We start from the raw sequence: 121,896 nt of genomic DNA, 5'->3' as shown, positions 1-121,896 counted from the left end.
GGTTCTATGAAAAGAGTTTTGGTTACAGGCAAAATATGAGTGCATTTGATAGAGTGTCCAATTTCTACTGGATTTTGAACAATTTCTTCTTAAAAGGTCTATGATTTAACACATCCTGCAGGTAAAAACATACACATTTATACCAAGTCACCAGAAATTTAGCATTTATTTAAAAATACAGTAGTGAGCTGATGCAAACCATGAAGGTGCAAGGAATTTGACTCCTTGTGAAAAGAACACAAAAATAAGTCACTGTTCAATGTGCCTGTTTACAGGAAAACATTTAATTGCTGTGCAAAAGGAAAATTCCCATAAGGTTACTAAAATGAGTGTCCAGTTCAATCTGCAGTTATTTTCATAGCTGAAAAAGTTTAATTATTCAAACAACCGTGTGAAAATTACTGTAAATTGACAGTCATTTCCATTTCTAATACATTCAGATATTCATGACTATAAGGCCTAGAAATTCAGTAAGGCGCTGCAAGCTTTGCGCCCAGTTACCACCTAAAGAGGGTTTCTGCGCCAGTATAGGAGGTTGCGCTGATATTGAGCTCGGCGGTAATGGCGGCGGTAGCCGGTAGCGCTGCGCCGATGACGTCATCGGTGTGCGCAGTGCCCCATTTCCGCCCCGATGCCGGCCCGACGCCCATATTCAGTTGCCGCCGCCTCCTCCGTGGCGGCCGCTACTAACATCCGGAGACCAGGGCCTTACTGCAGCCTTAGTGGGGCGCATAAAGGTGGAGGTGCGGCCGGCCGCTTTTTTGGCGGCCGCCTGCCCGCACCTCCTTCCCCGGCCTCCTCCACCACCCCCCCCGCGGCATTGCCGGCTGCTTTCCGCGAGCCCGGCACTTCTCCGTGGTGCCGGGCTCATTTGCCGGCACAATCCGGCGGCGATCTCCCCGTTGCAGGCACCTCCACCTTAAGAGAAGGAGGCCTGCAGTACCGCAGCCTGCCGCACCGCATCGGGTGGCGCAGCGGCACTTAGAGCGCTGAAATTCAGTTTCTGCGCCCCAAGCGGGGGCGGGCACACCCTGGAATAGCGTCCGGTTCCGACTTGGGGCGCAAAAAGCGAATATCGGACGGTCGCACATGGCTCCGTGCCCAGCGCTAACTTTTGGCCGTTAGCCAGCTGGCGGGGCCATAGTGAATTTCTAGGCCTAAGTCTCTTAAAGACAAAAAAAATGAAAAGCCTCAACAAAAATGAGACAATGCCAGTATGAGTCGATCAAGGTTGGAGTGTCATTTTGAAGCTGTAGGAGAACACCATATTTGTATTTCCTTCTGAAAACTTAAAGGAAAGGTTTGGATGAAAATACAAAAGGTTTATTAAAATAGTCAAAGTCTCTTATCTGTAGGCTTAAGTTTACATGCTGGCCCGGAATTTGCAGTCAGCGGCGAAGTGACAGCGATCGCTGCTTGACATCGAAGAGAGCTGCCCATAAAGATCTTGCGGTCTCTGTGGTGAAAACTTTAGCTTTCTCGACTTTAATTTGATTGTTGCGCTGTCAAAAGGGGATCCCCAGCATACATTAGTCGTGATGTCATCAATCTGTCTAAGCAACCAATCACACTGATGAGTTCTCACAGAAAGAAAACCAGGAAATAAAAAGCACTGATTATCATTTCACTTTTAAACATTTTCAGAGCAAAATAAAGATTGGGACAGACACATGGGGTTAAGGTAGAAGATGAAATAGCATAAACAAATTTTACAAAAATATATTTATTATTTTAGAAATCGAGTAATTTTTATCTATGGAGAAATTTGACATTCCACAAATATAAAATTGTTTTGTCAGGACCAGAGCAGTTGTTCAGCAGTCAATATGGCATTAAAACCCCAGTTAGAACTATTTCAACAAGGTGTAACTTTTTAATGGGGTGGTTAACAGTGATATTAGAGCAGAAAAGGGGAAGTTTTCGTCAGTTCAACTGATTTCACAGTTTGCCGGCTATGAGGAGTTCCACAGTGCAGCCTGTTGACTGATTGCAACTTCCAGATTTCTGCATTTACATGCACATGTGCTAAATCCTGAAATTACGGTCAGTTCCAGAGGGGTAATGACAGCAAACGCTGAAAGTTTCACCATTATGACCACTGCAAAATCCGGGCCATTATAACCAACATTGCAAAGTTTCTCATACTTTCCTTTTTCGTGAGAACTCACCCATTTCACACATTATCAAGCAAGGACAAGACATCACACCACATTACCAACTACAAGGATCTTGTATGCTTAGATGTAGTTGTAAAACATCTGCCATCCACATACCCAACTAGAAGTTCCATGAGATTAAGACCAGGATAATCAATCAACTCTGAATAATATTCATTCTTTCATATTTTCAAAATTGTGTTCAAAATGATGGCAAAGATTCACCTTATTGTTTTAAGTAAATTTTAACACAGAAAATAAAATTTGTGGAAGGCACAGTGAAATTTAATTTTTAAATCACAGATTTTCCAACAGTGTAAAGGAGTAAACAGAAGATGTATACAAAAAGCAGCATGTTGTCCTGTGTAAATTTAGTCCAGTGCAAAGTAGCAGCCGAGACCAGAATGATAACTCTTCCCTGCTAAAGCTCAGAAGCCTGCAGAAGCAGAATGGAGCATACTCATCTCACTTGGACTGATTTGACAACCAAAGTTCATACCATGTAGCCATTTCATGAAAAGGCTTCTGGACATGGTTGCTGTTTTGAACACACAAAACAATTCTTGGTAGCCAGTCATTTTATGATTGCTATAAGATCATAAGAATTAGGAGCAAGAGTGGGCCATGCAGCCCCTCAAGCCTGCTCTGCCATTCAATAAGATCATGGCTGATCTTCGACCTCAACTCCACTTTCCCGTCCGATCTCCATATCCCTTGATTTCCCTAGAGTCCAAAAATCTATTTATCTCAGCCTTAAATATACTTAATGATTGAGCATCCACAGGTTCCAAAGATTCATAAACCTCAGTGAAGAAATTCCTTCTCATCTCAGTCTTAAATGGCCGACCCCTTATCCTGAGACTATGCCCCTAGTTCTAGATTCTCCAGCCAAGGGAAACAACCTCTCAGCATCTACCCTGTCAATCCCCCTCAGAATCTTATGTTTCAATGAAATCACCTCTCATTCTTCTAAACTCCAGAGAGTGTAGGCCCAATCTACTCAATCGCACCTCATAGGACAACCTTCTCATCCCAGGAATCAAGCTAGTGAATCTTCGTTGCACCGCCTCTAAGGCAGTTATATCCTTCCTCATAAGACCACCAAAACTGTGCACAGTACTCTAGGCGTGGTCTCACCAAAGCCCTGTACAACTGTAGCAAGGCCTACTTACTCTTGTAATCCAACCCCTTGCAATAAAGGCCAACATGCCATTTGCCTTAATTGCTTGCTGTACCTGCCTGCCAACTCTCTGTTTCCTGTACGAGGACACCTAAAACTCTCTGAACTCCAACATGTAACAGTTTCTCGCCATTTAAAAAATATTTTTCTATTCTTCCTACCAAAGTGAATAACCTCACACTTCTCCACATTATACTCCATCTGCCACCGTATTGCCAATTCACTTAACCTGTCTATATCCTTTTGCAGGCTCTTTGTGTCCTCCTCACAGCTTACTTTCTCACTTAGCTTTGTATTGTCAGAAAACTTGGATAAATTACACTTGGTCCCTTCATCCAAGTCATTAATATAGATTGTAAATAGCTGAGGCCCAAGCACCCCACTAGTTACAGCCTGCCAACCTGAAAATGACCTGGTTATCACTACTCTGCTTTCTGTCCATTAACTAATCCTCTATCCATGCTAATATATTACCCCCAACCCCATGAACCCTAATCTTACGTAGCAACCTTTTATGTGGCACCTCATCGAATGCCTTTTGGAAATCCAAATATACTACAACCACTGGTTCCCCTTTATCTACCCTGCTAGTTACATCCTCAAAAAACTCTAATAAATTTGTCAAACACGATTTCCCTTTCATAAAACCATGTTGACTCTGCCTAATCATATTATGATTTTCTAAGTGTCCCGTTACCACTTCCTTAATAATGGATTCCAGCATTTTCCCCGAAGACTGATGTCATGCTAACTGGCCTGTAGTTCCCGGTTTTCTTTCTCCCTCCTTTCTTGAATAGCGGGGTTACAATTGCTACCTTCCAACCTGCTGGGCCCGTTCTAGAATCTAGGGAATTTTGGAAGATCACAACCAATGCATCCACTATTACTGCAGCCACCTCTTTTAGAACTCTAGGATGTAGGCCATCAGGTCCATGGGATGTGTCGGCTTTTAGTCCCATTAGTTTCTCAAGTACTTTTTCTCTACAGATCTTAATTACTTTAAGTTCCTCACTCTCATTAGCCCACTATTTTTGGTATGCTTTTTGTATATTCTACTGTGAAGACATACAAAATGTTTGTTTAAAGTCTCTACCATTTCCTTATTCTCCATTATAATTTCTCCTGTCTCAGCCTCTAAGGGACCAACGCTTACTTTTATTACCAGCCAATGGGTCCTTCTTCCCTCATATGTTGCGTGGAAATTATTCATTTAACAGGGTTTAGAACTGCAGCCTTTTCTCTATAACATTTGTCACAAGTTATTGCATAACCAGCTCTCGATCTAAAAATAAATGAAAATAGAGGGTACTCAATAATAAACTGCATGCTAGCATTCATATCCTAACAGTGATGACGCCCATATAACTCCAAATTATCCCTGGAATAGTCTGTTCGTGCTATATATATATATATTTTTTTTAAAAAAGGGCCCTCCAGTTTTTTCCTATTGAATGTTACTGTGGACGGTGAAAATAGTGACAAATACTTATTTTGAACCTAGTTTTTAAGTTAATAGAGTCATCGCTGAATTCCAAAGTTTAAACTTTTTAACTAGTTCCACAAGCAGTTATAAAACATGCAGCAATTGCTGCAACAGCTACTTTTAAAGAATCTAAACATCAATTTAAGACATGACACAGCTGGTAATGTTCATCTCACAGAAACAGCTGAAGTGGCAACTGAAGCAACGTTCATCATGGTATAATTTTATGGAATACATTTCAAGAACATTTTATTCCACAAATATGAGGTTACCAACAGTATATAAATTTTAATTACTTTTTACAGCTCCCATAAAATATCAACAGTATGATATTCCATATTTGTATACAACCAGTATCATGCATAAATACGTCTGCTCTTATTACTTAGTGCATTTTTCATCTCCAGATGCAGTTTAAGTAAGTTTTTTAAAAATTCAAGTGAATCTAGCCCAAATACAGTAGTGATTGTTTAAACCAAATTTCAAGATTATAACAGTTGTCAGAAGGCTCCAGTTACTTTTGCAGAATATTTCCAGTTACTATTACTACAAAGGAATTCCTATATGAGAATTAGTAGACTTGTATATATTAACAGTACATTTATCATAGATAACTGTTCCCATAAGCTTTCCTAGGAGAGTGAGGATAGCCTCCTGCTCCAAGCCAACAACAGCTTCATTCCTCCCTCCAGTGCTAAAATGATTTGGGGTGAGCATCATGGCAATTTTACCACCTTTTGGCACGCAGCTCAGAATCAGTATGCGGAAAGATTTGTAAGCCTTGTTCCATCCTGTATGGTCCTACAATTCAAAGGTGAAGTTACTTCAGCCGCTGAACAATCACTGCATTAAGCAACTTGGCCTCTTGCAGCGTCTGCTCTTCATCTGTCAGCTCTTTATTTGGGAAAGTGGTCATCAGTACAAAGGAGGAACTAGTAAAGACAGGACGGTGTTGGATGATAAATTGACGAATATCACTAATCCTGTAATTAAAACAAAGAGTTCTGATTAACTTATATTCAAGACCCCTGATTGAGATTCAGAAACTGTCAAAAGGATTGAAAGAAAACAAATGCAATTTTGTGAGAAGTGTTCATTCTAAAATATCCATTATATCATGAGTGCTTGACTTTAGGGGCAAAGCAGTTGGAGCAGGGATTGTGTACACTGTCCTTTCACCTCCAAGACATTGGTTTGAATCGTCAGCTCTTGGGGTCCTAAATAAAATAAGTATTGGCAATCCTAACCCACTTCAAAATGCACGAGTCCATAGCACAAAACCATCCACCTTTTTCTCGAGGGAGCTGCCTCCTTTATACTATACAGGAGCAGGCAGGCCACATGGGTGACATCAGAAGTTATGCTGAACCTTTATAAAGCTCTGGTTAGGCCACAACTAGAGTATTGCATCCAGTTCTGGTCACCACACTTTAGAAAGGATGTGAAGGTCCTTGAGAGGGTGCAGAGATTTACCAGCATGGTTCCAGGGATGAGGGATTTTAGCTACAAGGTTAGGTTGGAGAAGCTGGGGTTGTTCTCCTTGGAGCAACGGAGGTTGAGGGGAGATTTGATAGAGGTGTACAAGATTATGACGGGTTTGGATAAGGTAGACAGAGAAAGGCTGTTCCCATTAGCTGATGGTACAAGGACTAGGGGACACAGCTTTAAAGTTTTGGGCAAGAGATACAGGGGGAAAGTGAGGAAGAACTTTTTTACACAGCGAGTGGTAATGACCTGGAACTCGCTGCCGATGAGGGTAGTGGAAGCAGAGACGATCAATGATTTCAAAAGGAAATTGGATAGGCACTTGAGGGAAATAAACTTGCAGGGCTACGGGAATAGAGCGGGGAATGGGACTGACTGGATTGCTCTATAGAGAGCTGGCATGGACTCGATGGGCCGAATGGCCTTCTTCTGTGCCGTAATGACTTTATGACATAGCAAAGCATTGTCTGCACTAGTATCAGTCTCATAAAGAGGAGCTAGAGGGATGGTTGGAGTGGGGAAACAAAATGTCACAATCGTCCAAAGGGGAAGGGAGACATTTCTTCAGAGTTTTGGGCAGAGACATATTGTTGAGACATAGTAAAGAGAGCTCTACCCTGCATCTAACCTGTGTCATAGCTAGTCTGGGAGTGAGTGAAGCTGACACTGGATAGAGAGTGGAAAGATATTCCATTCTCCAGCACTGACATCCCTCATTTTGAGTACTTTTTCTGCATTTGGGACACATTTTTATATACAATGTGAACACAGGAAGAAATAAAGGCATGCCTGGCATTTGCAGCATTCAGTTCATTGCTTAAAAACTACTAGAAGGCAATGCCCATGAATTATTTGCTAAAGTATTGTGATAAAATAATTATTCAACAACAACAACTTGTATTATATCGCACCTTTAACGTAGTAACACATCCCAAGGTGCTTCACAGGAGTATTACACAGTAAGTCAAAAAATTTGACACCGAGCCACATAAGGAGAAATTAGGGCAGTAAAGAAGTGGGTTTTAAGGAGCGTCTTAAAAGAGGAAAGAGAGGTAGAGAGGTGGAGAGGTTTAGGCAAGGAAGTCCAGAGTTTAGGGCCTAGGCAACAGAAGGCACGGCCACCAATGGTTGAGTGATTATAATCAGGGATGCTCAAGAGGGCAGAATTAGAGGAGCGCAGATATCTCGGGGAGGTTGTGGGGCTGGAGGAGATTACAGAGATAGGGAGGGGCGAGGCCATGGAGGGATTTGAAAACAAGGATGAGAATTTTGAAATCGAGGTGTGGCTAACCGGGAGCCAGTGGGTCAGCGAGCACAGGGGTGATGGGTGAATGGGACTTGGTGCAAGTTAGGACACGGCAGCCGAGTTTTGGATAATCTCAAGCTTACGTAGGGTAGAATGTGCGAGGCCAGCCAGTAACTTGTTCACAACTTAGGTCATTAACCAGCATAATCAGAGGTATAACCAGCATCCAAACAACCTCTGAATAAGATTGAATAAACTTCTTTCATGTGTTAATATAAAACAGATTAATAGATGAGTTCCTGAACATCACCTTCTAGCAGCATTTAAACAACAAATTACAGATGCTGCAAATGGCAGGACTTACAGATGCACAATGCATAGCAAATATGGACACAATAATTAATACACCTGTTTTAAGGGCACACTGTTTTTGAATGGTTCTCAAATGCAGCATAATTTTTTTCCCCTCTCCGAGGAAATTGATCCTCTTAACCATGCTATCAAGTGAAAGCTGGTTGTGTTTGGGTAGAGGATATGATCTGGGAATTGGGAGAAATGGTACCACCTATGGGACAGTGAGATTGATTGAGCATTGGCCAATAGCAGAATGTCCTTGATCCACTGTTTCTGACCAGTAAGGGATTGTCAGAATCACCATTGTCGGCTCTGCTTGAATCTTCTGGAAGATTCTGGGAAGAGGGAGGAAACACATACAGGAAACAATGGCCCAGATTTTGCGTTAATAATAATGGTGAGGCTGTCACGCTCATCGTTATAATGGAGTAAATCGGACAGCAACTTCCGGAGTACTCACATGCACGGGAAACAAGGAAATCCGGAAGTTTCTGTCCAAGTTGCCCTGCTCCTCCACAGGCTGCTCTATAACAGAACCTCGCTGATAGACTTGGCATTGAAATTCATGCAACGCCATGAAGTTAGGGTATTTACCCACTAAACAAGCTAGAAAAAGTTAGGGCTGGTGCAATCAGGAGTAAGTGAATTTTAACTGCGCGATAAGTACTGGCAAACAACCTCTCTTGCCTGAAAATTAGTTTACAAGTGTGGAGTCTCATTCCTTCAGAAGTTAATTAGTGTTGAAAATTTATTTTTACCTTTTCTATCTGTCTCTTTTCTTTCTCTCTCTCTCTTAATCCTATCTGTCTTTCCCAATCTTTATTTAGCTTTCTGTAAATGATTTAAAATCTAATTTATACTTCCTGGTTTAGAATCTGTGGGGGAGAAATTCGGTATCACCCTGTTTGGGGCGCAATTATCGGCTGGGCGCAAAGTTTAGCGCCTGGCGCTAATTATCGCCTCCAACTGCAAACTTGATTATTATCGCCCCGGAGGTGATTAGAACACTAAATCAGGTGCTGCACACCTGTCTTAAGGCGCAAAGGCCGAGGAGCGAGGCGCTAACTCAGAGCGTGGGCGCAGCGCAGGTGATGTCACTTAGCGATGGAACACAGACATACTGGCGCCGGACAGTTTTTTTTAAATTCATTGATGGGATGTGGGCGTCGCTGGCTAGGCCTGCATTTAGTGCCCATCCCTAATTGCCCTTGAGAAGATGGTGGTGAGCTGCCTTCTTGAACCGCTGCAGTCCATATGGTGTAGGTACACCCACAATGCTGTTAGGAAGGGAGTGCCAGGATTTTGGCCCAGCGACAGTGAAGGAACGGCGATACAGGTCCAAGTCAGGATGGTGTGTGGCTTGGAGGGGAACTTGTAGGTGGTGATGTTCCCATGCGTCTGCTGCCCTTGTCCTTCTAAGTGGTAGAGGTCGCGGGTTTGGAAGGTGCTGTTGAAGGAGCTTTGGCGAGTTGCTGCAGTGCATCTTGTAGATGGTACACACTGCAGCCACAGTGCGCCGGTGGTGGAGGGAGTGAATGTTGAAGGTGGTGGATGGAGTGCCAATCAAGCGGGCTGCTTTATCCTGAATGGTGTCGAGCTTCTTGAGTGTTGTTGGAGCTGCACTCATCCAGGCAAGTGGAGAGTATTCCATCACACTCCTGACTTGTACCTTGTAGATGGTGGAAAGGCTTTGGGGAGTCAGGAGGTGAGACACTCGCCGCAGAATTCCCAGCCTCTGGCCTGCTCTTGTAGCCACAGTATTTATATGGCTGGTCCAGTTCAGTTTCTGATCAATGGTAACCCCCAGGATGTTGATAGTGGGGGATTCAGCGATGGTAATGCCATTGAATGTCAAGGGGAGATGGTTAGAGTCTCGCTTGTTGGAGATGGTCATTGCCTGGCACTTGTGTGGTGCGAATGTTACTTGCCACTTGTCAGCCCAAGTCTGAATGTTGTCCAGGTCTTGCTGCATATGGACACGGACTGCGTCAGTATCTGACGAGTCTCGAATGGTGCTGAACAGTGTGCAATCATCAGCGAACATCCCCACTTCTGACCTTATGATGGAGGGAAGGTTATTGATGAAACAGCTGAAGATGGTTGGGCCTAGAACACTGCCCTGAGGAACTCCTGCAGTGATGTCATGTGATTGAGATGAATGAACTCCAACAACCACAGCCAACTTCCTTTGTGCTAGGTACGATTCCAACCAATGGAGAGTTCTTAAAGGGGAGGGATAATCTTGCTCTCCAGCCACACCCTGCTCATTGGAGCCTTGACTCTCGGCCTGGAGAGACCTGTGCCTACATTTTCCAGCCAAGGACTATGGTGAGGGCGAGAGAACGAGCTCAGCGCTTCAGCGAGTGGGCCTTGGAGGCTCTGGTTGGCTCGGTGGAGCGCAGAAGATCGAACGTGATCCCACCACCAAACACATCTTCCCCTCACCTCCCCTTTCAGCATTCCGAAGGGACCGCTCCCTCCGCGACACCCTGGTCCACTCCTCAATCACCCCCAACAGCCCTGCTCCTTCACCTGGCACCTTCCCATGCAAGCGCAGGAGATGCAACACATGCCCTTTTACCTCCTCCCTTCCCACTGTCCAGGGCCCCAAACACCCCTTCCAGGTGAAACAGCGATTTATTTGTACTTCTTGCAATTTAATATACTGTATTCGCTGCTCACGATGCAGTCTCCTCTACATTGGGGAGACCAAACGCAGATTGGGTGACCGCTTTGCGGAACACCTCCGTTCAGTCCGTACGGGTCATCCTGAGCTTCCGGTCGCCTGTCACTTTAATTCTCCGCTTCACTCCCACTCTGATCTCTCTGTCCTCGGGCTATTGCATTGTTCCAATGAAGCTCAACGTAAGCTCGAGGAACAGCACCTCATCTTTCGATTGGGCACTTTTCAGTCTGCCGGACTCAACATTGAGTTCAACAATTTCAGATAATTATCCCTGCCCCCATTTTTCATGCAGTATGATTTTTGCCATTCCCATTTGCAACATTTTATCTTTCCTGCCTCTTACAAAAGTACAGGATGTTCTTTCTATTTCTTCCTCCCCTCCTAACCACCCCCCCCGCCCCGCTGTCTCTGCACCTGCTTAATATGTTACATCTCCAGCTTTTTCCAGTTCTGATGAAGGGTCCCAGACCTGAAACGTTAACTCTGTTTCTCTCTCCACGGATGCTACCTCGCCTGCTGAGTATTTCCAGCATTTTCTGTTGTTATTTCAGATTTCCAGCATCCGCAGTATTTTGCAATTATATTAGTGTTTGGTTCACTGCCACCTCTCTTCTAGGAATGCCTACCTTGAAGAAGTTCTGCTCTTCTCTCCGACGGGAGTTCCGTTTATCTATTCAACCTTGTTCGTCTTCATTGCTTTCAGTTTCCCTTCTCGTTTTTGACCAGGTATCTGCCAAGACTCGGTTTCACAGCCATATCTCTTTCCTCAGTAACTGTCTCCGGTTCAGAGTTATTCCACGTGGATTCCAACTAAACTTCCACCCTTCATGTTTTGGATCCACCCAGGATTACAAATATCTCCTCAATATTCATCATTCTTCAAGCTACTGCTCTCGCCGCATCTTGGGATCCACGCTCAACGCCATGCGCCGCCACATGAACAACCTCGACCTCTCTCTTCAGCAGCACCGACGCACTCTATTTCAATGCTGTCCGGGTCCACAGTTCCATTTCACCCTTCGACTCATCCGACGCTTCAACAAAAAACTTTTTTTCTTCCTTTCTGATGTCAAGGATCGCAAGCTTCGTCAACTCGTGGACACCAACGCCCCCCTGGAACCACCTTCCCCGTTACTTTCCTCTGATCCGATCCCTTCTTCCAGTCTCACCCCCTGCCGTGTTTTCACTATCCCCTCTGACCTTCCCCTCTCTGACCCCGAACGTTCAGTCCTCAACAAAGGCCTGAGCTTCATCCCCTTACGCCCCCACCTGAATGAATTTCGAGCTCGGCACGATGCTGAGCTCTTCTTCCGTCGCCTTCGTCTCCGTGCCCACTTCTTTGGCCAGGAGTCTTCCCCCCGCATAGCTGATCCTTTCTCCCGCTTTCTAAATTCTCGTTCTACTTGGATCCCTCCCTCTGGCCTTCTACCCTCTCTAGATCTTTTCATTGCTAACTGCTGACGTGACATTGGCCGTCTCCATTTCTCTGCTCCCCTCACTCACTCCAACCTAACTCCCTCTGAACTTGCAGCACTCCACTCTCTCCGATCCAACCCTAACATTATCATTAAACCTGCTGATAAGGGTGGTGCTGTTGTTGTTTGGTGAACCGACCTCTACCGTGTGGAAGCTGAACGCCAACTCTCCAACACCTCCTCCTACCTCCGCCTGGACCATGACCCCACTAGCAAACATCAAGCCATTGTTTCCAAGTGTGTCACTGACCTCATCTCCTCTGGAGATCTTCCCTCCATGGCCGCCAACCTCATAGTCCCCCTACCCCGCACAGCCCGCTTCTACCTCCTTCCCAAGATCCACAAACAGGACTGCCCTGGTAGACCCATCGTTTCAGCCTGTTCTTACCCCACGGAACTTATCTCTTCTTATCTCGACTCTATTTTTTCTCCCCTTGTCCAGTCTCTTCCCACCTACATTCGCGACTCTTCCGACGCCCTCCGTCACTTTAACAGTTTCCAGTTTCCTGGCCCCAACCGTCTCCTTTTCACCATGGACGTCCAATCCCTCTACACCTCCATCCCCCACCAGGATGGCCTTCGGGCCCTCTGTTTCTTCCTTGAACAGAGGCCCAACCAGTCCCCATCCACCACCACCCTCCTCCGCCTGGCTGAACTTGTTCTCACATTGAACAACTTCTCCTTTGACTCCACTCACTTCCTCCAAATTAAAGGTGTTGCTATGGGAACCCGCATGGGCCCTAGCTATGCCTGCCTGTTCATGGGACATGTGGAACATTCTTTGTTCCAGTCCTACTCAGGTCCCCTCCCTCACCTCTTTTTCCGGTACAGCGATGGCTGTATTGGTGCCGTTTCCTGCTCTCGCCCTGAACTGGATAAGTTCATTCACTTTACTTCCACTTTCCACCCTGCCCTCACCTTCACATGGTCCATCTCCGACTCTTCCCTTCCTTTCCTTGACTTCTCCGTCTCCATTTCTGGCGATCGGCTTTCAACAAACATCCACTACAAGCCCACTGACTCCCACAGCTACCTAGACTACACTTCCTCCCACCCCGCTTCCTGTAAGGACTCTATTCCATTCTCCCAGTTTCTCCGTCGCGTCTGTTCTGACGATGCCACCTTCCATACTAGTGCTTCTGACATGTCTTCCTTTTTCCTCAACCGAGGATTCCCCTCTACCGTGGTTGACACGGCCCTCGACCGTGTCCGTTCTATTTCCCGCACTTCTGCTCTCACCCCTGCCCCTCCCTCCCAGAACCACGATAGGGTTCCCCTTGTCCTCACCTTTCACCCCACCAGCCTCCACATTCAACGGATCATCCTCCGCCATTTCCGCCACCTCCAACGTGATCCCACCACCAAACACATCTTCCCCTCACCTCCCCTTTCAGCATTCCGAAGGGACCGCTCCCTCCGCGACACCCTGGTCCACTCCTCAATCACCCCCAACAGCCCTGCTCCTTCACCTGGCACCTTCCCATGCAAGCGCAGGAGATGCAACACATGCCCTTTTACCTCCTCCCTTCCCACTGTCCAGGGCCCCAAACACCCCTTCCAGGTGAAACAGCGATTTACTTGTACTTCTTGCAATTTAATATACTGTATTCGCTGCTCACGATGTGGTCTCCTCTGCATTGGGGAGACCAAACGCAGATTGGGCGACCGCTTTGCGGAACACCTCCGTTCAGTCCGTACGGGTGACCCTGAGCTTCCGGTCGCCTGTCACTTTAATTCACCGCTTCACTCCCACTCTGATCTCTCTGTCCTCGGGCTATTGCATTGTTCCAATGAAGCTCAACATAAGCTTGAGGAACAGCACCTCATCTTTCGATTGGGCACTTTGCAGCCTGCCGGACTCAACATTGAGTTCAACAATTTCAGATAATTATCCCTGCCCCCATTTTTCATGTAGTATGATTTTTGCCATTCCCATTTGCAACATTTTATCTTTCCTGCCTCTTACAAAAGTACAGGATGTTCTTTCTATTTCTTCCTCCCCTCCTAACCACCCCCCCCGCCCCGCTGTCTCTGCACCTGCTTAATATGTTACATCTCCAGCTTTTTCCAGTTCTGATGAAGGGTCCCAGACCTGAAACGTTAACTCTGTTTCTCTCTCCACGGATGCTGCCTGGCCTGCTGAGTATTTCCAGCATTTTCTGTTGTTATTGCAGAAGATCTATACTCTACCCTGAGAGTGGCAGGAGGCCTTTGCCGCGCGACTACAGAAGAGTGTGGAGGGAGGTGGCTCAGCACGTCTTCTCCAGGAGCATGGTGACCAGGGCCCATACTCAATGTCGCAAAAAGTTCAACGACCTCACTCGGGTCGTCAGGGTGAGTGGCTTTTTTTCAATATCTCTCCATCCCTCCATCTCAACCTCACTCTACGGCCAGAGTATCTTAAAACCCCAATGCCCAACACTCATCCAACACCTATGGCCCTCTCATGAAACACACACACACATTCCACATCTTGCATACAGTAAGGGCTATCCAACTATGGGAGGAACATCAGGCAAGACCATGGCTCTATATTTACTCAGTCCTTTTTATTACAGGCCAAGCTATCTCCTAATAGGAGACAGCAGCAACGGACGGGTGGAGGGCGGCCTCAGCTGGAACCCCTCAGTGATCTTGAGGTGCGTGTCCACAGGATTGTGGCAAGCCAGGTGATCAATCCTGTCGCCCCTGGAGAGGTCGACCCCGTTTGGGACAGCAATGGTAAGGTCATCAGCTTTCTCTCCTCTCTCATTCCACTTGTCCCTCACAACACCAGCCTTTGACACTTTCAATCCAACTTACTAAATCGCTCCACTCCTTCCTCCCTTACTGCCCCCCTGTCCTCACGCTAAAGCCACTCTTGTACCTCCCTGCTTTCAGATGGTGATTCACCAGCTAAGGAGACGGGCCCTCAAGCTGCCAGTGGGAGCGAAGCCGCAGGCGAGGAGGGAGAGGAAGCTGGAGCCTCAGCACCACCCTCTCCCACGGAAGCCCATGCCCACACTGGGACCACATCTTCCCTGGAGGGGAGCAGGGGTGAAGGGTCTGATGAGGGTGAAGCTCCAGGACCCAGCGGGCTGCAGCAACGCGATGTGGCTAGGGAAGCTTGGGGGCCTTCTCCCTGGTGGGAGAGTAGGCCAGCGAGTCCTGCTGCAGTGGACGCAGAGGAGCGGCGGCTCATCGCTGAAATGAACATCCAGGCGGTGGACATGCACACTCAGCTCATGGGTGCAGTGGGAAGGGTGCCCGAAACCATTGATGCACTGGCAAGGAGTGTGGAGCACTTCGCTGCAGCACAGGCGGATGCCACTCAAATGCTTAGTGCTGCAATTCAGTCACTGGCTGCCGTGATCCAATCTCAGACTGGTCTCATATTGAGGCCACGCAAGCAGCGACTACTGCCATTGTCGCTGGTTCGGACACATTTCCCCGGGGTTCTCATCGCGCCGCAGCAGGCCAGCAATCTGTGCTCCAGCAGATTGCTCCGGATGCTGAGGTGCTGCCCCGTGGGAGTGCCAGTGTGACGGTTGAGCAGGGAGGTGCTGTCCTCTCTCAAGATGACAGCATTCCTGCTGCCACCACTGTCACTTCCCACCGCCTGTAGCCCAGACTGCTGCTGCCCATGCAGAGTTGGTGCAGTCTGCAGCCGGGCCCTCCAGGCCCAGAGCTGGTCGAGGCCGTCCTTCAAGGTCATCTGTAGTCTCAGGTTCTGACAATTAGCAGCCTTCCACCAGCCTTGTTGCAGCCACTAGGGCCTCATTATGGAGGAGCAGTAGGATGGGAAGGGGGGGGGGGGTGGGGGGAAGTGCGCAAGGGAAGGAGATCACCCTCAAAGGGCAAAAAGTAGGAGGTGTGACAAAATGCTGGGAATTTTTTTATTAAAGGTTGAGGTCCGTGTTCAAACTTTTGTTTAGTGTTTTGGCCATTATTTCCAGGTTGTGAGAACCAGTTATATTAATTAATGATTTTTTGTGTTTGTTTCTATTAGTTTGTCATGAAGAAATGACACACACAGAGTTTGTAAAATAAAAAAGTTTTTGTATTCAAAACATACAGGTTTGGCCTTTGGAATCATTGCTGCCTTGGCCGGCTTTGGGGTTGCAGGTTGCTTTCATTCATGTTGTTCTCCATGCCAGAAGCCATTTCCTGAGTAGGGGCCTAGAAGCGGCTTGTTATCAGTCGTTGACGGACGGCCCTTGCAGTTTCAACATTGTGGGCCTTCCTCCCGCCTTGGTGCTGCTGCTGATCGTCGTCCTCCTCCGGTGGTGCTCCAAGGCCTGGTGGCATTGGCTGGGTCCTGAGGATTGCCAGGTTATGAAGAACGCAGCACACAACTACGAAGAGGGAGACCCGCTCAGGCAAGTAGTGCAGGGCTCCCCCTGCGTGGTCCAGACAGCGGAACCGTTGCTTGAGCACACCGATTGTTGACTCAATGATGTTCCTGGTGGCGAGATGGCTCTCATTGTACCGCAGCTCAGCAGGGGTGTTGGGGTTACGGAGCCGTGTCATCAGCCAGGTGCAGAGTGGATAACCCTGGTCCCCGAGGAGCCAACCACTTGGCTGATGCAGTGCCTGGAAAAGGTCTCGCACACCAGTCTGGCGGAGGATGAAAGCATCGTGGCTGCTGCCAGGATAACGGGCATTGACAGAGAGTATCAGCTGTCTGTGGTCACAGACCAACTGGACGTTTAAGGAGTGGAACCCCTTGCGGTTTCGGAAAACCTCTGCATTCTCATGCAGTGCCCGCAATGCCACATGCGTGCAGTCAATGGCGCCCTGCACCATGGGGAAGCCTGCTATCCTTGCAAAGCCCAATGCGCGTTCATGCTGTTTGGCCCGGGTCATCGGGAAAGAGATGTACTGGCGTCTCCTTTTATAGAGGGCATTTGTGACCCGACGGATACAGCAATGGACCGCGAACTGGGAGATATTGGTGATGTCCCCAGCAACTGCTTGAAAGGAGCTGGTGGCATAAAAATTCAGAGCCACTGTGACCTTCACTGCCACTGAGAGACATCCTGGTCCTCAGTTGAGGCTGCAGATCTGGCTCAGTGACCACCTCCTTGGTGAAGCGCAGCCTGCGCAAACACTGCTCCTCAGACAAATGAATGTAGGAGAATTATTCCCGGAATAGCCTGGGAGAGTAAGGTCTCCTGTGCAGAGGCCTGTTGGCCCTCCTCCGTCTGGCCATGATTGCCACTCTATCTGCGTCTCTGTTGCCTCCGATTCTGCAGGCGAAGGACGACGCCCCGAATCGAAGAAATGAAGGTCAAATCCAATAGTACTTGCAAAGTGTTGCTCAGTAGCAAAAACTACTTCACACAGCATTGACTCTATCTAGAAGTCTCTCTCTCTCACAGAATATCTCTCTCTGTCAGAATGAGTGGTGCAAAAATGTCTACTACAGAAAAAGGCAGAAAGAGGGCACCTTTAAATAGTGTCCCCCCCCCCCCAGCCCCTCACCGACTAGGAAACGTTCCAGTCTCCCTGTCGTTGCTTGCGGCAGGCAGAAAGGAGGGGGGCACCACTCAATATCCGGTCCGGGGCGTCACACGCTCGACTGATGTCACGATCTGTGGGCGCAGGAGATCGGGGCGGTAAACTTTTGCGCTGCCGCAAAAAGTCTAGTCAAAACCAACCAAATTTTTCCCCGTGAGTCTCAGTGAGGATTCTTCAATCTGACTGGTTGAAGAGACTCGTTTCTTGGCCTGCTCACAGATGCCTTGTAGAGGACACTGCGCTAGATCAGACGCTGGATTAGAGCAAGTCTCTGCACAAAAACCCATAAGAACTTGTGGGCAGCTGTCAGCGAGGTGAAAGGCGAGTCTCGTTCCTTCGCCGCTGACCACAAAGTCCGGGCCATTCACTTTCTGGAAAAGCAGTATGCAACCTTCAGGGTAATTCACCCACTAGCATTGATTAGAAACAGGTGGGTTCGATGATGGAAAAATGTCTATTAAAACAATAAACCCAAGTCTGAAAGTTTCCATGCATACTTCTGAATGAATTCTCCATTTGTATGGATGATGAGACTCTGCAGCAGCTGGTGAGTCCTGTCAACCATGCACATTTGATCTACTCTGATTGTAGCAGGGGCTGCTTGAACTATAATGGGAGGAGGCAAAACACAACCTGAAAAGGACAAAGATGTGGAGCTGATGTTACAGTTCTGGTGTGACAACAAATGAGACTCTGCTCACCCTGCCACTGGAAGAGCTGATAAACCTAATGGAGAGATTTTGCAAGGGACTAATTGAATTGTTCTTTGAAAGAGCTGGTGGGACATGATGGGCCGAATGGCCGCCTTCTGTGCTGTACGATTCTATGAGAGGGAGGCAGAGACTGCTCCTGGACTCCCAGTTGGCTTCAGGAACCCAAGTGATCCAGTGTGCAGCTCATTTAGGTAGAACCATGTGAAAAGGGAGGAGAACATAAGAACATGAGAAATAGGAACAGGAGTAGGCCATTCGATCCTTGAGCCCGCTTCGCCATTCAATGAGATCATGGCTGATCTTCTACCTTAACTCCACTTTCCTGCACTATCCCCATATTCCATGATTCCCTTAATATCTAAAAATCTATCAATCGCCGTCTTGAATATACTCAACGACTGAGCCTCCACAGTCCTCTAGGGTAGAGAATTCCAAAGATTCACCACCCTGAGTGAAGAAATGTCTCATCAGAGTCCTAAATGGTCGATCCCTTATTCTGAGACTGTGATCCATGGTTCTAGACTCCCCAGCCAGGGGAAACATTCTCCCTGCATCTACCCTGTTAGCCCTGTAATAATTTTGTATGTTTCAATGAGATCACCTCTCATTCTTCTAAACTCCAGGGAATATAGGCCTAGTCGGCTCAATCTCTCCAACCCAGGAACCAGTTTGGTGAACCTTCGTTGCACTCCCTCTATGGCAAGTATATCCTTCCTTAGGTAAGGAGACCAAAACTGTACACAATACTCCAGGTGTGGTCTCACCAGGGCCCTATATAATTGCAGTAAGACGTTTTTACTCTTATACTCAAATCCTCTTGTAATAAAGGCCAACATACCATTTGCTTTCCTAATTGCTTGCAGTACCTGCATGTTAGCTTTCAGTGATTTGTGTACAAGGACACCCAGGTCTCTCTGAACACCAACATTTCCCAAACTCTCACCATTTAAAAAACTCTGCTTTTCTGTTTTTCCTACCGAAGTGGATAACTTCACATTTCTCCACATTATATTCCATTTGCCATGTTCTTGCCCACTCACTTAGCCTGTCTATATCCCCTTGAAGCCTCTTTGCAACCTCCTCACAATTTACATTCCCACCCTGCAAACTTGGATATATTACATTTGGTCCCCTCATCCAAATCATGGATATAGATTGTGAATAGCTGAGGCCCAAGCACTGATCCTTGTGGTACCCCACTAGTTACAGCCTGCCAACCTGGAAATGACCCGTTTATTCCTACTCTGTTTTCTGTCCGTTAACTAATCCTCAATCCATGTTAGTATATTACCCCCAATCCCATGAGCCCTAGTTTTGTTTAATAACTTCTTGTGTGGCACCTTATTGAATGCCTTCTGAAAATCCATATACACCACATCCACTGGTTCCCCCTTATCTATTCTGTTAGTTACAACCTCAAAAAATTCTAACGGATTCATCAGAAACAATTTTCATAAATCCGTTTTGATTCTGCCCAATCCTATTATTATTTTCTAAGTTACTACGTCCTTAATAATAGATTCTAGCATTTTTCCTACTACTGATGTCAGGCTAGCTGGTCTGTAGTTCCCTGTTTTCTCTCTCCCCCTTTCTTAAATAGTGGGGTTACATTTGCTACCTTCCAATCCGCGGGAACCGTTCTAGGAATTTTGGAAGATGACAACCAATGCAGCCACTATCTCCATAGCTACCTCATTTAAAACCCTAGGATGTAGGCCATCAGGTCCAGGGGATTTATTGGCTTTCAATCCCATTAATTTCTCCAGTACTATTTTTTTTACTAATACTAATTTCTTTCAGTTCCTTTCAGTCTTAATTATTTTGTTCAAGTAGCCATCTGCCATTTGTCTGCTCACTGCAGGCCCTTGGTTCTCCACTATTTCCGGGAGGTTTTTTGTTTCTTCTTCCGTGAAGACAGACACAAAGGCCGCGATTTTCTCATTGGTGGCGGGTTGGGTGCGGGTCAGGTGGTCGGCGGGTTCCAGTCCCGCCGCCGCTTTCAGCCGGTAAAAAATTGGGCTATTGAGTCCCTGCATGCGCGCTCCCCTGGCCAATTAGTGTTTTGGGTCTGCAACTCGCCGCTGCTGACGTCTGTGAGGCAGCTGCATTTAAGGGGCCCATGCAGCCTTGTTTCATTCTCTCATTATTTGATGGTGGATTTCGCTCTAACAACTGCTGCCACGACTGCTTCAAGGGCCAAGGCCTCTCCCCAATTTGATGACGACTCCCTCCATGCTCTTGTGGAGGGAGTCAGAGGGCGCAAGGGGGTACTCTTCCCATCCTCTGGGTGGAAGAAGCCTCCACAGCAAAGCAAAGCAGCCTGGCTGCAAATTGCTCAGGAGGTGAGCACCAGATCGTTGTGCACTCAAACCTAGGTGCAGTGCACAAAAACGGTTCAATGACCTGGTACGCTCAGGAAAAGTGAGTATAACATCAAACTTGCCCTCAATCTGCTCCTCATCTCCTCTCATCACCAGCACTCTGCATTGTCAACCTACTCCTCCACAGCCCACTTTACCCTTACATCCCTTGCACCCTTAACCATCCCCCTCTCTCTATGTTCACAATCACTTCACTATTCGACTATGCTGCCCTCACACTCCCTATCTCTGTTATGCAATGCCAACAACTAACAACGCACAGGGAGGGCCCTTGGTATTGGAACCTCACTCCATCTTTGTCTCCTTCTAAGCATCTATGCTATGGATTCTCTACACTCACTCCATCATTCTCACTCAAACTCCACTTGTGTCCTTCATTGCAGGAAAAGAGAGCCCACAATAACAGGGAGGGGGCGCGGACAGGAGGAGCGCCATCTTCCATGTCACATCTCACCAATGCTGAGGAGGCGGCACTGGAAATCATTGGAGGTGATGAGGATCTGGAAGTAGGGGACGGTCAGACAGGTGCAGCAGAGCAAGCTGGTGACAGAATAGATTTGCATCTCTTTCATTTACATTGCATGAGTGACTGATCTGGCATCTGATGCTCATACAGATTGACTTATGATCATCTGCACAATTCCATGTGCATGCTACGTTAATATCACATGTCCAACTCATGCCTTTACTCCCCCCACAGGACCATCGACAGCCCCCCCTCCCCACTGTCCAAGAGGAAGAGCGTGAGCATGAAGACTCCTCAGAGGAACCTGCAACCTCTGAGGGCGCAGTGTCAGCAGAATTAAGCGCACCCAGCACCAGCGCAGATATGCATACATCGGTGGGACTTTCGCGAGATATAGTGTTGTCACCTGGTGTATCACAGCTCACAAGTGAGCATCAGCAGATGGTGGAGACAGGAACAGCAGTGGAGAGTCCTCGTCGGAGGTCGCAGGGCGCTCCCAGCTCTGCTCAGCTGCATGTGGACCCTGTGCCTCCAGGTCCATCCAGAAAGAGAGCGGTGCTGGAACTCCAGGAACAAGTGCAGGAGTCTCTGGCAGGTTTTGTCTCCAGGGTTACTGCGAGTGTGGAGAGGATGGAGGAGTCCATCTCTAACATGAGCAGTGCCTTTGTGGAGTCAATGGCGCATGAACGCACCACCACGGAAAGGATGGCTACGGTAGAGAGGATGGCTATGGTAGAGGAGAGGATGGCTACGGTCATGGAGGAAATAAGTCACCAGAGTCAGGAAAACATGGTGAATGTTCAGAATAGACTGACATCTCTGGAGGAGTGATGGGCAGCTATTGAGCAGAGAAACCAGAGCTTCATGGAAGTCCTTTTGAGTAGGACTGCCAGTGCAGGTATGGGTCCTCATGGCCCCTCTGATGTGCAGCAAGGTGCTGTCCAGCCACTTGCAAGCACTGAAGTGGGGCTGACCCATGACAGGGATGTTGGTAGCAGGCAACAAGTGTGGGCTCCTCTCCAAACGCTCACACTCCTATGCCAGAGTAGCCCTTGGTCAGAGCCCCACCAGAGTCCTCACCCAACTGAGATGGGCGTCTCAGCCCCTGCACAGCTGCAGGAAGAGCAGACTGTTGCCGAGCCCTCACAGGCTCACAAACCCAGAGGACGCCTGCCAATGGTATGGAAGCAGGAACAGCATGAAAGTGAGCAAGGTGCCTCCACATCTACTGAAGCCACAGGGGAAGCACCACGTAGAAGCACGCGTTAGAGGAAGATAAAGCACAATTAGTCACAAGGGTAGTCACTTGGGTGTTCTGTTCTGTTGTCTTTTGTTGACTTTAATTTTTGCCATTGTCATCCTTTTGTGCATTTATTAAACAGAAGTGATGGCAAACAGTTGAAGTTCTGGCCTATGTGATCTGGGAAATGGAAGCTGCACATTGAGGGCTCAGGGCGACTTGCATTTGTAATGATGGTGGTCAGAGTGATAGGAACCCACAGGTTCTTGTCCATTGTGTATGGTGTGATAAGGTGGTGCCAGCCACGTGTTTGATTTGTCTACCTAAGCGAATCTGGCAAAGATTAGTGCATCCCTTGCATCACGGGCAGCAATGTGCTCACGTGCTGCTGCAGCTGGCTCATCCGCCTCCGCAAGGTCTTCTTCCTCCTCCTCCTCCTCCTCTTCCTCATCTGAGGAGACTATGCGCTGAGCCACTTGTTCCTCAGGCAGTTGCAAGGCACGATGCTGTGCAGTGCACAGCAGACCATGATGATTCTGGAGACCCTGGCTGCTGAGTACCGTAGGGCTCCACCTGATCTGTCAAGGCATCTGAATCGCATCTTGAGCAAGCCGATGGTTTGCTCGATGGTGGAGCTGGTCGAAATGTGGCTGGCATTGTAGCACTCCTCAGCTTCGTTCGATGGCCTCCTCAACGGTGTCATCAGCCACGTCTTCAGGGGATAGCCCTTGTCTCCAAGTAGCCATCCGGAAAGTTGGGTTGGCGGATTGAAGAGCGGAGGCACAATAGACTGCCACAGGATGAACGAGTCATGGCAACTGCCAGGGTACTTCGCGCAAACATGCAAAATGTCCTTCCTGTGGTTACACACCAGCTGGACGTTAAGGGAGTGGAAGCCCTTGCGGTTGACAAAAACAACTGGGTTGTGATGGGATGCCCTAATGGCTACATGTGTGCAGTCTATGATGCCCTGTACCCTTGGCAAGCCTGCCATATTTGCAAAGCCAACAGACGCGCGGTTACACTTGCTTGATCCGTCGAGAAGTGGATGTAATTGTGCAACTTTGCAAAGAGGGCATCGGTTACCTGTGTGATGCAAATGTGTGCGGCCGACTGGGAGATGCCGCTGATGTCTGCTGATGAACCCTGGAAGGACCCTGAAGCAAAAAAATTGAGGGCGGTGGTGACTTTGACAGCCACTGGTAAGGGGTGCCCACCCGCTCCTCTGGACTCCAGGTGTTGGTGCAGCATTGCGCAGATGTCACCGACTACCTTTCGCAAAAGTCTCAGCCTCCTTTGGCACTGCTGTTCAGTCATGTTGAGGAAGGTCATCCTTGGCCTGTAAACCCTGTGTTGGGGGTATCTCCTACGGCGACGTGCAGCTCTGCGCTTACGCCTTCTGCCCTGTGCAGCATCAGGTGGCTGAGCAGGAGGTTGGCGCTCCTGCTGTTGTGCCTGGTTCTGCTGCTGCCGCGGCTGCTCTTCCTCCGAATCCGAGGACCAGGATGAAAGGAAATAAATGGTTCCCATGCTGCTGGTAGATATCTCAGTTGAGGAAACACTCAGTCAATGTATGGAGAAGTTTTTCCCAGGAGGTCACAGTGGAGATGGATCTCAGCTTCACCACTTAAGATCAGTAGACCTGCAAAAGGTTTTCCAAGACCTGAAAAAACAAAGTTCTGTCATCTGTAAGTGAGCCTTGTTGAGAGCTCCGTTTTTATGCGGGAGCTGCAGCTGTCAAGAAGTCAAGCACTTGCTGAACCCGGCACAATCAGCTGGCGTGGTTTGGGAACGGTGTGGAACACGCCGAAAATGTGGAAAAATCTAAAACCGCTGTCAAAATAGCATTATCTAGGCAGTTAACAAGCCTTAAGGGCCTATCCCGCCGCTTGGTGGTGGGACCGATCAGGAGTCTGGGAGCCCGCATTTGGAAAAGTTGCACGGAGGCAGGTTGACGGCGGGATCGGAACCCGCCATCAATATTTGCTATTTTACCATCTGACCCGCCTCCAAACCCGCCCTTTGAGCGCCAGCAAAATCGCGGCCAAAGTATTAAAAACATTTCCCTGCCATTTCCTTATTCCCCATTATAATTTCTCCTGTCTCAGCCTGTAAGGATCCCACATTTACTTTCGCTAATCTTTTCCTTTTAACATACGTATAGAAGCTTTTACAGTCTCTCGCTTTATTCTCATTCTATTTCCCCTTTCTTTATCAATTTCTTGGTCCTCCTTTGCTGAATTTTAAAATCCTCCCAATCCTTAGGCTTACTACTCTTTTTGGCAACATTATAAGCCTCTTCCTTTAATCTAATACTATCATTAATTTTTCTCGTTAGTCACGGTTGGACCATTTTTCCCATGGTGTTTTTATTTCAAGGGGAGAAGATTTTCTGAGACACAATGATGGTTGAAATTAAGAAGCCAGAATCCTGATGCTCTGCCACTCAGATGGCAACATGCATGGCACATGGATCTGCATCTCTTGTAACAACTGCAGGGAATGGGAGGAGGGGGCTGGCAGGTGGCTAGGGAACAGACCTGACCTGGTACTATAACTGAAAAATTTCAAGGAACAACAAAAACGATTGGATAGTGGATAAATCACTAAGGAAAAATTCAGAACTTTCTGACAAAAGCAGATTGACTGGATTTTAGGCTGAATATTTCTACCACTGCTGAGCTGGAACTTTCCCCTGTGAGTCATGTCCTTTCCAAGGTGCAGGAGCAGAGAGGTCACATAGTTGAAATCACATGTGTCAAAATATCTCCTCCTCCCTCCCCTCCTGTTCTGGAACAAGCCCATTCCATGAATCCATCAGAGTGGGAAATATGCTAGAAATGTACAGCTTTGTTATAATCCACCTTGGAATAATGCAAAACGGCTTATAACTTTTTAATGGCCTCGGAGCCTTTACATAGAATCTACTGCTTGCAGCACTGGACCCGTACATATCAACAGTTTACATCACTATCTGAACACGAATCCCATTTACAAATGCTATAGTGCAGAATGTGATGTGTACAAGGGAGTCTGAGATTCTTTAAATCTTCCATCTGAGGGTGTGAGCAGGTGCCCTAGTGAGCAGACAAATGGCTACTTGAACAAAGGAATTAAGGCTGAAAGACAATTGTATCAAGATCAAACTCTTGGGTGTTCCCTAAACGTAACCTTCCCAAGGTACTCAATTTATGTTCTTCACATACAGTATATTGTATAATGTTATTTGTGGAGGTAAAGTATGTGGTGTTGTGGCCCAAGGTTTTGAGCCTAGGAAACCTTTGTACAGGAAACTTTCGATTAACCGGCCCCTAAATAACCGGAACGCTCTATCCACCGGCAAAATTCAGGAGTCGGTTCAGATAACTTTTATTACTCCATTTGTTGCTGTGCAAGGGTGTAGCTGAAGCTGTTGCTAAGCTACAGAGACACTTGCAACTTGTGCCGATTGTTTTGAAGCTGGGTTTGTTGCTTTATACGGAGCTCTGAGCTCCGTATCTTTTACTATAGCGTTCGGTTATCCGGAATTGTTGATGAACTGGCAACACGTCGGTCCCGTCCGTGCCGGATACCAGAAAGTTTCCTGTAAACATTTTTCTAGCTGCAGAATCGGCTGATGTCGCATATCTTGAGGTTTGGAGGATGAACTAGCTCAGTGTGGTGTTGGGGACAATAAGATTATTCTCATGTTTTAGTTTTACTCAAAATGCAGGTGGATTCAGAGGATTATATGCTTATATTAAGTAATCCTGAACGAGGCCTTTGTTCTTAGTCTAAATCACTATGCTCTTGACACAGATACTTACTATACTGCATACCTCATTAGAAAACATACTTGGCTTGGACCCCAAGAGTAACAATGCAACAAGGGTATATTGTATATTTAATACCCTACTAGGTTCATAGCCCACTGCAATGTTATTTTTAAGCACAGCCACTGTTTTGTAGGCAAACGTGGCAGCCAATTTCCCCCCAGCAAGGTTCCACAAACAGCAAGTAAGATAAGTGACTAGTTAATCTGCTTTGGTAGTGCTGGTTAAGGGATAAATTTTAGCAAGGACAGCAGAACTCCTTGCTCTTCTTCAAATAGTGCCATAGGATCTTTTACGTCCAGATGGTGATATCATTTAATGGCTGATCTGAAAGACAGCAATGCAGAACTTCCTTGGTACTGTACTGGAGTGTCAGCGTAGATTATGTGCTCAAGCCCTGTAGTGTGGCTTGAACCCACAATCTTAGTGAAAGTGCTACCACTAAACTAAATTACAGATTAGGTATCACAGCTATTAGTATGCTTGTGGAGTGTGAACACATGAAAAGGGATATTATGGTATCATAAAATGAGCCCCATATAATTTCTTACCTATGAGCTTGATTGAATTTCTGCACCAAACGACTCCCATCTGCTAGTCGAATCTGAATGTTGGTGGTTGGCTCAGCATCATTTATGTTTACAATATTAACAAAATATTTGAACTCCTCTTCAGGAGAAGACGGTGTGCTAACTATGGTTGGAGTAGGGCTGTGCAAAGGGAGAAAAGCATACAATTCATGATTGTCAAAAGTACAGAAATTTCTTGGTTTAGCTACAACTTGGGGAAACAATATATTAAGAAAACTGTATTTTTTTTAAATCAGGCATTTAAAGCACTTCAGATATCGAGATTATTCTTTAAAATACTTTTAATCCCTAGGTCAACCTGATTGCAAATTCTGTTGTTGAAAATGGATAATGTTCTGTCACTTCCACCAATGCTCCTTTTTGCCAGATGTTAGAAGCCATGATACATCAAACAAATAGGGCACTCGGGTTGATTGTTCACCCTTCTTGTAAGGGCTGAACCCTTATACTGTAAATTGTTTACCCTGGCACCAAGAACAACAAAGGGATGGGCATGGGATAAAGCTCAGAAAAGGGATGGTGAAAGGTCACATCAATGTAACAATTTCACAGAGAGTGTTTGGAATGTACTGCCCAGCAAGGCGATCAAAGCTGATCACATCAGTAATTTTAAAAGGACTTTCTTCACCCCAAACTATCTTGTGATCTTAAGAAACATTCCAGATTTAAGCCCTCATTTACAAATGCCAACCTTTTCAAGGACTAGAAGCTTAAGTTGGTTTGTCGCCATCTTGATTTTTAGCTTACAGAAGAGCAGTTTGTAAAAAGTTTAACTCCAGCAAACATCTATTTAAGGTTTGAGGACATCTCCAAGTGCCAAATCTATAACATGGACCAACAAGCCACCTAATACTTATCCCTTACCTTCCCAGTTTCTGTCCATCTCCAGAAAATGCCTTGAACTTCAATTTGTGCTTTAAATATTCTTCACTTCTGTGATCCTCCATATCCAAACTTACTTGACTTCCATGAAGCAATTTTTGGAGCTCAACGGGAATCTCCCTGGATGGAACAATGCACACAAAAACACAACACAACTGAAATGCCATTTAAACAACAGGCCTAGAGTAGGTGCATACATGCAAAGAGAGAGTAAGTAAGGTTAGCATGCATGAGTGATGGGGGGGGGGGGGGAAAGAGGGGGCAAGGGAAGGTGGAAGGAGTGGAATAGGAAAGGGGGGCGGGGGAGGTGAGGGGGCAAAAGGGAGGATGGGGAGAAAATGGAGGAGAAAAAAGAGGCGGATGGAGAGGAGAGACAGTAGGCACACTGGAGGGAGGAAGAGTACAAGAAAATGTAGCGAGAGAGAAACTAAAACAGTCGCAAGAATTACTGTGTACGGGAGAGACAGACAGCACGCAATAGTGGAGAGAGGTAGACTTGACACAAAACGCATGTGCAAGATACAGACAGTGCACACAAGAAACAGAACACATGCAAGGCAGATACTATCAAATCGCACAGATCACATATCTGGTCTGAGTAAAGCTCTAAAGATTCAATCTGCTTTTGGCCTGTCTCCTAGCCTGTCTCAAAGTAACACATAATTGAAACACAGGTCAGTAAATATTTTTGGTCAGTAAATATATTTGCAAATAATTTTCAAGAATTTTAGATTATCTTTTGAAACATCATCACTACTGTATTAACAGTATCTTACCCTCTGCTAATGGATTCCAAAAACTGAGCATTTGTAGGATCTGTATAGGTTCGGAGCACTCCATCATCCAGGCTAAAGCCATTTTTCCACAGCTTCAGCAGAACCTGAACCTATCAAGAATCACATACATACTTCACACAACTTGATGGGAAAAGAACACCGAACATATAATATACATAATTAACGAGCAAGTCTCACCATCGAGTCCTCTTTTTAAAAAAAAAAACCAGAAAAATAACTTGGATTAGCTTTGGCTTCTTTTGTAGTAGAATCTACTCAAATAACAAAGATGAACACAACAGCTAAATTAAATCTTAATGTACCGAGCCATTTACTACTCATTCCTTCCAACACCGCCTTCAGTGTGCCAGTGCAGCCTTCGGTCGCCCGAGGAAGAGTGTTTGAAGACCAGGACCTCAAACCCAGCACCAAGCTCATAGTCTACAGAGCAGTAGTGATACCCGCCCTCCTGTATGCCTCAGAGACATGGACCAACTACAGCAGGCACCTCACAGCACTGGAGAGGTACCACCAACGCTGCCTCCGCAAGATCCTGCAAATCCATTGGCAGGATAGGCGCACCAACGTCACTGTTCTCGCTCAGGCCTCGCATCGAAGCTTTGACCACGCTCGATCAGCTCCGATGGATGGGCCACATTGTCCGCATGCCCGATACGAGACTTCCAAAACAAGCACTCTACTCGGAGCTCGGACATGGCAAAAGAGCCCCAGGTGGGCAGAGGAAATGCTTCAAGGACACCCTCAAAGCTTCCTTGAAAAAGTGCAACATCCCCACTGACACCTGAGAATTCCTGGCCCAAGACCACACAAAGTGGAGGAGAAGCATCCGGGAAGGCGCCGAACATTATGTAATGAGAAAGGGATAATTAGCAATCTTGTTGTGCGAGGCCTCTTGGGGCGGAGCGATCATAATATGATCGAATTCTTCATTAAGATGGAGAGTGAAGTATTTGAATCAGAAACTAGGATCCTGAATTTAAATAAAAGGAAACTACGATGGTATGAGGCGCGAGTTGGGTAGGATTGACTGGGGAATGTTACTCAAAGGGTTGACGGTGGATAGGCAATGGCAAACATTTAAAGATCGCATGGATGAACTACAGAATTTGTTCATCCCCGTTTGGCATAAAAATAAAACAAAAAAGGTGACTCAACCTTGGCTAACAAGGGAAATTAGGGATAGCATAAGATCCAAGGAGAGGACATATAAATTGGCCAGAAAAAGCAGCAAACCTGAGGATTGGGAGCAGTTTAGGATTCAGCAAAGGAGGACAAAGGGATTAATTAAGAGGGGGAAAATAGAGTATGAGAGTAAGCTTGCAGGGACATAAAAACTGACTGTAAAAGCTTCTATAGATATGTGAAGAGAAAAAGATTGGTGAAGTCAAGCGTAGGTCCCTTGCAGTCAGAATCAGGGGAATTTATAATGGGGAACAAAGAAATGGCAGACCAATTAAATACATACTTTGGTTCTGTCTTCACAAAGGAGGACACAAATAACCTCCCAGAGATGTCGGGGAACATAGGATCTAATGAGAGGGAGGAACTGAATGTAATCAGTATTTGTACGGAATTGGTATTAGGGGAATTGACGGGATTGAAGGCCGATAAATCCCCAGGGCCGGATAATCTACATCCTAGCGTACTTAAGGAAGTGCCCTAGAAATAGTAGATGCATTGCTGGTCATCTTCCAAAATGCTATAGACTCTGGAACAGTTCCCATGGATTGGAGGGTAGCTAATGTTACCCCACTGTTCAAAAAAGGTGGTAGAGAGAAAACAGGGAATTATAGACCGGTAAGCCAGACATCAGTAGTGGGGAAAATGCTAGAGTCCATTATAAAAGATGCAATAGCAGAGCACTTGGAAAACAGTGACAGGATCGGACAAAGTCAACATGGATTTACAAAAGGTAAATCGTGCTTGACTAATCTACTGGAATTTTTTGAGGATGTAACTGGTAGAATAGATAAGGGAGAACCAGTGGATGTGGTGAATTTGGACTTTCAGAAGGCTTTCGATAAGATCCCGCATAAGAGGTTAGCGTGTAAAGTTAAGGCACATGGGATTGGGGGCAAGGTACTGACTTGGATAGAGAACTGGTTGGCAGACAGGAAGCAAAGAGTTGGAATAAACGGGTCTTTTTCTGAGTGGCAGGCAGTGACTAATGTGGTACCACAGGGATCGGTCCTAGGACCCCAGCTATTCACAATATATATTAATGTTCTAGATGAGGGAACTAGATGTAATATCTCCAAGTTTGCAGACGACACGAAGCTGGGTGGGCGTGTGTGCTGTGCGGAGGATGCCGAGAAACTCCAGTATGATTTGGACAGGTTGGGTGATTATACTGCATCTGCCATATGTGGATAAATGCGAGGTTATCCGCTTTGGTGGCAAAAACAGGAAGGCAGATTATTATCTGAACGACAATAGATTGGGAGAAGGGGAAGTGCAACGAGGCCTGGGTGTCCTTGTGCACCAGTCGCTGAAGGTAAGTATGCAGGTGCAGCAGGCGGTTAAGAAGGCAAATGGTATGTTGGCCTTCGTAGCGAGAGGGTTCGTGTACAGGAACAAGGATGTCTTGCTGCAGTTGTACAGGGCCTTGGTGAGACCACACCTTGAGTATTGTGTGCAGTTTTGGTCGCCCTATTTGAGGAAGGATGTTCTTGCCATGGAGGGAGTGCAGCGAAGATTCACCAGACTGATACCTGGGATGGCAGGAATGACGTATGAGGAGAGATTGTGTCGATTGGGCTTATACTTGCTGGAGTTTAGAAGAATGAGAGGGGATCTCATTGAAACTTATAAAATTCTAACAGGACTAGACAGACTAGATGCAGGAAGGATGTTCCCAATGGTGGGGGAGTCCAGAACCAGGGGTCACAGTCTAAGGATAAGGGGTAAGCCATTTAGGACTGAGATGAGGAGGAATTTCTTCACCCAGAGAGTGGTGAACCTGTGGAATTCTCTACCACAGAAGGCAGTTGAGACCAATTCATTAAATATATTCAAGAAGGAGTTAGATATATTTCTTAAGGCTAAAGGGGTATGGGGAGAAGGCAGGGACAGGGTACTGAGTTTGGATGATCAGCCATGATCTCATTGAATGGTGGAGCAGGCTCGAGGGGCTGAATGGCCTACTCCTGCTCCTATCTTCTATGTTTCTATGAACACCTCGAGTCTCTTCGCCGGGAGCAAGTGGAAGCCAAGTGCAAACAGCGGAAGGAGCACACATCAACCCAAGCACCCGACCCACCCGCCCCTTCAACCACCATCTGCCCCACCTGTGACAGAGACTGTAGGTCCCGCAGGAGCCCATCAACCAGCAGCAGCATTATGCGAGAACATTGCTGCCCGGGATGCAAGGAACGCACTCATCCTGGCCAGATTTGCTTAGCCTAGTCAATCAAACACTTTTGCCTCGCAGCTTCTTACCAGAGCATTGACAATGGCCAAGAACCAGAGGATTCCTAGCACTCTGACCACCATACTGACAGTTGCAAGTATTCCTAAGGCCTGAATGTGGAAGTCCCAATAGCGAAATGACAGACGCCACAACTGCAACATTTGCCATCAGAATTTTTATGTACAATTACGACATGATGGCATTTTTACACTAAACACAAAATTCCACCCAAGTGACTACTTGTGCTTTATCTTCCTCTTACGCGTGGTCCTACGTAGTGCTTCCCCTGTGGCTTCAGCAGATGTGGAGGCCCCTTGCTCACTTTCCTGCTGCTCCTGTCTTGACACCTTTGGCGGGCATCCTCTGGGGTTGCGAGCCTGTGAGGGCTCGTCAACAGTCTGCTGCTGCGGCTGTGCATGGGTTGAGACGCCGATCTCAGTTGGGTGTGGACTCCGGTGGGACTCTGCAGTGGCATGGAAGTGTGAGCGCTTGGAGAGGAGCCCCCTCTTCCTTGAGGTCTGCCACCAACCTCCCTCTCATGGGTCAGCTGCCCCTCTGCGCCTGCAAGTGGCTGGAGTGCACCTTGCTGCACATCAGGGGGGCCATGGGGACCCGTATTTGCAATGGCAGTCCTACTCAGAAGGACTTCCATGAAGGTCTGGTTTCTCTGTTCAATAGATGCCCATCGCTCCTCAAGAGACATCATTCTATTCTGAACAATGACCATGTTTCCATACCCTGGCGACTAAGCTCCTCCATGGCCGTAGCCCTCCTCTCCTCTACCGTAACCATCCTCTCCTGTACGGTAGCCAGCCTTACCACGGAGGTAGCAATCGTTTCCACGGAGGTAGCCATCCTTTCCGCGGTGATGCGTTCATGCGCCAATGACTCCACAAAGGCTCTGCTCATGTTCACTATGGACTCCTCCATTCGCTCCACACTCGCAGCGACCCTAGAGACAAAACCTGCCAGAGACTCCTGCATCTGTGCCTGGAGTTCCATCACCTCTGATCTTATGGAAGGACCCAGAGGCAGAGGGTCGACATGCTGCTGAGCCGAGCTAGCAGAGTCCTGCGCCCTCCGACTAGGACTCTCCACTGCTGTCCCTGTCTCCACAATCTGCTGATGCTCACTTGTGAGCTGTGATACACCAGGTGACAACACTACTCTATGTCCCAAAAGTCCCACCGAGGTGTGAATGTCTGCGCTGGTGCTGGGTGCGCTGAATTCTGCTGACGCTGCACCCTCAGAGGTTGCAGCTTCCTCCGAGGAGTCTGGCTGCTCAGCCTCTTCTTCCTGGCTAGGGGGAACGGATGCTTGTGATGGTCCTGTGGGGAGTAAAGGAAAGAGTCAGAGATGTGATGCAAAGGCTACATGCACATAGCTTTTTGCAGATGCTCATAAGTCCATCTGTTACAGCTTCACAATCATTATCAGCAACTCATGCAATGTCAGAGAGAGATGGGAAACTTTTCTGTCACCAGCTTGCTGTGTTGCACCTGTCTGTCCATCCCCCACGCGCCAATCATCCTCAATGCCCATAATTTCCAGGACGGCCTCCTCCCAGGGGGTCAGGTGGGCTATTGAGGCTGTCCCTCCTCCTGTACTGGCTCGCTCTCTTTTGTTGTGAGCTCTCTTTTCCTGCAATGAGGGAGACAAGTGGAGGTTGAGTGAGAATGAACGAGTGAGTGTAGAGAATCCATAGCATAGATACTTAGAAGGAGACAAAGCTGAAATGAGGTTGCAAGACCAAGGGCCCTCCCTGTGTGTTGTCAGTTGTGTTCAAAGTGTGATAAGGAGTGCGAGGGCTGCATGGTGGAATAGTTATGTGAATGTGAGCATAGAGAGGGAATGGGTAAGGGTGCATGGATGTCAGTGTCAAGTGGGATGTGGAGGAAGAGATTGCTAAAGCTGAGTGCTGGTGAGGAAAGGCAATGGGGATCATATTGAGGGTGATGGGAAATTCATACTCACTTTTCCAGTGCGCTGAAGGTCATGAAATCTTTTCCTGCACTGTATCCAGGTTCTGCGGGTGACTCCCAAGGAGTTGACCTCCTCAGCCACCTGCATCCACACTGCCTTGGTCTGAGTGGGAGGCCTCTTCCTCCCTGATGAAGGGAACAGCACCTCCCTGTTGGTCCTAGCCCCATCCACTAATGCCTGTAGTGCCGCCTCGTCAAAGCGAGGAGCTGATCTTGCCCTCCCGCTTGTCATATTTGCTGCAGCTCCCTCACACTGCACAGTCAAGAAGCTTGGCAGTCTGCAGAAGAAGCAAGGCTTGCTGTAGACCTTAAATGCAGCAGCAATGATGATGTCATCGGAGGGGACTTTCAGTCATGAAAAACCCATTTGCAAAGGCTTCCCACACGTTGGAAATCAATTGGCCAATTAAGTGAAAATTGCATCAATCTCCCACATCCATTTAGATTCGTGTGGGAAACACGAAATTCGGATAACACGACACCAGCCCACACCCGAGTTAAAATCCAGCCCAATCTCTGTTCTGAAAAATCTGACCATAACCTTCATTCAATGCCACAGTGCAAGCTACACGTTGTAGCACCTGTTTAACAGGAGTAGTGTTGCCCCCTTTAAGTCAAATATTGTTCACAGTAGCTGTAATGCTAGGTCGTAGCGATGGATGTCCAGCCAGGTTCAGACAATGGAAATATAACAAATGTAACATTCTTTAGTGAATGCAGACACAAAGGTTGCAGGCAGATTCATAGAATGAGGGAAAACAATAGATGCAAGCAGGGTCAAGGAATAAAAAGCAGTTTTGCTGTAGACAATCCTTATGACTTTTTTTTCCAGCCTTCAGTTCTCACAACTTACATCTAGGCTAGAATCTTGTTTTTTATCTTGTGAAACATATTCAGATAGTTCTTGCGATGATGCTCCCAGTCGGTATCCACCACCAGCAAATGGCTATAAAATAAATCAGAAACCTTACAATAAATACAAACACATTTATCAATGTTGTTCTCTATTCATACAAAGTAATGGAACATTAAAAAACTTTACCCAGAAGGTAACTACATCACCTTACTTCACACTATATTATTTATAATGAGCAGATCTTTCAATCCCAAAGGTCTCATGTGGAGCAAACATTTTGAAACGTGAGGCACCAGGTTCAGTGTGAAGTTATTATATGAAATAAAGCTTCTACATTATCAGAACTCATTGCCAAATGATGACAGAATAAACATAATTATATATAAAATTGACCATTACGAGTTTTCTTTTATGGGGGCAAGGGTGAGGAACTTTGCACGAGAGTCCCTGGTTCGTGGACTGGCTATTTTCTTTGGCTCACGTCTGGTGCTGAAACCAACTATGAAACCAAGAAGCTCACTCACTTATTACCTTTTAAACCTATTAACCTTTTAAAACAAATACTGGAAGAATCGCATTTCTGTTTTGTCTATCTTCACTTCCCTCATTTACTCCTTCAATCCTTACTAGTTTGGATTATTTAAATGCCATATTCTAAATTTTTATGCATCTTCAGTTTAAATAAGACACCATAACCTGGTGTCCTCCATTGTATCACTTTCAATTTAGCTCTGACACACAAGTTTAAATCAATCACCGATAGATTAAAAACTCGCTCCCAAGGTTGTTTTCACCTGATCGTGTCCCTGAAATTATCAGGTGAAGACAGTTATGCTATAATCAGGCTGACATCCAGAAGACTGAGCACCCATCGAGACATCCAGAAGACTGAGCACCCATCGAGATAACTAATCAGCTGTTCAGGTGACTGAACACTGCTAAAATGAGTTATCTTGTCTTTTTAAATGGTGGATGGAGACTATGCAGAAACAACATTTATGTAGTGTGTTAAAATGTCAAAATGAAGTGCTTTGCATAATGAACTACTTTTGAAATGGTGACTTATATAGCCATGGTAATGTAGATATTCAGTGGTAGCGTTTAGCAGGGGCTGCGAGATTCTCCTGGAAAATGTTGAATGCCATGAAACCTGAAGTACAGCAAAGAGTTGCAATGTTATACTCCGGGACCTTTTAATAAACATTTTTATCAGATAGGACTGAGGGTAGGCTTTGCAAGCAACTCATGCAATAGCCTGTAATAAGTCCTAGCCAACTAAGACCGTTGTCCTCCTCAACCTCACTCCACTGGCTCCGCATTTGTTTAAAATCCTTGTATTTATTCAGATTCCTCCATGGCCTCGCACATCTGCACAATCTGCTCCAGCCTTGCATTCCTACTCGCAATTCCTATTCTGCCGACTGACCCTGCTGTGGATCCACTCTCCCTCCCAATTCCACCATCGGTGGCAGAGCCTTCAGTCATATATGCCTGCACTCCAGAATTCAGTTCCTAAACGCTTCCAACTTGCTACATATCTCCCAGTTTCAAATGCCTCTTAAGAACCTCTTTCTTTGATCACTTTCCCTATACTAACTCATCATGAAGTGCTTTGGGATATTAAAGGTACTTTATAAGGGCAAATCACAGGTTTCACTTGTTAAAAAAAAACATTGTTTGGATTTGGGAACTAATCTGTCAAGCGGTAAAATTAATAAATTATTTTTGAATGAACTTTTGCAAGAACCTTTCAAGGGCTGCCTCCCCCACCAATTTAAAGGAGGGAAAAGCCTTCATCTCTGCAGTGGACTAGACTATCCTTACAGGCTAGAGATGAATGTAATTTTTGTAAATTAGTGTTTAGATATTCTCCTTCATAGGGTAAAAACAGCTAACATTTCTTTCAGAAGTTATTTTAACAAGTACTACACATTTGTTCATATAAGTTTTACATATACTTTCAAGAAAATGGCAATGGACCCTTCACTATCCACACTATGGTCAAATACATTCCTAATTTTCTGCCAGAACTTTGATGGGATAAATCCTTGCACAATACATCACCATCCTGTTACACAGCCTAACATTTCATTTTTTATTTTTATTTCATCTCCTTTGCTTATTGAAGACTATATAATGTTTCTTTCCTTATCTGTATTGTATTTGACTTTATTCCCATGTTTAAAACTAGATTTTGGAGGCTTGGTTATGAGCCAATTTCTATTATCCACCAGGAAAGGTTCCCACAATTATGGCAGATAATTGCAGCTTTAATGCCTTTATTTTAGTGTTAAAAATTTACTTTTCCTACTTTAAAAAAATACAGCACTGTAACTTTTCAAAACAGCAAAAAAGATTATTTTGAGACCGCTGAATTCACAATGCTTCTGTAGACATTCCCACATTCTCTTGCCACAGCTCTGTTTGCCTCTCCTACCCCTCCTGTCCAGTGATCCACTGGAACTGCACCATGTTCCTTAGCTCCTTTAAAAAGGTCATCCACAATTTCATTTAGATTCTTTTTCTTTGGAGGTCCAACTATCTGCTGGCCACTGTGTTCAGAACCACCTGCATAAAAGCTTAAAAAATTAATATACAGTGAGTGAAATCCAGTGCTTTACTTCATTAACAAAAACAGCATACGGTACATTAGCAAGTGAGCATTTTTATCATCACATTTGCTCTTGCTTTCTAAGCATAGAGAAAGTACACATCTCTTTGGCACACACGGCCATTACAGAGTACTCCTTCCATGAAACAATGCATCAGGGAAAAATTAGATGTTTCACTGCTTGTAAGTCCAATTCAATTACTGACTGAGGGCTTGATGTATCCTACAAAACACAAACAACGAAATGTACTTAAATAGCTCCAACAATGCTTCAGTGGGTAAATGCATTGCCTGGTATGCAGCTGAACCATACAAGTAGCAAAGAAAGAGGAAGATAAAGAACTTGCATTTATAAAGTGCCTTATGTCCTGAGGATTTCATAAAGTGTTTTACAACTAATGGATTACTTTTAAATGTAGACATTACAGGTAGACTATCCTTTATCCGAACTTCCGAATACCTCTAAAAACCGACAGTTTTTTCATTCAGCGTAAGTCGTGCGCACAACATGACCAGAGTGGCGCACGACTTACGCTGAGCAGGGCAGAGGGTCACAGAGTTCCCTCCTGGGTAGGAGATTGCAGGCCGAGCCGGGCAGTGTGAAGGAGGTACCGGGAGAGTGAACCCAACAATACAGCGGCCCGTCCGATAGCTGCAGCGGCCCGTCCGATATTCTTTTCTCCCCCCGACCCGAACCACGGCCCGTCCGATATTCTTTTCTCCCCCCGCCACCCGACCCGACCCAACCCCCGACCCGTCCGATATTCTTTTCTCCCCCCCCCCCACCCGACCCAACCCCCGACCCGTCCGATATTCTTTTCTCCCCCCCCGCACACCCGACCCAACCCCCCCCCCCCCCGACCTGAACCGCGGCCCATCCGATATTCTTTTCTCTCCCCCACCCGACCCCCGACCTGATTTGCGGGCCAGCTTAGTAGGAGTCAGCCGATATCCGGCTTTCCAGAGAAGCAGGAAGGGGAATGAGACACAGAACAGTCGCAAGAGGTAGCCTGAACTTTTAAAATTTATATTAAATACAAATTTCCCAGTCTTATAATAATACCTTCTGAAATCCGAAAAATTCCGAAAACCGAAACTCAGCTGGTCCCAAGGCTTTCGGATAAGGGATAGTGTACCTGTATTATGATGTAGGCTAATGCAGCAGCCAATTTGCACCCAGCAAGGTCTCACAAACAGCAAATTAATAAATGACCAGTTAATCTGACTTGGGTAGTGTTTGTTGAGGGAGGAATGTTGGTCAGGATGCTGGGAGAAGTTCCTGCTCTTCTTTGAACACTGCTATGAGATCCTTTACATCAACCTGTAAATACATTTCCATTGCATAGAAATAAGGCTCAGTATGGGTGGTGTAGGCTCACAGCTAGTTTTGTTTTGTGACCATAGTGGTGAGGTCTGCTGTGGGTTCTGTAACTTTGGCTGAAGGGAAAGTAATGGATGGCTGCTCATATATTGTTATTGTGACTATTCTGGATGGTACTTCATGGATTATGGGCAGGCTAGGGCCCCGATAGTCAGTGTGGCCATGTGCTCAGACCTCGTTCACTGTCATGGGATGGGGAAGAGATATTTTGGCACTGATTCATAGAGTTGTGGTTTTGGTATATCTGGTATTTTCACAATACACCCATCTGCTGAAACCTAGACTTGGTGTGAGCAGTGTTGGTCATAACTCTGCCTTGTTTTGTGAAACAGTACCTATAGCTACTGCAGCCCATTGCAAGCAAAAATTTGAAGACAAATTCAATTAGAATTTTATTCTATTCAATTCTATTAATTAGATCTCAAGATCAACCCTACAGATTGATTCTAGAAATCCAAGTTGACTGGCCTTATCGAAAATGGTGCACGATCTCTATTTCAGGATGAAGCCAAATTACCCACAGCAGCATTACTTATTTGGCACTCAAGATTTCTCTGTGCTGTCTCCAAGTGGAACAGGTTTCAATCTGCCAGAAATGTCAAAAACCCTTACCGTTGACCCTCATCAGCCGTATTGCTACTTTGTTCATCCTTCTTCAGGTCTTTCAAGGATGATATTCTGGAAGTACCACTGCTGGAAGAGGGAAAAAAAAGTATCTATTGTTTGGATCACTGGGATAAAAAATTGAATACAATCATTGATTTAAATTTCCAGCTCGTACTTAAACTAAATCCCATTAATCAGTGAAACTCAATTTTTAACTCATTTTATTAATGAGCTAATAATATTCACAGACCTCTTATGCATCTCCAACTCCATTCACCCCACCAATGGTGGCCATGCCTTCAGCCACCTAGGCCCTAAGCTGTGAGATTCTCTCCCCAAACCTCTCTGTCCCTCCACCTTTCTCTCCTCCTTAAAACCTATCTCTTGGACCAAGCGTTTAGTCACTCCTCCTAATATCTCCTTCTTTGACTCGGTGTCAACTTTTGTCTGATTACGCTTCTGTGAAGTGCCTTGGAACATTTCTCGATGTTAAAGCTGCTATATAAACCCATGAGGTTGACAGTTTCCAAGAATTTTAGAATGTATATATTATATGCAAGATGTTGGTAGAATATACCAATTGATGCACTCGCGCACAAGTGACTAAATTTAATTAACGATTATCTCACTTGTTGGGTAACTTCTAAATTGAACCATAACCGTGTGCGTTTAAACGTGTTTTGCTTTGTAATTCTGTTTGTAAGGTGTTACAGTAAATAGTTTAAAGACAAGGTTATGGTTTGGAACGTTTTATTTCGACACGCGTCTACTCGTTGCTAAAGCCTCAAAGCTCAGTGGCTGCATGTTTGGAAATTACGAAGCGCCACTACATTAGTCAAAAACTAGCTCCCTAAGAAGGAAAGGACGGAATTGTCGGCGAACATGAATGGTCACGGAGCCAGACGACAATATAAGAAAGCGAAGGTACAGTGACTGTTACTTGCCTTGTTCATTCTATTGAGAAACCAAATAAGAGCTGCAGGTAAAATGGCCGAGGCCTTATGGAGCCGTGAGGAGCTTCCCCCGGCCAGAAGGATTGTTGACCAAAAGAGTGAAGTAAAGCTCACCCCAAAGGCAATGGAAGAGAAGTTACATAGAAGAATAGGTGCAAGGAGGGCTAAATTAGCTCAGATAACTGGAAAAATGAAGATAATTGATTGTCTCATGGAAGATAATGCTAATATTAAGAAAGTTGAAGACATAATGCATTATGATTTCTCCAAGTTGCATGAAGAATTTAATGTACTCAATGAAGATGTATTAGCACTTCTGTCTGAAGAAGAGGGAAACGCTGATCAGCACAACTGGTTTGATCTTAAATCACCCAGCATTACGGACTATAACATCCACTGTTCTGTGGCCTTGACAAAGATTCGTCAAGATGCTGATACAGCAGAGAAAGATAAAGATGACGATGAAGTCGGACCAGATGATAGCATTTCAGAGACTTCAGCCAGACTGAGCAAAAATCGAAAAGAAGGTAGCTCTGTTTCTGGGCTCGGGTCAGTCGCTTCTACCACATGCTAGTCGCGACGCATGAGAGGAGGTTGAACGGGCAGCGTTGATGGCGCGCGCATCATCTTTAGTGGAGAAGCAAGCTCTTGAACGGGAAGAGGCCCAACTGCAGGCCCAAGTGGCCCAACTGCAGGCCCAAGTGCAGGCAAAGAAAGAACAGCTGGAGCTAAAAACAGCTATTGCGGTCTCAGATGCCAAGTTGAGTGTGTATGAAGATTATGAAGGCTCACAGGATGGCATGAACGAATACTGCCAGTCAATGTTGTCACACAGAGTTGGATCCAGGGCACCTTCAAGAGTTAAGAGAATCTGAAGGCCATCTCCTGGCATTACAGCGTGGAAGAGAGGCCTCTCCACTAACAGGAGCACGTGATGCTACCCCAGACGTCAGACGGTCTAGACTAGACCCTGCTGATGACCACCAGAGGCCTGAAGACACAGGGAGAAGCCTATACCGAGTGATGCAACGTCAGAACGAAATTACAGAGATGCTTGTAAAACAACAGAATCTGTTTCGACTCCCTCAAAGAGACATACCAGTGTTCCAAGGCGACCCACTCAAGTATAAGCCCTTCATCAGATCCTTCGAACAAGCCATTGACTCCAAAACAGAGAGCAGCAGTGATAAGTTGTACTACCTGGGACAGTACACCAGTGGTAAACCACAAGACCTGGTCAGAAGCTGTGAACACATGAGACCGGACCGGGGATACATAGAAGCCAGGAAGTTGCTGCAGGAGCACTATGGTAACGAGCTGAAGATAGCCTTTTCAATATATGCAGTGGCTATCAAGTGGCCACAGATCAGATCGGAGGACGGGAGGCATTGAACACATGTTCTTTTTCTCATAGGATGTCGCAACACCATGGAGGATGTTGAATTCATGGAAGAGATGGACAATCCTACGACTATGAGAATCATCATCTCTAAGCTTCCTTACAGGACGAGAGAACAATGGAGAAGAACAGCCTTTGAGATAATGGAGAGACGGAAAAGTAGAGCCAGGTTTGCAGACTTAGTGAATTTCATAGACAAACAAGTTAAAATTGCTAGGGACCCATTGTTTGGAAACATCCAGGATGTCAGCCCGACTACTGATGGAAGAGTGAAAGCCAAGCCTGCTGAATCAAAGACTCTCAGGAAAGGTGGTTCCAGGGGAAGCAGCTTTGCAACTATCGTCACTCAGGCTGGGGAAGAAAAGTCTCAGAACTCATCTCCCAAAAGGAGCAGCACAGTGACGCCTGCTAATGCCTTTCAGAAGCCATGTTTATTCTGCCAGAAGAATCATATATTGGATTTCTGCAGTGACAGCAAAGCACAGCCACAAAGACAGAATCGAATTTCTGAAGTACAATGGCCTATGTTTTGGATGTCTCTCTCAGGGGCACCTGAGTAGAAACTGTAAGCAAAGAACAACATGCAGAGAGTGCACTCGGAAACATCCCAGTCTGCTGCATATCCACAAAGAAGAACAAGTCTCTAAGAAGAGTGAAGAAAACAATGCCGACGAGAAGGTTGTTTCAAGTGCTCTGGTGTCGCTAGAACCAGAGACTTGTGGATTCACTGGGGCTGGTGACAGTGATTGTATTCTTGCCATCGTACCTGTAAAGATCAAGTCTAAGAGGAGTGAGAAGTTTGTGGAGACTTACGCCTTCATGGATCCAGGTAGCTCAGCAACGTTCTGCACAGAAACACTCATGCGACAGCTGAACGTTAGAGGCAGAAGAACAGAAATCCTATTACGCACCATGGGTCATGAGAAGTCAATGCAAAGTTATATCCTGTCAGACTTAGAAGTGTGTGGACTTGAAGAGAAGGACTTCATAGACCTGCCTAATGTTTTCACAGAGGGAGATTCCTGTTAAAATAGGGAACTTAGCCCTGCAGAAGGATGTGGAGAGATGGCCTTACCTGGAAAAGGCGCGTCTCCCATATATTGAAGCAGAAATTGGCCTATTAATTGGAACCAATGCCTACAAAACTATGGAGCCATGGCAGGTGATAAACAGCAAGGATGACGGACCCTACGCCGTCAGGACAGCCCTTGGATGGGTAGTCAATGGACCGGTAAGGAGAGATGATGGCAACAAGTCGAACAAGGAGCAACGACAAAATGTAACAGTTAATCGTATCTCTATCGCAAGCATTGAAGAGCTGTTGATACAGCAGTTCAACGCAGACTTTTCAGAACGCAGCTGTGAGGAAAAGACAGATGTCACAAGAAGACCATCAGTTCATGGATTTGATGACAAGGTCTACACAGTTCATTGATGGTCACTATCACATTGGTGTGCCACTGAGAAGACAGACCGCGAAGATGCCGAATAATCGCTGCATAGCAGAGCAGCGCGCCATCAGTCTAAAGAGAAAGCTGAACAAGGACCCCGAATTTCACGAAGACTACAAAGACTTCATGAGAAACATCGTAGCGAAAGGCTATGCTGTAAAAGTGCCCGAGGAACAGTTGAACAGAGAAGATGGAAGGGTCTGGTACATTCCTCATCACGGTGTGCATCACCCAAAGAAGAAAAAGATCCGTGTAGTGTTTGACTGCACCGCCTCATTCAGAGGAACTTCACTGAATGACCAGCTGCTTCAAGGTCCTGATCTTACCAATACCCTCATTGGCGTCTTGACGAGGTTTAGACAAGAGCTCGTTGCCATGATGGCAGATATAGAATCAATGTTCTACCAAGTCAGAATCCCTGATGAAGATGCTGATCTTCTGCATTTCCTTTGGTGGCCAGATGGCGACGTTAGTCAAGCTATGGTGGAATGTAGAATGGCTGTACACTTGTTCGGAGCCACATCATCTCCCAGCTGTGCAAGCTACGCTCTCAGAAAAACTGCAGAAGATGGCAAAGGCAAAGCACCATCAGAGGCTGTGGAGACAATCTTCAGAAACTTTTACGTCGATGACTGTCTGAAGTCCGTGTCAACAGAAGACGATGCCATTGCACTGTCAAGAGACCTTAGAACTCTGTGTTCGAATGGAGGATTCCATCTGACTAAGTGGATAAGCAACAGCAGAGCAGTTCTAGCTTCTATCCCAGAAAAGGAAAGGGCCACTGAAGTCAAAGATCTGGACCTGAGCCACGATGTCCTTCCTATCGAGAGAGCTCTTGGTGTACAATGGTGCATTGAGTCAGACACGTTCAACTTCAGAATAATGGTGAACGAAAGACCATCCACAAGACGAGGGATTCTCTCTGTGGTCAGTTCCATCTATGACCCTCTTGGATTCCTGGCACCACTCATTCTGCCGGTGAAGCTGATCCTACGAGAGCGGTGTAGAGACAAGAGAGGTTGGGATGAAGATATCCCAGAAGGTCAAGCTCAGAGATGGCTCAGATGGTTGACAGATTTGCAACAACTTTCTAGCTTCAATGTCAGCAGATGCATCAGGCCTGTGAGTTTTGGAGTTACAAAGACGGCTCAACTACATCATTTCTCGGACGCCAGTGAGGACGGCTATGGCACGGCTACTTACCTCTTGCTGACAACTCAAAAGGGCCAGAAACATTGTTCCTTCCTCATGGGGAAATCCAGGGTGGCTCCGCTGAAGCAGGTCACCATCCCGAGACTGGAGTTGACGGCAGCGGTTGTTGCATTTAAAGTTGACAAGGTGATGCGGAAAGAGTTGCAGCTCCCACTAGAAGAATCTGTCTTCTGGACGGATAGCACGACGGTGCTGAAGTATATAGAGAATGAGAAGTTACGCTTCAAGACCTTCGTAGCAAACAGAATCTCATCCATTAGAGAAGCTACACAACCATCTCAATGGAGGTATGTAAACACCTCATTAAACCCAGATCAAGCCTCACGGGGATTGAAGGCTGAAAACTTCATGAGGAGTGAAACTTGGATACAAGGCCCAAGTTATCTGCTGGAAACAGAGAGATCATGGCCAGAAAGACCAGATATGCCAAGTCAGATTGCTGAAGACGACGTCGAAGTCAAGAGATCAGTCACAGCAAATCTCATAACTACGAAAGAGAACTTTGACACAGTGAACAAGCTTGTTAACCATTTCTCAGGATGGCACCAGTTGAGGAAAGCAGTTGCATGGTTTCTAAGGTTGAAAGAGTTGCTGCTACACCTGAGCGGTAAGAGAAAAGAGTATCAAGCCACTATCCATCAGTCTGAAAGTAACCCTGATAAGCAGAGAATGCTTCTACAGCAATATATGCACCAGCACAAGACCACATTGGGTAAGAATTCATTGACCGTGGAGGATTTGGGCAAGGCTGAGATGGAGATAGTTTGCTTCAGTCAAAGACAAAGATATCCAGAAGAAATCGAAGCTTTACAGCGAAATACTCCAATCAAGAAAGGTAGTCATATCTACAAGCTGGACCCTACACTGCAAGATGGAGTACTGAGGGTGGGAGGGCGACTAAACAAATCTGCTATGCCAGAGGAGGCCAAGCATCCTGCTATCCTTTCTAAGGACCTCCAGGTTGCTACTCTCATTCTTCAGCATATACACCAGAGTATTGGACACAGTGGGAGGAACCACGTGCTTGCGAAGCTAAGACAAAGATACTGGATTCCAGGAGCTAATTCTGTAATAAGAAAAATACTCTCTGAATGCATTGTTTGCAGACGGTTACACGCTAGAGCTGGGGAGCAGAAAATGGTAGACCTGCCTGAAGACCGTTTGTTACCAGACAAGCCCCCATTTACAAACGTAGGGGTGGACTATTTGGGCCATTCGAGGTAAAGCGAGGACGGAGCCTTGTCAAGAGATATGGTGTGCTTTTCACTTGTTTGACCATCAGAGCAGTTCATATTGAGGTGGCACACACGCTTGACACTGATTCCTGTATTAACGCCCTGCGGCGCTTTGTCTGTAGAAGAGGACAGGTGTCCATTATGCGTTCTGATAATGGCACTAATTTTGTCGGAGCGGAGAGAGAACTACGGGAAGCTATTGAAGGTTGGAATCAGCTTAAAATACAGGAAGCCATGATGCAAACAGGAATTAAGTGGATCTTCAATCCACCGGCTGCATCCCACCATGGAGGTGTCTGGGAAAGACAGATACGCACCGTAAGAAAACTACTCAGTTCTGTACTGAAGCTGCAAGTGCTTGACGACGAGGGACTTCAAACCGTTCTATGTGAGGTTGAAGCCATCATTAATGACCGACCGATAACTAAGACATCAGATGATCCCAATGACCTCGAAGCCCTGACCCCGAACCGCCTGTTGTTGTTGAAAACACAGCCAGTCATGCCCCCGGGAGTCTTCAAAAAAGATCTGTATGCACGTCGGAAGTGGAGGCAAGTTCAGTATATGTCAGACCTTTTCTGGACCAGATGGACAAGAGAATACTTACCTCTGCTACAGGAACGTCAAAAATGGTCCAAAGAGGAACTTCATTGCCGGAGACATAGTCTTAATCGTGGATGATTCAGCCCCTGGAAATTCTTGGTTAATGGGAAAAATAATTAAGACCATGCCAGACTCCAGAGGCGTTGTTCGTCGCGTTTGTTTGCAAACCAAGACCAGTACCCTGGAAAGACCGATCACAAAGCTCTGCCTGCTACAAGAAGCAGCGTGAAAGGTTCCTGAACAAAAAAAGTGGACATTTATATTGTAAATATGTTGAACTCATTAGTTTATGACTCTTAAGAATGTTTGAGTAATTGATATGCTTCATGTGCCTAGTCAATTAGGGGCCGGAATGTAAGAGTCATGAAAGTTTAAGAAAGAAAATACTTTAAAATATTGGTTAAATAGTATAATACAGTTAATTTACCTGACTGACTTATTGTATTGAGAAACCCCCTATTTTCTTGTTCCAATAGTATAGTCTGAGATACCCCCTTTATTCTTGCTACAATGGTACAGTCCTTAAACTTGTCACATGGTATCCAGCCATTTTACAGCTCAAGCTCCACGAGGCTAGAGAGAAGGTAAAAGCTTTGATGGCTGGAGCAATACAGTTTTTGACCGTGTTCGTTTAAACGTGTTTTGCTTTGTAAGTCTGTTTGTAAGGTGTTATAGTAAACAGTTTAAAGACAGTTATGTTTTGGAACGTTTTATTTCGACACGCGTCTACTCGTTGCTAAAGCCTCAAAGCTCAGTGGCTGCATGTTTGGAAGTTACGAAGCGCCACTACACCAATGTTTTCCAAATGTCCACTGTCTCTACTTGGGCACAAAGACCACGCATAGGTCGGAAATTTGCCGACGCTCAGAGGGCAGGTTTGGAGGCGGGTCTGCTGTCAAAAATCGAAAAGATTGACAGTGGGTCGGGATCCCGCTCTGAACCCGTCTCCATGTCAGTTTCCCAAGTGTCGGGTCCATCTGCGCTTTACAGACCCAACACCATGCGGCAGGTGAGCCAATTCAGATACTTAGGAGCTTGTTAAAAGATACTTAAACACCATTTTACCATGTACTTACCATTTTACCAACTTTTTCACGAGGTTCCCAGCACTTGGGAATGTAGCCAAGATCCCCCATCCCCGGAACCATTTTGGTAAATCTCCTCTGCACCCTCTCAAGGGCCTTCACATCCTTCCTAAAGTGTGGTGACCAGAACTGGATGCAGTACTCCAGTTGTGGCCTAACCAGTGCTTTATAAAGGTTCAGCATAACTTCTCTACTCAATACCTCTATTTATGAAACCCAAGATTCCATATGCTTTGCTAACCACTCTCTCAATATGTCCTGTCACCTTTAGGGACCTATGCACATTAACTCCCAGGTTCCTCTGTCCCTGCACACTCTTTAAAACTGTGCCATTAAGTGTATATTGCTTCTCCCTGTTCCTTCTGCCAAAAGTGGTATAAAAGCTACAATTTCACAGCTGTTCACTTTCCAATCTGAGAAGCTGGAACTTTGCAGATCTGGAATACATTTTTCAGCTTTATGCAGTTTGGAAGTGTTTGGGAGTAAACTCTTGATCCACTGTCACCTCCTTGGCGCAACCTCTCTCACCACTGACAGATCGCTTCTGTCATCTCAACTTCAGCTGCCATCTATTGCAGCAACATCGGTGCCCTTGAAAAAATCTCACCTTGGTCCTCTGAATCCCTCCACGATCAGCCCCAACACCAACATCACCAGGCACACCAGCAGCACCAACAACCTGCTCCGCAAGCACCTGATGCTGCACAGGGCATCAGTACCCGACCACATTGCTGCCTGGTAGGCCAGGGTTGGCCTCACCATGGCCAGATTTACTTCACTTGACACTGTACACCCTGGCTGCCACATGATACGGCAGGTGGGCACCACCCCACACCAGCACCATAAAGCATCCCTGCAATGCCCAAGCCATTTCTTTCACACTCATCACAATTGCGGGGGGTACCGTTATGTCTCACCATTCACTGCAACACATTAAGCCACTTCCAAAAGTGCACACAAATCTGCCCAAGAAGGCAAAGTGTGGAAAATAAAGATTTCAATGTTTGGCAATGCATCAACAAAAACTTTACATGAACATTGGCGAAAAAACCCAAGTGTGTTGTTAGTTGGTATGATTGCACTAGGATGAGGGTGAGTATGAGGGGTGGCGAGTGAGATGGAGAAGCAATAATGTAGATAGAGAGGGATGGATGGAGGTCCGAGGTAAGTTGGTGAGAGTAAGGATGTGCAGAAGTAGGGTAGGGAAGGTAGAGTGATGGGGATGTGATAAGTGGCACAGCAGGAGGAGGTTGAGTGTGGCTTTGCAGTAACGTTTTGTGATCTACTGAGATCATTGAAAGGTTTGCGCCACTGCAGCCTGGTCCTCCTAACGACATCCCTGCTTGTCCTCCTGTGCAATGTGCAACCAGGCTGCGTCGGTGTCCTGGGGCGGTCTCTTCCGCCCATTGGAAGGGAAGAGAACCTCCCTGCATGCTGTGACTCCCTCCATAAGCATATGGAGGGTGTCATGGGAGAGCCTGGGTGTAGCCGTGCACCTTTGTGCAGTGCTCATCAGTGTTTGCAGCACCTCAATGTGGGCACTGTCCCTTTAAGGAAACCGGCTGATGACGCCTCATCAAATGATGTCATCAGACCCGCTTCCTTTGAATTAGCTGCGAACCTCGCAGGGTAGGCTTCACAAGCTCAATCAACGGAAAATAACTCTCAGAGCAGGATGGAGCCGGGAGCGGGGTCGCAACCCGCCACCTACCTCGGCCGCACTGAGCCTGCCTCAGTAGGCGAAATCGCGGCCATAGAGACAAGAAGGGCAGTAGACAAGGTCAGTAAACAGTAACTATGGAGAAAATGTGCAAGAGCAGATATCCGTAATTGGGCTGACAAAACAAATACTGTCAAACATGATATACAAGAATTAGAAGCTGTGGTTATAGGTATTGAACTATGCAAACCACAGACATTGGACAGATTTATCAAATTGTTTGCTTCCAAAAACTCATACACAAACTATGGCTGATTAATGTTCTTATCAGGGCCAAACCCGATGACATACACCTCCATTATATTAAAATCGGTCATGTTAATTACTTGCTTGAAATACACTATTCATAAATAACTGATGTATTCAGATGCAATATTGTAGAAAGCTTCCATAACAGGCTGCAGGTAATATTTTATTCTACTCTTATTAATTAGTCTGCACAGTGTATAGAAATGATGTGGAGCTGGGGACAGAAATAAATCTGTTTAAGTTTGCATATGATAGCAAGTTGAGGAAAGGTTTAAACAATAGTGAAGAGGCAAACCAAATACAAGGGATCCAGATAGGTTGGGAAGGTGAGCTGCTGACATGTGAATGCCGTTTAATACGGACAAATGCAAGGTAATGATACTGGGAAATAAATAGTGGGAATCTAAAGTAAATGGCTCTTCGATACAGGATACAACACAGGAGAGGAATCGGGGGGTATTGATGGATAGCTCAGTGACATCAACAGGACAGTGAGCGACAGCAGTAAGGAAAGCAAAATGGACCTTGGGATGTATAGCCAGAGGAAAAGAACAAAAATCTCTGGAGGGGATAATGAGTCTGGACAAGGAACTAATACGACCACACATGGAGTACTATGTACAACTGTGGCCGCCTTACTATACCAAGGAAATCCAGGCATTGGGGCAGTGCAGAAAATAGCAACTAAACTGATAACTTGCATAAGGAATCTGAACTGTGAGTGAAGTTGAAGAGCTTGGGACTGTTTACTCTGGAGAGGAGAAACAGAATCCTGATAATATATTCAAGATTACCACAAATTCCAAAACCAGGGCTCATTGGCTCAAGTTTAGAAAAGGGAAGATGCATATACAGTTTAGATTTACCTATTTTGGACACAGGGTGGTGATTATGTGGAATGCACGTTCCAGGGAGGCAATGAAGGCAGATAACAAAGAAACATTTAAGGGAGAATATATTTGAGGGAGTGGGCAATTGATCGATACTGATTATTAGGATTGGCCAGATAGACAGCAGAATTTTTTGCATTCTTGTACTTTACTACACTCCTATGTACATACAATGTCATGAATCTTATCATGACTCATGAAGTAACACTGGGCGGCCAGCTGGTGGTGCCGTCCAAGGAGTATAAATACTCGGGCATGGGCCCAGCTTGCTCAGGATGTTTCTGTAACCAGGAACTAGTGATGTAACTAGAAATCTCATGGTTTTGAATCAGTTGATTAAAGCCTTGTTTTATACTCAAACCAAGCGCTCAGTAGTCTTTTTACATCAATTTAATCAACTGGACCTGCTCCCCGCTCGGAGTGGTCTTGGGAACAGACGGCTACGACTCAAACCGTAGAAGGGAACTCGGACAAAGTAATCGATCCATCATGGAGAAACTCAGACCCGCCCGTCTCGACCTGGACCCGAATTCACTTACAGCTGCTAAGGTATGGAAACACTGGTATCGTACCTTTAGCAACTTCCTCAGGGTGTGTGGTGAAAATGTTCCTGATTAATTCGAGATACTTGCCAATTATGTATCCCCTCATGTGTTTGACTATATCGAAGACTGTGTAGACTATGATGCCGCTATCCAAATACTACAGCAACTATATGTTAAGTCCCCAAACAACATTTTTGCTCGGCATCTACTGGCCACAACTCGAAAACAACCCAGGGAACCACTTGACAAATTCCTTCAGAAACTTCGCAGGCTCAGCAAGGATTGTAATCTTAAAGCGGTCACAGCTGAGCAATACCAGGAGGAGTTAATTTGTGATTCCTTTATTAATGGGATTGCGTCTCCCTTCATACGTCAACGTCTGTTGGAGAATAAAACACTCAAGTTACAGGCAGCCCATGGCCAGGCATGCTCTCTGGAATTAGCAAAGAGGAATGCAGATACCTATCTTTCACCACGTGCACGGGCTGCTGCTATCACTTTTAGTGACTCCTTCGACAGGCCTCGGGCAGAAGCCCTCACTGATGACTCCCCCCACCTGGTTGATGACAACCCTGCCCTAGAAGCCTTCACTGATGACGACACTGCCCTAGCGGCAACTTGGCAATCTGGAAGGAAGTGTTTCTTCTGTGGAGGTGCATTTCACTAAAGGAAATTTTTGTCCTGCTCGTAACGCAGTCTGCAATCATTGTAGTAAGAAAGGCCACTTTTCTAAGGTATACCGGTCGAGAGCCCGTTTGTTTTGCAGCTATCTATAAAACTGCTCCTCCCCTAAGAGCCACTACTAAGGTTACAGCTGCAATCTATAAAACTGCTCCTCCCCCAAGAACCACTACTAAGGTTACAGCTGTCAAGGGTAAAACTGCCCCATCTCCTATCACAGCTGTTTTTCCCCAAAGTCTGTCCCATGCAGCCACGAAGGTTTCGGTAAATGGACACATTTTGAGTGCACTAATCGACTCATGCAGCTCTGACTTCATTAGTGAGCAGGCTGTCAGTAAGTTAAAACTGTATTTACCCCTCGGACAGGGAAATTGCAATGGCTCCGACGACACGGACCACCAATTCTTCCGGCTTTGGTCTTGTTGACCTTATTCTCAATGGCCGCACTTATTTCTTCACCCGGCTCGGGGTGCTCAAAAACCTATGCAGTGATGTGCTCCTGGGACAGGATTTCCAGAAACAACACAAAAGACTCACTTTCGAGTTTGGAGGGTCAAAGCCGGAGCTTACTATTTCCAAAGTACCGTTTGGTGCGTGTTCAGCGGCTTCGCTCGACGAGCCCTCCTTGTTTTCCAATCTTTCCCCCCCCTGATGTAAGCCCATAGTCACTAAATCACGACGTTTCAGTGAAGATGATTGATCCTTTATCGGGCAGAAATCTCTCGCCTTCTAGCTGACGGTATCATTGAGCCATGTTCATCTTCCTGGCGGGCTCAAGTCATCGTGGTTAAAAATCCTCTGAAGCAACACAAGAAATGTCTTTGCATCGATTACTTGCAAACTATTAACCAGTATACCGACCTGGATGTCTAGCCACTACCACGCATCGATGACATGGTCAATAACCTTGCCAATTACAAGGTATTTTCAACTTTTGATTTAAAGAGCACGTACCATCAAGTACCGTTAAAGGACTCTGACAAAAAGTATACGGCCTTTTATCGCCTTCCATTTGGGGTCACCAATGGGGTGGCCGTCTTCCAATGGGCAATGGATAGCCTAGTCAAACAGGAGAACTTAACGGACACTTTTCCATATCTGGATAATATCACCATTGCTGGTCATGACCAGAAGGAGCACGATGCCAACCTCCAGAAATTTTTTGACGTTCTCCGTCATCGCCACTTAACCTTAAATGAGTCCAAATCTGTGAAATCAGTACCATCAGTCAACATCCTTGGCTACTGGGTGGCCAACGGTGTCGTCAAACCGGATCTGGAGCGACTTCGTCCGCTTCAGGAGCTCCCTCCCCCTACAAATCTCGGCTCTCTTCGTCGGGCACTCGGCATGTTCGCCTATTATGCGAAGTGGATACCCCACTTTTCCGACAAGATCCAGCCCCTGCTTCACACGAAGTCATTTCCGTTGGAGGCAACGGCTATTTCAGCTTTCAACCTCAAGCAACAACTGGAAAAGGCCACGCTTTGTTCTATTGATGAAAATCTTCCTTTCGTGGTCGAGTGCGATGCATCGGAGGTGGCGATCTCGGCTACCTTGAATCAAGGTGGTCGACCCGTTGCATTTCTGTCCAGAACTTTGCAGGGTAGCGAGCGCCATTATCCTCCTGTCAAGAAGGAGGCTACGGCTATCATCGAAGCAGTACGTAAATGCAGTCATTTTCTCACTCGTCGCCATTTCACGCTTATAACTGATCAGCGCTCCGTGGCCTTTATGCTGGATAACCGGAAATGCACGAAGATCAAGAATAACAAAATACAACTCTGGAGGATGGAATTGGCCGCCTTTGGCTACACCATACATTATCGACCCGGCAAAGAGAATGTGGCCCCGGATACCCTCACACGTGCATTCTGCTCTTCTATGTCAACTTCGACTCGAGCGGATCTTCATACTGACTTATGCCATCCTGGCGTTAGCCGTATGTTGCACTTTGTGCGATCTAAAAGTCTCCCATTTTCTACGGAAGATGTGAAAAGAACTTGCTCCACCTGTAGAATCTGTGCGGAATTAGAACCGCAATTCTTCCGTCCATCGGATGGCTCGCTCATACACACTATGCAGCCTATGCAGTGACTCAGCATTGACTTTAAAGGGCCATTGCCTTCCTCAACGCCAAACACCTACTTACATACTATGGTGGACGAGTATTCACGCTTTCCCCTGTCCCAATATGCTTACTTCCACAGTGATCAAATGCCTCGATCAGGTCTTTTCCCTTTGCGGTACGGCCAATTTCATCCACTCTGATCGGGGTCCCTCCTTCATGTCAAGCGAACTCAAAAGTTATCTTTCCCAACGGGGAATCGCCACAAGTAAAACGACACCGTATCATCCCATCGGTAACGGACAGGTTGAGAGATACAACGCTATCATTTGGAATGCTGTTCGTCTTGTACTGAGGTCACGCAGCCTACCAGACCAGCGGTGGGAAACTATGCTCCCTGACGCGTTACATTCCATCAGGTCTCTTCTTTCGTCGTCCACCAATGTCACTCCTCACGAGCGATTCTTCAGGTTCCAGCATCGCTCCACTCATGGGACGTCCCTACCATCATGGTTGGCAGATCCCGGCCCCGTGCTGCTCCGAAGATTCGTCCGATCTTCCAAAATCGATCCCCACGTCGACGAGGTGGAACTAACGGACGTTAATCCCACATACTTGCACGTGCGGTACCCTGATGGCCGGGAGTCCACCGTTTCACTCAGAGATCTAGCTCCCTGTCCAACTGGTCCCACGGACCCAACCGGTAGAGGAACCCATGGTAATGGTGCCGACGCTCTGCGCTCCTTTGAGGATGACGCCCTACCTGGGACATCAAGGGATCTGCCGGCTACTCCACCGGATCAACTCGGGGAGCCAAGCGCTTCCCAGGGGATGCCCACCCGTAGCCAGGACGCCGATCAATCCCCGGCTACCAAACAAGATGACGCCAGCTCTGCGCCTGTGGGGACCCGCACCCGGAGCTACGATCTCCCCAGTCTACCGCAGGTCGATCAAGGCGACACGGGCCCTGTCGACCTACCAGTACGGATCAAGCGACCCAGGGACCAAGACACGGTCCAAGGAGACATGTCTTCCAGCCACAAGTGAAGATCTAAAAGACTGCGGCTATTCGTGGTCCGCTTAATCCACTAGAAGGAAGTCGTCGGACTTCCAAAACTTTCAGGCGGGAAGAATGTCATGAATCTTATCATGAATCATGAAGTAACACTGGGCGACCAGCTGGTGGCGCCGTCCAAAGAGTATAAATACTCTGGCGTGGGCCCAGCTTGCTCAGGATGTTTCTGTAACCAGGAACTAGTGATGTAACTAGAAATCTCATGGTTTTGAATCAGTTGATTAAAGCCTTGTTTTATACTCAAACCAAGCGCTCAGTAGTCTTTTTACATCATACAGCTCCAAAGGAAATGAGCTTTTCTGAGAGCAACTGGGTTATTGGGTTACTTTACAACAATAACTTGCATTTATAAAGCATCTTTAACATAGAAAAACATCATAAGGCAATTCACTGGGACATGAGGAAAAACAGAAAAACTTCAGACCATCTAATCAAAAATTAACAGTGAATAAACACAAGAGATTTAGGACAGAGAACAGGAGAAACTTTTGTTTTTACACAGAGGGTTGTGAAGCTGTGGAATGCATTACCAGAGTTAATGATTGAAGCATAGACGGTCAATTTTAAGAGGTTAGACAGGTGGTTAAAGGAAAGGGGAATAAATGGACACGAGAACAATGCGGGCACATGGGATTAGAATTACTGCTTGCGTGGAGGATAAACTGGCTGGGCCAAACGGCCTGTTTCCATATTGTAATTTCTGACATATGTAAAAAAAGTGTCTGCCCTTCAAGTACTCCAGATGTTTGTCACTTTCAAGTAACAGGTAAGTTTTGTTACAAAGAACTTTCTAAAAGATTAGTGAACAAACAAAGCCCAATATTTAATGTACTGTATTCCCCATAAATTTAATGATTAGAATATTCTTAGTATAGACAAACATAGTAAAGTTCTGAGTAAGAGTACTGGATGCATCAGAGTAATTACAAGATAGTAATCATTGATGGGCTCAGATAAGGTCAAACTCGGTGAAGCCTCAACTGTTTGTAGCATTCATTCGAATCCTTAATCAGATTAATCTTTCAATCACACCTGTACATTTATGTTTTTAAAAATATAATTATGGAGATCATAGTTGCAGTTTTATTGTATTTTACTGGTCATAGGTGTTCTGGCAGACTCAAAAGGGCACGATGCTCTACCCAATGGATGCATTAAATCCATAATGAAGAATCACTGCAAGTTTGTCAAGTGATAATGTACAATTGATTAAGTAGCACATGAGCAGTGTGCACTACAAGTTGCTACAATGTAGTTGTTGATATACTACGATAACCTCAAGATAATCATATCAGGGATGTGGAAGACATCAACAAACACTGATCACATACACCTAAAAATGGGAAAAAAAATTCACTTGAAGCATTAGGGAATATAAAATCTATTTGATTTTTTTTGAGGGGGGAGGAATTCATCAATCTTCATTCTTACAGTTTTGGGCATCATCCAAACCCCTCTTAGATTTTAGCCTCATGGCTCTGTCCCATACATATGCAGTCCAACCCTCTGCTAGATGTTTGGAAACTGTCCTTTAATGACACAAGTAGAAATGATCCCTCGAGTTCATATCTTGCATAGAAGAAAAGTGCTATTGAAACCATCAGGTCACCTACAGCTTAGGGTGTTGGCACTTCTATTAATAATACTATATTGAATGAAGCAATTAAGATGGGGAGGACCAAAAAACATATCCAACAAGACTAGTTATACCATTACAGACTGTTTAAGTAGCAAAACTAGTACTTGGAAACAACCTGCATAGATCAAGAAACAAAGCATTTTACTTAAATTACATCAAGAATGCACACATTTACCCACCTACTTAGAACAAATACTGCTAAAATCTCTTGAGTAATCAAAAGGTTAAAAATCTAACGTAAGCAAGCTAATTCCTAATACAGAGGTCCCAATCAACATGGTTATCAGGATGGTTCCTGAATTTCCCCCAGCTTTTGCCCTCACTAAGGTATGCAGCGATACAAAATACACTGATTTGTGTACATGAAATAAAGGCTCTGAATTTTCTGCCAAAATAACAGCGAGTTTAATGTGCACACCGTTATTAGTGTGTAAATTGTCCAGCAATTTCTGGGGAGGAAGAGATACCCCTCGAGTTGTGAACTGCCACAACTTGCCGTTGGCCTCGCGAAAATAGCAGCTCGCTGTCAACTTCACTGAGAGTTTCAAGACATTGATGCATTTGCACAGTAATTACCAATTAAACTTCCTGCAGAAAATTAAGGCTGGTACTTAACAGTGCAAGTACCCTTTTAATAACGAGATTTATTTTCCTACAATGCCACTTAGCCTTTCCAGTCCAGAAAAGTAACAACTGAAACTGTGGAGTCCCATTCTTGCAGGTAGTAAATGCATTCACTTGCAGTATTTCTGACAGCAGAAATGACAGCTTTGGCATGTTGTCCTGACTCAAGATTTTTAAAGTTGCTACTTTTGTAACCATGGTGTGTGTGTGTCTATGTTTTTCCTACTGCCCCAGAATACTATATTTAAAAACAATTTAAGTATAGAACATAAATTAAACAAGCTTCCTACTTCAATTTGAAAACTCTACTACATGATTTTAATGAACATGCGTAAAGAAAGATATATTTTATTTTATGGCTCCATTTTCCATTTTGAATCCCCTATTTTATACTGTTCATCTGAAAGCTTTATTTATTTGAGACAAAGAGACTGTCCAGGTCACACATTTATCCTTGACTACCATAAACATCTAAGATAGGTTACAATGTAATGGTAGGAGGCATTTTTAGTTTTTTCCAACCCAAAATGCAATATTATGCTTCTGCAATGTGATTCATCCAATTAAAAGGACATTTTAACAACATAACCGTAAGGATGAATGTCTCACAAAATTGAATAGACAGAGAGCCCCTTTACGAAACATGGCAAAAAAGTGGTCTAAAGTGCTATCGATAAGTATGTTTAGTAGTGCAGAAACTGTAACTAGACTGCTACCAAACTGGTGCTTGGGCCTTTCCCCCCCAAAAAAAGACCAATATATAGTTATTACACTGTATCCAGAGTCAACCAAAATATCATTACTTATAGCCGGGTACCATTCAAAACTGGGTAGTTTCACTTTTCAGAATGAGAATTTGTTGTTTGGCCCACCGAACGTGGGCTTGTAATTATAAATGTAGGAACAGATCAGACTGTTGCAATAAAGTTAGAAAACCCAAACTAACTGAAGGACTGCAAAAGCTGCTGAACTAAAATTTACAACACAGAAGTTTTAAAGGAAGCTGGGTATACCTCAAAGTACTTCTGATATTTCTTACCTACGGACCGCAGGTCTGAAATTAGTAGTATTAAACACTGGTGCGTCTTGATGAACCGGTTGATCGTCACCACCATCCTCATAAAAACTAGCCAGAGCTAGCTACATAAGAAAACAGGACAAAAATTATTATCCAGAAAGGTACTTCAAAATCTGTTAGCCTCTAAACAACATGGTGCAAATAGATTTTGCTGACATCATTAGATAGAATATACCTAAAAATTATGTTTTCAGGTTACTAATATATACTAAAATTGAGAACCCACACAAAACTGAAAAATTCTCTCTCCAAAGCTACCATAAATGATAAACAGCAAACTCTAAATTCAGATGCATATTGTTCTTTATAAAAACTCATTCTAACCACACACATTAAAATATGCTAGTATTAATATCACTAAAACATTTACATTCAACGCTGTTTGGATAATTTGTTTAAAAGTAAATATTTACATTGTGAGGAGAACCATTTTGGATAACCATTTGATACACAGGCCGGAATTTTGTCGGTCCTCAGAGTGCGGGATTGGAGGCGGGATCGCTGTCAAAATCGCAGGTTGGAAACCCGCTGTTAACCCACCTCCAATCAATATTCCCAAGTGTCGGGTCCCTGATTTGCGCATGGACCCGACACCTAGCGGTGGGAAGAGGATTATAGCCACTTACCTGGCTGTTAACAGCTACTTGATACTTGTTAACAGGCTCTTTTTCAATTTTGCTGCTTTTGCCTCGGGTTCCCTGATGTCCGGACACCACGCCAGGTAAGTGTGGCGTGTGGTGAGTCTGCTGTAATGTTTCTGCATTGATGACAGCTGTAAAAGTAGTGTGAAGGATCCAATGGTGCACTGGTGAGTCTCAGAAGTAAGAAAATGTTGGGAAAATCATTGTGAATGCATTTACACTTTTCTGTAGGTAACAGGTTTTGAATTGGCTGTCTAGTCCCACCTCATTGGGAGAACCTCTCTCACCAGCGACAGATCGCTTCTGTAACCTCACCTGCAGCTGCCATCTGTTCTAGCCTATGGAGGGAGTCATTGGAGAGTCTGGGTGCAAGAGCTTACTTTTGTACAGTGATTGTCAGCATTTGCTGCACCTCAATGCTGTCAAACACTGAGAAATGAGCGGTCAAAGAAAAATTGTGCGTGGTCCCTTTAAGAAAACCGGCAGATGACTCGTCATCAAATGACATCATCTGACCGGCTTCCTCTTAATTGGTTGGCAAGCCCACAGGGCAGGCTTAACAAGGCCAATCAACGTAAAATCACGTCTGTTGGCCGGATGCAGTTGGGGGACGGGACTGGAACCCAGAAACCAGCTGACCCGCTCCCAAGCCGCATCCATTGGCAAAATCGCGACCACAGTAATTAAAAAAAAAAATTGTGATATTTGAAGTTGCTGACAAAATTCTGTCACTGAAAAATGTAAAGATAAAAACTACAGTAAATCCTTCAGTTAAAATTGTCTCAGGCCACATTTGCAACATACAGCAGTTAGATTTTGTGAAGCTATTTTCTTCCTCTTTTCCTGTCCTCATTCCAGTTCCAATATCAAAAACCTATTGCCTGATTGGGGTTTATGATTGCGGCACGGTGGCATAGCGGTTAGCACTGTTGCCTCACAGCGCAAGGGACCCGGGTTCAAATCCGGCCTCGGGTGACTGTGTGTGGAGTTTGCACATTCTCCCTGTGTTTGCGTGGGTTTGCTCCGGTTTCCTCCCACAGTCCAAAGATGTGCGGGTTAGGTTGATTGGCCATGATAAAAATTGGCCCTTAGTGTTAGGGGGGATTAAATACGTGGGGTTACAGGGATAGGGCTTGGGTGGGATGGCTGTCGGTGTAGGGACCGGGTGCTCGGGTTTGGATGATCAGCCATGATCTCGTTGAATGGCGGAGCAGGCTCGAAGGGCCGAATGGCCTACTCCTGTCTTCTATGTTTCTATACAGCATATTTACAATTTGGTCAGATTCTCGTGGGGAGGGGGAAACAAGGCGGCAAATGACTTACTATACTCTTGTACATTTCAGTTATGCAACAGTATTGGCAGAGGATTTGCAGCAGGTCACCTACATGTGCACTTAGCGAGGGAGCTGTCCATGGTATTTTTTTTTTAAACATAAGATCAGATCTAGGTCACTACATCTAACGAGATGATAGCAAAAGCAGTCACAGCTTTAAAAATACGCCAAGTTCAGGAAGCCACCTTTGTGTTCAGCCTATAGTGTTCTCCTGTAATTTTTCTAAAAATGCACTTTCAGATGCAGTCACAGAAATATTTAGTTAAAACGCTTAAGTGTTAACATGAAATCTCATCTTTTGACATATACAGATGCATGGCAGTGCTTGCCAATCAAACAATGTCTAACCTTCTGTTAAATACCACGCAGTTCTGTTGCAGTTATATTGATTTATGTCTCCCAGAAATGTTTGGAAATGCTTCACGTATAAGGAACGAATTTGAAGTGCAATAACTATTTGATAAAAGTAAATCTCAGTAGACTTCTTTCCGACATCTCAAATTCACATTAGAAAAACTCAATGAACAGTGAAATAACAAAAAACACAAACCAAGGGGAACAAAAGAAAAAAATCTGCAGTCAACTCTTCCACAATAAATGTTAACTTTGCTGTTTTCTTACTTTTACTTGATCCTCCACAGTATTTATATTAATACAACTTCTTAGAAGTATTTTCCTGATTTCTCATTTTGCCATTGAAGTATTTCCCCTGGAGTTATAAAGGTAGATGAAAGAAAGCCTTAACACAGATGATGAACTATTAAGCCATTATTAAGTTATTACCTTCACCAAACCCATGTTGTTTCAGCTAGTGTAGAAAATTAAGAATTTTAGATGGTTTTATGACCTACTGAAATTATTCATGTAACTATTCTATCAAAGAAAGCAGTAGTTTGACATTACAATTCAGTTTTATATAATCAGCTTTAATGTAGAAATTGTCCACAAAGAAGAAAAGGAGCATGCACCGAGTCTTCGGAGGAGGGTTAGGAGAGGTGACCAAAAGCTTAGTTGAAGAGATGAGCTTTGAGAAAGCATTTAAAAGTGGGGTAGAGGGGGAAAGGGGTTTGGGAGAGAGATATGCGGCACAGAATGTAGCTGGCAGAATGTTGGACAATTGGGAATTTATGGACAGTGGCGGTTAGGAACCCACTGAAGAAGTCTCGAGGTGGGAAAAGGGAGAATTACGTGTTTCAGTAGGAGTGAGGCTAACATCGGGATGGAGACAGGTAATGCTGCGGAGGTGGAAAAGTAATCTTGGTAGTGGATAGCATATGGAGTTTGAAACTCAGATCTGTGTCTAACAGAATCCTGAAATTGCAAGCTGTATGGTTCAACCGGAGTGAGAAAACAAAGGAGTATGCAATCGGAGGTAAGGGTGCAGAGTTTTTAGCTGGAGCCAAAAATTATGGCTTATTTTCAGTGTCAGCTCAGTGGCTCAGTTGGTAGCACCCTTGCCTCCAAGTCAGAAGGTTATGGGTTCAAGTCCTACGCCAGAGACTTGAGCACAAAAATTTACTGATGGAGTGCTGCACTGTCGGAGATGCTGTCTTTCGGATGAGACATTAAACTGAGGCCCCATCTCAGGTGGATTTAAAAGATTCCATGGCACTATTTCGAAGAAGAGCAGGGGAGTTATCCCCGGTGTCTTGGCCATTATTTATCCCTCAATCAATATTAAAAACAGATTATCTGGTCATTATCACATTGCTGTTTGTGGGCGCTTGTTGTGCCCAAACTGGCTTCCGCGTTTCCTACTTTACAACAATGACAACACTTCAAAAAGTATTTCATTGGCTGTGAAGCGCTTTGGGACGTCCGGTGGTGGTGAAAGGCACTATATAAATGCAAGTCTTTCTTTCTTACTGATGTTCAATTGTAGAAATTCTGATTCATCCGTAACTTAATGTCAAACAGGAATTCTTGACAGTACGGAGATGATTATGTGACCAAAGGAAGTGGGGAGATGTAGAGCTGGGTGGCATCAGTATACATGTGGAAGAAAACTTTATATCTACAAAAGAAGTCATCAAAGAACAGCCTATATATGAGGAAGAGAATCCATAAGAAATGCCAGAGGTGACCATGCAGCAACTAGAGAAGTCAATGCTGGAGATGTATTGCAACAAATTGGAGTGGAACAATGCAAGGGAAGTCTTACTGAGGTTGATCAAAGCAGAGAGGCGATGGAGGAAGCTAGCATGATTGACCATGTCCAATGCTGCAAAAAGGTTAAAAAGAACAAGAAGGAATAAAGAATCATAGGCACAGAGGATGTCATTGGTGACTTTCACCAAGGCAATCTCGGTGCTGTAGGCAGGGCAGGGCTAATAGGATTCAAATGGCAGTTCTGGGAGAAGTGAGGACATAGCTGAGAGATGATGACATGCTCAAGGATATTGGACAAGGGAAGTTAGAGGTTGGGCAGTGGTTCGAAGGGACAGTAAGTTCAAGGGTGAGCTTTTGACAAGGAGTGTGATAATGAATTTTGCCAAGGCTAGCTTAGAGGGAATTTCTGGAAGAATTGTACCATCATTCAAGTAAAGAAGGAAGGTCTAGATGAAAAGTCACGAATTTAGACATTGGAGCAGGAGCTCCTACTGTTGCTAACAGTAAGCAGCATTGCAGAGAGGTTTGGTGAAGAAGGAAAAATGTAAATTAGTTTAACGCTTTAAGTTTTGGGTGTTCGACTGTCCCTATGAAAGCCTACCATGTTTATTTGGCATGAAAACGGCTTCTGTGGGCAAATAAAAGTTGTTTTTATCTACACCCTTGAACTTTAGCTAACTAAAGGGAGGGTAAAAGACACATACACACAGGCATACCAGTGCACTTAAAAAAGAAAAGCAATAAAATGAATGTAGATACAATGCAGAGTTTCCATTGTAATCAGTCAGATTCATTGTTTTGAATGCATCTAAGCAACATTTTTGTCACATTTGCCTTCTTCTGTACGCTTGATATTTGTTCCACATACATTCAACAAGTGTTAAAAATGAATTATAACTCTTTGAACTTGATATAGTTTCTACACCAAACATCACAATTGCCTGAATACCAGTTATGTTTATGACAAGCAATGTTAAATATTTAAATGAATCTCCAAATTAAAAGATCTAAAAGATACAGTGGATTTGTATTTTAGTACTTCAAATTTCATCGATAGATAATATATTACAGATATTATCAGTGTCCTCACTGAGAAACACATGGATGGGACACTGAAGTTATAAGCCCTTATAGTCCATACTCAGACAGATTACATTATTGTGCAGTTTTCAGCTTTCTCATTTAAAGTCCATTAATTGTAAAGAGCACCAAAGTATTGGTTTCTAATTCAGGAGCTAGTCCAATATAAACAGATTTTCTAAAACATAATGACTATTATCTATCTATAAATTAAAAAACTTACATCTGCTTATATTTCTGGTCAACTTTTCTACTTATAAATTCTTCATGTTTATAATCGAAACTGCGAATGAGATGCCACCACTAGCAGTAGAGTGCAATAACAAAATGATATTTACATCGTTTATAAATAGGGAAATATGAATTTAGAATGGAAACATTAAAATAAACAAAACGTATAATTAAAATGGGGACTCAATTACACCTGCATGTTCTGGACCAATTGATCCGGATTTTGCGGTAAAAATAACAGCGAGGCTATCACTGCAAAAAGAGCAAATCGGACAGCAACTTCTGGCGACTGCACATGTGCACTTAAATGCAGAAATCAGGAAGTTGCTGTTGGAGTTGCCTTGCTCCTTCAGAAGCTTAGCTATACTGGTATCTCTCGGGGAGACTTGATAATTTAAGTTTATGGAAGGGTGTGAAGTTGGGGTACTTACATGATAGTTACCCACTAAACACACCAGAAAATGTCAAGACTTGTCCATTCAAGTGTAAGTGAACTTTTAATGGTGTGAGAAGTCTTAATTACTGCCAAACAATCTCTCAGACACTGAAAATTAACTTTTACAAGTGCGGTGTCTCATTCCTTCAGATTTTAATTATTCCTGGAGGTTTTTAAAAATTTTTTAAATTAGCTTGTATTTACTTTTTCTTTGTCTCTCTCTCTCAATCCCATCTGTCTTTACTGCTCAATTTCACTTTCTGTACATGATTTGGCATTGAATTATCTAATCTGGCTTACACTTCCTGGTTCAGACTCTGCAGTCTGGATATTAACAGGGACGGGTTACGTCGGCAGGGGGAGGGGTGGAATTTCAGACTGTGGCGTTTTAACTTCATAGTGTGAGTCTTTTAGCCTTGACAGGTTCCCCGCCCAGAAATCAGCCTGATTTATAGCCTTGGCTTCCAGTCGGGTGGGGAGTTCGACCCGGGGCTGGATTGGGGGGGGGGGGGGGGGTTCCGCTCCCCAAACCCGGGGGGGGGGGTCAGCACTCCTGCTTCTTCTGGCCCACAAGGAGTGCTGTAAAGCCACTTACCTTCTCCCCAAAGCTATCCTCACCTCCACTGAGCTGCCGGGCTTCCCGAGGTCTTGGGAACCCAGCAGGCCACAGTTAAACATTTAAAACAGGTTAAATCAGAGGCTTCCAGCCTCATTAAAATATTTAAATTGCTAACCCACCTCCTGGGAGCAGGTTAGCTGCCCGCCCCTTGTCCAACCTCCGTTAAACCCGGAAGTGGGCGAGTTGGAAGTGGATTGGGGTCGGGTTTAAGATTTTTATAATTTTAACCTCTGACCCGACCCCAACCCACCCGTTTTTGGATGATAAATTCCAGCCCAGCGCATCTCAGTAAGGATTCTTCAATCTGATTGGTTAAGGAGATACACCCAAATCCCAGATCCCTAAAGAGGGTGCTGCGCTGTTTTGGATCTCTGATCACCGCATGTTCCAGTGCAAAAGCCCATCGAAGGTCTGTGGGCAAGTGCAAGTGTATTGAATGGCTAGACCCGTTCGTTCGTCACTGACCGCAAAATCCAGGCCATTGTCTCTGGTCTCGACTCCCCATTTGCAACGCCACAATAAATCAAGCTGTTAAAATAAAGCTTTTTTATGTTGTACACATATTACGACATTTATCTTTTTTATTTAATAAAGATGAAACAATGAATTGTATTGATCTCAACAAACTTCAGCTTATGTTATGTGCACTGTTGCTATAATTAGAAACAAACTGGGACAATAAATACTGCGTTTACTAATGTCTAGTTTCAAAGGGAGCGATTTTGCCAGCCTTGGGGAGGCGGGACTGCCGGGAAAATGGCAGAATTTGGGGGCGGGTGCCCAACCCGCCTCCATGCCATCTTCCCAGGAGGCGGGTAGCCGTCCCACGCCGGGTCCTGTCTCCTTGGAGGCGGGAAGGGAATTAAAGCCTATTAACTGCCTGTTAACAGGCAGAAAATAGGATTATCCTCTTTTTGCCCTCACAAGTGCGGGCTTCCCGAAGGCTCCAAAGCACGCCAGCTCAGCGAGGTGAGTACTGGGTTTTTGGGGGGGGGGGGGGGGGTGCAAAAGTGTGGTGCAAGAGTGTAGAGTTGAGTATCTGAGGTAAGTGCAAAGTGTTTTTAAAAGTGTACTTACCTTTGTTTCTTCCTGCAGGCTTCTGTCGGTTTGTATGCAGAGGACTCTCGGACCTCCGTGTTGCAGATGAGAGATGGCCGTTGCATTCTCATATGCAACAACCATCTCATTTCTGTAAAAGAAGGTTGATGAGGTCTTGTATGCAAGACCTCATCAAACTACAGAGAATGTTACTCTTTGACAGCTTCACAGAGCTGTCAAACGATGACAATTCATCTGTCAAAAATTTTTGACAGATGAAACGTCATACGTTGACGTGCTCTGCAACCGGCTTTCCGTTGATTGGCCTGCTAAGCCCGCTGGGTGGGCTTAACAAGGTCAATCAGGGGAAAATAGCGTGGGTTGGCCACAAATCGATGGAGACGGGACATCAATCCAACGAGCAGCAGTCCCGCCTCCAACACGCCCCCAGTCACAAAATCGCCCCCATAGTGTCATATATAAGAATAAAGATGCTTGTGTCAGGACAAATAAAGAATAAGCAGTACAAAAGCAAAGTACTGCGGATGTTGGAAATCAAACAAAAACAGAAAATGCTGGGAACTGTGGCGAGAGAAACAGAGCCAAAGTTTCAGGTCGATGACGTTTCTCACCACAGATGCTGTCTGACCGGTTGAGTGTTTCCAGCATTTCCTGTTTTTATTAAAGAATATGCAGAGTGGTTTAAGTACCAGTTAGTACCCTATCATGGTTCTGCGGGGGGGGGGGGGGTGCAGGGGAAGGGGCGAGAGCAGAACAGTGATTTTCTTGTACTTCTTTCATTTTAATATACTGTATTCAATGCTCACGATGCGGTCTCCTCTACATTGGGGAGACAAACGCAGATTGGGTGACCGTTTTGAGGAACACCTCCGTTCAGTCTGCAAGCGTGACCCCGAGCTTCCGGTCGCCTGTCACTAATTCTCCCCTCCACTCCCACTCTGTCCTCGGCCTCCTACACTGTTCTAATGAAGCTCAACATAAGCTCGAGGAAAGCACCTCATCTTTCAATTAGGCACTTCACAACCTTCCGAACTCAATAGAGTTCAACAATTTCAGATCCCCATTTTTCGGACAGCAGGTGTTGACGATTCTGCCGTTCCCATTTACACCTCTTATAGACCCATTTTTTGTTTCTTTACTTGTCCCATTACCATCTCCTTTTGCTTCGCACCATCATCCCTTTTGTCATTTAATCTTTCCTGCCTTCCAGCCTATCACAGACCTTTGTTTTGTTCTCTCCTCCCCTCCCTCTGCACGTGCTTAAAGCCTGTTACATCTCTAACTTTTTCCAGTTGTGACGAAAGCTCATCGACATTAAACGTTAACTCTGTTTCCCTCTCCACAGATGCTGCATGACCTGCTGAGCATTTCCAGCATTTTCTGTTTTTATTAACCGGATATACTTCAACAACTGTCTATGCTGACTATTAGGGATTAAACATTACGTTGCCATAGCACCAACCATAATTAACTACGCACATTAGAAAATACAATAAAAAGTATTTATTTTAGAGATAGAGCTTTTCATCTTTCAAGTTCAAACTTTTATACCATGAGTATTTCTTTAAGTCAGCAGAAGCATTATTTCCAGCAAACCAAGTGCTCTAAAAATGATTCCTCAAAAATAGTTTATTCATAGTTTTTAAACAGATATATTCCCTTGTTCTTTATTGGATCAACTTACTAACAGTGCAGCATATTTAAGCTTGCAATTTAAGATAAAAAAATATTGGTTTAGGATACAATGAGAACTAGATGGAGAAAGGTCGACCTATTTCTTGGTATCACATACGGGTCGCTGAACTGCAGGCCTGGGGCATTTTGACAATCTGGTCATTTCATTTAGCAGTACTAAAATTTACAGCAATTTATTTTAGAAGTTAGCAAGATACCTAGACCTCAAAAATAGTTAGAATTCCAACAGAATTAAATCCATGGAGCTGTCAATAAATAGTTTGTGGCTCATTCAATAATGAAAATAAAGGTACAAGCCCCCCCTTCCCCCAAAAAACTTAACCAGCAGCAGACCGCCCCAAAATTTTAGCACCAGGCCTAAAGGTCAATTACCTTAGACCAGGAAATAGATAACTGCCATTGTACTCTAAACCAACAAGTTTTAATCTTACATTTCAAATATTAAAATGCTACACTACTGTTAAGTGAAAGAAAATGAAAATAATAAAAGAAATAACTTTTTTTTTTAAAATGATGTGGATGTTGCATTAGCCAAATGTTCTGGCATAAACAAAAACATTATACTGTATGATGACAATGCTACTTGTTCTCTATGAATTGAATATGAATAACCAAATTGAATCAGTACTGGGGCACCATACAAGGAGGCAAGGGGGGAAATAGCAGAAGCTCTGACCATCATTTTCCAATCCTTTCTGGTCACAGGTGTGGTGCCGGAGGACTACTAACGTTGTACCATTGGTTAAAAAGGGAGAAAGCGATAGACCGAGTAATTACAGGCCAGTCAGCTTAACTTCGGTGGTGGGAAAATTGGAAAAAATTCAGAGGGACAGTATTAATCATCATTTAGAAAGTCATGGATTAATCAAGGACAGTCAGCATGGATTTGTTATGGGAAGGTTGTGTCTGACTAACTTGATTGAATTTTTTGAGGTAACGAGGAGGGTCGATGAAGGTAGCGCATTTGATGAAGTCTACATGGATTTCAGCAAGGCCTTTGACAAGGTCCCACATGGCAGGTTAGTCAAAAAAGTAAAAGCCCATGGGACAAGGGAAAGTGGCAAGTTGGATCCAAAATTGACTCAGTGGCAGGAAGCAAAGGATAATGGCCAACGGGTGTTTTTGTAAATGGAAGGCTGTTTCCAGTGGGGTTCACTGGGCTCAGTACTAGGTCCTCTGCCTTTTGTGGTATACATCAATGACTTAGACTTCAATGTAGGGGGCATGATTAAGAAGTTTGCAGATGATAAAAAAAATTGGCCCTGTGGTTGATAATGAGGAAGATAGTTGTAGAAAGATATTAATGGAATGGTCAGTTGGGCAGAAAAGTGGCAAATGGAATTCAATCCCGAGAAGTGTGAGGTAATGTATTTGGAGAGGGCTAACAAGGCAAGGATAAACACAATAAATGGTAGGATATTGAGAAATGCAGAGGGAGAGATCTTGGAGTGCATGTCCACAGATACCTGATGGTAGCAGGACAGGTAGATAAGGTAGTTAAGAAGGCATATGGGATACTTTCCTTTATTAGCTGAGGCATAGAATACAAGAGCAAAGAGGTTATGCTAGAACTGTATAAAACACCAGTTAGGCCACAGCTAAAGTGCTGCGTACAGTTCTGATCATCATATACAGGAAAGATGTGATTGCACTAGAGAGGGTACAGAGGTGATTTACGAGGATGTTGCCAGGACTGGAGAATTTTAGAAAAGATTGGATAGGCTGGGGTTGTTTTCTTTGGAACAGAGGAGGCTGAGCGGAGAATTAATTGAGGTGTATAAAATTATGAAGGGTCTAGATAGAGTAGATAGGAAGCACCTATTTCCCTTAGCAGAGAGGTCAATAACCAGGGGGCATAGACTTAAAGTAATTGGTAGAAGGATTAGAGGGAAGTTGAGGAGAAATTTTTTCACCCAGAGGGTGGTGGGGGTCTGGAACTCACTGCCTGAAAGAGTGGTAGAGGCAGAAACAACAAAATAGATGAACTAATAGCGCAAATAGAAATTAATAGGTTTGATCTAATAGCCATTACGGAGTCGTGGTTGCAAAGTGACCAAGGTTGGGAACTAAATATTCCAGGATACTTAACTTTTAGGATAGGCAAAATGGAAAAGGAGGATGGGTAGCCCTGATAGTAAAGGTTGGGATAAAGACAGTAGAGGGAAAGGATCTTAGCTCCGAAAATCAAGAAGTAAAATCAGTTTGGGTGAAGCTAAGAAACAGGAAGGAGCAGAAAACATTGGTGGGAGTGGTTTATAGGCCCCCAAACAGTAGTTGTAACGTAGGGCAGAGTATAAATCAGAGGTGCATGTAACAAGGGTAATACAGTAATCATGGGGGACCTTAATCTACATATAGACTGGGCAAACCAAATCTGCAGCAATAGTGTGGAGGGCAAATTCATGGAAAGCATACAAGATAGTTTTCTAGATCAGTATGTTGAGGAACCAACTAAGGAACAGGCTATTTTAGATCTAGTATTGTGCAATGAGAAAGGGTTAATTAATAACCTTGTAGTGAAGAAGCCTTTAGGGAAGAGAGACCATAATATGATAGAATTTTATAGAGGTTGAAAATGATTTAGTTAAATCCAAAACTAGGGTCTTAAAATCTAAACAAAGCAAACTATGTAGGTATAAGGGGCAAGTTGGCTAAGATAGATTGGGAAACTACATTAAAAGGTATGACAGTAGACAAGCGATGGCTAGCTTTTAAAGAATACATAATTCACAACAAATATACAGGAAACTCTCGATTTACCAGCACCGAAATAACCGGAAATCTCTGTTAACCGGCAAAATTCAGGAGTAGGTTCAGGTAAGTTTTACTTCATATTAGTTGCCGTTCCTGGATCTGTGGCTGTGTAATCGGGGTTCCTGCACTTGTTGCTAAGCAACAGGAACGCTTGGTCTGTGGCCGGGCTTCTTGCACCTGTTGCTAAGCAACAGGGAAGCCTGGATTTGTTGCTGTGTACGGAGCTCTCGTACCTTTTAACTACACCTCTCTGTAATCCGGACTTTTTGATAAACCGGCACCACGCCGGTGCCGGATAAAAAAAGTTTCCTGTACATTCCTTTAAGGCACAAAAACCCCACAGGAAAAGTGGTCCAACTGTGGCTAACAAGGGAAGTTAAAGATAGTATTAGGTCAAAGGAAGAGGCTTATAATGTTGCCAACATGAGTGGTAAGGCTGAGGATTGGGAGGATTTTAGAAATTGATAAGGAAAGAGAAAAGGGAATGCGAGAGTCAATTGGCAAGAGACATGAAAACAGATTGTAAACATTTCTATTGGTATGTAAATAGGAAGAGATTAGTGAAAGTAAACATGGGCCCATTAGAGGCAGAGACAGGAGAAATTATAATGGACAATAAGGAAATGGCAGAGACATTAAACAAGTACTTTGTATCCAAACATTCCGGAAATAATGGGGCACCAAAGTTCTAGAGAGATTGAGGAACTTAAACAAATCAGTATAAATGGAGACATATGGGACTAAGTGGCGACAAATCCCCTGGACCTGACAACCTGCATCCTAGGGTTTTGGAGGAGGTGGCTGTAGAGACAGTGGATGCACTGGTATTAATATTCCAGAATTCCCTAGATTCTGGAACAGTCCCCAAGGATTGGAAGGGAGTAAACGTAACCTTGCTATTTAAGAAAGGAGGAAGAGAAAAAAAACAGGAACTATAGGCCTGTTAGCCTGACATCAGTGGTGAGCAAAATGCCAGAGTCTATTGTTGGGGACGTGGTGACAGGACACTTAGAAAGTCATGATATAATTGGGCAGAGTCAGCGTGGTTTTGTGAAAGGGAAATCGTGTTTGACAAATCTGTTAAGAGTTTTTTGAAGATGTAACTAGTAGGATGGATGAGGGGAAACCAGTGGATGTGGTGTACTTGGATTTTCAAAGGGCATTCGATCAGGTGCCACATAAGAGGTTATTACACAGAATTACGACTCATGGTATTGGGGGTGGTATATTAGCATGGACTGAGGATTGGTTAATGGACAGAAAACAGAGTAGGAATAAACAGGACTTTTTCAAGTTGGAAGGCTGTAACTGGCGGAGTACTGCAAGGATCGGTGCTTGGGCCTCAGCTATTTACAATCTATATTAACGATTTAGATGAAGGGACTGAGTGTGATGTATCCAAGTTTGCTGATGATACAGGGTTACGTGGGAAGATAAGCTGTGAGGAGGACGCAAGGAGGCTGCAGAGAGATATAGACAGGTTGATTGAGTGGGAAAGAACATGGCAAATGGAATACAATGTGGGAAAGTGGGAAGTTACCCACTTTGATAGGAAAAAGGAAAATCAAAAAAGCAGAATATTTTTTGAATGGTGAGACTGGGAAATGTTTGCACTCAGAGGGACCTGGGTGTCCTTGTACATGAATCACAGAAAGTTAACATGCAGGTACAGCAAGCAATTAGGAAAGCAAATGGTATGTTAGCTTTTGTTACAAAGGGATTAGAGTATAAAAGTAAAGAAGTCTTATTACAATTATACAGGGCATTGGTGAGGCCACACTCGCCTTAGAGGGAGTGCAGCGAAGGTTCACTAGACTGGTTCCTGGGATGGGGGGGATTGCCCTATGAGGAGAGATTGAGTAGACTAGGCCTATATTCCTTAGAGTTTAGAAGAATGAGAGGTGATCTAATTGAAACATATAAAATTAAGGAGCTTGACAGGGTTAATGCTGGGAAAATGTTTCCCCTGGCTGGGGATCTAGAACACGGGGTCACAGTCTCAGAATAAGGGGTCGGCCATTTTGGGCTGAGATGAGGAGAAATTTTTTCACTGAAAGGGATTTAAATCTTTGGAATTCACCCAGAGAGCTGTGGATGCTCAGTCGTTGAGTATATTCAAGACAGAGGTCAATAAATTCTTGTGAACGTAGTGAATTAAGGGATATGAGGATAGTGCGGAAAGGTAGAAGATCAGATATGATCTTATTGAATGGTGGAGCAGGCTTGAAGGGCCAAATGGCCTACTCCAGCTCCTATTTCTTATGTAAACCTTCATTACATTTAAAAAGTACTTGGATATGCAGGTGCCATAACCTGCAAGGCTACAGACCAGAGCTGGATGGTGGGATTAGGCTGGACAGCTCTTTTTCGACCGGTGCATACATGTTGGGCCGAATGGCCTCCTTCTGTGCTGTAAATTTCTATGATTCTATACTAATACCCACTCGCAATTAATTACTGCTAATTGTTTTTTTGCTTATAAGCCGTTGCGCATCCAAATATTTTAACCTTTATTTTACTGATAGCAACTTTCTGCAACCTCATTTAAAGAGTTTGTAATACTATTAATTTATTAATGGTAATTTCAAATGAAAAACACTAATTAGCAAAAATGGATTATATGTACATTATTTCTAGTCTAATCTCCTATGGAATTGCTCACAATGAATCAGTGTGGTGGGGGGAGAAAGATGGGTGACTTTTATTTGAGGAAGCAATTTTGCAGCTAAAATGATTGAAAGTAAGTTTGAGAGAGATATGTTCAGACAGTGACATGCTTGTGTGATTTTGATTGGTTCCTGGGAAATTTGAACTTATAACTTTTGTGTAATGGATACTTTACATGTGACAGAAGATTAAACATTGCACAAAAGAGATGATGAAAGAGTGTCTTTGTTTCTAGTAAACTGAACAGATTTGAACGTTAATATAGAAGAGGGTTTTTATTTTTATTGATTGAAATACACTTTTACACTCTGAAAAGCAGTAATAAATGACAAGTGATTTTTTTACCGATTTTAATTAAATAAACCGGCAACGTGAACCAAGCACTAAATTTATCAAGGCACAAGGACAGTCAACAGAAGAGGCCAGTAATCTAGAGAGCTAGATTTCTACCAGAGAAAGGAATACTACTTAAATTGTCGATCCTGAGGGACCAAAAAGGGGACAGCTGACAGGAATGCAAACTATAATGGGACGGATTTTGCTGTAGAAATAATGGTGAGGCTAACAGCAACTTCTGGCGACTGCACATGTGCAGTTAAATGCAGAAATCCGGATGTTGCTATCCAACTGCGATGTTCCTCCAAAAGCTGCCTGAAAATGGCATCTGGGTCCTCATTCAAATACATTGAACGGTGTGAAGTTGCTGTACTTACTTCATAGATACAAACCGAACTCGCCAGAAAAAAAGTTAGGGCTTGTCCATCCCAATGCAAGTACCCTTTCAGCAGTGTGGTAATTACTGCCAAACAACCTCTCTGGCACTGAAAAGTTACTTTGTGTGGAGTCTCATTCCATCAGGTTTTAATTACTGCTGGAGATTTAAAAAAAATTAAGACAATACACTGTAGCTTGCCCTGTTCACACAGGGCAATGGCTATGGGCAAGTGCAAGTGTAATAAACTGCCGCTGTTCATTCACCACTCAGCGCAAAATCTGGCCCAATTTATCTGCTTTACAATGCTGGGTGTCTCCTCATTCAGATTGAAGAATCCTTACTGAAACACGCAGGGGGGAATTTTTGGGGGGTTCAGCGGGCGCGTTTGGTGGCGGGTCGGGTGGGAATGGCTAGTTTCTCAGATGTCGGGTCGGTCATCGCTGAACAGAGCCGACACCAAGCAGCGGGGGAGGCAATTTAGATTATTAAGAACTTATTAACAGGCACCTAAAAACTATTTTAAGCTCACCGTTCGATTTTAAGAGTTCGCACACGGCTTCCTCGCTGCTTGGAGATCACGTCAGGTAAGCAGGTCGGGAGTTGTGTCAGCATGGGATGATTTCTTAACTTGACAGCTGCAAATGGTCTATAAAAGCTCCCAGTTCATAGCTGTTCACTTTCCAAGGTCAGAAGCTGTTGCCTACTGCATTCGGAAGACAGAGTGAGCTTTATGCAGCTTGCAAGTGTTTGGAGCAAACTCTGTATCCAGTGTCACCTCATTGAACAACCTCTCACCACTGACAGATCGTTTCTGTCATCTCAAATTCACCTGCCATCTATTCTATCAGCGTCGGTGCCCTTGAAACTATCTCACCTTGGTCCTCAGAATCCCACCAGGATTAGCCCCAACGCCAGCAGCACCAACAATAACACCAAATTTCTCCGCAATCAACTGATGCTGTACAGGACAGAGGGCATCAGCACTCAGCCACATTGCTGCCCGGGATGCCAAGGATGGCATCACCATATCCAGATTTACTTCACTTGATGCTGTACACCCTGGCTGCCACATGATGCATCAGGTTGGCACCACCCCACGCTAACACCATAAAGCATCCCTACAATGCCCAAGCCATTCCTTTCACACTCATCGCCATTGCGGGGGGTACCGTTATGTCCCACCATTCACTACAACTCACTAAGCCACTTCCAAAGGTGCACACAAATCTGTCCAAGAACGTAAAGTGTTGAAAATAAAGATTTCAATGTTTGACAGCACATTAACAGAAATTTCACATGAACATTGGCTAAAACACCCAAGTACCTACCCTTGTGTGTTACTTGGTATGATTGGACTAGGAGGAGGGTGAGTGTGAGGGGTGACTAGTGAGATGGGGAAGTGATGCAGAGGTTGGGGATGGCATTAAAAGGAAAATTAGAGAAGCGTGCAATAAGGGCACAGCAGTTATCATGGGTGACTTTAATCTACATATAGATTGGGCTAACCAAATTAGTAACAATACTGTGGAGGAACCAACCAGAGATCAGGCCATCTTAGACTGGGTATTATGTTATGAGAAAGGATTAATTAGCAATCTTGTTGTGCGAGGCCCCTTGGGTCGGAGCAATCATAATATGATAGAATTCTTCATTAAGATGGAGAGTGAAGTAGTTGACTCAGAGACTAGGGTCCTGAATTTAAATAAAGGAAACTACGATGGTATGAGGCGCGAGTTGGGTAGGATTGATTGGGGAATGTCACTCAAAGGGTTGACGGTGGATAGGCAATGGCAAACATTCAAAGATCGTATGGATGAACTACAGAATTTGTTCATCCCAGTTTGGCATAAAAATAAAACAAAAAAGGTGACTCAACCTTGGCTAACAAGGGAAATTAGGGATAGCATAAGATCCAAGGAGAGGACATATAAATTGGCCAGAAAAAGCAGTAAACTTGAGGATTGGGAGCAGTTTAAGATTCAGCAAAGGAGGACAAAGGGATTAATTAAGAGGGGGAAAATAGAGTATGAGAGCAAGCTTTCAGGGAACACAAAAACTGACTGTAAAAGCTTTTATAGATATGTGAAGAGAAAAAGATTGGTGAAGTCAAGCGTAGGTCCCTTGAAGTCAGAATCAGGGGAATTTATAATGTAGAACAAAGAAATGGCAGACCAATTAAATACATACTTTGGTTCTGTCTTCACAAAGGAGGACTCAAATAACCTCCCAGAGATGTCGGGGAACATAGGGTCTAATGAGAGAGAGGAACTGAAAGAAATCAGTATTTGTAGGGAAATGGTGTTAGGGAAATTGACGGGATTGAAGGCCGATAAATCCCCAGGGCCTGATAATCTACATCCTAGGTGTTGTGTCCGTGTATAATAAGACACAGACTGCAGGAGAACGGTACAACAGGTGTTTACTCAACGTGGCTCACACTGGAACTGATCTGTACAGATTACTACTCAGTGCTATTTACAGGTGTGGTCACTGCCGGTACTGCAGTATACATGAGCTGTAAAAGATAGTTCCCCACTTAAAGGTATATACATTACACTAGGGTACTGAAGGAAGTGGCCCTAGAAATAGTAGATTCATTGCTGGTCATCTTCCAAAATTAGATAGACTCTGGAACAGTACCCATGGATTGGAGGGTAGCTAATGTTACCCCACTATTCAAAAAAGGTGGTAGAGAGAAAACGGGGAATTATAGACCGGTAAGCCTGACATCGGTAGTGGGGAAAATGCTAGAGTCCATTATAAAAGATGTAATAGCAGAGCACTTGGAAAACAGTGACAGGATCCGACAAAGGTAAATTGTGCTTGACTAATGTACTGGAATTTTTTGAGGATGTAACTGGTAAAATAGATAAGGGAGAACCAGTGGATGTGGTGGATTTGGACTTTCAGAGGCTTTCGATAAGGTCCTGCATAAGAGATTAGCGTGTAAAGTTAAGGCACATGGGATTGGGGGCAAGGTACTGACTTGGATAGAGAACTGGTTGGCAGACAGGAAGCAAAGAGTTGGAATAAACGGGTCTTTTTCCGAGTGGCAGGCAGTGACTAGTGGGGTACCGCAGGGATCGGTCCTAGGACCCCAGCTATTCACAATATATATTAATGATCTAGACGAGGGAACTAGATGTAATATCACCAAGTTTGCAGACGACACAAAGCTGGGTGGGCGTGTGTGCTGTGAGGAGGATGCCGAGAAACTCCAGTATGATTTGGACAGGTTGAGTGATTGGGCAGAAGCAGGGTCGATGCAATATAATGTGGATAAATGCGAGGTTATCCACTTTGGTGTCAAAAACAGGAAGGCAGAATATCTGAATGGCAATAGATTGGGAGAAGGGGGAAGTGCAACGAGGCCTGGGTGTCCTTGTGCACCAGTCGCTGAAGGTAAGCATGCAGGTGCAGCAGTTGGTTAAGAAGGCAAATGATATGTTGGCCTTCGTAGCGAGCGGGTTCGAGTACAGGAACAAGGATGTCTTGCTGCAGTTGTACAGGGCCTTGGTGAGACCACATCTTGAGTATTGTGTGCAGTTTTGATCACCTTACCTGAGGAAGGATGTTCTTGCCATGGAGGGAGTGCAGCGAAGATTCACCAGGCTGATACCTGGGGTGGCAGGAATGACTTATGAGGAGAGATTGGGTCGATTGGGCTTATACTCGCTGGAGTTTAGAAGAATGAGAGGGGCTCTCATTGCAACTTATAAAATTCTAACAGGATTAGACAGATTAGATGCAGGAAGGATGTTCCCGATGGCCGGGGAGTCCAGAACCAGGGGTCACAGTCTAAGGATAAGGGGTAAGCCATTTAGGACAGAGATGAGGAGGAATTTCTTCACCCAGAGAGTGGTGAACCTGTGGAATTCTCTACCACAGAAGGCAGTAGAGGCCAATTCATTAAATATATTCAAGAAGGAGTTAGATATATTTCTTAAGGCTAAAGGGATCAAGGGATATGGAGAGAAGGCAGGGACAGGGTACTGAATTTGGATGATCAGCCATGATCTCATTGAGTGGCAGAGCAGGCTCGAGGGGCCGAATGGCCTACTTTTGCTCCTATCTTCTATGTTTCTATGATAATGTAGATAAAGGGGGATGGGTGGAGGTGCAAGTAAGGATGTGCACGAGTAGGGTAGAGAAGGCAGAGTGATGGGGATGTGATGAGTGGCACAGCAGGATAAGGTTGAGTGTGGCTTTGTACTAACGTTTCATGATCTACTGAGATCATTGAAAGGTTTGCGCCACTGCAGCCTGGTCCTCCTAACGACATCCCTGCTTGTGTCCTCCTGTGCAATGTGCAACCAAGCTGTGTTGATGGTCTGGGGCAGTCTCTTCCGCCCATTGGAAGGGAAGAGGACCTCCCTGCATGCTGTGACTCCCTCCATAAGCATATGGAGGGAGTCATGGGAGAGCCTGGGTGTAGGCGTGCACCTCTGCAGTGCTTGTCAGTGTTTGCAGCACCTCAATGCTGTAGAACACTGACAGCACAACTGTCAAAATCAATTTGCGCATGGTCCCTTTAAGGAAACCGGTTGATGACGCGTCATCAAGTGACGTCATCAGACCCGCTTCCTTCAAATGGCTGGGCTTAACAAGCCCAATCAGCGTACGATCACTTTGGACAGCGGGCTGGAGCTGACAGCGGGGTCGCAACCCACTACCAAGGTAGGCAAAATCGCGGCCGCAAAGTCTAAACCAAGAAGTGTAAGTCAGAATATTTAATTCAATGTAAAATCATGTGCAGAAAGTGAAATAAAGAGGGAAAGAAAGATGTGATTGAGAGATTTAAAAAAGTACACAAAAGTAAAACAAAAATATATATTTTTTAAATCTCCAACAATAATTAAAATCTGAAGGAATGAGACTCTACTCTTGTAAAAGTTAATTCAGTGCCAGAGAGGTTGTTTGGCAGTAACTTAGACTTGCCATGGTGCTAAAAAATCATTTACACTTGACTGGACAAGCCCTAACTTTTTCCGGTGTGCTAAGTGCCTCAACTTCATGCCTTTGCTTGTAGAGGAGCAGAGTAACTCAGACAGCAATTTCCTAATTTCCATGTTTAACTGCACATGTGTGGACGTCGGAATGTTGCAGTCTGATTTCCTCCTTAATAACGGTGAGCGCTGATAGCCTTACCACTATTCTTACCGCAAAACCCGGGGCAATGTCTGGAAATCTCTACAACATCTGAAACCATTAGGATTGTATGCACTGAGGCAAATCTTTTGTGTATTGTCTCCATAAAATCCTGAGAGAAACATTTACACAATAGTGAGAGTGGGAAAGGTAAATCAAATAGGATTAATTAATATTAATCAAGTTCCTTTTTTCAGCACTCTGATCCATCACCTGGTTGATCGGCATAAAAATGGGTGAGTGAATGTGTGGCAATATCAGTACTAATCCCATAATACTAAGATCACCACTCGGTCGCCCATTTTTGTACTGATCAGAGAAAAGTGATGGATCAAAATATGTTGATAAAAAGGAACATGTTCTCTTTCCAACATCAAACAGTCACAGGACAGGACAGTCCCCAGCCACCCGCCTCAGTGATTCAGCACCGGGACACTTGGTGAACCCAGGGGCTTGTCGCAGTCTGTGCTCGACAGGCGGCAGTAACCTGAGCCGTCCTTGCCGACGCTGTCCGCTCAGAGAGCTGGCGGCCGGTCGCGGTATACCCGGCGGCTGCCATTTATAACCGCGGCCGGCGACACTTCATGAATCTGAATCGTCAACAAGTGCCTCACGGCCTCTCAAACACCCAAACGAAGGAAAAAAGAAACCGGGTGGTGTGGGTAAACAACAAACCCCGAGAGAGAAAGAGAGCGAGCGAGTCCGTCACCTGCACATCCCACCCTGCCACCTCCAGCTGAGCCCTGGCCCGCTCCTCCAGTGCCCCGGTCAGCCGCACCAACCGCCGCGTCCGCTCCTCCCGCTCAGCACCGTCCGCCATCTTGGCCCCGCCGCCGCTTCCGGTCTGCCGCGGGACGCGCCTCGGCTGAGCTGCAGCTCAAGATCGCAGCACAAATAGGAATGAGGAAGAGCATTCGCACCCTGTTAACCCCGCCCTCACCTAGAACTCGCATCTTTCTCTCCCATCGCCCCATATGCCCTCTCTGTGTTCACCAGACCCACCTCCTCTCTCAATCCTATTCACGCCCTTCAAATCTGCCTCAACATTCCCCCTCCCCAAACAACCCACCCTTGCAATCTACCGCCGCCGCTTCCGGTCTGCCGCGGGACGCGCCTCGGCTGAGCTGCAGCTCAAGATCGCAGCACAAATAGGAATGAGGAAGAGCATTCGCACCCTGTTAACCCCGCCCTCACCTAGAACTCGCATCTTTCTCTCCCATCGCCCCATATGCCCTCTCTGTGCTCACTGTGTTCACCAGACCCACCTCCTCTCTCAATCCTATTCACGCCCTTCAAATCTGCCTCAACACTCCCCCTCCCCAAACAACCCACCCTTGCAATCTACCGCCCCATCTCCAATCGATCCTTTCCAAGTTCCTTGACCGTGTTGTTGCCGCCCAAATCCACGGCCATCTTTCCTGTAACTCCATGTTTCAACCTCTCTAATCAGGTTTCTGCCCCTGCCACAGGACTGATCAAAGTCATTCACTGTGACCGTGGGGCACTATCCCTCCTCATCTATCTCAACTTGTCTGCAGCCTTTGGCACAGTTGACCACACCAACCTCCTCCAACACCTCTCCTCCGTGGTAGAGCTGAGTGGGACTGCCCTTACCTGGTTTCATTCTTACCGATCCAGTCGTAGCCAAAGAATCTCCTGCAATGGCATCTCTTTCCAACCCCACACTGTTACCAATAGAGTCGCCCAAGGATCTATCCTTGGCTCCCTACTATTTCTCATCTACACGCTACCTTTCAACTACATCATCCGAAAACTCGTCAGGTTCAACATGAAAGCTCTACTTTAGCACTACTTCTTGCGACCCCTTCACTGCCTCTTTGTTGTCAAACTGCTTGTACGACATCCAGTCCTGGATGAGCTAAAATTACCTCCAATTAAAAATTCAGAAGACTGAAGGCATTGTCTTTGATCCCGGCCACCAACTCCTGTTCCCTAGCCACCAATTCCATCCCCCTTCCTGGCCACTGTCTCAGGCTGAATCAGACTGTTCGCAGCCTCATCGTCCGATTTAAAAAAAATTTTTTTATTCATTGATGGGATGTGGGCGTCGCTGGCTAGGCCTGCATTTCGTGCCCATCCCTAATTGCCCTTGAGAAGATGGTGGTGAGCCGCCTTCTTGAACCGCTGCAGTCCATATGGTGTAGGTACACCCACAATGCTGTTAGGAAGGGAGTTCCAGGATTTTGTCCCAGCGACAGTGAAGGAACGGCGATACAGGTCCAAGTCAGGATGGTGTGTGGCTTGGAGGGGAACTTGTAGGTGGTGATGTTCCCATGCATAAGAACATAAGAAATAGGAGCAGGAGTAGGCCAATCGGCCTCTCGAGCCTGCTCCGCCATTCAATAAGATCATGGCTGATCTGATCCTAACCGCCAATCCACTATCACATAACCATCTCCTGAATCTAACAGAATTAGACACACGAAATAGGAGCAGGATCAGGCTACACGGCCCCTGGGCCCGCTCCGCTACCCAGAGGGCCATGACCGATCCGAACCTAGACTCATGTCCAAATTCCTGCCCGCTCCCCATAACCCTTAATTCCCTTTACTTCTAGGAAACTGTCTATTTCTGTTTTAAATTTATGTAATGATGTAGCTTCTACAGCTTTTTGGGGCAGCATATTCCATGGACCTACCGCCCTCAGAGTGAAGTAGTTCCTCCTCATCTCAGTTTTGAAAGAGCAGCCCCTTATTCTAAGACTATGCCCCCTAGTTCTAGTTTCACCCATCATCGGGAACATCCTCCCCGCATCCACCCGATCCAACCCCTTCACAATCTTATATGTTTCAATAAGATCGCCTCTCATTCTTCTGAACTCCAATGAGTAGAGTCCCAATCTACTCAACCTCTCCTCATATGTCCATCCCCTCATCCCCGGGATTAACCGAGTGAACCTTCTTTGTACTGACTCGAGAGCAAGTATGTCCTTTCTTAAGTATGGACACCAAAACTGTACGCAGTATTCCAGGTGCGGCCTCACCAATACCTTGTACAACTGAAGCAATACCTCCCTATTTTTATATTCTATCCCCCTAGCAATGAAAGCCAACATTCCATTGGCCTTCTTAATCACTTGCTGCACCTGCATACCAACCTTTTGAGTTTCGTGCACCAGGACCCCCAGATCCCTTTGTACTTCAGTACTTTCCAGTTTCTTGCCATTAAGATAATAACTTGCTCTATGATTTTTTCCTGCCAAAGTGCATAACCTCACACTTTCCAGTATTGTATTCCATCTGCCAAATCTCTGCCCACTTACTTAGTCTGTCTATGTCCCCTTGCAGGTTTTTTATGTCCTCCTCACTACTTTCCCTCCCATCTTAGTATCATCTGCAAACTTTGATATGTTACACTCGGTCCCCTCCTCCAAATCGTTAATATAGATTGTAAAGAGTTGGGGACCCAGCACTGACCCCTGCGGAACACCACTAGTTACTGATTGCCAGTCTGAGAATGAACCATTTACCCCAACTCTCTGCCTTCTGTTAGATAGCCAATCCTCTATCCATGCCAGAATATTACCCCCATTCCCGTGATTTTTTATCTTAAGCAATAATCTTCTGTGTGGCACCTTGTCAAATGCCTTTTGGAAGTCTAAATACACTACGTCCACTGGTTCCCCTTTATCCACCCTATATGTTACTTCCTCAAAGAACTCCAGCAAATTTGTCAAACATGACTTCCCCTTCATAAAACCACGCTGACTTTGTCCTATTAAATTATGATTATCCAAATGTCCTGTTACTGTCTCCTTAATAATGGACTCCAAAATTTTACCTACCACAGATGTTAGGCTAACCGGTCTATAGTTTCCAGCCTTCTGTCTACTGCCCTTTTTAAATAAGGGTGTTACATTAGCAGTTTTCCAGTCTGCCGGGACCTTTGCCGAGTCCAGGGAGTTTTGGAAAATTATTACCAATGCATCCACAATCCCTACCGCCACTTCCCTCAAGACCCTAGGATGTAAGCCATCAGGTCCAGGTGATTTATCCGCCTTGAGTCCCATTATTTTACCGAGTACCACTTCCTTAGTGATTTTGATCGTGTTTAGCTCCTCCCCCCCCTCCCTTTAGCCCCCTGTTTGTCCAGTGTTGGGATATTCTTAGTGTCTTCTACTGTAAAGACTGATACAAAATATTCATTCAGTGTTTTTGCCATCTCCATATTTCCCACCATTAATTTCCCGGTCTCATCCTCTAAGGGACCAACATTTACTTTAGCCACCCTTTTTCTTTTTATCTAACTATAAAAACTCTTTTTATCTGTTTTTATATTTTTTGCTAATTTACTTTCATAATCTATCTTCCCTTTCTTAATCAATCTTTTTGTTATTTTTTGCTGTCTTTTAAAGTTTTCCCAATCCTCTATCCTCCCACTAGATTTGGCTACCTTATATGCCCTTGTTTTTAGTCGAATACTATCCTTAATTTCTTTACTTAGCCACGGATGGCTGTCTTTTCTTTTACACCCTTTTCTTCTCAGTGGAATATATATTTTTTGGAAGTTGTAAAATAACTCCTTAAATGTACACCACTGATCATGTATCGTCTTACCCTTTAATCTATTTTCCCAATCCACTCTACTCAATTCCGCTCTCATACCTTCATAGTCTCCTTTATTCAAGCTTAGCACGCTTGTTTGAGATCCAACCTTCTCACCCTCTAATTGAATATGGAATTCAACCATGTTATGGTCACTCATTCCAAGGGGATCCTTTACTAGGACATTTTTAATTAATCCTGTCTCGTTACACAGGACCAGATCTAAGGTTGCTTGCCCCCTGCTCGGTTCAGTTACATACTGCTCAAGAAACCCAACCCTAATACACTCAATGAACTCATCCTCAAGGCAGCCCTGCCCAATTTGATTTGTCCAATTAATATGATAGTTAAAATCCCCCATAATTATAGATGTTCCCTTATTACAAGCCTCAACTATTTCCTGATTGATACTCCGTCCAACAGAGTTGCAACTGTTTGGAGGCCTATAGATTACGCCCACTAGTGGTTTTTTCCCCTTATTATTCCTTACCTCCACCCAAACTGTTTCATTATCCTGATCCTTTGACCCAATATCATTTCTCTGTATTACAGTGATTCCTTCCTTTATTAACATAGCCACCCCACCTCCCCTTCCTTCCTGCCTATCCTTCCTGATCGTTAAATAACCTGGTATGTTTAATTCCCAGGCATTGTCACCCTGCAGCCATGTTTCTGTAATGGCCACAAGATCATACCCATATGTAGTTATTTGTGCCATTAGCTCGTCTATTTTGTTACGAATGCTACGTGCATTCAGATAGAGAACTTTCAAATATGTTTTGTGACACTTAGTTCCTGCTTTTGCCCTTTTTATTACTTTACCTTTTACTCCATACCTTCTGCCCCTTCCTGACATGCTCTGATTTTTAATTTCCCCACTGCTACCTAAGTCTATGACCTTCTCTGTTGTCATTTTTATTATTTGCTCTCTAGGAACCTCCCCCCCACTAGTTAGTTTAAAGCCCTCTCTACAGCCCTAGTTATATGATCCACCAGGACTCTAGTCCCAGCACTGGCCAAGTGAAGCCCATCCCAACGAAACAGCTCCCTCCTGCCCCAGTACTGGTGCCAGTGTCCCAGGAAGCAAAACCCATTTCTCCCACACCAGTCTTTGAGCCACGCATTTAACTCTCTAATTTTATTTGTCCTAGCCAAATTCGCTCGTGGCTCAGGTAATAATCCAGAGATTATTACCCTTGAGGTTCTGTTTTTTAATTTGACCCCTAGCTGCTCATACTCCTTTAACAGAACCGGCTTCCTAGTCCTATCTACGTCGTTTGTACCAACATGGACCACGACAACTGGATCCACCCCCTCCCACTGCAAGTTTCTTTCCAGCCCAGAGGAGATGTCCTTAACCCTGGCACCGGGTAGGCAACACAGCCTTCGGGAGTCTCGCTCTCGGCTGCAGAGAACTCTATCTATCCCCCTAATAATACTATCCCCTACCACTACATCATTTCTATTTATTCCCCCCTCTTGAATGGCCCCCCGTTCCACAGTGCTGTGGCCAGGTTGCTCATCCTCCCTGCAGTCCCTGCTCCTGTCCCCACAGGGAGTAAGAACCTCAAACCTGTTGGACAAGAGCAAGGGCTGAGGCTCCTCCAGCTCTACCTCCTGGATCCCCGTAACTGCCTCACTCGTAGTCTATGGCTCGGTCTCAATCTTTCTCTGATTATGCTCCTGTGAAGTGCCTTGACATGTTTTACTACGTTAAAGGTGCTATATTTTTTTATTTGTTCCTGGGATGTGGGCATCGCTGGCAAGACCAGCATTTATTGCCCACCCGCTGCAGTCCGTGTGGTGAAGATACTCCCTTGGTGCTGTTAGGGAGAGAGTCCAGGATTTTGACCCAGCGACGATGAAGGAATGGCGATACATTTCCAAGTCAGGATGGTCTGTAACTTGGAGGGGAACTTGCCGGTGATGGTGTTCCCATGCGCCTGCTGCCCTTGTCCTTCTAGGAAGTAGAGGTCACGGCTTTGGGAGGTGCTGCTGAAGAAGCCTTGGTGAGTTGCTGCAGTGCATCTTGTAGATGGTACACACTGCAGCCACGATGCGCCGTGGTGGAGGGAGTGAATGTTTAAGGTGGTGGATGGGGTGCCAATCAAGTGGGCTGCTTTGTCCTGGATGGTGTCGAGCTTCTTGAGTGTTGTTGGAGCTGCACTCGTCCAGGCAAGTGGAGAGTATTCCATCACACTCCTGACTTGTGCCTTGTAGATGGTGGAAAGGCTTTGGGGAGTCAGGAGGTGAGACACTCGCCACAGAATACCTACCCTCTGATCTGCTCTTGTTTCCACAGTATTTATGTGGCTGTTCCAGTTAAGTTTCTGGTCAATGGTGACTCCCAGGATGTTGATGGTGGGGGATTTGGCGATGATAATGCCATTGAATGTGAGGGGGTGTTGGTTAGACTCTCACTTGTTGGAGATAGTCATTGCCTGGCACTTGTGTGGCGCGAATGTTACTTGCCCCTTATCAGCTCAAGCCTGAATGTCTTACTGCATGCGGGCATGGACTGCTTCAATATCTGAGGAGTTGTGAATGGAACTGAACACTGCAATCATCAGCTAACATCCCCACTTCTGACCTTATGATGGAGGGAAGGTCCTTGATGAAGCAGCTGAAGTTGGTTGGGCCTAGGACACTGCCCTGAGGAACTCCTGCAGTGATGTCCTGGGGCTGAGATGATGGATCAACAACAAACCATACCATCTTCCTCTGTGCTAGGTATGACTCCAGCCAGTGGAGAGTTTTCCCCCTGATTCCCATTGACTTCAATTTTACTCGGGCTCCCAGATGCCATACTTGGTCAAATGCTGCCTTGATGTCAAGGGCAGTCACTCTTACCTCGCCTCTAGAATTCAGCTCTTTTGTCCAATTTTGGACCAAAGCTTAATGAGGTCTGGAGATGAACGGTCCTAGCGGAATTCAAACTGAGCATCATTGAACAGATTATTGGTAAGTGTCACTTGATAGCAATGCCGACGACACCTTCGATCACTTTGCTGGTGATTAAGAGTAGACTAATGGGGAGGCAATTGGCCAGAATAGATTTCTCCTGCTTTTTGTGGACAGGACATACCTGGGCAGTTTTCCACATTGTCGGGTAGATACCAGCATTGTAGCTGTATTGGAACAGCTTGGCTAGAGGCACGGCTAGTTCTAGAGCACCAGTCTTCAGCATGACAGCCGGGATGTTGTCAGGACCCATAGCCATTGCTGTATCCAGTGCATTCAGCCGTTTCTTGATGTCACATAGAGTGAATCGAATTGGCTGAAGACGGGCTTCTGTGATGGTGGGCATCTCCGGAGGAGGCTGAGATGGATCATGCATTCGGCACTTCTGGCTGAAAATGCTTCAGCCCTGTCTTTTGCACTCATGTGCTGGGCTCTGCCATCGTTGAGGATGGGATATTCATGGAGCCTCCTCCTCCCCATTAGTTGTTTAATTGTTCACCACCATTCACAACTGGATGTGGCAGACCTGCAGAGCTTTGATCTGATCCGTTGATTGTAGGATCACTTAGCTCTATGGCATGCTGCTTCTGCTGTTTAGCATGCATGTAGTTGTAGCTTCCCCAGGTTGGCATCTCATTTTTAGGTACGCCTGGTGCTGCTCCTGGCATGCTCTTCTACACTCCTTATTGAACCAGGGTTGGTCCCCTGGCTTTATGGTAATGGAGTGAGGGATATGCTGGGCTATGATGTTATAGATAGTGGTGGAATACAATTCTGCTGCTGATGGCCCACAGCGCCTTGTGGATGCCCAGTTTTGAGCTGCTAAATCTGTTCTGAATCTATCCCATTTAGCACAATGGTGGTGCCACACAGCATGATGGAGGGTATCTTCATTGTGAAGACTGGACTTTGTCTCCAGAAGGACTGTGCGGTGGTCACTGCTACCAATGCTGCCATGGACAGCTGCATTTGCGACAGGTAGATTGGTGAGGACGAGGTCAAGTAGGTTTTTCCCTCACTTGGTTCTCTCACCACCTGCCGCAGGTCCAGTCTGGCAGCTATGTACTTCAGAACTCGGCCAGCTCAGTCAGTAGTGGTGCTACCGAGCCACTCTTGGTGATGGACATTGAAGTCCCTGTGATGAAATATATGTCTTCATCAGCTCCTGTGTTTTACCTGCATTGTATTGTGTGTACCGCCCCCTTTTCCCCTATTGTGTGTATTGGCTCCACCCCTGTCTTTTGTCATATAAAGGTCTCAAGAGCTGTATGAGTCATTCTGCCAGACGAATCCGATGTGGAATGACGTGCAATGTTCTTAGCGATTAAAAGCCTTCAGTTGAATCCTTTAACTTCTTGTCCTTGAGTTATTGATGGCACATCAATTTTAATCGCTAAAACACCAAGATGGATCGACTCCTGAAACCAGAGCGCTTGGATCTGGACCCCCATGCCACAGACGCAGCCACACAGTTCGGACACTGGTTCCAATGCTTCGAATTTTTCATCGAAACCTCAGCCACTGCCATAGCAGCCGCGACCACCACCGGAGACGTGAAACTGGGAATCCTGCGAAACCGGGTGAGTCATCGGGTCTCCCCTCTCATCCGAGATGCCACCAGCTACGAGGATGCCTGCACCATTCTGAAGGCCCACTATGTGCGGCCAATAAACGAGGTGTACGCCAGGCATCTTCTGACTACTCGCACGCAGCGGCATGGTGAGTCACTAGAGGACTTCATGCTAAGCCTAAAAGTACTGGGCAGAGACTGTAACTGTAAGGCCGTGTCTGCCACCATGTACACGGAGGAGCTGATCCGAGACTCCTTTATTGTGGGCCTCAGTTCAAATTACATTCGGCAGAAACTGTTTGAAAAGGAGGGACTGGACTTAAAACAGGCTATGGGCATAGCGCGATCGCTGGATATGGCCCAGAGGAACTCTGAATCCTGTTCCTCAGGCCACGCGGCCCACTCCGCCTCGTGCGCGCCATGGGGGCTGCCACCTTGGAAGCCATCTTCACCTCCCAGGTCTCAGGCCAGCCCAGCACCGTCAGAGCCCCAGCCTCCACCCAGGAGCCCCACTACTGCCGCGATGCATCGGGGCCCGAAATGCTACTTCTGCGGCCAGGACAAACACTCCAGGCATTTGTGCCCAGCGAAGGGCACCAACTGTTTTAAATGCGGGAAGAAAGGACATTTCAGTAAAGTCTGCAGAGGGAACCCCGCCTCCAACTCCGCCACCGCCGCATGCATGCCGTGGGGGTGGCCATCTTGGACGCCATCTTGTCCCGACTACACGGACCCACTGGTGGCCTCAATCACAGTGGATCAATCCAGGCCGCATCCGTTGTCTAGATCGATGATGGACATAGAGGTAAACGGGAACAAGGTTAAATGCTTGATTGACTGCGGGAGCACCGAAAGCTTTATTCATCCTAGCCTGGTAAAACGACTTTCACTAACGATAGTCCCTACACAGGGCAAAATCGCCATGGCTGATAAGACTCATACCTCAAAAATTACAGGTTTCTGCGCGGTTATGTTGTCGGTAAAAGGCACTGATTACAGAGATTTTAAACTGTTGATAATGCCAGATCTCTGTGTGAGCGTGATCTTGGGTCTGGACTTTCAGTGCCACCACCAAAGTATCACGCTTACCTACGGTGGGTCCCAGCTGCCCCTCACAGTGTGCGGTCTGGCTACCCTGAAGGTCAAGCCGCCCTCTCTGTTCGCCAACCTCGCACCCAACTGTCGACCCATAGCGACCAAGAGTAGGCGGTACAGCTGGGAGGACAGACGGTTCATTGCGTCTGAAGTAGAAAGACTCAAGCGGGAGGGTATCATCGAATGCAGTACCAGCCCGTGGCGCGCCCAGGTAGTAGTAGTTAAGGGTAGCGAAAAGAAGCGGATGGTGATAGATTATAGCCAGACGGTTAATCTATACACCCAGCTAAACGCCTACCCTCTGCCCCGTATAGCGGATATGGTTAACCAAATTGCGCAATACCGGGTGTTTTCCACCATCGACCTAAAATCGGCATACCACCAGCTCCCCATTAGGCCGGAGGACCGTCCATACACCACCTTCGAGGCGAACGGACGCCTCTACCACTTCCTCAGAGTCCCCTTTGGGGTAACGAATGGGGTCTCGGTCTTCCAGCGGGAGATGGACCGCATGGTCGATGAGAACCAGTTAACAGCCAGCTAGCCATACCTAGACAACGTCACCATCTGCGGCCACGACCAGCAAGACCACAACTCGAACCTCGCGAGATTTCTGAAAACCGCCCTCAGACTCAATCTCACCTACAACGAGGATAAGTGTGTCTTTAGCACCACCCGCCTCTGTATCCTGGGCTGCGTGGTGGAAAACGGGGAAATCGGTCCGGACCCCGACCGATTGCGCCCCCTACGGGAGCTACCCCTACCAAACACTCCCAAGGCCCTGAAAAGGTGCCTGGGGTTTTTCTCCTATTACGCCCAATGGGTCCCCAATTATTTCGACAAGGCCCATCCCCTCCTGAAATCAACGTCCTTCCCGCACACGGCCGAGGCCCACGCCGCCTTCAACAGCATTAAACACGACATTGAGAAGGCCGCGCTGCGGGCAGTGGATGAAAACATCCCTTTCCAGGTCGAAAGCGATGCGTCCGACTTCGCTTTAGCAGCCACCCTCAACCAGGATGGGCGGCCCGTAGCCTTTTTCTCAAGAACCCTCCAAGGGCCCGAGATCAGGCACTCCTCGGTAGAGAAGGAGGCCCAGGCCATAGTGGAGGCAGTGTGGCACTGGAGGCACTACCTAGCCGGCAAACGCTTCACCCTGCTTACCGACCAGCGGGCGGTAGCCTTCATGTTTAACAACAAACAGAGGGGGAAGATCAAGAACGACAAAATTCTCAGGTGGCGGATCGAACTCTCCACGTTTGAGTACGACATAATATATAGGCCGGGGGCCCTCAACGAATCCCCCAACGCCCTATCACGAGGGATGTGTGCCAGCATCCAGAGGGACAGGCTACAGGGCCTCCACAATGGCCTCTGCCACCCGGGGGTCACCCGGCTATTTAACTTTATAAAATCCCGTAACCTGCCCTATTCCATCGAGGAGGTCCGGTCTATGACCAGGGACTGCCGCACCTGTGCGGAATGCAAGCCCCGTTTTTACAGGCCCGACCGAGCCCACCTGATCAACGCTACACGGCCATTCGAGCGCCTGAGCTTAGATTTCAAGGGACCACTCCCCTCCACCGACCGCAATGTGTACTTTCTCAACATTGTGGACGAGTACTCCCACTTCCCATTCGCCTACCCCTGCCCAGACATGACCAGTGCCACGGTCATCAAGTGCCTCGGCAGCCTGTTTTGCACGTTCGGCATGCCGAACTACATCCACACTGACAGGGGGGGCGTCGTTCATGAGCGACGAACTGCGCCAATACCTGCTGTCGAAGGGGATAGCCACGAGTCGGACCACTAGTTATAACCCCAGGGGTAATAGGCAAGTGGAGATGGAGAGCGTGATGGTGTGGAAGGCGGTCACCTTAGCACTAAGGTCTAAAGGCCTCCCTACCTCCCGCTGGCAAGAGGTCCTCCCAGACGTACTCCACTCGATAAGGTCGCTACTGTGTACTGCTACTAACGCCACTCCTCATGAGAAGATGTTTGTTTTCCCCCGCAAATCAACCTCGGGAGTGTCCCTACCTTCGTGGCTCTCCACCCCAGGGACAGTCCTATTACGGAAGCATGTGAGGGGCCACAAAATGGATCCCCTCGTGGAGGCAGTACACCTACTCCACGCAAACCCACAGTACACGTACGTCAAGCACGCCGACGGGCGTGAGGACACGGTGTCCATAAAGGACCTCGCCTCGGCAGGAAGCGACGACGACCCATCCTCACCACCCCCAGAAGAACCTCCACCATCCCCAGAGGTATCCTCACCACCCCCAGAAGTACCTGCAACACCCCCAGCACATGGGTATGCCCAGGAGGGCACCACGGACTCCCGGTCGGAACCCGAGGTACTGTTGCGACGTTCAGGAAGGACTATCACACCCCCGGACAGACTAAATCTGTAGAAGGGGTGAATGTGATGAAATATATGTCTTCATCAGCACCTGTGTTTTACCTGCATTGTATTGTGTGTACCGCCCCCTTTTCCCCTATTGTGTGTATTGGCTCCGCCCCTGTCTTTTGTCATATAAAGGTCTCAAGAGCTGTATGAGTCATTCTGCCAGACGAATCCGATGTGGAATGACGGGCAATGTTCTTAGCGATTAAAAGCCTTCAGTTGAATCCTTTAACTTCTTGTCCTTGAGTTATTGATGGCACATCAGTCCCCCACCCAGATTACATTCTGTGCCCCTGCACCCTCAGTGCTTTTTCCAAGTGGTGTTCAACATGGAGGAGTACTGATTCATCAGTTGAGGGAGGGTGGTAGGTGGTAGTCAGCAGGAGGTTCCTTGCCCATACTTGACCTGAAGCCATGAGACTTCATAGAGTCCGGAGTCAATGTTGAGGACTCCCAGGTCCACTCCCTCCCAACTGTATACCACTATGCTACCATTCCCATATAAATGCATGTTGTTGTTGACAGTTTCTAAGAATTTTAGGATATAAATATGACATGCAAGATGTTGGTAGAATATAGCACTTGATGCACTCGAGCACAAGGGACTAAATCTAATAATGATTATCTCACTTTTTGGACAACTTCTGCATGGTACCAATGTTTTTCAAATGTCCATTGTCTCTGCTAGATCTATGAGCATATGAGTGGTTATCAGTTTTGCAAATTTGAATCTTAAATGTCAGCACATACGACAAAAATGGAATTCACCTACAAATCTATTTGAACATTTCAGTAGCCAATATATTCGGACAACAAAAATAATTTGCATTTATATAATTCTTTGTTAAAAAGATCGAGAGCATCCATTCATCTGCCTCTACTACTTCCCTCCTTCCCCTTGCCCACCGGGCCTAACTTCCTCTCAGTATCCTTCCTGCCCTGGCCCTGAAGTTGCTTTTTTCTCTAGTTTCTCTCCGATCTCCCCTCGTGCCCTCTCAAAGCTCATCTTGTCAATGAGACCGACCTCCTGCACTCTCGACCGTATTCCTACTAAACTGCTGACTACCCAACTTCCCTTCCTAGCTCCCATGTTAGCTGATATTATTAATGGTTCTCTCTCCTCAGGTACTGTACCCCTCTCCTTCAAATCTGCCATCATCACCTTTCTCCTCCAAAAACCCTTGAATGTGTTGTCGCCTCCCAAATCCGTGCACATCTTTCCCGGAACTCCTTGGTTGAATTCCTCCAATCAGGTTTTCACCCCTGCCATAGTACCGAAATGGCTCTTACCAATCCTAATTGGCTGTAACAAAGGTAAACTATCCCTCATAACAACAGAAAATGCTGGAAAAACGCAGCAGGCCAGGCAACACCCGTGGAGAGAGAAACAGAGTTAACATTTCAGGTCAAAGACCCTTTGTCAGAACTGAGAAAAAAGCAGGAAATGAAACGGATGAAAAAGCACGTTTGGGGGCTAGGAAATGGGGGAGTTGATGAAAGAACAAAAGGGAAGGTCTGGGAGAGGTGGAGAGACATTAAGAGATATTCAAGGCGAGACGAGATGGTAATAGGACAAGTAAAGAGACAAAGGATGGCTCTAAATGAAGTGTGAAATGTGCTGGCAGAATGAAAGACAGCTGCCATGTGGGAGAGAAAAAGAAAGGAAAAGGCACAAACCAAAAGTGTGGATAAAAAATATATAAAAATATGATAGGGGCCGAGGTTATGATCTGAAATTGTTGAACTCGATATTGAGTCGGAAGATGAGGTGCTGTTCCTCGAGCTTACACTGAGCTTCCATGGATCAATGCAAGAGGCCAAGGACGGTGAGGTCCGAGTGGGAATGGAGTGGTGAATTAAAGTGACAGGCGACCGGAAGCTCGGGGTCATCCTTACGGACTGAACGGAGGTGTTCCGCAAAGCGGTTACCTAATCTGCGTTTGGTCTCCCCAATGTAGAGGAGACCACATCGTGAGCAGCGAATACAGTATACTAGATTGCAAGAAGTACAAGTAAATCGCTGTTTCACCTGCAAGGGGTGTTTGGGGCCCTGGACAGTGGGAAGGGGGGAGGTATAAGGGCAGGTGTTGCATCTCCTGCGCTTGAACGGGAAGGTGCTGGGCGAAGGAGAAGGGGTGCTGGGGGTGATAGAGGAGTGGACTAGGGTGTCTCGGAGGGAGCGGTCCCTACGGAATGCTGAAAGGGGAGGGGAGGGGAGGGGAAGATGCGTTTGGTGGTGGGATCACGTTGGAGGTGGCAGAAATGGCGGAGGATGATCTGTTGAATGTGGAGGCTGGTGGGGTGAAAGGTGAGGACAAGGGGAACTCTATCGTGGTTCCGGGAGGGAGGGGCAGGGGTGAGGGCAGAAGTGCGGGAGATAGAATGGATGCGGTCAACACGTGTCAACCACTTGTCCTCACCTTTCACCCCACCAGCCTCCACATTCAACGAATCATTTTCCGCCACCTCCAACGTGATCCCACCACCAAACGCATCTTCCCCTCCCCTCCCCTTTCAGCATTCCGTAGGGACCGCTCCCTCCGAGACACCCTAGTCCACTCCTCTAACACCCCCAGCACCCCTTCCCCTTTGCCCGGCACCTTCCTGTGCAAGCGCAGGAGATGCAACACCTGCCCTTATACATCCCCCCCTTCCCACTGCCCAGGGCCCCAAACACCCCTTCCAGGTGAAACAGCGATTTACTTGTACTTCTTGCAATCTAGTATACTGTATTCGCTGCTCACGATGTGGTCTCCTCTACACTGGGGAGACCAAACGCAGATTAGGTGACCGCTTTGCGGAACACCTCCATTCAGTCCGTAAGGGTGACCCCGAGCTTCCGGTTGCCTGTCACTTTAATTCACCACTCCATTCCCACTCAGACCTCACCGTCCTCGGCCTCTTGCATTGTTCCACGGAAGCTCAGCGTAAGCTCGAGGAACAGCACCTCATCTTCCGATTAGGTACTTTACAGCCTTCTGGACTCAATATCGAGTTCAACAATTTCAGATCATAACCTTGGCCCCTATCATTTTTATATTTTTTTATCCACACTTTTGGTTTGAGCCTTTTCCTTTTTTTTCCCTCTTCCCACATGGCAGCTGTCTTTCATCCTGCCAGCGCATTTCACACTTCATCTAGAGCCATCCTTTGTTTCTTTACCTGCCCTATTACCATCTTGTCTCACCTTGAATATCTCTTAATGTCTCTTCACCTCTCACAGACCTTCCCTTTTGTTCTTTCATCACCTCCCCCATTTCCCAGCCCCCAAACTTTCTTTTTCATCTGTTTTATTTCCTGCTTTTTTCTCAGTTCTGACGAAGGGTCTTCGACCTGAAACGTTAACTCTCTTTCTCTCTCCACGGATGTTGCCTGACTTGCTGAGTTTTTTCAGCATTTTCTGTTGTTATTTCGGATTTCCAGCATCCGCAGTATTTTGCTATCATAAACCATCCCTCCTTGTCCTTCATGACCTGTCTGCAGCCATTGAAACAGTTGACCACAAAATTGTGCTCCAACGCCTCCCCACCGTCGTCCAGCTGGATGGGACTGCACTTACCTGGTTCCATTCCTATCTTTCTAGCCGTAACCATAGAATCACCTGCTTTGGCTTCTCTTCCTGCTCCCGCACCGTTACCTCTGGTGTCCCCCAAGGATTTATCCTTGGTTCCCCTCTTATTTCTTATCTACATGCTGCCCCTCGATGACATCATCTGACAACACAGCTTGAGTTTTCACATGTACGCTGATGATACCCAGCTCTATCTCTCCTCCACCTATCTCGAACCCTCCACTGACTCTATACTGTCAGACTGCTTGACCGACATCCAGCATTAGATGAGCAGAAATTTCATCGAATTAAATATCGGGAAACCCGAAGCCATTGTCTTTGGTCCACGCCACAAACTCTTCCCTTGCCATTGACTCCATCCCTCTCCCTGGCAACTGTCTGAGGCTGACCAAGTCTGTTCGCAACCTTGGTGTCATATTTGATCACAAGTTGAACGTCCAACCTCATATCCGCTCCATCACTAAGATTGCCCATTTCCACCTCCGTAACATCGCCTGTCTCCGCCCTTGCCTCCGCTTATCTGCTGCTGAATCCCCCATCCATGCCTTTGTTACCTCTAGACTGACTATTCCAATGTAATCCTGGCTGGCCTCCCTAGTTCTACCCTCCTTAAACTTGAGGTCATCTAAAATACTGGCGCCAGTGTCTTAACTCGCACCAAGTCTCGTTCACCCATCTCCCCTGTGCTCGCTGACATACATTGGCTCCCAGTTAAGAATGCCATGATTTTAAAATTCTCATCCTTGTTTTCAAATCCCTCCATGGCCCTCCCTATCTTTTTTAAAATTCATTTATGGGATGTGGGCGACACTGGCAAGGCCAGCATTTATCGCCCATCCCTAATTGCCCTTGAGAAGGCGGTGCAGCTTGGCACAGAGTGAACAACTGGGAGTTTGGTAAGTGTGGGAGTGAATCTTAAGGGTAATCTCTTTTTGATAAAATATAGTCTTGTGTGCTTGCAATTAGCATTTAACTTAAATTTACTGTTTTAAGTTTCTTCCAGGCTTGGGCAGGGCTAAACAAGCTCTGCACTGGAGAGTGGGTGGGGCTAGTTAGTTAATTAACTGGTCTAATCTGATTCTGCAACTGCTGACTCATAAATCTCAGCAGTATAAATAAGGGAGGCTGGAGTGCAGTTTGTCACAGAGTGAACAACTGGGAGTTTGGTAAGTGTGGGAGTTCAGTGAAGTGGAGGAAGGAGGTGCTTGCTTTTTCTAACTTCTCCTGCAGAGTGGCGGTGGACATGAGTGGGAGCAGACAAAGGCCAAGAGTGGAGATAAAAGCAGCAGCAGACCTGCATCAACAAGAGAAAACAGCAGTGTGACATCACAGGTAAGGCAGGTAAGTGATTGGTAGTGACTGTGGGCTAAGTTTTAAGTTAACATATAGCATATAACTAAATTTTAAAATCTAAACTTAATTTAATAAACTAAACAAGGTAAATCACTTGATTAACACTAAACCAATTAATTAAATAAATAAAATAATGGAAGAACAGGAGATGTGTTGCTGCTGCAATATGTGGGAGCTTGTGGACATTTTTGTCCAGGGTGACTACATTTGCGGTAAGTGTCTGCGGCTCGAGGAACTTTGGCTCCGAGTTGAGGAGCTAGAGTTCGAGCTGCAGACATTACGAGACATCAGGGAGGGAGAAAGTTACCTGGACCTTTTGCTCCAGGAGGCAGCCACACCCCTTAAATTAAATACTTTAGAATTGACACGTGGTCAGGGACAGGAGGGTGTGACTGCGAGTGAGGCAGGTACGGGGATCTAGGAGGTAGTATTGCAGGAGCCTCAGTCCCTGCACTTGTCCAATAGAGTCGAGGTTCTTGCAACCCTTGTGGACAAGTGCAGAGATTGCAGGGAGGACAAGCAAACTGACCACGGCACCGTGGTACAGGAAGCCATTTAAGTGGGGCGAGTAAAAAGGAAGGTGGTTGTAGTAGGCGACAGTATAGTTAGTGGGGATAGACATTGTTCTCTGCAGCCAGGAGCGTGAGTCCCAAAGGCTATGTTGCCAGGATAAAGGACATCTCCTTCGGGCTGGAGAAGGATTTGGAGTGGGAGGGAGGAGGATCCAGTTGTCGTGATCCACATAGGTACCAACGACATAGGTAGGACAAAGAAAGAGGTTCTGCTGAGAGTTTGAGCAGCTAGGGACTAAATTCAAAAGCAGAACCACAAAGGTCATAATCTCTGGATTATTACCGGAGCCATGAGCAAATTGGCATAGGGTCAATAGGATCAGGGAGATGAATGCGTGGCTCAGAGATTGGTGTGGGAGAAGCGGGTTTCGATTCGTGGGGCACTGACACCAGTACTGGGGAAAGAGAGCTGTTCCGTTGGGACGGACTACACCTGAACCATGCTGGGACCAGAGTTCTAGCGAATCGAATAACTAGGGAGGTAGAAAGGGCTTTAAACTAAATAAGGGGGGGCGGAGGGCGGGTGGGTCCCGGTGGACAGAAATCTAGAATGCTAAAAAGAAAAGACAAGGAAGCAGTGCAGGAAAGTGATTGGGGTAAGGATAACCCAATTGTGTAAGGAAGTGACAGAGCGTACAAACAAAGGAGGGCACTAACAAATAGGGTCCGGGTAAGAAAAAATGGTAATAAGACAAATAGGGCTATAATACAAAAAAATGTTAAGATGTCTAATAATGTTAAAAAGGCAAATCTAAAAGCACTGTATCTGAAGGCACGAAGCATTCGTGATAAGGTAGATGAATTAACAGTGCAAATAGATGTAAACAGATACGATATAATTGCGATTACGGAGACATGGCTGCAGGATGACCAAGGCTAGGAGCTGAATATCCAAGGATATTCAATATTTAGGAAGGACAGGCAAAAAGGAAAAGGAGGTGGGTGGCGTTGTTAGTAAAGGATGAAATCAGAGCAATAGTGAGAAAGGCTATTGGCTCAGAAAATAAAGATGTAGAATCAGTCTGGGTGGAGCTAAGAAGCACCAAGGGGCAGAAAACATTGGTGGCCAAGCCAAATTAGCAATAATACTGTGGAGGATGAATTCCTGGAGTGTGTACGAGATGGTTTTTTAGACCAGTACGTTGAGGAGCCAACTAGGGAACAGGTTATCCTAGATTGGGTATTGTGCAATGAGAAGGGGTTAATTAATAATTTTGTTGTGCGGGGTCCTTTAGGGAAGAGTGACCATAATATGATAGAATTCTTCATTAAGATGGAAAGTGAAGAAGTCCAATCCGAAACTAGTGTCCTAAATCTGAACAAAGGAAACTACGAAGGTATGAGGAGTGAGTTGGCTGTGATAAATTGAGGAGCTTCATTAAAAGGCATGATGGTGGATAGGCAATGGCTAACATTTAAGGAACGAATGCATGAATTGCAACAGTTATACATTTCTTTCTGGTGCAAAAACACAAAAGGAAATGCAGCCCAACCATGGCTAACAAAAGAAATTAAGGATAGTATTAGATCCAAAGAGAAGTCATATAAAATTGCACGAATGTTACTTGCCACTTGTCAGCCCAAGCCTGAACGTCGTCAAGGTCTTGTTGCATGCGGGCATGGACTGCTTCATTATCTGAGGAGTTGTGAATGGCGCTGAACACTGTGCAGTCGTCAGCGAACATCCCCATTTCTGACCTTATGTTGGAGGGAAGGTCATTGATGAAGCAGCTGAAGATGGTTTGGCCTAGGACACTGCCCTGAGTAACTCCTGCAGCGATGTCCTGGGGCTGTGATGATTGACCTCCAACCACTACAACTATATTCCTTTGTGCTAGATATGACTCCAGCCAGGGAGCTTTTTCCCTCCGATTCCCTTTGACTTCAGTTTTACTAGGGCTCCTTGATGCCACACTCGGTCAAATGCTGCCTTGATGTCGAGGGCAGTCACTCTCACCTCACCTCTGGAATTCAGCTCCTTTGTCGATGTTTGGACCAAGGCTGTAATGAGGTCGGGAGCTGAGTGGTCTTGGTGGAACCCAAACTGGGCATCAGTGAGCATGTTTTTGGTAAGTAAGTGCCGCTTGATAGCACTGTCGATGATACCTTCCATCACTTTGCTGATGATTGAGTGTAGACTGATGGGGTGGTAATTGGCCGGGTTGGATTTGTCCTGCTTTTTGTGGGCAGGACATACCTGGGCAGTTTTCCACATTGTCGGATAGATGGCAGTGTTGTAGCTGTACTGGAACAGCTTGGCTAGTTCCGGAGCACAAGTCTTCAGCACGATAGCCAGGATGTTGTCGGGGCCCATAGCCTTTGCTGTATCCAGTGTGCTCAGCTGTTTCTTGATATCAAGTGGAGTGAATCGAATTGGCTGAAGACTGGCTTCTGTGATGGTGGGGACCTCAGGAGTAGGCCGATATGGATCATCCACTCGGTACTTCTATCTGTAATCTCCTCCAGCCCTATAATCCCCCGAGATCTCTGCGCTCCGCCAATTCTGGCCTCTTGAATATCCCCGATTTTATTCACTTCGCCATTGGTGGGCGTGCCTTCAGCTGCCTTGATCCTAATCTCTGGAATTCCCTCCCTAAACCTCTCCACCTCTCTACTTCTCTTTCCTCTTTTAAGACGCTCCTTAAAACCTGTGGTAAACCACTGTTATCGTTCACAACCGTTCACTATTGTTACACTGTTGTTATCACTGTTTACACTGTTGTTATCACTACACAAGGTTACCTCTTGCCACGCACGCTGTTATACCTAGGCATACCTCAGCTGACTCCACCCATGGCTCCGCCTGCTTGCCCAGGTATAAAGGTGACCGCTTGGCTAGTATTCTTCCTTGTTGGAACCGATCACCCACGAGGGTGGGCTCTGTTATTTAGCCAATAAAAACCTATAGTTACTATCTTAACTCGTCGCTTTTCATGGAATGAATTGATAGGTATATCAAAACCTACCTCTTTGACCAAGCTTTTGGTCATCTGCCCTACCATCTCCTTATGTGGCTCGGTGTCAAATTTTGTTTTTGATAATGTTCCTGTGAAGCGCCTTGGGATGTTTTATAAATGTAAGTTGTTGTTGTAGTAGAACGATAGCTAGTTTTAAAGTGCTTTATATGGGGGGGGGGGGGCGGTGGTATACTCTGCTGTGGTGGAGATGGGAAAGGAACATAAGAACATAAAAAATAGGAGCAGGAGTAGGCCATCCAGCCCCTCGAGTCTGCTCCACCATTCAATAAGATCATAACTGATCTTCATCAACTCCACTTTCCTGCCCTATCCCCATATCCTTTAATTCCATTAGTGCCCAAAAATCTATTGATCTTGGTCTTGAATATACTCAATGACTGAGCATCCACTGCCCTCTGGGGTAGAGAATTCCAGAGATTCATAACCCTCTGAGTGAATACATTTCTCCTCATCTCAGTCCTAAATGGTCAACACATTATCCTGAGACTGTGACCCCTAGTTCTTGACTCTCCACCCAGGGGAAACCATCATTAAGCATCTACCCTGTCAAGCGCTCTAAGAATTTTAGACGTTTCAATGTGATCACCTCTCATTCTTCTAAACTCCAGAGAATTTAGACTCATTCTACTCAATCTCTCCTCATAGGACAGCCCTCTCATCCCAGAAATCAATCTAGTGAACCTTCGTTGCACCCCTCTAAGGCAAGTACAGTATATCCTTCCTTAAATAAGAAGTCCAAAACTGTACACACTACTCCAGATGTGGTCACTCCAAAGCCCTATACAGTTGTAGCAAGACTTCCTTACTCTTACACTCCAACTCCTTTTGCGATAAAGGCGAACATACCATTTGCCTTCCTAATTGCTTGCTGTACCTGCATGTTAACTTTCTGTGATTCATGTTCAAGAACACCTGGATCCCTCTGAATACCAACATTTACTAGTCTCTCACCTTTTAAAAAATATTCTGCTTTTCTTTTCTTCCTACCAAAGTGAATAACCTCACATTTCCCCACATTATACTCCATCCGCCACCTTATTGCCCACTCACTTAACCTGTTTTCTGTCCATTAACCAATCCTCAATCCATGCTAATATATTATCCCCAATCCCACGAGCCCTAAGGAGAAGGGAAGTGAAGCACAGTTGAAGATTCAAGTTTTTAAGAGGCTTTTGAAGGAATGGAGAGAGGTAGAAAAGCAGAGTTGTTTTGGTGGAGCCTGAAAGATTACAACACCACCAAACCAGATTAACTGCTCATTTATTTTATTGTTGTTTGTGGGACTCTGCTGTGGATAAATTAATTGCTACGTTTGCTTACAAGGCAGTGATTATACTTCAAAAGTAATTAATTGGCAGTGAAGCGCCTTTGGCCATCGTCATCATTACCTCTTTGTTCTTGAACGATGTGCTGCTATTCAGAAAACCCAGATTTCTAATGGCCTTTTTTCTACCTGCACTCGTACTTTCAAGGAATTATATATTTGAACCCCATGGTCTCTATGACACCCTTCAGCATACTCCTATTGAATGTATACTCTCTTTCCTTACTTTTTCTCTCAAAGTACATTACCTCACACTTCACATTAAATTGCATCGTCCACCTGTCTGCCCATTCCACTAATGTATTTGTGTCCTCCTGAAGCCTTTTGCAGTCTACCTAACTCTTTGACAACCTCCTAGTTTTGTGTTATCAGTAAATATTAATATTGTGCTTCCTATGTCCAAATCATCCAAATATATCGTGAACAAAAGTAGACCCAACGTCCCCCTTTCCCAGAGTACATGACTTCCAACCAGCATTCGCTGCTGGCCCTGAAGTACGCTTCGCACAAGGATCTCGCGATCCCTGTGTCGAGAACTTCAAGTTGTCTGACCTTCAATTCAAATCACCGGAAGTTAGTGGGGATTCTCGTGTGTGAACTGCTGTGATGTCAACATTCTGTCTAAGCAGCCAATCAAAACGCAGAATTCTCACAGACAGTGAACAAGGAAGTGAATAAGCTCTTAAAATTCTAACTTTTAAAAAATGTTAAAGAGAGCAAAGCAAAGATTGGGGCTCTCACATGGGGAAAAGGCAAACCTGAAATAAAGATGAACAACCTGAAAAAAAATTAACTTTTTGAAAAGTTTAGATTTTAATTTTTATTAAAATGGACAAATTTCACACAGCACAAAATTATTAATTTTCCAGGCCCTTAATGTTTGTTTAGCAGTAATAACACTGTCAAAACCCCAGCTTTGACCAAGCTTTTGGTCACCTGCCCTAATTTCTCCTTATGTGGCTCGGTGTCATTTTTTGTCTTTTAACACTCCTGTGCAGCGCCTTGGGACGTTTCACTACATTAAAGGCACTATTGTGGCAACATGCCACCATTGGGCATAATCCGCTCACGGCGGCACGGACAGTTTACGCAGGCGCACTGCCGGCAGCAGCCGCCCCCAGCCGTGGGCCCTTTCCTCCGGCAGCTTGTTTCCCGCAGGGACAGGCTGCCGGGAGCACTTCCTGTCTGGGGAGTATTTAAGTGGTTGCGCGGGCTTTTTAAGCACTTGTTTTGCCATGATGTAAATTAAAGCAGTTGTGTTCCATCAACTCTGGTCTCGACTCCCACGTTTGCCGCGGTATCTCAACACTGGTGACCCCGATGCTCAGGACGAATCCTAAGCTAGCATTGCGGATACAAACGCAGTCACGGTTAAACTACCGGACTTTTGGGAGAACCTGGCCGAGGCCTGGTTCGTTCAAGCCGAGTCCAGATTCCGGCTGAGAAGCATTACAGTCGACGCCACGAAGTACGACTACCTCGTCGCCTCTCTCACCTGCGCCACAGTCCCTAAGGTTTGGGCAGCGCTGCAGGATCCACCAGAGGAAGGCAAGTACGAACATCTGAAGGCCGCGCTCCTTAAAAAATTTCAGGCGTCCTCCTACCAGCGCAACTGCCAACTCCTCGACCTCCCAGGCCTTGGTGATGCTTCACCATCAGACCTGCTTTCCCACATGCTGTCCCTCTTGGACGACAAAAAACCCAGCGCCCTCTTTCGCACGCTTTTCATTCGGCAGCTCCCCGCCAGCATCCGCCCGCTCATTGTGGAGTCTGGCTCCACGGACCTGAACGAGATCGCCGAAAAGGCCGACCGGCTGCTCTCCGCGCAGACCGCCCGCGACGTCACGCCGACCTCACGGCAATGACCACGCGGTCCCCCCGGCTCACTAGGCCCGACCGCCCTTCCACTTCGGGTTACTGCTACTACCACACCTGTTTTGGCACGAGGGCCCAACGCTGCACGCCACCGTGCACTTTCAAACCCCGGCCCCCATGATGGCCGTGGGGCAAAAGGGGCCCCTACTGTACGTCATCGACGACAGCACCAACCGCCGATTCCTGTGCGACACAGGAGCCCAGCACAGCATCACCCCGGCCTCCGCCCTCGAAATCCAACATGGTGCACGGGGTGTTACGCTGGCTGCAGCCAATGGCTCTGACATCCGCACATACGGCACCCGCATGGTCACGCTCTACCTCGCAGGCCGCCGCTACCGCTGGGAGTTCCTCACAGCCAAGGTCTGTAATTATATCAGCAAATAGTGATGGTATTTGCCTGTTTGATTATGATGCCTTACCAGCATATTTGTCTGTTTGATTATTTATGCCTTACCAGCAGAGGGCATGTGAGAGAGGCAGTTTAGTTTTAGTTTCGTTTTAGATGGATCTCTAAGATGGTGTCTCCTGTAATGCTGGTAACTGAGTTGAACATACTTTAGATTAAAAGACATTCTCTTTCATCAATGTGTCGTCATTGAACCCACATACAAATCAATACATGGTGTCAGAAGTGATTGAAAGAGATGAAGAGGAAAAATCTGAAGTTAAATCAGCTCTCCACATATTAGCAAGCCAAAAGAGAACATCGTTACTTACCTTTGGAGAATAGCTAACGAAGTGAAAAATGGAAGGATTACACCCACCGGCGAAGCTTCAGTTGACAGGTAATGTGGCTGAAAATTGGAGGAGGTTCAAACAACATTTGGAGTTGTATTTAGCGGCAATCGGAGCTGACGAGAAAAGTGATAAAATGAAAGCGTCAGTGTTCTTACATGTCATGGGTGATGAAGCGCTGGAGGTGTATAATAACTTCACATTCGCTGCTGATGGAGACAAAATGAAGTTGGATAAAATAATGGAACAGTTTGAGGCCTACTGCATACCTAAACGTAATGTGATGTTTGAGAGGCACAGATTTTTCACATGTGTACAGAAAACAGGTGAGACTATTGATCAGTATGTGACTGAACTGAGAAACAGAAGCAAAACATGTGAATTTGGGGGACTGACAGACTCGCTGATAAAAGACAGACTGGTGTGTGGTATTCCAGATAATGGTCTAAGGGAAAGACTGCTAAGAGAGCAAAATCTAGACCTGGGAAAAGCCATAGCACTGTGTAGGGCCACAGAGACTGTGAAGTCGCAGGCAAAGGAGCTGTTCAGTGACTGTAGCTGCAACGTGGATGCAGTGAGAAAGAACGGACACAAACCGTTTAACAAAAAGAGTGCCAATGTGGAAAAAAAAGGCGTGGCCAGCAAACAAAAATGAAAGGGGAAATCGAAAGTCATGTAGTCGATGCGGTACACAGCATCCACCAAAAAAGTGTCCAGCATATGGTAAAACATGCAATAGTTGCAACAAAAACAACCATTATGCCCATTGCTGTAAGAACCAAGCGCAACAAAGCAAGGTCCATACAGTAGATGAAAGCGAGATAGAGGAGTTCTATGTGGATGTTGTGTCTGAAAACAAAAAAGAAAAAAGAGACTGGATGTTGACACTAAAAGTGAATGACATACACATTCCATTTAAATTGGATACTGGAGCACAAGTTAATGTGATATCAGAGACTGATTTTAAGAAAATTAGACCCAGACCAAAGATACATGGAATCAAAGTGAAAGTGACAGGATACTCAGGTACTGATATACCAGTGAAAGGAAAATGCATTGTCAAAGTAACACACAAGGACAGAGAGCACACGCTAGCATTAATCGTGGTGCCAAAGGATGTGCAGGCCATACTAGGTTTAATAGCCTGTGAGAGACTGAACCTGGTAAAGAGAGTCCTCGTTGTGGAAAGCGAAGGAGAGACAGTCTATGATGAACTCATGAAAGAGTACAACGACCTATTTCAGGGTCTAGGCTGCCTTCCAGGAGAACACACGACCAGAGTAGATAAAAGTATGCCAACGGTCATACATCCATGCAGAAAAGTTCCGTTTGCTCTTCAAAAGCAACTGAAGGCAGAGTTGGACAGGATGGAAAGCCTGAACGTGATTCAGAAGATAGATGAGCCAACTGAGTGGGTGAGTTCCCTCGTCATTGTGGGCAAAATGAATGGAAAGCTCAGAATTTGCCTGGATCCAAGAGATCTAAACAGAGCAATAAAGAGAGAGCACTTCAAGCTTCCTACACGTGAGGAAATCATGTCACAGTTTGCAAATGCAAAGTATTTCAGCAAGTTAGATGCATCATCAGGATTTTGGCAGATGAAACTGGACGAGGCAAGTTCAAGACTGTGTGCACGTTCAACAGTCCATTTGGCAGATACAGATTCCTAAGGTTACCATTTGGCATTGCCTCAGCTCCTGAAGTGTATCACAAAACTATCCATATGATCTATGAGCACCTGGAGGGAGTTGATACATCAATGGATGACATCATAGTATGGGAAACCACGAGAACTGAGCATGACGAGAGACTGAAAAAACTGCTGGAAGCAACAAGGAAAACAAACCTGAAGCTGAATAGAGAGAAATGCCAGCTCGGGGTGACAGAACTGACATTCGTGGGAGATATCCTTAGCAGTGAGGGCATCAGACCAGATCCCAGAAAGGTGTCCGCCATTGAGAATATGCCAAAGCCACAATGCAAAAAGGACGTGCAGAGGTTTAATGGAATGATCAACTACATGGGTAAATTCATATCCAACCTCTCAGAAAAGATGGCGCCACTGAGAAGACTAACTGAAAAGAACATAGAATGGGAATGGAATCATGAGAAGTCATGGAGCGATCTAAAGAAACTGCTCAGAGAGGAACCAGTTCTGAGGTTTTATGACCCAGCGAGACCCATCAAGATATCATCAGATGCATCACAGAGTGGGCTCGGTGCCATTCTTCTGCAAAAATATGACTACTGGCAACCTATTGCATATGCATCGCGCTCAATGACAGACGCGGAGACGCGATATGCTCAAATAGAAAAGGAGCTGCTCAGCATCACATACGCCTGTGAAAGATTTCACCAGTTTGTGGCAGGACAAGCAATCAGTGTAGAGACTGACCATAAGCCCTTGATTGCATTGTTCCAAAAGCCACTAAATAGCTGTCCGCTAAGAATACAAAGAATGATGATCAGGCTGCAACGCTATACACTGAATGTTGCGTACACACCGGGTAAGCTGATGTATACAGCAGACACATTGTCCAGAGCTGTTGACCCAAGAGAGCCCGCAAACACCAAAATGGATGAAAAAGTGAACGCCTACGTGGACATGATCACAAGTGCACTGCCCATAGCAGATGCAAAAATGGAGCTCATAAAGACTGAGACAAACAAAGATGAAACACTGAGACGACTGAGGAAAAGCATCTTGGATGGATGGCCCAACATGAAGCAAGACTGCTCACCTGACATGGCAGAGTACTGGAACTGCAGGGCGGAACTATCAGTGGTCGAAGACATCATCTACAACGGAAGTAAAATAGTTAACCCAAAGAGTCTGAGAAAAGAGATGCTAAAAAGGATCCATGGAGGACATCTGGGAATCAAAAAATGTAAGAAAAGAGCACGAGAGGTGATGTATTGGCCACGAATCAACCAAGATGTGACAAATGAGGTGTCAAACTGCACGATATACCTGAAATATCGAGCAAGCAATCCTGCAGAACCACTAAAGCCACACCCAGCACCAGACAGACCTTACCAGAAGGTAGGCGCTGACCTATTCGTATGTCAAGGGAAGGACTATCTTGTAGTCACAGACTATTACTCCCTGTATCCAGAGGTTTGTAGACTGTACACCACCACTGCAGATGCTGTGATAACATGTATGAAAGCCATATTCTCCAGACATGGCGTGGCAAGCGAGGTCTTCACAGACAACAGACCCCAGTTTTACAATGCAAGTTTCCGACACTTTGCCAAAGAGTGGGACTTTGTCCACACAACGTCAAGTCCTCACTTTCCACAGTCCAATGGACTAGTGGAAAAATCAGTCCAGACAGTGAAAAGACTGATGTACAAGGCAAAAGACAGTGGAACTGACTTCTACCAGAGCATGCTTGTATACCGCACAATGCCGCTCGAGTGTGGTATGTCACCAGCCCAACTCCTTATGGGACGTCTGCTAAGGTCAAACCTACCCATCCCGGAGAACATCCTGAAAACAAAAGAGGGGGAGAAAGTGAGGAAGTTCAAAGAACAACAGAAAGAAAAGCAAAAGTACTACTATGACAGAGGAACACAAAACCTACCTGAACTCCACACTGGTGACCAAGTAAGGTTCAAAGACAAAACAAACACATGGACTCAGAAGGGAACTGTCCTGAGTGAAGTTCAACCAAGATCATACACCATTCAGACAGATGAGGGTGCTGTTCTGTGAAGAAATCGTCGGGATCTTCTCATGGGACCAGCCACAGCAAGTCAGAAGACTGATACTGTTGAACAACCTGATCACACAGCTGAGAAACCATCATCTGAGGCAACAACTCAGATTCAAGGACAATCAATCAGAAAATCCTCAAGACACATGAAGCCTCCTGAGAGACTCATTGAGCAAATTTAAGGACTATTGTTATAGAAGGAAGTAATGTTATCTTATTCTTTCTTCAAGTTCTAGTGTAGTTACATATTTCATGTGAACACACAAAACAAGGTTAACTAACCTTGATAATGATAATGATAATGTAAGTTCATTAAGTGTTACAGTTAAAATGCAGAGTAATACAAAGAAAACATGTTAGATAAAAGTAAAATACTTTTGTTTTAAGAAAGGGAGATGTAATGATATCAGCAAATAGTGAAGTTATTTGCCTGTTTGATTATGATGCCTTACCAGCATATTTGCCTGTTTGATTATTTATGCCTTACCAGCAGAGGGCATGTGAGAGAGGCAGTTTAGTTTTAGTTTCATTTTAGATGGATCTCTAAGATGGTGTCTCCTGTAATGCTGTTAACGGAGTTGAACATACTTTAGATGAAAAGACATTCTCTTTCATCAATGTGTCGTCATTGAACCCACATACAAATCAATACAGTCATCTGCCCACTCATCGGCGCCGACTTCCTACGCGCCCACGGCCTCCTTGTCGACATTCCGAGGCACCGCCTCGTCGACATCAACACTATGGCCCCCATCCCTGGCGCAGTCACCCCGGCCCGTTTGGCCAGCCCAACGACCTACTGCCTCGCCAGAGCCACGGACGACTACTCGGCACTACTAGCCGAGTTTCCCGCCCTCACTAACCCGACATTTTCGGCCAAAGCCGCCAAACACGGTGTGGAGCACTATATCCCCACCACTGGCCCCCCCGGTCACTGCCCACGCCCGCAGACTCGACCCGGCCAAGCTGGAAATCGCGCGGGCCGAGTTCACCACCATGGAGCAACTCGGCATCATCCGCCGCTCCAGCAGCCCTTGGGCCTCGCCCCTCCACATCGCCCCCAAGCCCGGCGGAGGCTGGCGCCCCTGCGGGGACTACCACCGCCTCAACGATGCCACCACCCCCGACCAATACCCGGTGCCGCACATCCAGGACTTCTCGGCCCGATTGGCCGGACGAACCATCTTCTCCAAGGTCGACCTGGTGCGCGGTTACCACCAAGTCCCCGTACACCCCGTGGACATTCCCAAAACGGCCGTCATCACCCCATTCGGCCTGTTCGAGTTCCTGAGGATGCCCTTCGGCCTCAAGAATGCAGCCCAGGCTTTTCAGCGCCTTATGGGCTCAGTCCTCCGGGACCTGAACTTTCTATTCGTCTATCTAGACGACATTCTCATGGCCAGCTCCTCCAAACAGGAACACCTCGAACACCTTCGCATCCTGTTCGGGTGCTTAGCCCAACACGGGCTTATCCTCAGCCCGGCGAAGTGCCAATTCGGCCTAGCCGAGATCAATTTTCTCGGCCACCACATCACCCCTGTTGGGGCCGTCCCCCTGCCCAACAAGGTGCAGGCTGTCCAGCAATTCCCCCGCCCTAAAACCATCAAGGGTCTCCAGGAGTTCCTCGGGATGGTGAACTTTTACAACAGGTTCATCCCCAGAGCTGCAGCCCTCATGAAGCCCCTATACGATTCCCTCCGAGGTAAATCTGGCAAGATGGCCGTAGCCTGGACCGCTGACACGTCAGCCGCCTTCGACGCCACCAAAAACGCGCTCGCCGACGCCACCCTGCTCGCGCACCCGAGGACTGATGCCCGGGTCGCGCTCACCACCGACGCCTCCGAACATGCGGTCGGAGCCGTGTTCGAGCAGTGGGTCAATGGCGCGTGGCAGCCACTTGCCTTCTACAGCTGCCAATTGCGCCCCTCGGAGGTCAAATACTCTACTTTCGACCGCGAGCTCCTCGCGCTCCACCAGTCGGTCCGCCATTTCAGGTTCCTCCTGGAGGGCCGCCCCTTTATCGCGTACGTGGACCACAAGACGCTCACATACGCGATGGCCAAGAACACCGACCCCTGGTCCGCTAGGCAGCAACGCCAGCTCGCGGCTGTGTCCGAGTTTACCACGGACATCCAGCACGTCTCCGGTAGAGACAACATTGTCGCCGACTGCCTTTCCCATCCTGCCATCTGCGCGAATCACCTAGCGGTCGACTACGCGCAACTAGCAGCGGCCCAGCTCACGGACCCAGACCTCCTCTCGGTGGCTACCAGCCTGCCAGGGCTACGCCTAGCCAAGGTCGCGCACGGGCCCGAAGCCACTGCAGTCACTTGCCACGTCTCACTCAGCCAACCCAGGCCGGTCGTCCCTGCAACCTGGCGCCGCCGCATCTTCGACGCGCTCCACAGGCTCTCCCATCCGGGTTCCCGCGCATCCGTTAAACTCCTCTCCCAGCGCTTCGTCTGGCGCGGCCTCAGCAAAGATGTTTGGACTTGGGCCAACTCCTGCCTTGCCTGCCAACGGGCAAAGGTGCAGCTGCACACAAAAGCACCCCTGGGAGACTTCGAGGTACCCAGCCGCCACTTCGACCACGTACACGTCGACATCGTCGGCCCTCTGCCGCCATCGCAAGGCCAAACTTATCTTCTCACGATGGTCGACCGCTACACACGCTGGCCTGAGGCAGTGCCGCTGACCTCCACCACCACAGCCGACATCACCAGGGCGTTCGTTAACACCTCGGTCGCGAGGTTCGGCGTACCGGCCGACATAACCTCCGACAGAGGCGCCCAGTTCACCTCCGAACTCTGGACGGCCACAGCACGCAACCTCGGGGTGACGCTCCACCGAACCACGGCGTACCACCCGCAGGCCAATGGGCTGTGTGAATGCTTCCACAGGTCACTTAAGGCCTCACTCCGCGCCAGCCTGCAGGACAGTACCTGGACTGACCGCCTACCGTGGGTGCTACTAGGCCTACGCACCACGGTCAAGGAAGACCTCCAGTCCTCAGCAGCAGAGTTAGTCTACGGACAACTGCTGCGCGTACCAGGCGAATTCCTTCCGGAGGCTACCACGCCTTGGTCGGCCGAACAGCAGCGGCTCAACTCTTTCTCTTCCGCTCAACAGTTCGCCCCACTTCCGGTCAACCAACACAGCAAACTCGCACCTCACGTCCCGCCAAACTACAGCAGGCACGCTTCGTCTTTGTGTGACACGACGTACACCGCGGACCCCTGCGACCCCCGTACGACGGACCGTACGAGGTACTACAAACCGGGGACAAGGTCTTCAAGCTGCGACTCGACGACAGGGTCGAAACGGTCTCCATCGACCGACTCAAACCAGCACACACAGAACCATGGGAACAGGTCCCCATGGCCCGACCTCCAACTCGAGGCCATCCCGCCAGCAAGCTAGCACAGCCGGCGGCAAACCGCCCGGCCCCACCAATTAGACCGGCGGTCATTCAGAGCCGCTCCGGCAGAACCATTAGACCACCGTCACGACTCGTCCACTCCTCCTAAGCGGATTCTGGGGGGAGCTCTGTGGCGACATGCCACCATTGGACATAATCCGCTCACGGCGGCACGGACAGTTTACGCAGGCTGCCGCCCCCAGCCATGGGCCCTTTCCTCTGGCAGCTTGTTTCCCGCAAGGACAGGCTGCCGGGAGCACTTCCTGTCTGGGGAGTATTTAAGTGGTTGCGTGGGCTTTTTAAGCACTTGTTTTGCCATGATGTAAATTAAAGCAGTTGTGTTCCATCAACTCTGGTCTCGACTCCCACGTTTGCCGCGGTATCTCAACACTATATAAATACAAGTTGTTGTTATACCTAAATCCTTTGGGTCTAACTTTTGGTGGGGAATTTAACAGCATAATTACTGCGGAAGAGCCGAAGATTTCGTCATTTCAATGATTTGGCTGATTACACAGATTGCCGGCTCTGTTGGTGGGGGCGGGGGCACAGCACAGCCTGTTTCGGAGCTGTCAATGACTGACCGCAACTTTGGGATTTCCGCACGCCATGCGCCAAATCCTGAGCTTGCGGTCAGTTTCAAAGGCGGAATGACGATGAACGCTGACAGTTCGCCGTCATCCCGACTGCAAATTCTGGGCCAATATATCAGTCGAATGTTATGTGATTTGTCATGCAAACTTTGGGAGTTGATAAACCAAAAATGGTGGAATTTACAATTATGGTAATTTGAAATGGACAGTTGTGAATTGGCAACTGGACAAATTGACCATGTGATAGACTCACCCATGTGTCAAAATCATTCTATTTGTCATTTTGAGATGAGACTACACAACCTTGACTATTAGGTTTTATTCTCTTATTCTGACCCTTTGCTTAGCAACAGTTTATTCATTACATTCTGATTAACTAACACTAGGGTGTTGCTATACTTTGCAGGTGCAATTAATAAACTTAAACTCTAGCTGCATTACTTGTTTAATTAGCATGACTTATTTAAATAAGCATTAAGCCACAGAGCACAAATGATATCAATTATGCACCAAATTAGGAAAAATATATTTATATTTATTAAAATAATGTTTTGACAAAAACAAAACAAGTATAGTGAACTAAAGACTATTTCCAATTGCTTCAAGTAGTGGATATGATAAGCTTTTTTCTGAGTGACATTACAGTTTGCCAACCTAATTCTTCTCCTTAACCTGAGTGAGATTACTATTATTGGGGGGGGGGGGGGAGAATTTCTCCCCTCATAGCCATTCACGCTTGATTCTGACCAGGTGCAAATTTCAGAATGTGACACAACTGGGCCCTCATCTATAATGCTTGAAAAGCTTTGTTCCCCAAATCAAAGCCTAACATTTCCAAAACATTGTTGCAGATTTTTAAAGTCAAATTTTAACGTATGAAGTCAGGGCCTATGGACCCACCAGCTCCTCGAGGTCAGCCTGCAAAGCCATCTGCAGTCCCCCCCGTGAAAGTCAGCAGCCTTCCACCAGCCATGCTGCAGCCACTAGGGTAGCTCTGCATAAGAGCACTAGGATAGGCAAAGGCACATGTAAGACACTCATTAAGGGAATGCACAAGGGTGATTAGTTGATTTTTTGATGTCATATTGGATGCCTATATGAATAAAAGTGGATTGGAAAGATTTGCTTTGTGGTGGCTTTTATTTCAGCATTGTGACCAAGAGGACACTGTGATGGTCAGTAACAGAGGAAAGGTAAAGTGTGGGATAAATGCTGAAAGGCGAATTGGTACCACAGGCGCATGATTCAATCCCATATATCCCAGTCAGAAAGGGGCTGTCTGGGTTGCCTCCTTCTGCTTCCTCCTCTTCCGCTTCCTCCTCCTCCTCTTCCTCCTCCTCCTCTTCCTCCTCCTCCTCCTCCCTCTGTGATCAGCTTGTCCCCTTTGCTACCTCTGCCCCATGTCATACTGCAGCCCAAGGGTGACTGCAACTAGAGTCCCCGGGACTGGGTGCAAGTGGTTTTCTCAGAGGCCTTCCATTAAGAACCAAAGCCTTGCAAATGTCCAGCAGCACTCACTGCACTCCCTGCACACTTCAATAATTTTTTTAATGTATTGCACCAAGCCACTACAAAAAAATGTAAAGAAACCAGTATAAAAGCAAAAATCTAAACTTACCTGAAAATTGCATGTGTCCCCTTTATGAAGCGCTGGTAGGGCGTCTGTCATACTGCTGCACGCACGCTCTGCCGTCCGTGCTTTGGTGAGGGCATTAATAGGAGTGACGACATCCAAAATACCAGATCGTGCATCAATTCAGCATTGCACGCCGATTAACATCACGATCTGACTCATCTAAATATCTGGAGTGAGTGCAGGCAACGGCAGTGCTGTCGATCTGGCCAAAATGGTGGCTGCCACGTTCCGCGTCAGACGTGGGCAGATACGAGGCGGACGAAATTTTTTCTTCCAAACCGGCCTTAACAGCCAGCACAAATGGGTCCAATTTCCCGCCTAGATAGTTTTAATTGAGATTAAATGAAATTGTTACCTGGCTGAAAGACCTGTAGAAATTCCTTCAAAATTTGAATGGCTGGTAAAATTGAAGAAGGTAGAAGATGCAGGAGTTAGAGGTCAGGGTTGGGATGGGGACAGTTGAAGTAGCAGGTGGTCAAAACTCTTAACTCTTAAATGACCATTACAGTGTAGCAAACATGTGGCAGTGCACGTGCCCACCAGCCGTCTTGCGGTTAACATCATGTGGAGCTCGGTGGTGCGAACCAGCGGCAGCTGATGTCACGTGGGGCAGGGTGGCACAAAAGAGTTAAAGAGAGGAGCAGAGTAAAAGAGAGGAAAGAGCACCTGGGGATCATGTTGACCAAAAACCTACTCATTGTCACAGACCTGTGAGTATTATTATATAGTCTGTAATTCTGTGTTTTGTAATAACCAAATCGCCACATTGGATTGACTATCTAAAATTGTGTTTAAAAAAAAGAATAATTGTTAAATATGATATAAATAAAAAGGATTTGAGAACCAATGAAGATTAAAGTTTAGTAATTAACAAACTGGGATTACTCGGGGCCCCAGTAGAAAGTATTCGCTTCGCTTAAGGGAGACAGATTCTTACCGACTGACTAAGAAAATACAACACGACCCAGTTAATTAGTAAATCTATTGTATGAGAGGAGACCTTCAGGTGGTAGCTGGACCCACTTAGCAGGAGGGTAAATACAAAATCTTGACAACAGCCAAAGAAAGCATACGGCAGGGAAGTGAGAGGTTAGAATCAGGACAAGCTGAGAGGAAGATGCAACCGACAGGAATAAAAATTAAAAGCCAAAGAAACAGAGAAGTTAGGGTGAAATGGGTCTTGCATCAGAGAGGAAATGGTGGGACAGGAAGAAGAGCAGGGCAGAGGTGCAGGCTAAGCAGCAAGGACGTGAATAAAGCTGAGGTTTAGGGTAGGGTTGTGGACGGTGGTCTGGCAGATGGACAGACTGTGCAGCAAGCTTTTGGAGCTCTGCAGTGCAAGTTAAGTAATGGTAAGTATATTGAGCATGAATTTCTGAGGGGCCTCTCCTGTTCAATCGCTGTAACTTCTGCAGAAGAGCTGTGGAAACCCCAGAAAAATTGTGTAAATACCATTTAGGCTGCTTTTTTCAGGGTTTCCACAGCTCTTCCTCCAAAGTTACGGTGGATGACTGGGAGATCCACCATGAAAATTTACCTCCATTGTATTCTAAGTAAAGGTTATCCAAAGTGTTACTGCAGGTGTTACTCCATGTGAAACTGATTGTCTCACAAGCATGAATAATTAGTGACAGAAAATAAACATGGCAAACAGAAAGTCTCAAGAGTGAGTGTGTGAGTTAATTGGAAAGAGAAAAGGAAAGGAAGATGCTTAAACACCCTGCTGTGCGTGGCAACCATCCTGGCCATCTCCAGTGCTACGTGTCCTTGATCTGCCAATAATGTCGACACCTGTGAATCCCTGGCCCAAGACCGCACAAAGTGGAGGAGAAGCATCCGGGAATGCGCCGAACACCTTGAGTCTCTTCGCCGGGAGCAAGCGGAAGCCAAGCGCAGGCAGTGCAAGGAGTGCACGTCAACCCAAGCACCCCACCCACCTGCCCCTTTAACCACCGTCTGCCCCACCTGTGACAGAGACTGTAGGTCACGCATTGGACTCATCAGTCACCTGCGAACTCATTTTTAATGTGGAAGCAAGTCATCCTCGGTTCTGAGGGACTGCCTAAGAAGAAGAATGTCGATGGCAGCTTCTTCCATTTGTGTCCGTGTCTGTAGAATGGTAGGACCTCCTCCTGTTGTGGTGCTCGCCCTCCTGTTGTGTCCCAGCTTCTCCTGCAAGTAGAGTGGAAGTAGGTTAATGTGTCCACTTTTATTGATTTTCAAGATGTATAAGGCAACTTACCATAGTGTGCATGATGACAGGAATGCACTTCAGCCAGGTCAAGGGGAAAAGAACCTCCTTCTTGCTGCTTACTTTGTCAACCAGTACCTCCACCACGGAAATAGAGAACCTGGGGATCTGCGTCAAAGTCATTTTGCATTTTGCTGCACAATCTCACTGCCCACTATCCACTACTGTGAAAAGCACCTCTCCTTTAAGGTGCTGCAGGGTGGCTTTAAGTAGCAGCTGCCCTGCTGGATTTCCTGGAGGAGGGGAAGGAGGGCTCTGAGCAGGAGGTCGTACCCACCTAGGGTCTTCAGGGAGCACTTCTACTTGCATCTAAGCCAGGATCAGTGTATTCGGAGACTCTGCTTCACTAAGGTGGTGGTCACAGAACTCTGTCACCTGTTGGAACCAGTCCTGCTGCCTCAGAGCAGGGCGTTAATGACTCTACCGGTGGCCCTCAAGGTGACTGTGGCCCTGAATTTGTTTGCCAGCAGATCCTTCCAGGCTGGAACAGGTGACATAGCTAACATCTCCCAGTTCAACGTCCATCGCTGCATCCGGGAGGTCACAGAGGCTCTGTATTCCAGAGGAAGGCACTTCATGGTCTTCTCTCTAAACAGAGAGCAAGCCCCTTTTCACACTCGTAAACCCAGCCACGATGGTAACAGTCTGATCTTGCGTGGCAGCAAGCTGAGGCTGCATGACAGAAGTCTGAGCTTTCACTGCAGCACTCAGGCGTTGGGACTCTTCCGCTTGTGCTGCAATAGAAGCTGCGATATCTCCCATCACACCCAGCATCATGGTTGGGTCCACAAGTACTCTAATGGAGTTGCCCGTCACTTCCATCCTGGAAACCATGGGCTCTAAGCAGGAGGAGCGCGCACGTGACTTTGCCAGGATATCGGGCTTGCCCATGATCCGGTGCGCCATCGACTGCACAAAAGTGGTTTTGCGAGTGCTGCATATCAATGCTGAGATGTACCATAACAGTAAAGGCTACCACTCACTTAACGTGCGACCACACCCAGCACATCATGATGGGCTCCAAGCTTCGCGTAAAGCCCCATGCAATGTTGGAGCCGGATACCTCCATGTTCCCTGACAGTGACAAGAGGCTCTCTGGCAGGCCTGCCATTGCACCAAGCATTTCTTTTGCATGTCCATCACCCTTCTTCTGAAGGCCACCCCATCGAAGTTCTCATCTGAGTCCTGTGCAGCAGAACTCGTGTACGACCTCGCCCTCCGGGGAGCTGGCACCAACGCTACCCTTTCCCCCTGGCATGTCTGCAACTTACTCATGCCCAGTGACTCACCACGTGCAGATCCCGCCACTATACTAACCTCTAAAGTTCACGCAGTGCCATTTTCTGAGCTGGTGCCTGGAAGTGTCTGATCATGTGACGGTGTCTCTTCTTCTCCATCATTCTCCTCCTCTACTTCTTCTTGTACAAGCTGGGCTGGTGGCAGTTCTTGGGTATCTGAAAGGAGAAAGGCACAAGGGTCAGGTTGTGGTGGGGTACATGCTTAGATTGTAGGATGGGGTAAGTTTGATGTGAGGAGAAGGATTAGGTATGAGCATACCGTCATCATTCATGCTTTCAGCCTTGCCGATAGCCATGGCCTCAGTGATGGCCCCTCCAATTTTCTGCAGCACTGTCTTCTCCAGCTGGGTCAAGTTCTGCAGCCGTGCTTGCCCCCCGCCTGTTTGCTCCTGCTCGCACTGGTTGTGAGCCACCTTGGCCTGGAAGTGAAAGGGAAGTGTGTCAGTGAGTGTGGTGCAATGTGTTTGGAGGATGTGTCTGTCATGGTCGAATAGCTGGCATTGTATGCACGGAGTGAGATGTGGGTGTGAGGTTTGCAGCAGTGGTAAGTGTGTGAGGGTGAGGTGAAGCTATGATTATGAAGTATGAGTTGTGATTGCTAGAGATTGTTGGTAGGTGAGCGGGAGCAGAGCAGCGGTTTAAAAAGAGCGGCAGCAGTGGGCAGAGCAATAAACAGAGAAAAAAAATCACAGTGACATCATAATTGGCGGAGGATCTGGAGGAGATTGAGCTCCGTATTTAATCTACTTTGTACACTCTTTTTAGTGTTCATTTTTTATTTTTAACTTGACTATAAATAAATTGTTAAATAAATATTCAGAATAATTGATAACTAATATAAAAAATAGTTTAAGAGCAGGCAGTGAAACTAACAAAAGGGAAAGTCTGATAACGTGAAGTCACGGCGAGCATGAAGGAGGAGCTCTGAGTCTGAGTAAGCCTGGTGAGTAAACAGTAAGGGAGCGAAATTCGGTTACGGCCGCCGGGCGGTAAGGTGTCACGATGGGGCGCTACTGGCGGGGGTGCAGTGCTATCAGCTAGCGCCTCAGTAGCGCCCCGCTGAATTTCTCAGGAGGCCCCCGCCCGAGCGATAAGCCCTTTGTGCCCCGTTAGCGCCCCCTGCAGGTGCTAACGGCAGGCGCAAAGGAGCCAAATTTCGCGGCTTAAGTCATTTGCTTTTTCTTTAACTAAAGCTGTCTACCAAATATAAATTTAAGTTTAATTAAATAAATAAACTCGCCAGGAGCAGCAGAGCAGTGGAATCAAAAAACCAAGGAGTGATTCAGGACAGCAGGTAGGTGATTTCTCCACATTATATTCCATTTGCCATGTGCTTGCCCACTCGCTTAGCCTGTCTACTTCCCCTTGCAGCCTCTTTCCATCCTCCTCACAACTTACTTTCCCACCTAGCTTTGTATCATCAGCAAACCTGGATACATTACGCTCAGTCCCCTCATCCAAGTCATTGATGTAGATTGTAAATAGCTGAGGCCCAAGCACGGATCCTTGCAGTACCCCATTAGTTACAGCCTGCCAACCCGAAAATGACCCGTTTATTCCTACTCTCTGCTTTCTGTCCATTAAGCAATCCTCATTCCATACTAATATATTACCCCCAATCCCATGAGCCCTAATTTTGTTTAATAACCTCTTGTGTGACACTTATCGAATGCCTTCTGAAAATCCAAATACACTACATCCACTGGTTCCCCCTTATTTATCCTGCTAGTTACAACCTCAAAAAACTCTAACAAATTTGTCAAACATAATTTCCCTTTGATAAATCTGTGTTGACTCTGCCCTATCCTATTATCATTTTCTAAGTGCCCTGTTACCACGTCCTTAATAATAGATTCTAGTATTTTCCCTACTACTGATGTCAGGCTAACTGGTCTGTAGTTCCCCGTTTTCTCTCTCCCTCCTTTCTTAAATAGTGGGGTTACATTTGCTACCTTCCAATCCATAGAAATCGTTACAGAATCTATGGAATTTTGGAAGGTGACAACCAATACATCTACTATCTCTATAGCTACCTCTTTTAAAACCTTAGGATGTAGGCCATCAGGTCCAGGGAATTTATCAGCTTTCAGTCCCATTCATTTCTCCAGTACTATTTTTTTACTAATACTGATTTCTTTCAGTTCCTCATTCTCATTAGGCCTTTGGTTCTCCACTATTCCCGGAATGTTTTTTGCATCTTCTTCCATGAAGACAGACACAAAGTATTAGTTTAATTGCCCTTCCATTTCCTTATTCCCCATTATAATTTCTCCTGTCTCAGCTTGTAAGGGACCTATGTTTACTTTCGCTAATCTTTTCCTTTTTACATACATATAGTAGCTTTTACAGTCTGTTTTTATGTCTCTCGCTAGTTTACTCTCATATTCTGTTTTCCATTTCTTTATCAATTTCTTGGTCCTCCTTTGCTGAATTCTAAAATCCTCCCAATCCTCAGGCTTACTACTCTTTTTGGCAACATTATAGGCCTCTTCCTGTAATCTAATACTATCTTTAATTTCTCTTGTTAGCCATGGGTGGACCATTTTCCCTGTGGTGTTTATATTCCTTAAGGGAATGTATATCCGTTGTGAATTACGAATTATTTCTTTAAATGTTTGCCATTGCCTTTCTACTCATAGAGTCATAGAGTCATAGATTTATACAGCACAGAAAGAGGCCCTTCAGCCCATCGTGTCCACGCCAGCCATCAAGCCCTATCTATTCTAATCCCATTTTCCAGCACTTGGTCAGTAGCCTTGTATGCTATGGCATTTCAAGTGCTTATCTAAATGCTCCTTGAATGTTGTGAGGGTTCCTGCCTCTACCACCCTTTCAGGCAGTGAGTTCCAGATTCCAACCACCCTCTGGGTGAAAAAGTTTTTCCTCAAATCCCCTCTAAACCTTCTGCTCCTTACCTTGAAACTATGCCCCCTGGTTATTGACCCCTCTACTAAGGGGAAGAGTTCCTTTCTATCTACCCTATCTATGCCCCTCATAATTTTGTACACCTCAATCAGGTCCCCCCTCAGCCTTCTCTGCTCTAAGGAAAACAACCCCAGCCTATCTAGTCTCTCTTCATAGCTGAAGTGCTCCAGCCCAGGTAACATCCTGGTGAATCTCCTCTGCACTCTCGCCAATGCAATCACATCCTTCCTATTGTGTGGCAACCAGAACTGCACACAGTATTCCAGCTGTGGCCTAACTAGCATTTTGTACAGCTCCATCATAACCTCCCTGCTCTTATATGCTATACCTCGGCTACTAAAGGCAAGTATCCCATATGCCTTTTTAACCACCTTATCTACCTGTCCTGCTGCCTTCAGGGATCTATGTACATGCACACCAAGGTCCCTCTGATCCTTTGTCCTCCCTAGGATCCTACCATTCATTGTGTATTCCCTTGCCTTGTTAGTCCTCCCAAAATGCACCACCTCACACTTTTCAGGGTTAAATTCCATTTGCCACTGTTCTACCCATCTGACCAACCCGTCTATATCATCCTGTAGCCTAAGGCTTCCCTCCTCGCTATTTACCACTCCACCAATTTTCGTGTCATCTCCAAACTTACTGGTCATACCTCTTACATTCATATCTAAATCATTAATGTACACTACAAACAGCAAAGGACCCAGCACTGATCCCTGCGGTACACCACTGGACACAGGCTTCCAGTCACAAAAACAACCTTCGACCATCACCCTCTGACTCCTGCCACTAAGCCAATTTTGGATCCAATGTGCCAAATTGCCCATGATCCCATGGGCTCTTCCCTTCTTGACCAGTCTCCCATGCGGGACTTTGTCAAAAGCCTTACTGAAGTCCATGTAGACTACATCAACTGCACTACCCTCATCCATACACCTAGTAACCCCTCGAAAAATTCAATCAAATTGGTTAGACATGATCTCCCCCTGACAAAGCCATGCTGACTATCCTTGATTAATGCTTACCTCTCTGAGTGGAGACTAATTTTGTCCCTCAGAATTTTTTCCAATAATTTCCCTACCACTGATGTTAGGCTCACTGGCCTGTAATTCCCTGGTTTATCCCTACTACCCTTCTTGAATAATGGTACTATGTTAACTGTTCTCCAGTCCTCTGGCACCTCCCCTGTGGCCAGAGAGGTTCTGAAAGTTTGTCAGAGCCCCTGCAATCTCCTCCCTCGCCTCACACAGCAGCCTGGGATACATCTCGTCTGGGCCCGGGGATTTATCCACTTCTAAGCCCACTAAAACCGCTAGTACCTCCTCCCTCTCAATACTAATTTGTTCAAGTATATCACAACACCCCTGCCTGATTTCTATGCCTACATCATCCTTCTCCATAGTGAACACAGATGCAAAATATTCATTTAAAACCTCACCCACATCTTCCGGCTCTACACACAGATTGCCACTTTGGTCCCTAATGGGCCCTACTCTTTCCCTGGTTATCCTCTTGCCCTTAATATACTTATAAAACACCTTGGGATTTTCCTTTATTTTGCCCGCCAGTGTTTTTTTTCATGCCCCCTCTTCGCTCTCCTAATTTCTTTTTTTTAAGTACCCCCCTGCACTTTCTATACTCCTCTAGGGCTTCCGCTGTTTTTAGTCCTTTGTATCTGCCAAAAGCCTCCCTTTTTTTCCTAATCCATTCTTGTATATCCCTTGATATCCAGGGTTCCCTCAGCTTGTTGGTCCCACCCTTGACCTTTACAGGAACATGTTGGCGTTGTACTCTCTCTATTTCCTTTCTGAAAGATTCCCACTGCTCTGATGTGGATTTTCCTACAAGTAGCTTATCCCAATCCACTTTGGCCAGATCCTGCCTTATCATATTAAAATCAGCCTTCCCCCAATTTAGAACCTTTATTTCCTGTCCATCTTTGTCCTTTTCCGTGACTACCTTAAATCTCACCGAATTATGGTCACTGTCACCAAAATGCTCTCCTACTGACACTTCTACTACTTGCCCGGCCACATTCCCTAGAATTAGGTCCAGTACCGCCTCCTCTCTTGTAGGACTTTCTACATGTTGGCTCAAAAAGCTCTCCTGGATGCACTTTAAGAATTCCGCACCCTCTAAGCCTTTCACACTCTGACTATCTCAGTTAATATTGGGGAAGTTGAAATCCCCTACTATTATTACCCTATTATTTCTACACTTCTCTGAGATTTGCCTACATATCTGTTCCTCTATCTCCCCCTGACTGTTTGGGGGTCTATAGCACACTCCCAGCAAAGTGCTTGCCTCCTTTTTGTTTTTAAGTTCTACCCATATGGCCTCATTAGAGGAACCTGCTAAGATATCATCCCTCCTTACTGCAGTAATTGACTCTTTGATTAACATTACAACACCCCCTCCTCTTTTACACCCCCCTCTGTCTCGCCTGAAGATTCTATACCCCAGAATATTGAGCTGCCAGTCCTGCTCCTCCCTCAACCATGTCTCTGTGATAGCAACAGTATCATACTCCCATTGTGAAGGAATAAGCCATATAACATATTCAGAAAAATACACCATTCTATGAAAGAATTCTGGCCTTATTAAAACATGACAAACTGGGTCTGGAAATCTGAAGGCCTAACAATGGAGAAGCTGTAGCAGCATTTAGGCTATTGGGATAAGATAAGTTGTTGACACTGAATCAATAACCTTATTGAATCAGGAGGTTGGAGGCTCCTGAAGTCTGAAGCTTTGGAAATAAGACA

At 46.0% G+C, this 121,896-nt stretch overlaps 1 protein-coding gene across 6 annotated transcripts; it reads right to left on the bottom strand.

The window, feature by feature from the left end:
• Nucleotides 1-255: 255 nt before the first annotated feature.
• LOC147114908 (NSFL1 cofactor p47-like) lies at nt 256-79,211 on the bottom strand. 6 transcript variants are annotated; one of them, XR_015079008.1, is made up of 10 exons: nt 78,992-79,204; nt 57,756-57,856; nt 39,297-39,377; nt 37,130-37,271; nt 34,690-34,782; nt 28,425-28,534; nt 27,631-27,768; nt 26,728-26,886; nt 5,554-5,802; nt 1,442-4,618 (listed from the first exon to the last, which is right to left on the bottom strand). XR_015079008.1 is itself a non-coding variant. In XM_085992988.1 (9 exons), the coding sequence occupies exons 1-9, from the start codon at nt 79,100-79,102 to the stop codon at nt 1,364-1,366; spliced, it is 1,125 nt and encodes a 374-aa protein (XP_085849114.1). In that variant the 5' UTR covers nt 79,103-79,208; the 3' UTR covers nt 256-1,363. The 6 variants fall into 6 exon arrangements, 5 of the variants coding, with proteins under 5 accessions (XP_085849114.1, XP_085849115.1, XP_085849116.1 ...); XM_085992988.1 differs by lacking the exon at nt 5,554-5,802 and having other exon boundaries at nt 256-1,553; nt 78,992-79,208; XM_085992989.1 differs by lacking the exon at nt 1,442-4,618 and having other exon boundaries at nt 5,083-5,802.
• Nucleotides 79,212-121,896: the final 42,685 nt, after the last annotated feature.

Source organism: Somniosus microcephalus, chromosome 7 (genome assembly GCF_052327205.1).
Source record: "Somniosus microcephalus isolate GS21.2 chromosome 7, FLI_Smic_1.0, whole genome shotgun sequence".
Lineage (NCBI taxonomy): Eukaryota > Metazoa > Chordata > Chondrichthyes > Squaliformes > Somniosidae > Somniosus > Somniosus microcephalus.
Note: the sequence above shows the minus strand (reverse complement) of the source record. Positions and strands in the feature narration are given on the sequence as shown.

Coding starts and splice junctions, on each gene's coding strand:
- LOC147114908 (XM_085992988.1), bottom strand. CDS start 79,102: ATGGCGGACGGTGCTGAGCGGGAGGAGCGGACGCGGCGGTTGGTGCGG. Junction 28,535..34,689: donor AACAAGATTCTAGCCTAGAT/GTAAGTTGTGAG, acceptor GATTCTTGATAG/GTTCAGGTTCTGCTGAAGCT. Junction 1,554..26,727: donor AAATTCAATCAAGCTCATAG/GTAAGAAATTAT, acceptor TTGGTTGCTTAG/ACAGATTGATGACATCACGA.